This window comes from Ochotona curzoniae, unplaced genomic scaffold, assembly GCF_017591425.1.
Source record: "Ochotona curzoniae isolate NIBS_2020 unplaced genomic scaffold, NIBS_Ocur_1.0 contig_523, whole genome shotgun sequence".
NCBI lineage: Eukaryota > Metazoa > Chordata > Mammalia > Lagomorpha > Ochotonidae > Ochotona > Ochotona curzoniae.
The window spans coordinates 1609618-1728190 of record NW_024466459.1 but is presented as its reverse complement, the minus strand read 5'-3'; the positions used below and the strand labels follow the sequence as shown (position 1 = coordinate 1728190).

The window sequence follows — 118573 nt, the reverse complement described above, 5'->3', positions numbered from 1 at the left end:
AAGCCATCCTTCAAGCGAAGTGGCCGCACGGTGATCTGGGGGCCCGGTCTCCATCAGAGCCTCAACCCTGGGCTGGGAGGAATGGGAGCAGGTGCCCTGATTCAAGCTCCATGAGCCGGCAGGAATCTCTTGACCTTCGTCTTTGCTCATCTCTGAGTATGCTGGGGGCTTTAGAACCCTCTGAAAATGTGAGGGGAGCTACGGGTTCCTCACACTCAGTGTGACCAGGGACTCAGATCAAAGTCAGAGGATTGATTGACCTCCAGTGACCTTCAAGTGTGACGTGCTGATGACGTGGGAAGACCCGTCTTGGAGAGGTCATGGCCACTGCATCCTGGAAAAACCTTCCTGCTGCGGGTGCTGTATTGGGAGAGCATGTATACTTAAAAAATAAAAAAGATGTTTTTAAATCTATTTAACTGGAAAGTCAGATTTTTCAAAGAAAAGGAGAGGCGGAGATCTTTGATCTTCTATCTGCTGGTTCACTCCCCAAGTGGACATAACAGCTGGAGCTGAGCTGATCTGAAGCCAAGAGCCAGGAGCTGCTTTCCAAGACCACAAGCAGGGAGCTAGATGGGAAATGGAGCAACCAGGACATGAACTGGCATCCATATGGGATCCTAGTGTGTGCAAGGTGAGGACTTAGGCACTGAGCCATCATGCTGGGCCCAGTGGATGACTTTTATTTAAACCCTTCCCTCTCTGCCTAGTTCTGAAGAGGAACCTCACATGCAGAGGTCTTTGTCGGTAGACGTTATGGTTTAAAAACGTGTCTAAATCAAGGGCCATGGCCTCAACCTTCTTTTCTTTCTTTCTTTTTTTTTTTTAAAAGATTTATTTATCTTTATTGGAAAGGCAGATATACAGAGAGGAGGAGAGATAAAGAGGAAGATCTTTCATCCGATGGTTCACTCCCCAATTGGCCACAACAGCTGGAGCTGAGCCTATCCAAAGCCAGGAGCCCAGAGCCTTTTCTGGGTCTCCCACACAGGTGCAGGGTCCCAAGACTTTCTGGGCTATCCTCTACTGCCTTCCCAGGCTACAAGCAGGGAGTTGGATAGGAAGTGGGGTCTCCAGGATTAGAACCGGTTCCCATATGGGATTTAGCCGCGAGGCTATCGCATCATGCCCGGCTTCAGCCTTCTTAATGTGATGAGCTGACAACTGTTCCAAACTACATCCCTTTAGGTTGTGCGTTCCAAGATGTGTGGTTTTCTCATCCCCGAGGCTTGTTAGGGCTCCCTCTTGTGTCCACACATTGTAACAGTCATTCCAGGTTTGGTCCTTAGAATTCCCTTCTGACCTGTTGAGATCCGCCATCCTGTTCAGGATCCCATACAGAGGAAGCTTCCAGGGACTCGCCTAAAGATTGAATTAAAGGATACGTTCATTCTGGTGCAAAGCAGTTTTGAGATCCATGCACAGACTTTTCATAATATGCATTTTCCATGAATTTTTGAAAATTTCTTGTATGCGTGGATTTCAAAATTTCTGCTCCAAAACAAACTTATTTTTTTAATTCTTCTCCCACAAACTTTTTTTTAAATTGTATTTTTATTTGAAAGTCAGATATACAGAGAGAAGGAGAGACAGAGAAGAAGATCTTCCGTCTGTTAATTCACTCCCCAAGCAGCTGCAATGGCCAGAGCTGAGCTGATCCAAAGCCAGGAGCCAGGCGCTTCTTTGAGGTCTCCCACATGGGTACAGGGTCCCAAGACCTTGCGCCGTCCTTGACTGCCCTCCCAGGCCACAAGCAGGGAGTTGGATGGGAAGTGGGGCTGCCGGGATTAGAACTGGTGACCACATGGGATCCTGGCACGAGTAAAGCGCGCACTTTAGCCTTTAGGCTACCACACTGGGCCCTCCCAAAAACTTTTGAAGCTTTTGAGTCCATGCTCCATTGCCCAAGCCACAGCGCCACAGCCTGGATGAGTTACAAAGCAGGAAGACTGACTGTGGCTCCTGGCTCGGCGGTCACAGGCTGAAGGCTGCATATGGTGGTGCCCAGGCTGCTGGCGAGCCGGGGGCATCAGTCGACAGGAGATGAGGAACGTGTCTGTCTTCCATCTCTCTCCTTAGAAAGCCACCAGGATTGAGTGATGGGGTCCCACCCTGATGACTTCATGTAGTCCCGATCTCCTCCCGAGGGCTCATCTCTAAACCCCACCATCAGGTTATGCTTTCATCCACATGGGACCTCACAATGGGGAGTGAATTTCAGCACATGGCCTCTTGGGGGATGCGCACACCATGTCCGAAGCATCGCCTGGGGACCCAGCCTAGGGTTATAAGGAGCCTAACCCCTGGAGCATGCTGCCCAGCATGGACAGGGCAAGAGAACCAAGCAGCAGTGTGACTGGCTGTGAGGACAGCAGCAGGTGACAAGTGCTGAGAGGACGAATTAGAAGCCGAATGAGGGACATGACGGGGGGTTCCCATTGAAGGCTCCAGAGGCTCAGGGGGAGTTCAAGAAAGTGGGGGATAACCGAAGGCCTAAACAGGTGGAGGGAAGCAGGTGAGAAGTTCAGGTTCCAAGGTAGCCTGTACCTCGGAAGTCCCTGAACATGCATAGGTGTGAAAGTGCCCAGGGGCCTATGTCTGCATAGCAGAAAAAGCCACCACCAGCCTTTCTGACTTCAAATAAATAAAGAAATATTTAAAAAGAAGGCTCAAAAAGAGGTGTGACCCAAGAAAGAACCAAGAATTTCTAAATAATTATAAATCCAACATGTCACGTATGATTTGAAGTCAGTTAAAAATCTCAAAGTCTTGGTCAGAATAATAACAAAAATAATTTTGTGAATGGCAAACAAAAATTGCTTTCCTGGGGCGGGTATGATGGTTCAATGGTTAAATCCTCACCTTGCAAATGCCAGGATCCCATATGGATGCTGCTTTGTGTCCAGGCTGCTCCACTTCCAATCCAGCTCTCCCTTTGTGGCCTGGGAAAGCAGAGGAGGATAGCCCAAGTCTTTAGACACCTGTACCCACGTGGAAAACCCGGAAGAAGTGCCCGGCTTCAGATCAGCTCAACTCTGGCCATTGTAGCCACTTGGGGAGTGAATCAGCAGATGGAAGCTCTTCTGTCTCTCCATCTCTGTATATCTGATCTGCCTTTCCAATAAAATAAATATATCAAATAAACAAACAAATTGCTCTCCCATTCTCTGGCTCACTCTCTGAAGGCCTAGAACACTCTGGACTGACTCAAGCTAAAGCTAGGAGCCCAGAACAACCCAGGACTGTCACATGTGTGGGAGCCATCAGGCACATTAACCGGAAGCCACAACTGGACTCCAACCAGGGACTCCTCCGGTGTGAGCTTGGGCCACCTGCTGATAATTTTCCCAAGCCATTAGCAGAAAGTGGAGCCGCTGGAATACAAACCTGTGCCTAAATGGGATGCCAGTGTTACAAGGTCATCCCCAGGCTGCCCTCATCTGAACTTAACTGCAAAGACTGTATTTCCAAATAGGCTCCCCACACTGAGGTTCCAGGTGGACATGACTGTGTGGGGAATATCATTCAGTCCAGTGCACAAAGGCCGCAGGCCAGTTTCTGTCCTAGCAGCTCTGACGTTTTGTGTTTCTCAGGTGCTCACGTGAAAGACACGGTGCGGCCAAAGCAGCCAACTTCCAGGGAAGAGCATCTTCTAAGCCTTCCGCACCCCACTTTCCCTCGCTGTGCTTTGCCTCTTGCATCTCAGAGCTATGACTGAGTTTCTTTCCCTGCCTTTCTTCCTACTTCTCCCTCCTGCTGTTCTTTCTCTGCTTCCTCCTCCTCTTCCTCCTACTCCTCCAGAACACAGAACTGTAGCTTTTCTTTTACTTCAGAAGAGCATTTATTTTGATTCATGTTTACAAAATTATAAGGCACGCTCCTATTCAAAACAAGGAATCAGCCTGCAGCTTGGACTCCAGCATCCTGCCAAGGGGGACACTGGCAGGTAACGGGGATAGAGCAAATCATTTGGACTCCTGTGCCCTCGTGGGAGGTCTGGATTGTCCTCTGTGCTTCTGGCCTCAGCCCTGGCTCAGTCGGCTGGAGGAGTAGACCAGTAGATGTTTACTCAATCTTCTTTGGTGTCTACGTGTCTCTGGCTGCCATCCGTGCTTGTCCTCTGGCAGGTGCCATGGGACAAATCGGGTCCCTTCAGTCCTTTCCCCAGACTGGGCCCAGCTCTGGCTGCCGAGGTCCCTGAAGCTTGTCTGGAATTTCTTGGTAAGCTTTATATATTTCCAGCTATTTAATTTTGAAAGCCTGCTCATGGAAGATTTTCTATTTTTCTCCTCTTTGTTGGGGGAAAAAAAAAACAAAAACAAACAAGACAAAACCAGTTTCCAAATAGTGTCAGGAGTTGTTTTCTACAGATGTTTGACCCTTGATGGATTATTTTTCCAAGAATCTATTGGATTCATTAGGGAAAAGTCCCCAGCTGCTGCCCAACTTCCTCCTGATCCTGGGATGGGCTCACTTTCCTGGAACCTCTTGGCACAACAGGGTCAGGTTTGGTGCCAGAAGCTGTTCCCTTAGTTCCTGGTATACCAGTTCTCCAGGGCTTGGGTTGTTTGGGCCAGAGCACAAGAAACCAGGAGATCTTCCAAGGCTGTCCTGAGACTTCCCTAGGTCATAGGAAAAGGAAGGAAGAGTGGGTGTCAGTACTTCAGAGTACTAGAACGGAGCCTAGGCCAGGACCTGGCAAGTCTCTAAAGCTCCATCATAGGCCCGGCACAATGGCTCAGTGGCCAAATCCTCACCTTGAACATGCCGATATGCCCTATGAGTGCTGGTTCATGACTCAGCTGTTCTACTTCCCATCCTGCTCCCTGCTTGTGGCCTGGCAAAGCAGTCGAGGATGGCCCAAAGCCTTGGGACCCTGCACCTGCATGAGAGACCCGGAAGAAGCCCCTGGCTTTTAACTTTGGATCGGCTCAGCTCTGGCCGTTGTAGCCATTTGGGGAGTGAATGTGTACATGAAAGATCATTCTTTCCATCTCTCCTCTCTGGAAATATGATCTGCCTTTCCAGTAAAAATAAATCTTAAAAAAAAAAAAAAGAAACAAACAAAAACTCTGTTTTCCCACCAGCTATTGAGTCAAAGGTATGTCCAGGTGGGCCCTGGACTCTGTAGTTAGGTTGCCATGATCAAGTCCTGCATCTCACACGAGGAGGCCTGGGTTTGAGTCACGGCTCTGCTCCCAACTCCAACCTAACAGAGGGAAGACAGTCATTGGGCTCAAGCGGCTGGTTCTTTGACATCTCCTTAGTTCCCAGCTTCTACTGTGTCCGAGTCAAGCTCAGTTTGCAGGTGGTTCCTTTGCCTTAGTTTAAGAGTAAGATGGCCAAAGGGGGAAGCTGTGGGCTGCACACATTTCAGCAGACCCATTGGCATGTGAGGTCTGGGTTGGTTGGCAATGCCCCAGGTGGCAGAGACTTGAGACCAATTCTCCACCAACTGGGTCCCTGGGGTGGGGCCATTCGCTGCAGTAGTTTGTTCTGACTCCTCACGGGCACCTTCCTGCCCCTGTCCCCTGCACTGCTCTGGCAGGGGCGTGGCCAGTTGCTGTGGCCCTCTTTCCTGCACCCAGCAGGAGCCAACATGTCTGAATCAGGAGGAAGAGGCCCATAGAGCCCCACTCCTTGCCCCAGATGGAGGCTGGTCACCTCCTCCCGTGGAAATGGCTGACTGCAGGGGGTACCCCAGGAGGCTGGAGCCCCAACGCCCGGGGTCTTGCAGTAGTGGTAGTAGGGATGCCAAACACCTCATGTGACCTAGCAGACCTCTTCCCTCCCCCTCTGCAGTTGCCTCTGTTCTGAGCATGCTGGGAGGTTTGGCCACCAGGAGCTCTGGCAATGACTGAGACTCCAATCCCTTCCTCTCTCTGCCGCTGCTTGCTAGGCAGCATGTGAGCCTTTCAAATTCTCACGCAACCCTAGAAAGAGCAAGGGACTTTCCAGCCAAGGTCATCTTTAACTTTCCCAACAGGCTCGCAGAATGGGGCTAGGACCAATCGCGGAATGTTTCACAGTAACCAAGTGCTGTGACACGCGTTGCACAAACCAAGTCCAGGGCAGTTAGGTCATGGCCTTCACATAGACTCTTGCGTCTTGCTCTCTGAGGCTGGAGGCAGGAACAGATGGCACGATGGATGGGCAGGCCTGGCAGCCATTCCTGTCACTGAAATTCTTCCTACAGTACCTGTTCAAGTTCAGATTCTATGCCAAGGGCAGGGGATACACAGCTTGTGAGGGGCTGGTTCCCTGCTCGTGCTGGTTCAGAGGGAGCGTTGCTAGGCTGGCAAGTGCTGAAGGAGCCGTCCTTGTCCCTGTTAGCTATCTACTCATCAGCTGCATCCCAGCTCCAGAGGACTTTGTTTTTTAAGATTTGTTTATTTTTATTGGAAAGGCAGATTTACAGAGAGAAGGAAAGACAGAAAAATCTTCCACTTTCTGTTTCACTCTCCAAATGGCTACAACAGCCAGAGATGAGCTGATCCAAAGCCAGGAGCTTCCTCCGGGTGTTCCATATGGGTGCAGACTACCAAGGCTTTGGGCCATCCTCCACTGCCTTCCCAGGCCACAGAGGGAGCGGGATGGGAAGTGGAGCAGCCAGGACATGAACCAGCACTCACACGGGATACCGGCGTTTGCTAGAGGGAGGATCAGCCAACTTAGTCCTCATGCTGAGTCCTCCAGAGCTTTGTAATCCATGTAAGAGGGTATGTCTGTTTGCTTGCTTGCTTGAGCAGCGGAAGTCTGAGATAGAGAGGGAAGGACCTCCCACCTACTGGTTTATTCTCTAAACACAATAGCCAAGGCCAAGTCAGGCCAAAGCCAAGAAGCAGGAATTAGAGAACTTGATTCAGGTCTATCTATCACAGGTCAGGAACCCAACCAATCCTATGAGCAGGACTTAGGAGAATAGCCAGGATTCAAGCCCAGACAATTCAATGCAGGATAATATGGGATGTGGGTGTCCTAACCAATCTCATCTTAGCTGCTGGGCCAAACACCTGTGTGAGGACAACTGTTTATCAATGTACAAATCTAACAACACAAGTAGGTCTTTGTGTATGTGTGTATATATGTGTGTGTGTTAAAATATATATTTGTATATATAATGTTAAATATATAACGTTAAATACATATAAACATAAATATGCACACACATATATATATACACACTTGGCGTTAAAGAGGAGTGCTTACACTTGAAGTGGCTGAGACCCATTGGGCTAATCATCTCAGAGATGTCAGAGTTTGACTCCCCATCTTTGGGTGATGTGACCATGGGGGCTGTGGAGCACACTGGTGTTCACGTGGTCAGATATGCACACACGCTTGTGTGGAGCACATGGAAGAGATGGGGGGGATCCCCGGCCCTGCCCTCCTTGAGGCAAAAGCTGGGCCTGCAGAGGCATAAAAGGCAGCTCTGATTGGTTGCTTAGGCTACTTGACAGGTTGCAGGTTCAAGCCCTAGAGCCCTGGCTCAGACACGGATTGTCAAAGTGGCAGAACCAATACCAGGTGGAGAAAGGGCAGTCCCTGTGTGTGTGCCCCAGCTGTGATGGGAAGAGGTAGAGCATGGTGGGGTCTCAGCCAAAGCCATGAGTGCAGTGACTTTCTCTGGGAAAGAGGGTACCCATCAGGGGCAGGTGCTTGAGTACCATGGTTAAAGATGCTTGCACCTCTCATAAGAGCATGCCTAAGTTTGATTCCCCTCCTGGTCTCCTGATTCCAGCTTCTGACCTCAGGGATAGTGGAGACAGCCCAGGATCACTTCCACACGGCAGAGTGACCTGTGAGGGAAATGGCCGCCCAGGGTATATAACCCTGGGCTTTGATATATCTTAGGTGTGGAGGATGAGGGGTGATACAACTCAGTTTGAGCATGCTTGTGGCCATGACATGTCACCACAGCCTCAAGCAGACTCAGCGTTCCAAACATCAATGGGAGTGTCTGCTTGACCCCCGGCAAAGAGAGTATTGAGGCGAGGGACTCCTTCTTTTGTTGTCTGTGGCCACAAGGAGGCCGGAAGGAGAGAGCGCATTGGGACTCGGTCTGCTGCTTCGGTACCAGTGTTACCAGGTACAAGCTTCTTCGTGCCCTGATGCACTCAGCTCCTCCAGGAGTGGCTTCTGCTTGGCCCAACAGGCTCAGCTCTGGTTGTCGCAGCCACTGCGGTGACTTGGGGAGTGAGCCGGCGGACAGAAGATCTTTGTCTCTCCTTCTCTTTGGAAATCTGCCTCTTTGGAAATAATAAGAAGAAGCCAGCACTCAAACCCAGACCCTCCAACCCTGGATCTACGCTGTATGATGCTGCTCAGATGTGAGTCTTCTTTTGCTGGAACATCCCACGCCAGACCACATCAGCTCACACTGTGTTCTCAGTCACAGCAGGTAAGAGGTTAGTGACTTTGAGTTAGTTTGATAAACATTGTCCCCTTTGGGGCCCCGCACGGACAGACTGTTTCACAGGATTTTCCGGCCCCAGGTTTTCCTGCAGGACAGGAGTGCCTGCTGAGAGTCTTCAGGTTTTCTTAGGTCAGACCAGGAACAGCCTGCAGCCCCACGTGCTTCCGGTCTCCCCTCAGCTGCCAAAGAACTTGGAGCCAAAGTCTGCAGCGATCTGAGTAATGAACAGCCGCCCAGGACCTGGGGAAGTTGCTCCCTCTTCTGTAGCAGCTATCGCCAAGCGGGCTCCCGGCTGCCCCCTCCGCCTCAGCTGCTCCAGGAGCAAAGGCCAGATTAACACGAATAATAAAAACCAACACTGCCCTTTGGGAAGTAACCCACAGAAGCACGTTCAACTTTCGGATTCTTCTCATTTAGCAACACAAGCTAACATCCCTCTGGTCTGCATGACACGGACAGGTGAACTCATTTCCTATCAACAGTTTGAAGTTCCAGTTAAACTTCATTCCTTCCTCAGATATTTCTTGCACACCTACTATGTGCCAGACACTCTTCTAGGAGCTTGGGGGAGGTCGGCAAAGAAGATAGACCAAGATCTCCCAGACAGGTGTTAGCAACAGGTGCAGTAAGCGCATGAGATGTTGTGTGAAAAGTGGGCGGGATGAGAAAGAATTCCGGCAAGTCATCAGAAAGGAGGGGACAGGGGAGCGGGGAGCAGGCAGCAGCGGCAGTGGATGGGTGGGCTCGGAATGTTGCAATCAAGTCTAGGGTTTATTAAGGAGTCCTTATTAACCAAGCCTGGTGATAACAGGGCCCACTAAGAAATAGCAAATCACAAGTTTACATAACAATCCAGTCAATCGTAACCCCAAGAGGAACAAATGGTCATTACTCTGAAGTCTAAATTGAAGACCTGTATGTCCAGCTTCCCCAGCAATATAAGTTATCCTAAGAGACATACAGTGAACAGCCTGGCCACACTTCCAAAGCTGCAGACATTCACCTTTCCCTGGCTTCTCATTCCATCAGTGCTAGACCTCACCTCTCCTGGAACTCTCTCGAAAGCACACACACATTAGAAATACAAAGCATCTTAGCATTGCTATCGTCACAGTCCCGCCCAAGCAGTGAACAGAGGGTGAGGAATACAGACACACGGGGGCCATGCTCAGGGGCTACCTGTCCTCAGAGGTGCTGGGGAGGCAGAGTCGGAGCGCCCAAGCACACAACCAAGAGAGCCAGCCCCTCCCTATCATGGGCCTTAATGGGGCTGGCGAGGGGAGTGGTTACACAACAACGCAATACCGCCCCCTCTCAGGTTCCAGGTGCTGTCAGGTGAGCATCGCAGGTGGGCGGGAGGGAACACCTAGGTGGTGGTAGGGGAGTGGCTGCCAAGCTGGTGACCCAGTACAGCTGCCTACAGGACCGCAGGAAGACCCATTACAAAGGTGAGTTAGAGCAAAGATTAGAGGCAGCTGGAGGGGCATCGTCAGAGAGAAGGGCTTTCCAGGCAGAGGGAGCCGTTAGTGTGAGGACTCCGTGGCTTGAGAAGCAAGGAGGGAGAGGAGATTATGCTATGAAAGCAGCACCAGCCTTCTTGTACGAGGAATGTTTCAAATCCCTGTGCCCTTGCAGATCCGTCGCATTGCATCTGGTTAGCAACGCACAGCTCCTGGTCTACCCAGCTCCTGGTCGTCTAGATCCCTCCGGGGGGGGGGGGGGGGGCGGTGCTCATGAGAAGGCTGGCTCCAAAGGACGCCCCTGCCTTGCACGCCTCTGTGCCCTTCCAGCATCCCAAGCGTCTCGATGGGCGCTTGCGCGAGGGCACCCTCTGGTGGCAGAAAAATAAAATAAAATAAAACGTACATTTCCAGGATAACCAGGACTCATTTTGACCACACAAGTAACTGCAGTTTTAACCCAGTAGGCTTGGTCTTTTTCAAAAATGGCCATGCTGGGAAAAAAATTTTAATGGGAGGAGGGGTGGGGGCGCTGAAAAAACGTTGTAGAGAAGAAGAAAAACCCAAAGAGGTAGGACCAGGAAAGGGCCCCCGCGCTGGAGCTCAGCGCTACAGCCCTGGCCGCGCCATGGAGTCCCTGCGGAGCCTGAGCCTGCGCCCGCCCCAGGTGCTCGCTACACTGGCAGGGGGAGTCCCAGGAGTGCAGCAGCCGCACAGGTGCCAAGAAACAGCAAGCCCAGCCCGGTCGCTCTCAACTCCAGTTCCCCAAGAACAGAAGAAATGTTGGAGTTTGAGGTTCTTCAAAGCCACAAAGTTCACCCGGAAGGACCTCCAATCTATGGTCCCGGTGGCCAGGTGAGCGAGTCCCAGGCGAGGAACCCAGGAATGTGGGCTTTGCACTTGGGGGTTCCCAGCCCAGGCGGCTGCATGTTACTAATGGCAACGTGCGGCCAGCCAGTTCACACTCAGCTGATTACAGGAGGACCTGCCAGCCAGGGGTCAGGACAAGAACCCAGGGCAATGCTGTTCCAAGGAGGCAGTGCTGGAGAGGAGCTAGAACCGACGTTGACACTGACCTTGGGAGAGACAGCTGCTGGCTGGTTTCCCTCTGACCCTAAAGGAAGACAAGAGTGTGAGGCTAGGGCTGCTCTAAGTGGGATGGTGTGGAGGATAAGACGTGCAGCCCCAGGGATGTATGCCAGTTTGCCTGGGACTAAGTGAGGGCCCCAGGGTGCAGCACTGGGAGTTTGCAAACCAGGTCCCCCTGCAAAATGGAAGGTGTTGGCCCCCTGTGACACACAGTCCTGGTATCCAGTCTCAGGAGAGGGGAGGCCCCTCAGTACAGGTGGTTCTCCATCCAGGAGACCATCAGAGGCACGCTGGGGACTTGAATATGCTGATGGCCAGACCTCATCATGGGTAAAATGTAATGGCTGAGGCTTGGGCATAAGACCCCCACCAAACCAGCCAGGTGATCCAACTACAGCCGGGGTCGTGGACCTCCCACTGCCTTCTGAGAAGAGACAAAGGGTGCCGTGTGGGTCTGACAACATCACCATTAGCTAAGGGTCTGGCGACTGCCACGTGGGGCAGACTTGTGCTGGGGGTGGGGTGGGGTGTGGGGACAAGGCTGGCCCAGGACTCAGGGTACCCAGGTCTTTGGAGGGGCATGAGCCTGAACTGTAGGCCCGGGGGCTGAAATGGCCTGATGTCCCAGCACAGGACAGCAGGGAGCACAGCTGTGTGTTCCGAGGAAGACCTTGCAACAGCCTTGTCCACTGTGTTCATTCTCATGGAATCGCCGAGGGATCCCAGCTGCTTCACTGCATGATAAGTTTTTTTAATGTACTTATTTATGTATTTGAAAGTCGTAGACAGGAGAGACTGATTTTCCATCCTCTGCCTCACTCCCCAAATGGCCACAAGGCCAAGGGCTGGGCCACACAAAACCAGGCTTAATTTAGGAGTTTCATTTAAATCTCTCACATGGGCCATTTTCCACTGCTTTTAATGAACATTAGCACAGGGCTAGATGGGAAGTGGAGATGCCAGGACTTGAACTAGCACCCTTAGCTCTGCTGCTACAGCACTGCCCCAGTCCCATGATGATGGATTCACCATAAACCACTATCTTTTAACTTGAACCTTGCACTTCCCAACTCTGCGCCCTGTGGGACAGGATGTGGGTGAGGGGAAGCAGGTGGGTGAGGGGGAGCAGGTGGGTGAGGTGATGTCAAGTCCCAGCGGTACTTGGTTTCCTCACACTCAGGCCCTGACGGTGCCACGAACTCCACTGACAAGTTTCGTGTTGCTCTCGCTTCCTCATTTTTGTATTATTTTAAATCACAAACGCAGTGCATGCTTGTGGTCCGAAGCATCGAGAACAATGCGCTGCACTGCTCCCCCTGCCGGCCGAATCCAGCATTACAGTTTTAGTCGAATTTCTGGTGGCCAGGTTCACGAGGGTGGGCACTGTGTGTCGTTTGCCTTTTACGCGACAATGCCTGGCCTGTAGCCGGTGCTCATAACCCATTGGGTGAAGAAGCGATTTCCTTTCATGTTCATGGGATCCTTTTCTGCATGCTTTGTCCCTTCTAAATTTATTTATTGCCTCTGCTTAGCACCAGATGCTAACCTGTATTTGCAAAGATCATAGCTATTTTGTTTGTTTCTCCCATTAATTTTAGTTGGCTGGTATCTCATAGGATGATGGACCTTCATTGATTTAAGATTTTTTTTAAAATTTTAATTTGCATTGGGAAGGCAGATTTATATAGAGAGAAAGATCTTCCATCCACTGGTTCACTCCTCAAATGGCTACAACAGCTGAGCTGAAGCCGATCTGAAGCCAGGAGCCATGTGGGATGCTGTGGCCCAAGGACTTGGACCATCCTCCATTGCTTTCCCAGGCTACAAGCTGGGAGCTGGAAGGCAAGTGGAGCAGCTGGGATACACACTGGCCCCCACATGGGGTGTTGGTGCTACAAGGTGAAGGATTGGTCTGTTGAGCCACCTTTTTGGCCCCAACCTTCATTTATGTCACAAGTTGCCTGTTAATTTTTTTTTTTTTAAAGAAAGACATTGCAGATACACAGAATGTGGGGGTTGGGAATCCTTGCAAAAAGGGTGAACACAGCCTTGCTGGCCAGAGAAGGGTGGAGACGGAAAAGGGTGCGACAAAATGATACCACTCAACACTGAGCTTTGGCTGGCGGGCAGCCAGACCCCCTGTCTGCTGCAGCAGGGGCGGCCCTGCGGCCTGTGGGACCCGCCCTTAGCTGAGCGTTGGTGGACAGGAAAACACACAGGCTTGCCCTCCCGCACAGCGAGACAGTGCAGGCCTCCTGGAAGACCCGCAGCCCAATTACCCAGGCTGTATTGCAAGTCTCAGTCTCTGCAAAAAGCAAATGATGAGGCTGTGCGTTCCCGGGTTTGATTAAGCAGCAATTAGCCCTCAAAAGCTTGCTAAATGGCCCCTCTTTAAGCATCACGCAGCCCGGTAATTTCCCTTTCATGCTTTGCAGCGGCTACTCCCAAATTCCTTTTTGTCCAAAGCAGCTGTAATTGAGGGGGTGGGAGGGAGCTAATGAAACCAGCCACAGCAGAAACCGCCAGAGGAGGCTGATGTTCTCACAGAGCCAGGGTCCCCTCCTGCCCTGCGCCTGCAGGATTCCACTTGTAGAAGTCGAAGGTGTCCCACAGACCCCAAGATGCACAGTAATGGAGAAGGACATTGGTGAGAACTTTGCTTATGGTACAGAGAGGGTGGGAACCACCTAAGGGAGGACCCCAAAGGGAGGACAAGTCGTGCAATCAGCTGGAAGTTCACCACACACACACACACACACACACACACATGCAAAGTAGCCAGGTAGCCTGGCTACAGTTTGAGCACCTCTCTTGTTTTCATTTTATTTGAATCTCCAGGGAGACTTCCATCCACTGCGTTACTCTGCAAATGCTTCCAACAGCCATAGGTTCGGTCATGCGAACGTCAAGAGCTAGAAACCCAATCTGGGTCTCCCACGTGGATGGCAGAAAAAACCTTGACTCAAGCCACCACCTGCTGCTTCTCAGGGTGAACAGGAAGCGAGGGAGCGAGGGTGGCACCCAAACCCGGAGTGTCAAGAGCAGGGTCTCAAACGCTGTGCCCAATGTCCCCGAACTCCTGTTTGTAACAAGCTCACCATGCGTGCAGGAATCTAAGCCCTGGGCCAGCTTACTGTGCTTATCCAGGCCACAAACAGGGAGCTGGGTTGGAAGTGGAACAGCTGGGGCTCATATGGGATGCCGGAGCTGCAGGTGGAAGCTTTGTCTACTGCATCATAACACTGACCCCAATTTACAGAATTTTGCAAATCGCTGTAGGAAGGTGGGATGGAGTGCTGCAAGATGTGTCACAGAACAGTCAGGCCCATGAAATCCTTCTCAGTAGAGGACAATCACATGAGGCACCCAGGATATGCACAACTGAGTCCCCGGACCAAGATGGGGTCTCACGTTGGTCCGGGTCTTTACTGAAGTTGCTTCCTTTGATTTTCAGGGTATTTTTGTTTTCCGATCTAAAAGTAGTTGCTTGATCTACCACAAGGTGGCGCTAGTGGTCTTGGAAGCAGATAGCGCCGTAAGAAAACCAGCGTGTGGAAGATCTCTGTTTCTTCTGCTCTCTGTAAATCCGCCTTTCAAATAAAATAAAATCTTTCAGAAAAAAGTAAAATATTTGGTTTTTGTGGGCGCAAGCAAGCATGGAGTGGTTGAGATGTCTCTAGTGGAAAGTAAGGTGGGTGTTTGGCATGGTGACTGAGACCCTGTTTGGAATGCCCACGTCCTATGGCAGGGTGCCTGCCACGCCACTGCCCTAGCTCCACTTCCAATCCAGCTTTCTATGAGTATATAGCAGATGATGGATCAAGTACTTGGGTTCTTGCCACCCAGGTGGAAGACCAGATGGGTTCCTGGCTCCTGGCTTTGGCCCTGGCTGTGGTCGGCATTCCGAGAGTGAACTACATAATGGAAGATCTCTGTCTCTCTCTTCCCTTTAAAATCATAAAGCAGATGGAAGAGTTATGCCTCTTGATACTCTGCACTTGTCACACATATCCGTGTCCTTTACCCTACTCCCCGAGGCTGGCACCTGCTCCCCCACCCTCCCACATTCCTTTCCCAAGACGCCAAGGCCTCACCTGGCCAACTCTGCCACCTAAACAGCTGTTTCTGGGCCAGGCACACAGCTCTCTGTGCACCGACTCACCAGTGGCCCGAGGAGAGGCTGCAGACAGCACAGTGCCTCCCTAATCCAAAGAGAAAGCAAATTTAATCTGCTCCCCATCCCCCCAATGGTCTGATACAAGCATTTTCCTATCCTTCTAGAATCTTTGGAAAACAAAGCCAGGCCGAGAGAGGCCAGAGAGAGAAGGGCCATTCCTTTATTTACTTATTTTGGGAGAGGCCATTCCTAAGCCAATGGTGCCACTGTTTGGTTCATCATGTTGGAGATGAAACTCTTGGAGTCACCACTCCCACCGTTACCTGAAATGGGCCTTTGACTTGTCCCCAAGCCTCAGAAACTGTGCCCACAATGTGAATAGTGGAGCTGGATGGGGAGGCGCAGACCTTCCCAAATCTGTGACTCAGGGAGTTGAGCCCTGCACTAGCTGGTTCCCACATGTCCGGAGGCCCAGGGGAGTGACTGTTCCCCCCTGGCTGTCACCCCTTCATTATCAGGTATTTACAGAGGACCTGTGACACGCCTGCCTGGGGCAAGACGAGCTCCGATCCCATCATCCCTGGAACTCGTAGTCTGGGAAGATGCTGGGGTTCCCAGGAGAGGGGCAGAGGGCTGGAAGCCACCCTTGATCCACACTCCAGGGCCAAAGGAAATGACTGCCGGGTCATGCCCTTTATTTCATCTCTGAGGGAAGGAGCACTTAGCCTGCTTGCCCCCCAGGCTGAGAAAAGAAAAGAGGACCAGAGAAAGAGGTGGTTAGCAACCAAAAGGATGGGGCTGGGACCAGCACAATGGCTCAATTGGCTAATCTTACCCCTGCATGCGCCAGGATCCCATATAAGCACTGGTTTGTATCCCAGCTGCTCCAGTTCCCTTCCAGCTGCAGCCTTGTTGCCTGGAAAAGCAGTAAAGGATGGCCCAGAGTCTTGGGACCCTGCACCCATGTGGGAGACCCAAAAGAAGCTCCAGGTTGTTCCCTGGGGCACAAAAGCTAAGCAGGATTTTAGCAGACCCATGAATCCTATGGTTTTGTTTTGTTTTGTTTTGTTTTTTAAGATTTATTTATTTCTTTTGGAAAGCAAATTTACAAAGAGAAGGACAGACAGAAAGATCTCCCATCTGCTGGTTGACTCCCTAAATGAACACAAGGTACTTCTTCTGGGTCTCCCACGTGGGTACAGGGTCCTAAGGCTTTGGGCCATCCTCGACTGCTTTCCCAGGCCACATCAGGGAGCTGGATGGGAAGTGGAGCAGCCGGGACACAAAAAAAGGTGGCTATATGGAATGCCAGCATTGCAGGTGGAGTATTGACAGTCGAGACATCACACCAGCTCCCAGGCCCATGTAGCCAAGTTCCTGAAAAGGCCACTGCGGTATAGTTGTGGCTGCATGGGAACCATGAGTGACACCAGCCAGGCCGTGGGTTGTCACATCATTCAGAGCAACAGCGGGTGGGCCATCCCCGCAGAGCCCTTGGTAGGGGAGGGTCAGGCCTTTCAGTTGTGGGGGCTGAACTTGTCTCTGTCACTCTGATAGAACAGCGATCCCAGGGGTGGGCGGCAGGGAGGGGGACAGCATCGACTCCGTCCTTCCCTCTGCTCAGGCTCCGGTTTCCCTGCTGCAGCCATCTGTGCCAAAGGTGGAGGTTCGTGGGGACATGGGTGATCATTCGTGGGCCACCCTGGGTGGAAGCTTCCTTACCTGAATTTCCTGGCTCTGGTGGACATGTCAAAAAAAAAAAAAAAACCAACAACGGAATTATCACCAGCATAGTTTGAGATCAATCACCTTTTATTTGCAAATCAGGAAAGCTCTGACTGACTACCAACAGAGCAGTTGGTTACCCAAAGTGGGAGCAAGGAAATAGTAACGAAAAAGAAAAAGCCCCTCCAGATAATGTCTGATTACTTTCTCATAAGGGTTAAAGCCAAAGGAACGTCACTTCTATGTTGATTCGTGTGGACTGGACTCTGCAGTTCTGAGGGACAGCTGATCTGTTCTGAAATGCTCCTTTCCAGAAGTTTCACTGGGAGGCATTTAGCCCCAGTGACTCCGATTTGGTTTGCTTCAGTGCGGTCTGTGGGAGCCCAAAGCAGCAGCTTCCCACGTCATTTGCCTACAAGTGCTTTTGAAGAGGGCTGAGTAAAGGCCGACTGTGACACAGACCAGAAAGTGGCCTCTGGAACTGGACAGAGAGGAGGTCATTAGTGATATGAGAAGTTGAGGTTCAGGGCATGATGGAGGGAGAAGCCACTCTGGAGCAGCTTAGAGAGGATGTGCAGGCCTCTTGGGAGAAGTTTGCTGGGCAGGCATGGCAGCAGCACGAGGAAGGCGCAGTGGGGCAAGCGGGAGAGCAGCTCTCAGAAGGGAGGTGTTGGCACAGGTGCAAGTGACCCAGGAGACAGGAAGATGCAGACAGAGCAGGCAGAAGTGGGGGGCGGGGGGCCTGCAGAGATGAATTTTCAGGAAGTCTGAGGGCTTAGATCTCAGATAGGATGGAGGCTGGAGAAGACGGTGGAGAAGCTGCTGTCTGGCTGGGCCCACATCCCAGGGAGCAGAGGGCTAGGTCATCAGGTGAGTGGGGGGAGAAGCTGGGCACCTCTGGGGAAAGCAGTGGTCTCACTCAGACCGTTTGAGCCAGATGCGCTGGCTGGGGTCTAGTGTCCTGCTGAGGTTTGTCATGAATAAAGTGGGACTGTTGGGACAGGAGTCTGGCAGAGCAGTGAAGATGCTGGTTGGAACACCTGTATCCTATACTGGAGTGCCTGCTCAGGACCCTGGTCCCTGAACAGGAACGGAGGACAACTCATCATTCTTGATTCGGCAAGTGGATGAGCAGGTGACAGCAAGCTCTGCTCGAGGCTTTATAACTCAAAAAGGTAACTGACATGCAAGAGGCAAGACCAAGGCAGTACTCGTGGAGTCAGGAGGGTAAGGGGAAGCCCCGGGTTTCCTGGGTTCTGTGTCATGAGCTGTGTCATGAGCTGGGCCTGGACTGGGTGACATTCACATCAGAAGGGCCTCGGCATTGCCCTGGACGCTGCAAACCCCGCATCCTGCTGCATCTGCAGCTCCTTGCAGAATCACAAGGTTGCTGTGGGTCGCATCCCACCTTCCACCCCAGAAACAGGGTGCATTCTACAAGGTGGAACACAGAGCTTCATAGCTTTAGGGAGCGAGGCCTTACTGATGATGATGATGGTGGTGGTGGTGGTGATAATGGTGACGATGATGATTTGGTAATGACTTACAGTCGCAAAGGGCCATGTGACCTTATATATAATGACTTTAATGGGTTGTGCCATGATGGCTCAGTGTCATGGGAGGCCAGGTGAGTGTAGGAGGGTGGGGTGGGTGACAGGAAACAGAGGCAGTTCAGCTCCAAACAGGAAGTTGGGTTTTGTCTTGTGACTTTACTGCGTTTCAGTTTCCTTCTTATTTGTATATTTTTAATGGGATTGACAGAGATCAGCTCTGTGCTGCAGCTGGCCACAGGTGCTGCTAATAAAAGCAACCGTGGAGGGCCTGGCGCGAGAGCGTAGCGATCCAAGTTCTTGCCTTGCACATGCCAGGATCCCATTTGGGCGTCGGTTCTAATCCCAGTGGCTCCACTTCCCATCCAGCTCCCTGCTTGTGGCCTGGGAAAGGCCCAAAGGATGGGACCCGACACGCATGTGGGAAACCTGGGAGAGGCTCCTGGCTTCAGATTGGCTCAGCTCCGGCCTTTGTGGCCACTTGGGGAGTGAATCATCAGATGGAAGATCTTCCTCTCTGTCTCTCCTCCTCACTGTATATCTGACTTTGCAATAAAAATAAATCTTTAAAAAAAAAAAAGTAAGCTTGGTGCCTCTGAGGCAAACAAGGGGCTTGTTCTCTGATGGCCAGGCTGTAGGGCAGGCTGAGCTGCTTCAGGAGGCTGGCACTGGGAAGCTGCTCCCATGGGTGCCCGCATCTCATTTTCAGGGTGTGGTTTGCACACTGGCTCTTTTGCCTCTGAATCAGTTTCCTTCCAAATGCATCCTGGGAGTCAGCGCATGATGGCTCAGTAATGGAGTTCCTGCTCCCCCCGTGGGAGACCAGGATGGAGTTTTAGGCTCCTGGCTTTGACCTAGATCTGCCCTGGCTGTTGTGGGCATTTGGAGTATGAACCAGCAGATGGAAGATATCTTGCCTGTTCTCTCTCTCTGTAACTCTGCCTTTTAAATAAGTAAATCAATATTTTTAAAAAATATATATATATATATATATTTTTTCATTTGAAGCAGAGTGACAGAGAGGAGAGACAGAGATCTTATGTCCCCTGGTCCACTCCCTCAAATGGCCACAATGGTTGGAGCTGAGCCAATCTGAAGCCAGAAGCCAGGTACTTCTTTCCTGTCTCATAGTGGACCTTCTGCTGCTGCTTTCCCAGGCCATAAGCAGGGAACTGGATCAGAACTGGATCAGCCAGGATACGGATATGGGATGCCGATGCTACAAGTAAATGCCCAGCCTACCATACTACAGTGTCAGCCACGAAGTAAATAAATCTTTAAAAGCAAAGAAGGCAGCCCCGACCAATGGCTCAATTGGCTATCCTCCCCTTACAGGCACCAGGATCCCATGTGGGCATTAATTCATGTCCTGGCTGCTCCACTTCCCATCCAGCTCCCTGACTATGGCCTTGGAAAGCAGCAAAGGACGGCCCAAAGCCTTGGGACCCTGCACCCATGTGGGAGACCCAGAAGAAGCTCCGGGCTCCTGGATTTAGATTAGCTCAGCTCCTGTCATTATAGCCATTTTGGGAGTGAACCAGCAGATGAAAGATTTTTCTGTCTCTCCTTCTCTCTGTAAATCTGCCTTACCAGTGAAAATAAATAAATATTTTAAAAATATTTAAAACAGTAAATAAATATTAATATTAAAATATTAAACTGTTTATTTACTAACATTTTATTTATTTTTATTGGAAAGGCAGATATACAGAGAGAAGAGATAGAGAAGTAGCTTCTCTGTTCACTAATTCACTCCCCACATGGCTGCCTTAGCAGGGCTGAGCTGATCTGAAGCCAGGACCCAGGAGCTTCTTCCTGATCTCCCACCTGGATGCAGGGTCCCAAGACTTTTGGCCATGCTTGACTACTTTCCCAGTCCATAAGCAGGGAGCTGGGTGGGAAGTGGGCCGCCGGAACACAAACCCACATGGGATCCCAGTACATTCAAGGCAAGGACTTTAGCCACTGGGCTACTGCTTTGGACCCCCAAATTATGTATTTATTTGAAAGGCAGAGTTACAGAGACAGAAGAAAAGACAGAGAGAGAACCCACATTTGTGCATTTGTTAATTTACTCCCCAGATGGACTGAAACAAAGCCAAGAGTCAGAAGTTTCTTTCAGATCTCCCATATAAGTGCAGGGGTCAAGGATGTGGGCCACCCTTCACTGTTTTTCCCAAGTTCATTAGCAGGAATTGGAAGTGCAGCAGCTGGGACACAAACCAGCCCCAAATGGGATGTCGGCATGGCAGGCAGCTCCGAGAGAACTCTCATCTTCTAAGCAAAAGACAATTGGATTTGGCCTTGAGGAAAAGTAGCAGGCAGATGTGGCCCGCATTTGTTCCTCTCTCTGCTGCATGTCCCAGGGACCTATGGGGGAATATTTCCATGCCCTCTGGTGGAACTGGGGGCAGAGGCTGCCTGGGAGAAAGAGGGCTTCCACCACTCCCTTCCTAGCAAGTTGCACAGCCCTTGATGAAAAGCACCAGAGGAGACCAGGCACCTGCAGTGTATGAATGCCCCTGCAATAAAGAAGGCGGAGGTACAGCATGAGGGACAGAGGCACAGGACAGAGACTGGAATCACCTCCAAGAATGTAAGACCCCGTGGAGTGTGGGCAGGAAGGTAGGAGGCCAAACGGAAACCCACAAACATGAGGCCGTGGGCCTGGCCACCCCAAGTATACAGGAAGCAGCAATCTGCAAGGGCCGGCCGTTGACTCACCAGACATTTCTCAAGCAGCATGTACACGCCAGGAGCTAGCTGGCATCGTGGTTCAGTACTGGTACTGCTTTACAAGGCATCGCCCCGGCACCCAGAGGCTTAACACAACAGCAACTTCATCACCACTCACCTTGCTCTGGGTTGATGGAAGCCCACTCCCCACGGAGGTGGCAGTTGCTGCTGGCTGGGAGAGGGTGGCGACTTTCCCTGGCGGTGCCTCTGTTGCACCCCTTGTGGCTTCCCCATGTGGCTTCAGCTTTCTGGTGTGGTGGCTAGGTTCCAAGTGTCTCGAAGTACAAGCATCAGGCCTCTGAAGGCCCAGGTTCACGAGTCTCAGATGTCACTCGCGTTGTATTCCATCCATCCAAGCCAGTCCAAGGCTGTATTTGTTACCTACAACCACATAAGAATAAACCCCAGGGTCTGGCATTGTGACATAGCAGGTAAAACTGCTGCTGCAGTGACACCTGCATCCCATATGGGCACTAGTTCATGTGCTGGCTGCTCCACTTCCTATCCAGCTTCCTGTTAATGGCCTAAGCAGTCCTAAGTGTGGGCCAGTCAGTCATGTGGGAGACCTGGATGAAACTCCTGGCTCCTGGCTTCTGTCCAGCCTGGCTCTGGCTATTGCAGCCATTTAGATAGTAACCTGGCAGAGGAAGGATATCTCTCTTTCTCTCTCTTTTTTCTGTAACTCTTTCAATAAATAAATTACTCTTTAGAAAAAAGTTAAAAGGGCCTAACCTAATGGCTCAGTGGCTGATTCCTCACACTGGGATCCCATATGGGCACTGCTTCATATCCCAATTGCTCCACTTCCCATCCAGCTCCCGACCTGTGGCCTGGGAAAATCCTCGAGAACAGCCTAAAGCCTTGGGACCCTGCACCTGTGTGGGAGACCTGGAAGAGGCTCCTGATTCCTGACTTTGGATTGACTCAGCTCTGGCCATTGTGGCCAGCTGGGGAAGAGAATTGGCAAATGGAGGATCTTTTTAAAATCTTTTTAAAAAATTAAAAACAAAGGAACCCACAAGCCTGGTAGGTGGCTGTCTGTCACTGTTCCTGTGGGTTACAGCCAGCTTTCTGGATCTTCTTGTGAGATTGCTGTGGACATATCCACCAGGGTTGCATTTATCTGAAGGCCTGAATGGGGCCGTGGAGTCTGTTGCCAAGGTACCCACCCCTGCCACTGTGCTTGGCTGGAGTCCTTAGTTCTTGAGCACATGAGCCTCTCCCGGCTAACTTGAGTGTCGTCAGGATGTGGCAGGGCAAGTGGCTTAAGCAGCCAAGGCTCAAGTCGGAATGCCCCTGGTGAGCTAGCCTCACGAGTCATACATTGCTAGCCCTACAGGCTCTTCCTTGTCTCACTGATCAGTCCTGATTCAGAGTGGTTAGAGCTTCAGATGGGACAGAGATAGCCCAGAGGTGAGGATCCCTGGCAACCACACAAAGCACTGGGTGTCCCGCCACACCGGCCCACAGATTCTAAAGGCTTGAGAAATGATCTCTGCTTGTGGCTGGGACGTTGTGGCTAGCTTTAAGCCACAGAGCTTGTCTGTGAGAGCTCAGCAGAGGCCGTCATCTAAAGAATGACACAGAAAATCCGCAACAGAGAAAGGTTGTGTCTGTATATCATTGATGTACCTGAACCACAGGAGAGGTGAATTCTGTGCCCAAAGTAAGTAGGAGAGCTGCGATCAACACTCAGTCCATTTTGACTTCAAGGTAAGAGTTTTTTGGCCTCCTGCTCTACTGGTCTATGTTGCACTTCTGTTTTAAACAGAGTACAAAGCAGGCATCTGGAACGGTGGTTACGATGCCTGTGCAATGCCCACATTTCATTTAGGAGTGCCCAGATTTGAGTCCTAGCACCACTTAGGTTTCCAGCTTCCTGCTATTATCCAGGAGGCTATTGCTGGGGGGCTCCAGTCCCTGACTTCCCATCATTTACATGGGAGACTCCAATTGAGTGTCTAGCTCCTGGCTTCTACCAGTCTCAGCTCTGACTGTTACAGGTTTTTGGGGAGCAAAGCAGTGGATAGCATATTCCTTTCTCTCCCTTTGTCTCTCTGTGCCTTTCAAGTAAATAAACAAAAATTTAAACATCGAGAATATGTATTATATAAAATCATATATAGTATAAAAACAATAGGGGATATGCCTTAGACAAGTTCAGATAAAAATAAAAAATGTTGACAGTTATTCATAGGTTAGAAGAAAATGTGTGATGATGCACGTGCTTGGCAAGGTAGTTAAGTAGCTGTTCTGGACACCTATGTTCTGTATCCGAGGGCCTGGTTCCCATCCAAGGCCCTTCGCTTCTGCACCAGCTTCCCACTAATGCACGCTCTGGGAGGCAGCCAGTGAGCTTCAGCATTTGTGTCTGCGCCACCCACATGGGAGACCTGGATCAAGTTCCAGGCTTTAGCCTGGCCAAGTCCTGGCTGTTCTGGGAATTTGAAAGTTCTTCTATGTCTTTACAATAAAATGAAAACAAGCATTAAAAAAAAAAAAAGTATTTTCTTCCTCTTTCCAAGTTTCCATATTTTAAAAAAAAAGTCCAAGGGATTCTCTAGCCAACCTGTTTAATAACTGAAAAACCAAAGCCATTTCCTACTGTCGTGGCTCCCCCAGGCCCAGCAGGACAGAGTGTTGCTGCCAAGTCAGAGAGCGGGTGGAGGCCTCCACCTGTGGATTTTGGCTCCTTCTCTTGTATGTGGTATGAAGGCAGGTGATTGTTAATCAGCTCACCTGTGCACAGAAGCTGCCTCCCCCAGCCCTACCCCACAGAGGTATTGGGGGAAGAAGGGCTCTGTTTCTGATCCCTGGGGTGGGTGGAGCAGTGGAAATTGTGGACTGCTGTTTTCTCTTTTGGATGGATGGACCTCAGTGTTTTCTGGTTCAAGATCAAAGTGACTCTCAAAGCCAAGTTTACGGGACCAATGAGAAAGCTTGAAAGCGCCGCTATCCTGAAAACTGCAAGGTGCATGGTCACTGTGGAGAGAAACGGGTTGTAGGAAACACAGCGAGTCTCTCCTGGCTTCCTGAAGCTGTGTGGTATCTTCTTTTCAGGACTATCTTTGAGTGTCAGGCAGTCTTCCCTCATGTCTTATATTTCACAGGCAGCAAGTTACCCTATGGTTCAAAAAACTCACAAACAAAACCACAACAACAACAACAAACACCAGTGTCGGTGAACTGGGAATCTGTTATGTAAAGATGCTATGCTAAGCATTTCACACTCACTTCATCTTTCCAAGGTGGCATAGGATGCAGACACCTGCAGTTCACAGGAGAGGAAGCAAGGACTCAGGGAAGCTCAGGCATTTCTCTGACATCACAAGGCTCATGGATGATAGCGGGAGACCATGAACCCAGGTTGAAATTGTCGTGTGGGAGCAGTGGGGTCTTCATTCTTATTCCAGCCCCTTGCCTTGTACCTAGAGAAGCATTCTAAGTTCAGGCATATCCACGGTGCACAAAGCGATGAAGTTTATTTAAGTGGGGACAAACACGTGGGCACATGCATCACACACACACACACAGGCACAGAGTGGAGTGGGCCAGAGAGGGAAAAGAATGGCAGGGAAATTGAGAGTACCTCAATATCGAATATCCTGTCCCATCCCCAGGGTAGGGTAGGGAGAAGAAGAAGGAGTCGCAGGCCTCATGGAAGACTGGAAGGGGAGTGGTTTTGTGGTCCTTCCTCCCAAGTCTCTGGGGAAGGGCAAAGGTAGCTGCATCCAGGAAAAGGCTATTTGACTGACAGGCAGATAGGTTTACACAGGGAGTGGTAGGTGTGACTTCCAGCTTATGACTCAAATCTAGCCATCTGCCTTACTCCATATCAAAATGACCCCAAAGCCGATAGGCTCTTTGTTTCCTTAAGAGGTGAGCAGAAAAGCAAGCTTTATTAAAAGGCAAGAGGAGGGCCCAAAGCCTTGGGACCCTGCACCCTCGTGGGAGACCTGGAAGAGGATCTGGGCTCCTGGCTTTGGATTGGTGCAGCACCGGTCATTACGCTCACTCGGGGAGTGAATCATTGGATGGAAAATCTTTCTCTGTCTCTCCTCCTCTCTTTATATCTGACTTTGCAATAAGAATAAATAAATCTTAAAAAAAAAAAGTCAAGAGTAGAGCACAGGCAATTTCAAGAGACAGAATTTCCCTCACTGAGCTGGGGTGTCCTTTTGTAATAGAGAGGAGAGCGGCTCAGAGTGGGGCTTACTTGAAGCTCCTGAGGAGGCAGGATTTGGGGTGGGGCCGCAGCACATGTGGTGGTGGAGCTTGATGGGAAGCAAGGCTTGGTTGATGAGCAGCAGTCGTGCCAGGTCTTCAGCCCTGGTGGGGATTTGGGAAGTGCTTCTGGCTGCCAGCTGTTTCATGGGTGCTGTGTCATATGCATCCATTCTGACTCTGGAAGACAGCTTTGCTTTGGCTCCAAAGGTGTGATAGCAAAAGGTTCCTTATTTTGAAAATAATTTCTATGTAGACATCTCCTCTTTGGTACTTCTGGAGCTCTGTCCAGTCCCTGCTGCAGTGGCCAGGACTGTGACTGAGCTACTAGATGCTGGCAGGTGTAGCGTGACTGTTTCTGAAGCTTCAAGCATGCAGCTGGGATCTCTACACTCCAGGATGGGGCAAGTATGTGTCCGACAGCAGGCCCAGAATACATGGAAACCCACTGTATGCCGAGCCAGTGCATCCTGGAAGCTGGGTTCAGGTCCGTGAGCAGAACTGGGCACCTGTCACCTTCCCTTTCCCCTCACCCCAAAGGTGGATCCTGATCAGTCTCTTGGAGGGCATCTCAGTTCCTGCAAGCGAAAGGCCCCAAGAACACATTCCCAAATTCCCACTACCTAGTCCCTGCTGCAGACCCTGAGCCTCAGTCTTGTGATGTATTCACACATGAACCTTTTCAACAAATTAAACAAGACCATTAATTTTCATTTTGTTTGAATGTTAGGTAGAGAAAGGGAGAGAGAAGGACAGAGGAAGCTCACCTATGCATCGGTTCAGTTCCTAAATGCCAGAAAATCCATCTGAGTCTCCCATGTGGCCGGCAGGGGTTGAACTTGAGCCATCACTTGCTGCCTCCCAGGGTGAGCATTAGAAGGAAGCTGGAATTGGAAGCAGAGCTGGAACTATATCCAGGACACTCTGATAGGGTTGCAGGTGTCCCAAATGGATTTTAACCAGTGTTAAAACATGCCTGTTCCCCACACAAAAACTTGGCTCAAGCTCTGCTCTCTGGGGATCCCTGGGCAGAACAGATTCAAACATTTTCTTTGCCTGAGCTCCCATCCCAATGTAACCATCTTTATCTTCTGAATCACACAGGTGCTGAGTAGCCACAGTGGCAAATAGCAGTAATTCCACTATTTCCATTTCTACTACCGATCTCTCTCCCCTCACTCTGCTTTATGTCAGAGTATATAAATCAGCTTTTTAGGGTTAAAAGCAAACAAAGAGCCACATTTCTTCTGTGCAGACAAGGGTGTAGCTCAGTAGTCACTGGTCCTCTCATTTGGGTTACAGGATGGATGATGTGTTCTAGTTGGGCCAAGAAATGCAAGGCCAGGGCCAGCACAGGTTGGCTGTGTGGCTGCCTCTGGATGGCAGGTGTTGTTTCTTAATCTGAGCTTGTTCACCCTTTAAACATTATTTGGGTTCTTCGGGGGCTTTACCTGCCTCTTCTGTGCCTCCAAAGGTCTTGGGCTTATCTCAGAGGAAGCTTAGTTGGTCTCTATTAACTTGTTGGTCCTTTCCTATTAGATCTGGTATCACAAGACTGCCTGGGCTTGGCTGCAAGTGCCTTCAGCCTTATCTTCAGTGCCCAATACCCCAGCTGGCACCTCCTGAACACACAGCGGGTGCTGATTAATCCTGCACATTATGGCACATTGGAGCCCTGCTTTGATCAGATGCCCAAGTAGATCGCTGTTGGTTGTTTTCTCTCCTTCTTAACCGTTTCTCCCTCTTCAAAGCACAATGCAGGTTAACACTCAAAATAAACAGAGTGATTTTTTGTTTCAGAGCCTTGAGAAAGCAAAGACTATCTTGCAAAGGCATCGTTAGTGTCACTGAATGTCCTACAATCTGGACAACTTGACTTGGTGCCTGAAGGTAGTGAGGGGAGAGATGAGGGGGAAGGTGGGAGAGAGGCTAAGGTAAAAAACTTGACTTTGAGTTTTTAAGACTTAAAGTCCTATGATAGGTGGGAAATTCAGTTCACTTCATCTATGCCGTGAATAGAGAGAGCTGCTACTTGAGGGACAAAATAAGAAATCTTGCTAAATTTAGCATCACAAGTCCTGACTTTGGTCCTAGGTCATTGTCATGAGTCACACATGCCAAGCTCTAAAATCACTCTTCATTTGTGTGTTCCAAGTATGCATATATATTCATATACATTTGCTTTAATTTTCATGCCAGCCCACGCAGGCAGCATTTGTTATTTTTCCCATTTTATAGATGAGACTCAAAGAGAATTCTACAGCTTGATCCAGGCCAGCAGATGGTAAACTGGAGCAAGGCAAGATTTCGATCTTGTCTTTCTTCCCAATCAATACAAGTAACACGCGCTTCTCCTGCCTTTTGAAGTTCTCTGTGCTGTTGTTGGCAGTGCGAGGGGGCGTTTCTGGCAGGCACTGGAGCAGGGTCAGGAGCTGTTCCACTCACTCTGTTCTTTGGAGATGTCAGCGCTCCTCTGTGAGCGCTGGTTTCTGCAGAAGGCCAAATGGAGAAAACCCAACTGCAGCTGCGACACGGGGGTTGCTGTGAGGTTTCCATGAACTCACTCACTTGTGCAGAAGCAGCGGTGCCTGGTCATCATTTCATGGTATTATTATTATTAGGGACTCAGGTTTCTCAAGGTATCCAAAGAAAGAAGGGCTCCTTTCAGTATTCCTGGTGGATCTTCTCTAGTCCCCAGGATGAGGTCAGGTTAATATGTACAGGTTAACATGAAACCTGGGCAGCACTTGGTGAGGGAAAGTAGGGTGTTGTGGGGTGCACACCACCTACTTGGAGGACCCTTGCAGGGATGCAGCATCGGCCAGCTCTCTCTCTCTCTCTCTCTCTCCCTCGTCACTACCCTCATTGCACATTTCCCAATAGTTGCAGCTGGAGCCCACTCCTGTTGGGACAAGCATTACCTTTCCTCCCGCAGGCAGGCAGGCAGGCAGGCAGGCAGCAATGAGGCTTACAACCTGGAGATTCAGCCCCGATGAGGCTCATGCGTGTGTGTGTCAAACAGGTGCCCACCTGTTATGAAAGCAAGCAAACAAAAACGGGGATGGTTAGGAGGCTTGTGGATGCCACTCCCGGAGGCAGAAGCTGAGGTGGGAGGAGGCTGACCCCAGGTCTGAGGGCTGTGACTTCTGGGACACTGGGAGAAGAGGAATGTGGCCAGGAGGGTGAGCAGGGTCTGACAGCAGCCATCCAGAGGGTGTGTGTGTGTGTGTGTGTGTGTGTCCAGCCAGAGGGTGTGTTGATCCCTAGGTCTAGTGACCTACGATGATGGGCTCACATTGTGTTTCTCTCACCAGTCAGAGGAGATTGGCTTCCTCCCAGACCCCAACCTTGCCCTTCCTCTCCACTTTTCCAGGCTCCAGTTCTCCCGGGATGTGTTTCCAATCCCTCAGCATGGGACCCATGGCCTCCCAAGCAGGGATGTTGCCTTTGAATTTCAAGATCTTGAGAGACCTGAAGTAGGCTCCGCTTGGGAGGTGAGTGGGGATGCTGGAAAAATGCATATTTCCTACAGGCCCAGGCTCTGGGGTGGGATGCCGGGGTGCTTTGATGTCACCTGACGTCGGGACCCGCGGATGTGGGAAGCAAAGGATATGGCCCTGTGGCGGGCAGGCCACAGGCTCACGGTTATCCCAGATGGGTTCAAACTTCTAAGAACTTCCAACAGGGTCAGTTAGAGACTGGATAGCGTGGGCAGGTGCGGGAGGCTGGGAATTTGTGTTTTACTTCTCGGTCCAGGGGTGGGGCACCTGTTGCTTGGCTGTAAAGGTCCCTTGGGGCGAGAGTCCTGCCCTTGCATCTCTCCTGCCCACCGGCCCCTTCCCAGCTCTGCGCAGCCCCGTGGTCAGAGGCTCCTTTAACAGCCCCGATGAATCGGCCGCCCATGTCCGCGGCGCAGCTCGGCGCCGGGTAGGGGCTGGATTGGTCGCGCCTGGCGCGCGCCTCGCCCCGCCCCGCCGGCCCGTGGTTGGCGGCGGCGGCGACCGGCGCGGGGCGGCTCCGCCGACGGGGCGGGGCGGCCGGGCCCGGGGGCGGGCGGGCCGGCGGGCGGCGGGGACGGTGGCCCGAGCCCGAGCCCCAGTCGGAGCCGGAGCCGCGGCGGCCGTGGAGCACGGGCGCCGGCGCAGGACCATGAGGCACGGCCAGCCGATCCGGGGTGAGGTGGGGCGGTCGAGGGAAGAGCCGAGAAGGCCCGACTGCACACGCAGGGGCCGTCCGGGGAGGGGACCGGCCGGGTCTGGTCACCGCGGCCGTTGGTGCGGCGGGGTTCGGGGCAGCCGGTTCCTGACTGCGCTGTCAGGGCCCTCGGCGTGGACGGGGCGGCCTCAGGGCCGTGACGGGCGGGCTGGGCTGGACCCCGGGGGAAGGTGCGTCCCCCTCTTTTTTTTTTTTCCTTATTTTATCTATATTTTTTTCTTTGCTTGCCGTCCCGGGGCGCCGGGCTCGGGGCCCGGAGGCATCCTGTGCACACAGACTCCGGAAAGGTGAAGGGGGCGCGGGGCTGCTGCTGCTGCTGCCGCCGCCGCCCCCTCCGGCTTCCCGCAACTGGCCTTGCCAAAGCGGAGAATCCGCAGTTAGTTGCAGGCTTGAACCTGTCGCAGGTGATGGGTGCTGAGGTCGTTCCCGCCCCCTACTCCCCCAACACCCCAACTCCTGGACCAGGCACGAGCGGCGCGCTGCTGAGGCGCACGGGGATCTCGGAAGGTTAACAAGTGACATTGGGCCGAGGCCTAGCGCCAGGTGCCCTGCGGGGAGTGCGGGCTGAGAGGGCTGGAGGCCGTGGCTGCCGACCTGGGAGCCCCAAGCCAGGGAGGATGGAGCCGCCCACTGTCCTGCAGCCCCGGCTGCCCGGAGTGCACAGCCGACCGACCGGCACACACGAGGCAGGGCCAGGGCCAGGGCCAGGGGGGAGTTTCCCTCCGGAACGTGTGGTTTTTGGAAAACTTTGCCCCGCAGAGGGTTGATGGTTACTGACACCACGGGTTGTTATGGTTACAAGGCATCCAATGCAAGGGCAAAGTCGGCTTCCACCCTTGGCGCTGCTTCCGGAGCCGGGGGTGGGGGTGGTGGGGAGGGTGCTTACTTGTCACTACAGTTTGTAGACACTGCATAGGGGCGACTGCACTTTTTTTTCCCTTTAGTTTTGTTTTTAAGAGTTGAAGGAGAAGCCTGGGCTCTTGGAGGGCAGGGATTGAGCCATGCTGCTGTGTGAAGCCGCAGCCCCAGGATGTGGCTGTGTCCAGGACTGGGGAGAAGGAAGGCTTTTCTTTCTTTGTACGTTTTGATTCTCATCAAGGGATTTAGCGGAGTTGGGCGTAAGTTGGGAGGGAAGCAGTGAGCAACTTTTGTATGGGGAACACAAGGACAAATGGAGGGGTGGGGGCAAGTGAGTCTTGAACCCCGGAGTAGGTTATCTCCGGAAAGGGGTTCGTCTCCGGAGAGGTGAACCCACGGGAGTAGAACTGCCCATGGGTGTGGGTAACTGGGTTCACTGCGGGCTGGGGCAGGGGGCGGAGGGAAGGGTTAGGTTGGGGCTGAGTGTTGGGGAGTGTGAAGAGCGGGTGGAATGCTGTGGGGTGAGAATGCGAGGACAGGCAGATGCGGGCACCCTGCTCTGCCGCTGTCCCTGAGGGAACCATCACAATGCTTGTGAGGAAGCCGCAGGGAGATTACGCCTTCGCATATAGAAGGAGCTTTGCACAAAGGGATTGGCTGGAGTCAAAGAGAAATACCTGTTCAGTCCATTCCTTAGCTTCTGCGTGGAGAATCAAGGGAAGAAGGGGGTGAGGAGTTTGTTCTGCACATGGAGTTGCCTTCCTCTCAAGTCAGGCTCTCCCAGTTGCTGAGGTTTTCTGAAGCTCTCAAGGAAAGGGTAGAAATGCATCAAATATGCCAGAATGAAAAAGAGCAGTGGGGGATTCTTTATGTAGACTACTTTACATATCAGACCAAATCTTCAAGGCCCTGTTTAGGATCAAACTTCTCTCCTCTGTGTGTCTGTCTGACTGGTGTCTCGCTGGTAAGGGCAAAGTTCTTTCTCTGTCTGTGTCCCGGTCAGGAGTTAGGGAGTCCTGCTGGGCAGACACTGGCCCTGGCCTGTAGGTGCTTCCAGCTCATTGGCTTTGCCTGCACTTCCCAGGGGGTCTCCGTTCTTCTGGGTGATACTTCGTATTGTCAGAGGATCCCCTTGGACATTATTGAGGTGGCAGGGTATTTTCATTTGTTTTCCATCCTGTCTCAAAGCAGAAGACTAATGTTCAGAGAGAGAGCTTTGGAGGCCCAGCTCTGCCAGATGTCACGCCCAGCCCTGTGTTTACTCATCTGTTCCCCTCTCCAGAGGTGGCAAGACACCTGCTCTGGAGATGAGGAGAGGCTCCAGACCATTCTGTAGAGTGACACCCAGGTTAGAGGTGGAACAGGACTGTCAGTGGAAGCGTTTTGATTCCAAACCATGATTTTTCCTTGGGGTTGAATAGCATTTCCCGGGGAGGAGTTTATTGCAGTTTATTGTGGTCCAGCATAGTTCCTTCATTGCGTGGACGCAGGAAAGGTGAGGTTCATGAGCTCTGGTGCTGGGAGAGCCAGAGCCAGCAGCTGGGGTCCTGCCTTGTTGCCCAGTGCAGTTCAGCTCATCTCCAAGGTATTGGTGAATCTGCCATGAGAAGGTAAGCAGGCTCCCCGAGTCTATCCTTGGCCTCAGGTAAGTTATTTTCTGTCTGCCTTCATTTGTTTGTAAATAAGACAGTGTTCATATTTCAATAATACACAGACAGTACAATTTGGAATACTCTAAACTTTTCTTTTGAAAAGGCATCTTACAATCTATGCAGTCTTACATTTGGAAATTTTCTTTTTAGCTGTATAAACAGTGTGTCCTACGGTGAGTGGTCTCAGGTTAGATGGCCTAGAGTAGAAGGTGATTTATACATTATTGTGAGGAATGGGTGAGGTCACTTGTGTACGTTGCTGGTCTGTAGGGAGTGCCCGATGACAGTTGAGCTGCTGTAAGACTGAGTGCTCAGCTCACAGCTGGCTGTATTGAAGATGTGGAGGAGCTTGTGAGATTCACTGCCGGGATCCCAGGCGGTGTCCTGGTCTGTGAGCTGCAGGAAATATTTTCCGGTTTGCTTGGAGCTCTGGCCTTTGGCTGACTCTTGTCCCCTAGAGAAGCATTCACTTCAGGAGCTAATGAGCCATGGACAGACAGCTAGCAACCTTTATCCTGCCTTTCATTAAGGCCTTTGTCAACCTCAAGCCCCAAGTTAGAAATAAGTATCCTTGTAGGAAGATTGGAAGCCTATGTCGATGTGTACTTTCTTACCTATGAATTTTTAAGCGGTGACAAAGTTGTAATAGGATTCTGTGTTGTTCCCTTCCAAACTCCTTCTTTTGCTTCATGTCATTGCCTGAACTGGGCCCGAGACACTGTTAATGAGAGGGATACTAGGAGCTCTTGGAAGTTGAGAAGTCCTTAACTGGCATGAGTCGGGGGCACTGCAGTTGGCATCAGAAGGCCTGGCTGCTGTCCTGGCACTTTAACCTGGTTCCTAGGTGCATACCACTCTGAATCTCTTGTGAAATGAGGACTTGATTTCTTAGTGCCTCTGCCCTTAGATGTATGAATTTATGAATCTAAAGATCTGAGAAATGAAATGGTTGAAAGGAAATCATTCAGATCCCTCCAAGACTCATTTGGTGGTGCTTTGTGAAGCAGCAGATGATGGGCAGGTGCTAGCAAAGCGAGTAGTGGCCGTGGGAGAGTTTCTGACGGCCAGGCATAGTTCCTACCTTTAAACCTTACAACATCCTGTGTATATGAGGATGCTGAGGTTCAGAGAGGTTAAGTAACCTGTCCATGATCACACAGTTACAGTCAAGGCTCATAGCGGGGACTAGACCTCAGGCTTGTTTTGCTGCATGTGTGATTTCCGTGGTTGCCTCAGGAGGATTCTGCCTCCTTCTGGAATCTTCTCAAGCCATATGTCCTGGGAGCTTTTCCAGCTTAAAAAGTTAAGGTTCCCTCACCCTCACCCACACCCCTTGCTTTGGGGTTATAAATTCTTTGTTTGTATGTCCTAACACCTGTTTACGTTCCTTGTTCTCATACAGGAACTCTAGTGTGAATTAAGAGAACTTTGTTAGCCCGAAAGAAAAGCTCCTGGGCAGTTTCAGAAGATTAAGACCTTGAAAGGCCAGGTTTTCCTTTGGTGACCTAAAGCCAGGCCTAAGCCACTGAGCACAGATGGGACGGGTGAGAGAAGCGTCTGACCATTCCTTGTGGAAGTTGGTGGGATGGGAAGCTGGGGTGGGTTTTGAAACAATCTTTGTGTGTTGTGCATTGGCTTTGCCTGAAATACTGGTTCTGAGGGCTTTTCCCTAAGCAGGTAATTAGAACTAACATGTTGAGTGTCTTGGTGGCTTATTCTAACATTTTAAAGTGGCGTGACGCTAGAGAGCTGATGGTTACCGCGGCTACAGGTGGACAGAGTTTATGTCGGACAGGACGGTCACTCGTACGTCTGGCCGGACCAGGAAGAGGTGTGGATCCACCACATCACCAGGGGAATGGCGCTCTGGCCGACCAACGATGCGAATGTGCTGGGGCCGGCATTTCCTCTCCTAATAAGGACCAAAGTGGCACCCGCCCCAGTTTCCGCGTAAGGAGGGGTATAAAAGCATGCTTCTTTGTGGGCCTTTTCGTCCCCGCAGCTTCCTGCTTTCTCTGTGCGTCTCAGTTGTGTGGGGAAAAGGCCTGAGAATGGACTTCTCCCCAGTAAAGGCCTCTTGTCAATTGTTGGCTGAGGCTTTTTTCTGCCCCTGGTGGTGGACAAACCTTGTAAGAGCCGTCTTCAGTTACAGCTGAATGAGGATTTGAGGTCAAAACTTATCCTTTGGATTGCTTCTGCAAATATGCTTTCAAAATCATGATATACATTGCGTAAGTTTCATAATTCTTTTGCTGTTGATAGCTGGCACAAGCTGGCTTATTCTCTTATCTGGTTTTCAGTCCTTCCTTACACCTAATGATACACCTAATGTTTTTTAATCAGTATTCCTGAAGATGGTTATATTTACCACTTTGGTCTTAATGTAGGGAATCTTATAATCTAAAGAAAGGACCAACTAAGAAATGGTTATCAGCCATTCAGTGAGTGTCTTAGCATCTACTGGAGCCATTGCATTTGGCATAGACTCTGATGTGCAAAGCCCATGTGACCCTTGCTTGCACGTGGTCCCTCATCCAGTCTAACCAGTACAGAAGTCTACAGACACTTGCACTGTGTCTGTTACATTGTAGAAGGTGTCACATTCTTCTCCTTGGAAGGAAAAGAGCAGGCACCCAGAAACAGGAAGAGGAAGGGGACTGCAGCTGTTTAGAGTGGCAGGAATGTTTAGGGAGGAGCACCATGATGGTGTCGCTGCTGGGAGGAGGGCAGAGGGAAACTGGGAAAGGAGGGTGTGACCCAGGGGCACAGTGCAGAGTGGAGGAGTGGACTTGGGAGCCTTGGCTTTACTGTGTGTGCCTGTTTCCTGCCATTGAGTGGCTCTGAACGTGAGATAAGCCCCCCAAGCAGCGGGTAGCAGCTCCAGAAAGGACTGTGGCTAGGGGTGTATAGATGTGGTAAAGTCGATCTGTCCTTTCTCACCATTTCCCATTGTTCCTGGTTAGAGTAACTGTGGGGCTGAGGGTGGAATGAATCTGGCTCATACATGTAGCTGCAGGAGGCACTGGTGGTGGACTGCGTTGGCGGTTCAGCTGGCATCTCTACCTGCCATGAGATGCCTATGGAGATAGCTACCCCTGTCAGAGCCTCTGCTTTGGGGGCAGTGCTCCAGAAGAAGCAAGGTGGGCTGGAAGCAGGAATCCTCTGCTCCGACCTTTTGTTGTTGGCATTTGTGTTTGGAGGTGGAAAGTAGATTGCGTTTTTTCCTGATGAGGCAGGCAGAGGTCAGTGCCGTATTACGGGTGATCGAGTGGGCCGACTCAGGTTGCTGAGTGCCCTATCTCTCGTGAGACTGAGGCAGTGTTTGTTGCTTCCTCAGTGGAGGAGCAGCCGCACCTCAGGATCATGCAGCAATAGAAGAAGTCATTGGTTTGGTTCTTTTTATTTTTCCTTTAAGATGATTTATTTTTATTAGAAAGGTAGGTTTTCAGAGAGAAGCAGAGAGAAAGAAAGTTCCTTGATGCGATGGTTCACTCCCCAATGTCCTCAGTGGCCAGAGCTGAGCTAATTTGAAGTCAGAAGCCAGGAGCATCTTCTGGTTCTGCCATGTGGGTGTAGGGTTCCAAGGCTTTGGGCCGCCCTTGGCTTCTTTGCCAGGCCACAGGCAGGGAGCTGCATGGGAAGTGGGGCAGCTGGGGTAAGAAGCAGTGCCCATATGGGATGCTGGTGCTTGAAGGTGGGAGGATTAGCCAGTTGAATCACGCCCCATTCCCAGCTTTGGTTCTTTTGCTTGAAACGTTCAATAAAATACTATGACACTATTAAAGCTTATAATTATCTTGCAAAGCATTTGTTAGATTACATTTATATATAACTGTGATAATTTAAAAATATTTTGGAAAATGGCTATATATGTATATATCACTCAGTTTCAATTATTGACATTTAGCTAAGCTTTTTCCAAGATAGCTTCTTATTGAAACATTGTCAGGTACTTTTCTGTCAGCCACACTAAATTGTTATATAAATTCATGTGGTAGGTGTGATCCTAGGGAAAACCTATATGGTAGATAATTATAGAGTTGATGTTAAGGGGGCCACCGTCATAGCCTAGTGGCGAAGTCCTCGCCTTGCATGTGTTGGGATCCCATGTGGGCACTGGTTTGAGTCCCGGATGCCCCACTTCCTGTCCAGTTCTCTGCTTGTGGCCTTGGAAAGCAGCCAAGGGCGGCCCAAGGTCTTGGGACCCCATGGCTGCTTGGGAGACCCAGAGGAAGCTCCTGACTTTTGGGTTCGGATCAGCTCAGCTCTTGCCATTGGGGCCACTTAGGGAGTGAATCAGCAGATAGAGGATTTTTCTGTCTCTCCTCTCTGTAAATCTGCCTTTGTAATAAAAATACATAGATCTTAGAGAGAAAGAGAGACAAATAGAGAAAAAAAAAATATAATTGATGTTGGGTAGCTAAAGTTCAGAATCTGAAAACATTTCCTGGAAGCTGCTTACAGACTTGCTTCTAGAAAGTAAGTATAAAAAATGAGAGTACTTTCAAGATGACCAGTTGGTCTATGTAATTGCTAAATATAAACTGTATTGGGTAATGTTATTGGGTAGTGTGTAAGATATATTTTTTCCCAAGTAAGACCATCTTTGTCCACAGTGGCTCATAAAACTGTGGCTGTTTTCTTGCCCACAATGAATCATGGATTATTTTCAAACATTATTAGCAAGTGAATTTTGCATGCAGCTGTGATCAAGAAGATTGTTGTGGTATGTATTAAAGTTTAATACAGCATCCATTTTAAAATCGGAGAAGATACAGGTTAGTATGTTGAAAACTGGTTTATTTATTTATTTATTTATTTATTTATTTTGACTCGGCAGTCAAGCCACCGCTTGGGATTTCCACATCCTGTTTGGGAGTGCCTGGGTTTGGGGTTCCATGTCTGCTTTCACTTTCAGCTTCCTGCTGATGTGCACCCCAGGCAGCAGTACATGATGGCCCAAGTACTAGAACTCCCACCCCCCCACCCCTACCCTCCCATACCCCCACCCCCGCCTCTCATGCAGAAGCCCAGCTTTGGCTGTTGGTAGGCGTTTGGGAGGTGAACCAGGTGATAGGAGATCTCTTTCAGTCTGTCTCTGCTTCTCTGTGCCTTTCAAATTAAAAACAGGTCATTGACATTTAAAAACCTCATTGAAAGTCTGTTAAACTTTGTTTCTTATTTGCTTTTTAAAAATTATTTATTTATTTGAAAGAGTTTTTATATATTTATTTATTTGAAAGAGACACAGAGATCCTCCGTCTCCTGTAGCAGCTGGAGCTAGGCTGCTCTGAAGGCAGGAGCCAGGAGCTTCTTGCAGGTTTCCTGCATGGGTGCGGGGGACACAAGCACTTGGGGCATCCTCTGCTGCTTTCCAGGCTCATTGGTAGGGAGCTGTACCTCAAGTGAGACGAGCAGGATTTGAATGACACCCACGTGGATGCTGGTACTTCAGGATTCTCTTTCAGAGTCAGCCCATTGTTTTTATTTTATTTCATACTTTAAAGTGGGAAAATCAAACCAGAATGCAGAGAACCCTGTGCCCCTCTGGACTGATGTCTGCAGGCCTTTTTGTGGTGTTGGAAGTAAGCTAGATGTGTTCTTTCCAGTGTGGCAGCCACTAGGCACATGGCTGCTGACCATTTCAAAGATGGCAAGTCTAGTGCAGTTGAGAGACTGAAACCAATGCTTTATCTTAATTTAGTTGACTTTGGTTTCGGTAGTTCCACATGGCCATATTGACAGTCTAGCTCTAGGATTTACTAAACCACCAATCACAGAACTCAACAGGTTGACTTGGGCACAGAATGAAAATAGCACAAGACACATGTGGTTCCCTAACTCCTTCTGCTTCAATGAAAAGGAGTTTGCACAGTTGGACAAAGAACCCTTGGCCTTGTGGGGCTCACTGTCCTCTTTGAAAAACCTCTGTGAAGAGACTGGGAGAAGCTAGATTTGGGGCTGAGGGACCAAGAACTCGTAAGATGAGGAGTGACCCTCTCAGTGGAGAGTGCTTCTGCTGCTTGTTGCACCATGAGCTGTCTCTGAGAGCCTGTTAAATTGCTTGTGTAGAAGTCTCAGAAGTAGGATGACACTCCTGACACACCCTGCGGGGAGGTAGGGGCTGGCCTGGGAACACCCCAAGTCTGAGGAAGCAGGTGCTGTGTGAGTCACCTCTCTTTTTCCAGAACATGTTTAAACATAGGTGACTGTCTTAGGAATGGATTAGGAGGACAGAGGAAAAAAGCCTTAAATATACCTAGAAATTCTAAAACTTCCCAATGATAGCAGCATTGCCTTGAACCTCCAGTATTTCTCCCTTGGCCTCCGTGGATGTTTCTGCTCTTCGCACTGCTTGCCCCTTGGCCTGAGCCCTTGCCCTTAAGCAGTTCTTGTCAAGTGCTGTTGGTTTTTATCTTGCAAACATCTTCTGAGTGGTCTCCCTGGCTTTACCACCCCTACTTCAGTCCTGGCCTTGGCCTTGGGCCTAGAAGAGTGCAGCAGCCACAGGCTGACCTACCTGTGTCCATGTCTCCGTTGTAACCTGTTCTGTTTGCCCTGGTCAGAATGGTCTCTAGAAATTCCCAGCATCATGCCCTGTGTACTCAAACCCTTTGAAAGCTTTCTTTTTAAAACATTTATTTATTTACATTTTGTTTGAAAGACAGGAAAAGAGAGAGCCAGTGCTTCTGTCCAGTGCTTCACTCCCCAAATGCCCAAAACAGGCTGAATCCGGGAGTCCGGAGCTCAGTCTCTGGTCTTCCAGGTGGGTGGCAGGGACCCAGGACTGGAGCCATCAGCTGTTGTCTCCCAGCTGCAGAGCGCTGCACCTTTCAATAAACAGCCTCACCTCACTCACCCTCTTTTGTCTTTTCACTTACCACAGTTTGTCATTCCTTGTTCCTTGGTAGACCTCTGCTTTTCCCCTTCCTCTGGAGGGACATGGGCCTTGTTATTTTGCTTCCCGTTGTGTACCTAAGACCTCATATGATATCTGCCCATGGCACGTGCCCGTGAGTACTTACTGGGTGACTGGATCAGTGAGTGCAAGCATATGAGGGAACAAAGGGAAACTTGACCTGAGAGATGCTCTTTAAAACTTAGGTTTATAATAACAGTTAAGTATTTTTTCAAGGAAAATAACCCTGGGAGGGAGATGGGGAGAACGAACAAAGGCATCCACGGGGACCCATCGCTGAGGCCATGTGAGGGGTGCAGAGCCAGCTTTTGAAGAGAGATTCTGAGGAAGTGCCCTGAATACCCTTGTCCTGACTTGAAAATCTGCCACGGCATGAGGATTGGACTTGAGGTGGCCCTCTCATCTGTCTGGGTGGACACTGTGTACCCAGGCTCAGGAAACCTACAGCTCGTGAGCAGCACTGGGCTCTAATGCGAGACCTCAAGTTGGTGTCATAGTCTTCCTCACTTCCCAAAGGGGCAGCTGCCCTGCTCCTGCCTGCACCTCTGTCTTGCCTCTTGCTTGTCAACACACCCAAGCACTGTGTCTAATGGTAGTGGGCAGTTTAGCAAGAGTTTTGTTAGAAGCCCCTTGGCACTGCTCAAAAGTAATGCCAGTTGGGAACTAAAGAGGGCTTTAGACAGTGGTGGGAGGAAATTTAATTGTGCTGTGGTAGGAGCTGGATGGGTTGATCTGGTGAGCAGGGAGATTTCTGTTGGAGAACAGGGAGGCAGCTGTATTTGAGTTAGACTTGGCACCACTTCCGAATAGGAACGGAAGGACATGAGGCCATATGATGGTTAAGTTTCTTCTACAGCCTTTGTAATTGTGACTCTGAAAGAGAACGTTAGTTTGGGATGTTGTTCGCTGGCTTTCTTGCTAATGTCCTTCTGAAAGGAGGGGGGCGGCTTCTCCAGGTCAGGACCTCCGGAAACCAGAGAGCAGGTGCTGCGTGAAGGCCACAGCCATAGTTTGCTGGGAGACTTGCAGGTCTGGTTAAGAAGATACCATGGGACTCCAAAAGGCTCACAGAAACTGCACATTTTTGTTAGAAATACATTTTTTGGAAAGGCAGAGTGACAGAGATTCAACTCCTGCTTTCCCTCCAGATGGCTGCAGAAACCACATCTGAGCCAAGCCAAAGCCAGGAACCAGGAATTCCTTCTGGGTCTCTTCTGCAGCTTTCCCAGGCTCATTCCCAGGGGACTGGATCAGAGGTAGAGCAACAAGGACTTGCACTGGCACTCTGATATGGGGTGCCGGCATTGCAAGCAGTGACTTAACTGGCTGTGCTGCTGTGTCAGTCAAATTGTCTTTTAATACCATCCCCCAAAACCCTTTTAATATATGCTTAGATTGAGGGCTCAGACAAGCAAAGCATACAGAAAAATTGCAGAACCAGGTTGTAAGGAGGCCTGTGCGATGTAGCAGCTGTTGGCACTTGAGTGGAACCTGGCACTCTTGGGTGAAAACTAGCGTTAAGTTGGTGGAGAACCCCACTGAGGGTGGGGAGTGGGTATCTGCAAACATAGGCCTCTGAGTGAGCAGTTCAGCCCAGCCAGGGAAGTGTGATCTGGCGGTAGTTAGGGCTGGAGTGAGAACACTGTAGCATGGGGACAGTTGGCCCCAAATAAAACCCTCAGAGGGACTCGCTCTGTGTGTACTGATCATGGAAACTTGATGGAAAACATTTCAATTATGACAGGAAGGGTTGGGAGGAGCAGGTGATGTCCTTGTAGGACTCTGTTTGCCAGGCTAGTTGCAGTGTGCTTTTCCATGGACTGATATGAAACCAGATGCTCTGGCTAGTGAGGTAGACTATACAGAGGTTTCTCCGAGGCCAGTTCTTTTATGGGTGGTCCATGCGGTAACTTGTAACCTTGCCTTGCTGCTGGTTTAATGATAGTAGGGAAAAGTCATCTATGGGGCCTGGGAGCCATGACTGTGGCCCAGAAGTCAGCTCAGAACTCATGTTCACACAGACAGGCTCCGCAGCTTCCTCCCCAGTACTACTGTTTCCTTGGGTAAAACCATAGGGTTGCTCCCCGCTCCAGCTGCACCAGAAAGAACCAGAAAGAAGCTGCTGTTAGAACCCCTTGAGCACTAAGCCAGCAATGTGACTGAATTGCTGGGATGCCCCTCCCCACCTTTTGCCCCAGCAACTATTAAGGGCAGGTCTCTAGTGCCCTGCTCTGTACAGCCAGTGGGAGCTTTCCTTGGGGGAAAATTGAGTTACTTGTGTGGCTGGGTTCAAGGCAGGATGGGGTAGAAAATCAGGCGGCAAGGCAGTGAACCCATGGGAAAGGAGCAGCCCTTGTAATTTCCCAGGATGGGTTCTAGTCTTTGGGGAGGGGTGGGTGGTATGCCGTCCCAGCAGGGTCCCTTAGTGAAGCAGCAAAGCAATGCTCTTTTTTTTTTTTACCCCAGGCTAAAATTCCCAGCAGAGATGCCTGTTACTGACTGTCAGAGCTGGAGACCAAACTCCTCTGGTCAGCCTTGGATTATTTTAGGCCTGGCTGTGGTGCAGAGGGGTTTAAGAGCCTGTAGTGAATTTTATTTCAGGAGCTCTGGTTTGTGGCGCTGTTTGCTTCGGTTCTGAGTTTGGTGCTCAAGTTGTTCAGGTAGCAGGTGTAAGCTAGATCAGAGCCCTGCTGAATAAACACATGGCTATGTAATGTCCAAGTGTTCATCTCAAAAATAAGATGGAAAACATATTTAGTATTAGCAGGCTTTGACACACAGCTTTGAGGAAGCCTTCTAGAAATTGGCAGGCTTAACTATTTCTGAAATGGAGGCTGCTATGGCCTGATAAGGAGTTTGGCTGTTTTGTGGGCTCTGTCAGTCTACCCGTTGGTTCCAGTTTCCTCCCCAAGGAATGCTGTGCTCCTCCTGGGCTCCCTCCTACAGCGCACGGGTGGGTGCCAGGCACTTCCCTCGTGGCCACAGCAGGCTATGCTGTGGAGTGATTAGGGCTGAGAGAAATGAGGACTTGTTTGTACAAGTTCTGAGTTGGTGTTTGAAGTGGAAATGGGAGTTTGGTTTCCGGTTCTTACCATGGTAAACAATAGGTCAGACCAGGCACCTGGAAACAGGCCTGCAGATGTTTCTTACTCCAGTGGAGGGTAGGCATCTTTTCCCGGGCGATGCTATTGCTGAGGGAGGCAGGAACCCTGGCGGGCAAGTGGAGACACCCCCAAACTGGCTTCAAAATCACTAGGGTGATGTCAACATAGATGTCCTTGAAGCTTGATAAAGGGCTTACAAAGTAGGTTGTCCCTCATTTGAGTTAATCAAGGTCGCTATCTAGTGAATCTTGAATGTTCTTTAGCTTCCACTGTTCAGAAGACCCATGCTGTCCTTGGGGACTGTCAGACCTCCAGACTCAACGAGCAAGTCTGCTTTCTGTGAGATATGGAGTGGGGACTTCACCACCTTGCTGTTCCTCTTAGGGAAGGACTTTGAAGAATATAGATATATTTTTAAGAGTTGTCTTATAAGATTTATTTATACAGAGAAGGGGTAAGACAGAAGAGAAGCCAGGAGCTGGAGCTTCTTCCTGGTCTCCCGTATGGTGCAGGGGTCCAAGCACTTAGGGTATCCTTTGCTTCTTTCCCAGTCTTGGAATTAGGGAGCTGAAGTGGAAGTGAAACAGCTGGGACTAGAGCTGGCATGGGTGCAAACTCTGCAGGCTTTGGCTTAACTTGCTATGCCACAGCAGTGGGCCCTTCAAGAGTGTTTTAATTTCTTGAACAACATTAAACATGATATTAAATAGAACTAACATTATAAAAATAATGTTATTTTCTTCTAAAATTAAAAAATTCTAAGCCAGGGTGCCAATTTTTCTGCTGTGTGTAACTTGAATAAGTGCTTGAATATGTTTTAGAGTTATAATTTTTGTTCCTTTGTTTTTTTGTTTGGTTGGTTAATCTGAGTATCTAGAAAGTAGCCCACTGTCTTCCCATTATGGCCTTGATTTCAGGACTGAAAACACCAGCAAAGCCTGAGGTGCTAGAAAGTGACATCATTTTCCTGGACTGGGACAGGGGTCGGGCTGTCTCCTCTGTCCTCCCTAAAGGGCCAGGGGACAAGGTTCTACCCCTTTGCTCTCAAGGATGTAATGAGTTCTTGATGTCTGGCGTTTCTCTCCTTGGGAAGTGGAGGAGCCTGTGTGTCCTTGAAGAGGGGGTGTGAACTCGGGTGTATGTTTTGGGTCAGGGTGGGGCTGGGGGGATCTTCCCACATGGATGGGAGAAGCCTAACTACTTGGGCCATTTCCCATTGCTTTTCCAGGTATATTGGCAGGGAACTGAATTGGAAGGTTGAGCAACTGGGGAATGTTAACTCGTGTGCATATGGGTTGCTGGGGTCACAGGCCCTCCAGCCATCTGCTCTTCGCTCCAGTCAGTCTGGAGCACTCCTGGGCCCTGGGAAGGTGTGGACACTTTCCTCCTCGACTCTATGAGTGTCCTACAGTGGTGAGCTCTGGGCTGAAAGTATGCTTCTATTGTATATTCCATTTACAGTTTTTGCCTGAGGCAATGAAGACGGTGTAGTTATTTTCAGACCATTTGCCAAGAGTAGTCTGATATATAAGACAATGTGAATGGCACATAGGCATTGTTGCAGCAGAACCTGTTGGCTTGAAATCTAAACCACAAGGATGATCATCTGCCCTTGGCCTTTGGAACTTTTCTCCATCTCTGATTTTTCTCCCCTACTCTGGGGTGAGGAAGGTAGAGGTAGGTGGTCCTTAAAGGGTTTTAAAGGAAGATCTCTTTACCTTTTGGTGTGGAGGCCTCCTTAGCTTGCTGGCAGTGCACACCTGTACATGAAGGTGGGCACGTGATCTGCTGCAGAAACTGGATCTCTTCATGATGGAGCCATCGCAGGAGCCAGTAATGCAAACTGTTGGTAATTACAGAGAACCTGCTGTGAAATTCAGCTAACATGAATGCAGAGTTCTCACAGTGGGTTTTAAATACAGAAAGAGGTAGGACTTTGGCAGTCAGTTGTCCAAGAGCAGGTGATTCCTGGCACAATATTTAAGCTCTCCACTCACTTTCTGTTAATCTCTGACTTGCACAAGGGTTCCCTTCCACCTCATCCAGCCCATTTACATTCATGGCAAAGACCCATTTAATAGGAAACCAAAATTGTCAGTGTATGCCAGGGTCAGGTGAATAGGATTATCCATTCCATGAACCCAGAAAAGGTCCAGTGTGTTTACAAGAAAACATGAAAAACAAGAACTTTAGTGAAAAGCAGCTCTATGTAGTTTGTCTGCTGACCTGACCTTATTTTAAAGGAGAGACTAGTTCATTGCCGGTGAGTTCTGCATATCTGTCAGCGTTTGAAGGTCTCTGGATCAGTGTTTACATGTGCCATGGGCGACAGTTAGGGTGTTTGGAGGCTGGGATCTTTAGTGTTTGGTGACACAAGCTTTATAGGCAAGCCATTCTTTGATTTGGTGGGGAGGATATTTGCTCTGTATGTGCTTTCATGTGACTTCCAAAGGAGCTAACTATTCTTTTTAAATAGATTTCAGTTAGGATATGGGTTTGGAGCATCTCACAAGGGTGCATTTGCTAGACTTCTAAGATAGAATTGTCAGATGTATAATAGAGTTAGACATTATTTTGTAGTTTTTTCAGTGGATTGGTAATTTTGTATTCTATACATCCAGTTATTCTGGAAATAACAGTGTAAAGGTGTGTTTTTCTCAAACTGACTATTTCCCACATAGATTATACCTTTTGCTTTAGAAGAAATGGGAGAGAAGATGGTTGTCCAAGGGGAAGTGCTAGAAGCAGTCATTTTCCGGCCTCTTGTTCATTGTACCTTTGGCCACGTTTTGGAAGAAAAGCTGCAAGGTGCTATGTGAAAGAATATTGGGAACTGGATGGAAAGATGGCTTGCAGGGTAATGAGGTCACTTTGTCCTGTGGCTTGTATAAGACAGGAAGTGTGAGCCCAAGAGGTGAAGTAAAGGGTTTGTGGACTTTGTATGATGTTATCTGAAGCATCAAGACACACTAATCTTTTGGGGAGGTAGATGGAGTAATGCAGTGCTGAGAGAGAATGCCAGAGCCCGCCGTGGGAAACGTCAGAGCACACTAGGGTCAAGATTGTGAATGAATGCGTCTTCGAGGCTTCAGCTCTGCACTCACCATGCAGGTGCATCTCCACAGACACTGAGTTGCCGTTTTCATCTCAGGGCCCATGTAAGCCAGGGGCGTCACAGGTTGGTGATAGATGCTACAGACTGTGAGGGATCTACATCCACAAAATGATCCTGTGAGTTGGCACCAGTATTATACTCTGCTCTGCCTTCTTCTTCTTGTTCTTCTTCTTCTTTTTTTTTTTCCCAAAACTTTTTGCCAGGCAGATCCAGGAAACTATGATTTCCTAAACTAATCATAAGGAGGGAATTCTGCCGTCCTTTAAAAGTCTGAGTTTTTAACTTTTGGGACATGGGGTTCTTTGGGACTCTTAACACTGTGAATTCTATCTCTGAAAATCACACATACACATCCCCAAATTTGCATGCATGTGGAGGTTAAGAATCCTTGCTTTAAAATAAAATGCTGCATATATTTGGAGGAGCACATTAGAAAGGGAATTTGCTGCTGCCACAGACATCATTTAATTGGAGAGCTTAGGTATTCACCAGGAATGTGCCCTTGTGGGTAGGGTGGTTCAACCATAAGATTTAGGACTGTACCCTGCCAACCGTGCCTTCTTTTGAGTTATAACCTGACTATGGTGCTTCTGGCAGGTGCATTCCCCACTTGCTTCAGGAGCAGGGGCCCAGTATTTCCTGGAAGAGGCTATTTGGAGAAGATATTTTTTGTCTCAGGGCAGTTTCTTTGTGTATATTTGAATAAGCAGTACCAGTTCTGCATTTGTTTTCTTGGTTATTCACCTGTTTTTCCCCTGTTTTAGTGAAAAGACTGATGCAGACTTTGCCTTGTGGGTTTTTACAGCCTGAAATTGAGTTGTTAGAGGAATGGCTTCTGATGCCAGTTGTGTATGAACACTATGCATATGTGTGTTATGCATAGTACATCTTTTAAGTTCTCCCATTTGAGGATGTGTATTTTTAGGAAAATTGCCTGTGAACCTGTGTATTGGGTTTGTGCTGGCTGTCTAGTCATGTTGTACATTCCTCCTGGGCTTCCACAGATCTACAGACCAGGTGTGATCTGGTATAGCAGTGGGCCCTGGAGCACAAGCTCTGGAGTAGAGCTCTGAAGCCACTTGGTGACAATAGCTGTTTGATCTCTACTTCTAACCTCTCGTAGGTAGTGAATGATCTGCAGAGGGACCTTGATTTAGCTGATGAGGATCTGGAAAGTCACTTCTGCCCAGCAGTGTTTCCTCATTTTCCAGGAGAATCCCTCTCACTGATGCAGAAACTGGGTTCTTCTTCTTAAGAGTTATTTTTATTTTATTTATTTTTATTGGAAAATCAGATATGCAGAGAGGAGGAGGGACAGAGAGGAATATCTTCAGTCTGTTGATCCACTCCCCAAGCTGCTGCAACTGATGGAACTGCGCTGATCCAAAACCAGGAGCCAGGAGCCTCGAGCCTCCTCCGGGTCTCCCATGTGGGTGCAGGGTCCCAAGGCTTGGGCCGTCCTCAACTGTTTTCCCAGGCCACAAGCAGGGAGCTGGATAGGAAGTGGGGCTTCCGGGGTTAGAACCAGTGCCCATGTGTGATTCTGGCGCATGCAAGGCGAGGACTATAACCGCTAGGCTACCATGCTGGCCTGGAATTTCACAGCACTATGTGGAGTAGTCCTGTGGAAAGGAGAGATGATGCATCCACGGCCCTCTGTCAGGGAGGGCTGCTATTATCTTTTCCCCCAGCAGATTTTCGGAAGACGCATTATCCTTAGGGTTTTGGAAGTCATGGAGCCATCTACAGAGATTTTGAGAGGCGCATTTGAAGGACGTTTTGAGGAGCCGGGACTTTGGTGTTAGTTTCCTACTGAGAGAATGATCCCAGCCGTATCTGGTTTTGTTCTTAACTGTCAGTGTTTCTGCAGCAAGGACAAGAGGGAGATTTAGTTGACACTGGCCCTTGGCCATAATTCAAAGCAGAACTAAGACTCTTCTTGGCTTCTGAGCTCAGTTGCTAAACCAGCTTCCTGATACTGCGTATTGCCAACTGTTTAAAAGGAGCAGCTGACCCCTCAGCAGGCCTTGTAGATTGCCTGACCTTCGAGATCCTTTCTCAGGAGTGGAGGACCTTGACCCAAGAGCTGCAGCTACGTTCCTCCCAGAGGTCATTTTGGAATTTGGAATCTGCCCCTTGCTTCCTGCTTTCCTTTGTACCCGACCTCCACCTTGGTCCTCTTCAGGGTCCTCACTCACCTTTCTCAATATCTGAGCAAGGGCAGGACACTGCTTGGCCTCCAATGGACAAGTAGAGAAGCTGTTATCTCAGACCCTGGAGGGTGAAGAGGCTTCTAAGTGTTTGTTGACGGAGCCATACACATGCACACACACTCCATAGAGGAAAGTTTTGTTCTGTTATCACTAGCACATCAGGTATTTGTTTATATTTTTAAGCATTGTGCAATCTGTGAACTTACTAGTTGGCATATTGTCTCCAGTTTTTCAGTTTGTGACTTTCACATTTCCCCATTTCTAACAGAGTACACATTTGTCATCAGTAAGAATTATACAATGTTTCCTATTAGCACATAGAATATAAAAAAAAATGTATTGTTAACCTTTTGTGTTTTGGCAAGGAATTTACCTTGTAGCATTATTTTTTTTTTTTAGAAAAATAAGTGATGAGTTTGGCTTAAAAATAAGTAGTTTTTGAGAAATTGTTCATAAGTTCAAAGTGGCTCATTTCAGTGGTTCATTTAGGCTGGCAACATTCAATAGGCATTTGGTGGAAGCAAACACTTGAGAGAGATAAAGAGAGAAATCTTCCATCCACTGGCTTACTCCCTAGATGGCCACAATAGCCAGGGCTTGGCCAAGCGAAAACCAGGAGCCAGGCACTTTTTCCAGGTCTCTTATGTGGGTGTCAGGGGCTCAAGTGCTTTGGTCATCTTCCACTGTTTTTTTCCCAGGCTACTAACTGAATTAGAAGTGGAGCAGTTGGTACTCACTGGCCCCATATGGGCTTAACTTGCTGTGCCACAACACTGGCCCCCATACTTACCTTTCGTAGCTTTGGGTTCACGTTTTGTAAAGTCTATGCAGATTGACTAAGCAGTTATAACTAAGCTCATAAGACTGTTTTGGATATCATTATACATTTAACTAGGAAAAGTCTTAAGAAGCTATAGTAGAGGGCCCAATGCAAAGGTGCAGCTGGTTAATCCTCCACCTCTAAGCACCGGCATCCTATATGGGTGCCAGTTTGCGTCCCAGCTGCTCAGTTTCCCATCTAATTTCCTGCCTGTGGCCTGGGAAAGCAGTCGAGGACGGCCCAAAGCCTTGGGATCCTGCACCCAAGTGGGAGACCTGGAAGTAGCTCCTGGCTCCTAGCTTCTGGTTGGCTGAACTCCAGCTGTATGGCCATTTGGGAAGTGAACCAGCGGATTGAAAATCTTTCTCTCTGTCTCTCCTTATTTCTGTAAATCTTCCTTTCTAATAAAAACAAAAAAATTTAAAGCTATATCAGAAAGGATTGACTTGATAAAAATAGTTCTTTAAAAAGTAAGGCCATTGAGAACATAACTGCTAAATTATGGGTAGTAACAGAAAAAAAACTTCAAGAAAAATGTCCTTAAGCTGATTGTAACTTAGAGGAGTGGCAGCTTCGTCCCTTGCCTGATCTGGGCATTGTTTAAAGAAGTTGCCAAACCTGCTTGATTTCTATTTCTGCCCTTCCTAGTTATGAGGCTTTAGTCAAGTTACTCAACTTATGCCTCAGTTTCCTCATTTGGAAAAAAGTTTAACTCTTGCCTAATAATACATTACATTTTAAATGAGGAGTGTTTTGAAGTGTCTGGCGCATTAATCTTCATGGGTGCAGGGTCCTAAGGCTTTGGGCTGTCCTCAACTGCTTTCCCAGGTCACAGGCAGGGAGCTGGATGGGAAATATGATTGCTGGGGCATGATCTGGTACGCATATGGTATCCCAGCAGCATGCAAGGAGGGCACTTTAGCTACTAGGCTCAGCTGTGGCAGGTGGCTGCTTGGAGAGTGAATCATCAGACAGAAGAGCTTTCTCTCTGTCTCTCCTCTTCTCTGTATATCTGACTTTGCAATACTGTGGATTGAGTTAGATTTCCTTATTAGAACCCTCTAGCAGTCTGTAAAGAGTTCTTAAAGATTTGATGCTTTAAAATGCTTTTTCCCTCTGGGGTGTGACACCCTTGCTTGGCCTTCCTCCTGGAAGGCCAGAGGTCCATGAGGTGCAGAGGGAGATGGACTAGCTGGTTTGTTAGTGGTGTAAGCCCTGTTGTGTGTTGGTGAAAGACGACATGTCTGGCTTGGGAGGGACATTTGTGTGTCTGGGAACCTAATAATGAATGGAAAGAGGATTCTGAACATGTAATATTTTTCTGCGGTGGCTATGCTGAAATTATTGTCTTTTTTGTTCTCTCTCATTAAATGAGTCTAAGAGCCAGTTCATTATCTACAGTGTCAATATTGGTTTTTGTTTATAAGGTAAAGTATTAACAGATTTGAATGTTTCCAGCAGTTTCCAGCTGTCTTACTGACTGTAAATGAATCAAGAAATAGTCAAGATATACTTGAGAATTTTAGGCTAAATCAGACCTTCCTAATATTTTTTTTTAAGAATTATTTTATTCATTTGAAAGAATTACAGAAAGAAATGGAGAGATAGAGATGTCTTCCATTTGCTGGTTCACTCCACAAATGGGCTAGGCCAGACTGAAGCCAGGAGCCAAAGGTTTTCCTAGGTCTCCCATGTGAGTTTAGGGGTCCAAACACTTGGACCATCTTTCACTTCTTTCCCAGACACAGTAGCAGGAAGTTGGGTTGGAAGCAATATCCTGTACCCATATGGGATGCTTACATTGTGGGAGGTTTGTTATACCACAACACTGGCCCCTAAGATTGGTTTTGACCTGATTTGCTGTTTCCTCCATGGCTTCAAGGCAGAAAAATAGAATCTCCCACCTTTTTTCTTTTTTTAAGATTTATTTATTTTTATTGGAGAGGAAGATTTAGGAGAGAAGAAGAGAGAGAAAAATTTTCCACTTGTTGGTTTATTCCCCAGGCAACAGCCAGAGCTGACTTGATCCAAAATCAGGAACCAGGAGCCAGAAGCTCCTTTCAGATCTCCACACAGGTGCAGAGTCACACAGGTGCAGAGTCTGAAGGCCTTGGGCCGTCCTCCACTGCTTTCCCAGACCACAAGCAAGGAGCTGGATGGAAAGTGGAATAGCCAGGATATGAGCTGGTACCCATATGGAATCCTGGTGTTTGGAGGTGGAAGATTAGCCAATCAAGCCATCGTGCCAGGCCCAGAAAAATACAACTTTAATATCTCCTTCCTCTGCTTTTGAGAAAAATAACTCCTGTTAAATAACGTACAGAAAAGATGAATTAAGCCATGCTTTGCACATCTTAATTCAGTTTGACCTTTTTCTTCTAACAGGAGAAGTTTTTGAATTAACACTGTTGACTGACATACCCAGGCTAGCAGATGGCACTTATTCATCAAATGTCCACATGCAAGCGTATTTAGAGGCCAAAAATGTCTAATAGACTGTATTTTATAAAAACAAAGAATTTCAGTAATGAACTTGAAGGATTACAGATGATCCTGAGAAATAAATTATACTCCAAGCTAGGCATGCTTCTTAAAATATCTAAATTATTTGTAGTCAAAATTCAATCAAATTTATTTTTTTCCTTCCTACTTTCAACACTTCCTCTAATCTAATATAGGAACTAGAAATAATGATGATAATAATAATGACCAAATTACAATTTGGCCTCATATGGGAGGACTAAGCAAATGTGTTGTTGACAACGGAGTATGAAGAAGGGCATGACTTCTCTTTTTGACTCTTGTAGAAGCTCAAGACCAAATCATTTCAATTACAGCTGAAGGCAGAGGACAGTTTTAATTTGAAAATTAGTACTGGGCCTGGTGGCATGGTCTAGTGGCTTAAAGTCCTTGCCCTGAACGTGCCGTGATCCCATATGGATACCGGTTCTAATCCTGGTGGCTCCACTTCCCATCCAGCTCTCTGCTTGTGGCCTGGGAAAGCAGCAAAGGATGGCCCAAAGCTTTGGGACCCTGCACCCACGTGGGAGACCTAGAGGAGGTTCCTGGCCCCAGCTTCAGATGGGTGCAGCACCGGCCGTTGCGGTCACTTGGGGAGGGAATCATCGGATGGAAGATCTTCCTCTCTCTCTTCCTCTATGTATATCTGACTTTCCAATAAAAATAAATAAATCTTTAAAAATAAAAAAGAAAATTAGTGCAAGAAATTTTTAAAAAATTGGTTTCTGAGAGATTGTTATCTCTGAGGTAATAAGTGCTAACATTAAGTCTTGAAATAGCTCTGTTTCTCACTGTACAATCTGACTTGTTGTTGATTGGATTTTCATGGTCTAATTAATGATGATAACCTTTTTGGATGACTGGAAATAAATTTCACTGATGTTTTGGTGCACTGCATGACTCTACTGACATTAATAGCTCAGGAATAGAAAGGATAGTTGGTTCCTGTTTGAGATCTTTGCTTTTTTCTAAAAAAAGAAACCATATTTCATATGTAGAGAAATAGATTGAGCACTCCTGTGCACTCGTTCATTGCCCAAATTGCCCTGACGGCCAGGATTGGGCCAAGTAAATAGAATCAGTATCAGGAACCCATTTACTTGAGCCATTATTGCTGCTCCAAGTATTTGCCCTGGCAAGAAGCTGAGAGTAAGTAGCCAGAACCTGGTGCTGCACCAGGCATGGATGTCATAACCATCAGACTGAATGTCTGCAAGTAGTATCTTTCTTTTTTATGAGTTCAAGTTAGATGGAAGGCATTGATCTGTTTCTTATTTGTGGATTGGATCAAACAATTCTACATAAATTCTGTAGAGAGAAACGCTTGGTGAGAGAGCTGAACATCATATAGATAGAGAGTAACTGTTGGAGAATTGTGGTGAAGAGCTTCAGAAAGATGCATGAACAGCACAGCTGGAGGCATCCTGCTTTCTGGAAACATGCTGACAAGCTAAGGGTAGAGAGCACCTGATCTGGTTAGCCTTTTCCTCCCTTGGCAGTGTGAGAGCACTGGGGCAGGGGTTTGGTGTAGAGATGAAGATGCTGCTGAGGAAGTCCACATGATGAACTGGGGTTCTTCGGATGGAGCCTTGCTCTCCTTCTGACTCCAGCTTCCTGCCGACAGGCCCTCTGGGAGGCAGCAGGTGATGCTGGCTCCAGTGACTCGGCCCCTGCCACCCATAGGAGTTTCAGGCTCCTGCATTTGGCATGGCTCAGCCTTGGCTTTGTGGTGTTCAGGGAGTGGACCAATGGGTGGAAGATAGATGTGTCTCTATGCCTTTCAAATAAATCAAAATAAATTTTTAAAAATTTAAAGCATGGATTCATGAATGTATTCATATGTGTTATCTTCGAGAGTGTAGTCTCAATGTATTTCCTCAATGTGTAAACACTAAAGAACAATGTAAAGCTTTTGAATGGAATCATTGTAATGAGCTTGATAAGTAGTTCACAGCATTAAATTTTTTCTCTCATACTTTTGAATGGTGTACTATTTTTTATGATAAAATACATCATGTAACCAAGTCTTACTGTCTCAACTGTTTTTAAGGTACAGTTCAGGTTTAGTATATTTACATTGCGTAAAAATTTCCATAAAATTTTCATCTTACATGATTGAAACTCTCTCCATTAAACAGCTCCCCTTTCCTTTTTCCTCCCAACCTCTGATAACAAATGCCATCCTTCTTTCTGTTTCTGTGAAATTGACTGCTGTGCCCCCATTCCTGGGTACTGATGCTGTTAGGCTGCTGGGAGCAGTCCACCCCTCCTCCAAGATACAGGAAGGAAAGAGAAAATGGAAATCGTTGCCTCATCAGCTTTCCCTTATTTCTCAACTCTTCCTGCCCTAACCAGTGGTCTGTGTGGCCATGCATCCTTCTCCACCATGTAAACATCATCAAAAATGAAAACATATAAAAAATTGATTGCTGTAGTAGCTTCAGATAAGTGATATCAGACAGTATTTCTTTCTGTGACAAGCTTACATCATTACCAAAACATCTTGAAGGTTCATTTGTGTGGTAGCCTGTAACAGGATTTCTCAAGTTGTATTTTTTTTTAAAAGATTTAAAAAATTTATTTGAAAAGGCAGAGGTCACACACACACACACACACACACACACACACACACACACACACCTTTCATACGCTGGTTCACTCTTCCAGATGGCCACAGTGACTGGGGTGGAGCCAGGAGCCAGGAGCTTTGTCCAGGTCTCCCACATGAATGACAGGGGCCCAAGCACTTTTAACTTTCTGTAGAAGGTCTGTACTGTTTTTTATATAACTGGACCATTACATAGTCTCACAGGGGTGCACAAAGGTTTCAGCTTTCTGTATCCTTGCCAACACTTCTTTAATTGTAACCATCCTATGGGTGTGTGGTATTAATTTACCTTTCTCCAGTAATTGTGATGTGAAGCATTTTCCTAGGTATTTGTTGACCATTTGAATATCTTTTTTTTTTTTTTAAAGAAATGCCTACTCAAGTCCTTTGCTCCTTAAAATTTGTTGTTGTTTATTTGAGAGGATACTTAGTGCAGTGGTTCAGATTCTGCCTAGGATCCCTGTATTCCGTATCTGCGTGCCTGGGTTTCAGTTCCTGCTGTGTGTCCCATTCCAGCTTCCTGCTGACATGCACCCTGGAAGGCAGCAGGTGATGGTGCTAATGTTTGGGTCCCCGAACCCATGTGAGAAACGCTGCCTCAGGTCCTGTGGGCATTTGGGGATTAAACTCGTTAATGGAAGATCCGTCTGTGTCTCTCTGCTTGCCAAGTAAAGTGAAAATCAGTAAGGATTGTCTAATTAAATAAATGTTTTTTTAATTTATTTTTTTAAGATTTATTTTTGTTTTTATTGCAAAGTCAGATATACAGAGAGAAGGAGAGACAGACAAGAAGATCTTCTGTCTGCTGGTTCACTCCCCAAGTGGCTACAACAGCCAGAGCTGAGCCAATCAAAGCCAGGAGCCAAGAGCATCTTCCGGGTCTCCCACATGGGTTCAGGGTCCGAAGGCTTTGGACCGTCCTCAGCTGCTTTCCCATGCCACAAGCAGGGAGCTGGATGGGAAGTGGGGCTGCAGGATTAGAATTGCACCCATATGGGATCCCAGTGTGTGCAAGGTGAGTACTTTAGCCACTAGGCTACCACACCAGGCCCTTATTTTAAAAATTTTTATTGGAAAGGCAGATTTACAGAGAGAAGGAGAGACAAAGATCTTCCATCTGCTGGTTATTCCCCAAATGGCTGCAACAGCTGCAGTTAAGCCAAAAGCCAGGAGCTTCTTCTGTGTCTCCGCTGTAGGTACAGGGGCTGAGGCACTTTAGCTATCTTCTGCTGCTTTCCCAGGTGCTGGAGCAGCTGACTTGAACTGGCACCTACATGGGATGCCAGTATTGTATACATCAGCTTTACACACTACTCTGCAATGCCTGCCTCTATTTTCTTATGGCCTTTTGTTTTGAACTGGTGGCTTCCTGCACTTGATCTTATCCAAAAGGCCAAGAAGCAGTAACCTATAGCTTCAGGCTCATAGTATTTACAGCGAGTGAGTCATGGTGATCTTTTTTTTTTTCCCCAAGGTTTGTTTGTTTGTTTGTTTATTGGAAAGATAGATATGCAGGGAGGAGAGACAGAGAGGAAGATCCTCAATCTGATGATTCACTACCTAAGCAGCCGTAATATCCACAGCTGAGCTGATCCGAAGCCAGGAGCCCAGAGCTGCTTCTGTGTCTCCCATGTGGGTGCAGAATCCCAAGGCTTTGAGCCGTCCTCGATTGCTTTCCCAGACCACCAGCAGGGAGCTAGAAGGGAAGAGGAGCAGCTGGGATATGAACCAGCATCCATATGGGTTCCTGGCAGATGCAAGGTGAGGATTTAGGCACTAGGTTATCCTGCTGGGCCCAATGATCCTTATTATTAAAGTGTCCTAATATTCCAACACTTCAATCAGTGAGAGCTGGAGTCCACATAAACACTACTTGCTTTAGACATGGGCCCTGATTACTCAAAAGAGGAAAGTTGAATGCTGAACTGGTTTCTTAGTTTCCTGTTGCCCCTGTAAAGCAGCAGGTCATTGTGCTGCAGCGTGGGATGTGAGGAGGAGTCCACAAAGCCACGTGCTGGGAGGCTGGGGGAGCACCCGTTCCCTTGCCTGTTTTGCTTGGCTCGTGCCCTTTTCTGGCATCCCTCTGACCAGTGCTTCCAGGCCAGTTCCATTGAGGCTGATACTGTTGTGTGTCTCTTCTAATCATATTGGGCTCAGCTCAGTAACCCAGGACACTCTGTTGCTGTTTTCTGACACTCCCATCTACAAAATCCCTTTTGCCATAAGAAGTAACCTACTCACAGGTTTGGGGATTAGAATGCAGGTTTCTCTGGGGTATGTGTGTGTGGAGGGGGCGGGCACTGCTCTACTGACCATCTCTGCTTTTCATTCCTGCTTGTCACAGAAGCTAGCCACTTCGTTTCTATAGCAACTGCATCAGTCGGGACTCTCTTGTGCTTTCTCTCCTTTCATCTGGCCTGTTCCATTCTTTCTCCGTTCTCTCCCATTCTCTTCTGCACTCCAGTTCTTGAAACATGCCTATGTTGGGTCCATTGGTGTCCTGAGGTCTTTGTTTTTCTATATTTTCCTCTACAGCCCTCAGTCTTATTTTCTTGTCCACGTGGTTAGCTTTGGTAAGTGTTGTTCCCTGTATGTGAGAAAGCATTTCTATGAGTAACTTGAGACCTCAAGTGAGGGGAGGCTTTGTGCTTGCTTTTTAGTCCATCTTGAAGGAAGTTCACAGTTGAGATTCTCTGGCTCTTTCGGAGGTGGCAGACCTCAGCCTCCAATCTAAGGGAGGCTGCTCTGGTGGCCTTTGGGTTGTCATGGTGAGAGTCTCCAGTTAGTTCACTACCCTGCCTAACCCTGAGGTATGTGTGTGTGGAGCAATTTCTGCCAGGAGGTCATTAATGGAAGGTTCTAGTTTGTCAGCATCAACTGGAGCTTGGGGTTCAAGAATGGTTTCTCCACAGTTCAGCTCTCTGAGTTCCCATTTTCTTAGTTTTTGTCTGTTTATTCCTTGCTTGGTTGTCAAAACTTCAGAACATTTTGTATTTAAGAAAATATATATTGTATTCATTGTTAATTATTTTCAGAAGAATGATGGGGTTGATAGTGAAGGCTGTCCTCCCAGACACCAGACTCAGGGCCTGTTTTCCATATTGCCTCTGCCACTCCCATCCCATTCACTCTGGGCTGGATGAGCACTCTCCAGCACCACTTGTGATGGTGTCAGAGTTTTGCTTAAGCATGCATATGTACAAGAGTACAGTGTCCATTCATGTAAATTTCAGGCCCTGCTCTGACAAGATGAGCGGTCAGCTTCAGAACTCAGGGCTGTGGTCTGCTTTGGAAGACAGAAGCTGTAGGAAAGGGTACTTAAACTTTCTTGGTACTTTGAAGGCTTGAGAAAAAAATGTTATCTCTCAGCTTGTAGTAATTGAGCTTCAGTGGGAGAAGGCAGGAGGTTCATCATTTCTTATGTTGCTAGGTTGTCAGTTGGATAATGAAACCCTTTTCATTTCTCTAGTAAGCTGTTCACGTGTTACTGGTTCAGAACAGAACTCTTAGCGGGCTGATGGGCACCCATGACCGGGCAGGAGGTGGGTACCAAGGCCAGAACAAAGCAGGGATGAAGGGAGGTGGTAGCTTGCTGCCATGGGAAAGTCACTTGGAGAAGATGTCCTCCCACATGGAGTCAGTGTCCATCCTCAGAATATACCACATTAATCAGGTTTGCTTTCCTTTTGGCCTTGGCTGTCCTACAGGACTGTGACTATGGGAGAGGTTGATCTTGTTGGTCCTAGCAGTGAGCCATTGGGAAGACAGAAAAGGGGGTTGCAGTGGTCCCTAGGAGGAGGAAGAAAGGACCATCTGCTGGGTTGTCTAGAACCCAGCTAGTGGGCTGTGGTTCCTGCACCCTCAGTTATCCAGCAGTGGAAAAAAAAATAAGGAAAATGGAGCCAGGCTTGGGCAGTGTGGGTTGGTGGCCTTGACTGTGAACCCTTGAAGCTGTTGTTTAAACCTTAGAGAAACACAGTAAAGTTAGTGAGCCAGACTGCCTGTCACTCAGCTCTCCGTAGGCTCCAGCTCGATCCCTGTTTGACACAAGACTCTGAGACAGTCTGATCCAAGATCAGCAGGAATCTTTAATGGCAGGTCAGGGAACCTGAACATGAGCAGGAGGCCCTAGTGGCTGCTGCACCAAAAAAAGGGGGGCGGGGAGGAGGGAATGCAGTAGCCTAGTGGCTGAAGTTCTTGCCTTGCATGTACCGGGATCCCATCTGGGCACTGGTTCCAATCCTGGGGGCCCCACTTCCCATCCAGCTCCCAGCTTGTGGCCTGGGAAGGCAGACAAGGATGGACCAAGGCCTTGGGACCCTGCACCCGTGTGGGAGACCCGGAGGAGGCTCCTGGCTTCGAATTGGCTCAACTCCGGCCATTGCAGCCACTAGGGGAGTGAATCAGCGGATGGAAGATCTTCCTGTCTGTCTCTCCTCCTCTCTGTAGATCTGAATTTCCGATAAAAAAATAAATAAGTAAAATCTTGAAAAGCAGTAGCAACAACAACAAAAAACCAAAAACAAAACCCAGATCACTTTCTGCGTGGGCACCTGTGTTTTGTTCCCAGGATCCTGGCTGAGACCCAGAGCCTCTGAGTGCGCTTGTGTTTTCACCCCTTGCTCTGGCTCCCAGCCTGCCCCACCTGCCCCTGCAGTCAGGTCTCTCCACTCTGGCCTTTCCAGAGGACTGACTGACACCATTCAGCCCCGGAATTATGTGCTTTGTACTTACTTGGAACCACTGCTCCCGGTGAAGCAGTCTCATAACCACGGGACCTTACATATCAGCCTTCCTGTAATTAAAGCAATTTTAACAAGTTTGCTTGTCAGCCTGTCAAGAATTGCCAAGGAGCAAACTTTCTTTTTAAAATTACCATTATAAAACTAGGTGACACTGAAATGAAAAACATGTTTTGCTCCTGGATTTTTCTTTGCTATTGAGCCTCCAAACCTACTGGCTTAGCGACAACAGGGGAGGGTTGTTCTGGGCTCCGGCTCGAGGCTGTGTTTCTAGCTGCCACCAGCTCCTGCATTTATGTTGTTTGGTTTGATTGAGATTTTTCCTTTGCTAAGATCCAATGGGGATAGGAAAGTCTGAAGTACACAAGTGAGCAAAACTCTGTTAGAAAGCTTCTAGTAATTTCTCTCAGGTACTTGATAACTGAAAATATATAGTTTCAGATGTGTCCTTGTCATGGCTGTCCCCTTGTTATCACTGGAGAACTTCCTCAGGCGACCAGATCGTTGTTTCCCAGTGCTCCTACTGTCCACCAAACTTTGTCAGGTTTGATGTTTTTACTTTTTGGCAGTATTAATTGCCAGCATTTTTGACCATGCGTATTTGGTGGAAAATTTAAATGTAGGAACTGTTTAAATTAAAGGAAAAGGCAGCCTCATGCTGATCATCTGTGGTAGATGAAGTGCATCATGTTGGCTGGTGTACAGTAAACTGTAACATGGGTAGGGTTTTCGATTAGGAAAGGCATTTAGATTCTCATTTTACAAATGAAGATACTGAAACCTGGAGAGGTTGTGGCCTGTGCAAACTCCCACTGAGTCAGCCAGGAAGGGAGCAAGGACCAGCAACCCTCATGTCCAGTCCTAAGTGGGCACTCTCTCCTTTACCCATGATGCCTCTCCATTCTGACAGTCTGTTTCTGACCCCTCAGCATCCCTCCAGCCTGGAGACAGAACATAGAGCCGGGTGTTTGAACATGCCATGTCCCTGCTCATGTTCCTGCCTTTGTTTGTTACTTCTCTCCTCTTAACGTGCCCATCCCACATAACCTGTCAGTTTAGGAGACCAAGCAGGTGTGCTACCTCTCACTCTGCTCAGAACTCCCAAAACCCACCCTGTGCATTAGCTTGTTTGACAAGGTCTCTGCTCAGGTTGTGTGTTAGTTTCCAACTTGTAAGGTCTCCCAGGATGCTTTAGTATCCAGTGGGTGGGTCAGAAGTGAATAGGAGATGAAATGTCCTGAATGTCACAGGTGGGCTTGGTATCTTTTGTTTTGCAACCCATTTGAGGAGATGCCTCTCTGTGTCTCACTCCTAAGGTAGAAAGGAGTGCTTGCATGTTTCAATATAGCACTACAGAATTCTTGGCTGATGGTGGTTTACAGCATTACCATCTGTTGGCCTGCCATTTCCACTGTGAATTCAGCTTAGAACATGCCTGGACTGTATCGTGGGGCCTTAGAATGTGGCCATGTTTTCCTGGCAGACCTTGTGGTACTTACCATTTGTGGAATAAAAAAGCCAACAGCTCATGGCAGTTTGTTCACAGACTTCCATAGCTGGATGCTTTGCTACTTATTAGTAATGGCAAGATATATGAGCACTGTGGGGAGATATGGCCAAGTATCCCTTGGGTCACTGTGAGGATTACAGTGGAACTAAACTCCCCACAGGTTAGCTTGTTTTGGTGAAATTTTTGTCCTAAGATCCTCGGGATCACCAGGATCCTGTATTTGTCCTGCTGGCAATTTCTATTCAGGAATTTCAAGCTTTGAAATAGAGAATTACTGATAGGAATGAGCTAGTAAAAAGAGAAGGAAACAGTTACTCAGGTGTTGTGAAGTCAGACAGATTGTATAATGTTTATAACGCTGGTGTGTAGTTTGCTCATAGAAATGAATGCTTATCTGGAATTTGTCTAGTGAAAATGAAACAATTAAACCCATTCAACTGCAGAACCAGGGTCCTCCGCCAAGTAGAAGTGTAATCAACATTTAAGCTGAGCTTCATCTGTGCTCCCGTCTGTGAGTGACAGTGCCTCCATGGAGAAACTGCTTCTGACTTCTGGTTCTCTCACTGTTTTCACAGAGTCTGAGCCCTTGTGAAGCTGGCGATGACAAGTCTGAATGGTCGCCATGCCGAGAAAACCATTGACATGCCAAAGCCATCAGCCCCCAAAGTGCACGTGCAGAGGTCTGTGTCCCGAGACACCATCGCCATTCACTTCTTGGCATCTGGGGAGGAGGAGGAGGAAGAGGAGGAGGAGTTCAAGGAGTACCTCACAGAGGGGCTAGACGACCAAAGCATTGTAACAGCGCTCGAAGCCAAGGAAGACCTCTACCTTGAACCCCAGGGTGGCCATGACTCCGCGGGCCCTGCTGCCTCACCCATCCTGGCAGAGGGACTGCCCGCATCCCAGGCCCCTGCCATTTTACCCGTCTCGGAGAACACTGTAAAGCTGTTGGAGCCCCCTCCTCCGGCAGCACAAGTATTAAGTACAGTGCCATTGGCTCTGTCCCCAGGGTCATCCTTGTCAGGGCCCTTAGCCAGCTCTCCCAGCATATCATCCCTCTCTGAGCAGAAAACCAGTTCTTCCTCCCCATTGTCCTCTCCTTCCAAGTCCCCCATCCTGTCATCCAGTGCCTCATCCTCTGCCCTGTCCAGCGCAAAACCTTTCATGAGCCTTGTCAAGTCCCTGTCTGTCGAGGTGGAGCCAAAAGAATCTCTGCACCCCCCCAGGCACAGGCACTTGATGAAGACCTTGGTGAAGTCCCTGTCCACAGATACTTCCAGGCAGGAGTCAGAAGCTGTTTCCTATAAGCCACCTGACTCCAAACTGAACCTACACCTGTTCAAGCAGTTCACACAGCCCCGGAACACAGGTGGAGATTCCAAAACCGCACCTTCTTCCCCATTGACCTCTCCCTCTGATACCCGCTCCTTTTTCAAAGTGCCCGAAATGGAGGCTAAAATCGAAGACACTAAACGCCGCCTTTCTGAAGTCATATATGAGCCTTTTCAGCTCCTTAGTAAAATCATAGGGGAAGAAAGTGGCAGCCATCGGCCGAAAGCCTTATCTTCAAGTGCTTCTGAGCTCTCCAACCTGTCCAGCTTGAACGGGCACCTGGAAAGCAATAACTACAGCATCCAGGAGGAAGAGGGGGACTCTGAAGGTGAGGGCTATGGAAGCGACCCCAACACCTCCAGGGGTGACCTCCCAAAGGCTACCGAGGAGCCCTCGAGAGAGGCTGAACCGAAAAGTGGCCAGGTGAGTGGCCTGAAGGACTTGGGCTTGAGGACGAGTTCTCTAGTCCTTGAGAAGTGTACCTTGTCGGCACTGGTGAGCAAAGAAGATGAAGAGTTCTGTGAGCTGTACACTGAAGACTTTGACCTGGACACAGAGGGGGACAGTAAAATGGACAAACCCCCAGACGTCCCTGTCCAACCAAAGGTGCTTGGCATCGGTAGTGCAGTCCTCGACAGTGAGGATGAGGCAGAAGCAGCCGGGCAGCACCCTGAGTTGCCAGTGAAGACACTGGGCTTCTTTGTAATGTGTGTCTATGGGTACCTCATCCTCCCCCTTCCCTACTACGTGAGCGGCCTCCTCCTGGGAGTTGGCCTAGGCTTCATGACTGCAGTGTGCGTGATTTGGTTTTTTACACCACCAAGTGCTCATAAACACCACAAGCTGTATAAGCATGTGCAGCCCTGGAACACGAGGTCTCTGGATATCAAAGAGCCTGAAATCCTAAAGGTAAGTCCCTGTCTAGCCACTGGCTGGTACCGTCCATACACTCACTGCCTTGCAAACCGGGTCTGCTCTAGCTTCATTTTCTAGATCGTGGCTAAAAGTTTTGACACAAAGTGTTTTGAAGACTTTGGGGTCTCCTTGTTCTCCAGGCATTCAAGAGAATGTGCCGATGATCTCCTTCCGGCTCAGATTTGGTGATGACCAGGCAGTCTGTCAGATATCTCCCTGGCCCTGGAGAGTAGTGTTTGCAACTGGTTCTTGCTTTAGTTCATCTCTAAACTTGCACCTTACTGCGGGTTTATTACAGCTGTGGCTATCAGGGTTAGATATTCTTGACACCCTAGAGACAGGCTGTAATACAGGAATTGCAGAGAATGGAAGGAGGATGAGACAGCATCTTATGGGCTGGAGAGAGATGTTACCTTTCCATGCATTGCACATGTCAGGCTTTGGACCTCCATTGGATGTGGGAAGATGTGAGAGCTTGAATTATTTTATTTTAAAAATGTCTGGTTATAATGTGTTTCATAATAACAAAAATGGAGAAGTACAGGGAATGAGCGTTTACTTAGTGATTAAAACCCACATGTTCCCTATTGTAGTGCTTGGGTTTGATTCCTGAATCCATCTCCAGACTGTAGTTTTCTGCTAATGCAGGCCTCAGGAGGCGGTAGCGGTGACACAAGTGATTGGTTCCTGTACCCATGTGAAAGACCTGCATTGTGTTCCCGTTTGCCCTCAGCCTTGACCGTTAGGGCATTTGGGGAGTGACTCAGTGGATAGGAGCTTTCTATGTCTTTCTCTTGCTCCCTCAGTCTCCCCAATAGGTAAAAACAATTTAAAAATAAACATACAAGGTGCTGTGCAGTGGCCTAGTAGCTAAAGCCTCACCTTGCACATCCCGTATTGGTGCCAGTTTGTGTCCTGGCTTCTCCACTTCCCATTCAGCTTCCTGCTTGTGATCTGGGAAGGCCGTGGAAGATGGCCCAAGTGCCTAGGGACCCTGCACCCATGTGGGAGACCCGGAAGAAGTTCCTGGCTTCTAGCTTCGGATTGGCTCAGCTCCAACCATTGTAGCCACTTGGGTAGTAATCAAGTGGGCGGAAGACCTTTCTCTCTGTATCTCCTTCTCTGTAAAACTGCCTTTCAATAAAAGTAAATAAACTTTTGTAAAAATAAAAAAGTATAGCTGTAGACTATGTAGTTTGTAAACCATAGACTCAAATGCATATTTATGCATGTTTTTGCACAAAAAGTGTAGAATGAGAAAAGTTTAGACCACTGTTTCACTGAATTTATTTAATTCAACTTCACCCAGCAGTTGTCTTATGCTTCTAATTTTATGAGGGAACCTCAGAAAGCTGGTGGAAAAGCATATCATAAAAACTGTGTCTGAATATTAATTTTTTTGTATCAAAATATACTTCTCTTTTAATTTTATTTTCCACAAACTTAAAAAAAAACAATTTGCTTATTTGAAAGGCAGAGTCACAGAGGGGATGGGGAGAGATACACAGAGAGAGACAGATTATCCATCTACTGGTTCACTCCCCAAGTGGCTATAACAGCCGGAGCTGGAACTGTCCAAAGCCAGGAATCGGAAGCTTCATCCAGGTCTCCCATGTAGGTGCAGGGGCCATTTTCTGCTGCTTTCCCAGGTACATTAGGGAGTGGAGCAGCATGGACTCCAGCCAGTGCCCATATAGGATGTTGGCGTCACAAGCAGCAGTTTTAATCCACTATTTCACCATTCTGGCCCCTACACAGACTTTCTGAAGTTACCTGGTGAGATAGAGTGCTCATTTCTTACTACTTGAGTAGTGGCAGTGGGATTTGGAGCCTTGGGTTTCCTCTTACTGCCTTCCCTAGCATGCATTCTTTGTGCCCGCCTGGCGAAGTCTGCGTCACATCAGGGGTATAGGAAAGAACTGGCTTTCCTTGGAGCCGATTTAAACTGTAGTTATTGATTTTAACTTTTCTCTTTTCAAGTTCAAAGGTTGTTTGTCTTCTCAGTTAAATTCATCAGTTTTTACTCTTCTGTGTTTACTCAAGGATGTTGTTAAAATGGCAGTATGATCAACATATTGAACAAAAATAAGGAAAGAAATTTTTAGGGTAGAAAATGCTATTTGCTTTTTAATATCATAAACTTTTTTTATTGTTCAGAAGAAATACATGGTCAATGTTTAAAAACACAAGAAACTAGAAAAGAAAAAAATGATTATCACAGCAGTGGAGGGAATTACTGTTAATGGTGTGTTAGCTCTCAGTTTAAAGTCTTTTGGAGCTGGTATGGTGATCAGTAAGTTAAACTCCCATATATGACTCCAGTATCCCATATTGAAGTGCAAGGTTTTAATCCTGGAAGCTTTCCTTAAATTCTGCTTCCTATGAAGATGGCAAAAAATGGCCCAAGTACCTGCCACTCAGAGGGCAGCCCTAGATAGAGTTCCTGGCTCCTGGCTTTGGTTTGACCCAGGCCTAGCTATGTGGCCATACAGGGAATGAGCGAGAAGATGGAAGATCTCTCTAAATCTTTAAAAACATATTCTGCATGAATGTGTGTATATATTACACACATGCATACTCATCCTCTGTTTCAGTGTTGCTTTAATGGGATGATATATCGTGGCAAAATATGGTAAGTGGGAAGCCAGAATCCCCTATCAGAGAACCTGGGATCAAGTCCTAACTCCACTTTTAGTCCAGTTTCATGCTAGTACACCTGAGAGGCAACAGATGATGACCCAAGTCCTTGGATTCCTGCCACACACATGGAAGATCCATGTGGAGTTCCTGGCTCCTGGCTTCAGCCTGGTCCAACCCCAACTACTGGAGGCGTTTGGGCTGTGAACCAGCAGATGAAAGACACCCGTCTCTTTGTGTATCTCCCTGTCTCTCCTCCTTTTAGATAGATGCATTTGAAATTTCCTAGTAGAAAATAAGCACTTTAATGCTACAGATTGACACCAATAATCTTAGCAAGTATTCTTGCTTATTGATGTTTGAACAGTTTAATCATTTTGGGAATTCTGTTTCATTTGTAGCTTTCTCTCATTTAGAATGTTTTCATTCCTAATGAGGAAAAGTGTATTTCAGCCTGCTGTCTTTTACTTGGTATATTACACTGTTTCTAGAAAGTTGTCTTTAGGAAAGGGTTACTGCAATGGATTAGAAGGGTGAATGTTCCTTATAATTTTATTGAATGAGAGATCATGCCTCCAGGAATCATTTACAAATAAGGCACTTTAAGGGTCAGTGCTGTGGCATAGTGGATAAAGCTACTGCCCACAGCTCCAGCATCCCATATGGTCACTGCTTCAAAACCCAGATAGCTGCTCCACTTCTGGTCTGCATCCCAGCTAGTGAGCCTGGGAAAGCAGCAGAAGGTGGCCCACGTCCTTAGGACTATGCACTACACAGGAATCCTGACTCCTGGTCTCAAATCAGTCCAGTTTGAGCTGTGGTGGCTTTTTGAGATGGGAATGGGAGATCTCTCTCTCTGTGTGTCTCTTTCTCTCTTTCTAATAGAGGAATAGATCATATTATATATATATATATATATATATATATATATATATATATATATATTAACATTAAATGTAGGAGCCAGATGCTGTGGTGAGAAATGGAGACTGGAGTAGAGTCTGGCTTTGACTATCTGTCAGCCTCTCTGTGGCTTCTCACTGAACAATGTGTTCTACTTTGAGTTCAGGCAACACTAACTATTGTAACAGATCACAAATTTATTTCTTGCCCCACTAACAGTGCCTGCTGGGCATCCCCGGTGGCACCAGTTCCCTGGTTTGTCTATAAAACAGACCCGTGAACCACTTTGTAGAGCCAATCAAAAGAGTCAGTTGGTTCGTGTTAACTTCCTGTGCACAATCCTCTTCAGTTAGTTTTTATGGTGAATATGATAAAGCTCTTCCTGAGGGCAGCTATGGAAACCTTAAAAATAGAATAAAACTCTCTGGTCCAGGAGGCTACAAAACCTGCCTGTGAAGATCTCCGTACGCTGGCCCATGGCCTTGCAGGGATCCTGGGCTTCGTGCTTAAGAAGAGTTCATATGGGCCCGGCATGGTAGCCTAGCACCGAAAGTTCTCACCTTGCTTGTGCCTGGATCCCATGTGGGTGCCAGTTCTAATCCCGGTGGCCCTGCTTCCCATCCAGCTTCCTACTTGTGGCCTGGGAAAGCAGTTGAGGATGGCCCAAAGCCTTGGAACGCTGCACCCGGAACAGTGCCTGGCACAGTTGCCTAGTGGCTAAAGTTCTCATCTTTCGTTTGCCAGGACCCCATATGGGCACTGGTTCTTGAGTGCTCTTTATTGCTTATTCTATTTCTGCCTGTATGTGCATTATCATTAAAAAGTCCCGCAATCACAGTTTGGGAGATGCTGTTCTGAAAAATAGAACGGCTGGGACAAAGGCTATTTCCCTATATCTGATCTGTGGCTTACCCACAGCTTTGTCTCCTGGGCATTTGGTGACCTCTGGGAAGGTGACCTAAAGCAGGCAGTGGGAGAAAGTGGGCAGTTTCAATGCAGTTGCCCTAATGGACGTTTTTAAAAAGTGCTCTCCCTAGTATATTTGAACAGCATCTATTTGGAATGCTGGCTCTCTGCTTCAGGCTGTCAATAGTAGTGTGAATTCCATATGTCCACAGATCTGCTTCTTCCGTTTTGTGTCTGAAGTTCGGTGAAGTTTGTAAGACTGTTCTGCTCTATCCTCGAACTCCATAATCTCTGAGACTGCTTTGTGTAACTGACAACTCCAGTTCTCAACCTCCAATACATCCGAAAGAGGTTAACTCTAGCAAAGATACAATCCTGTTTATGTTTTAGTTTGGGGAACAAAGGAAGGATAATCACCTTTTGTGTGCTTCAGAGATGATTTCAACAGCAGTGGCGTTGAAACTTGGCTCTGTTCTTGTGTTTAAGGTTTGCTCCTTGCCCAACAGACCTGATGAAGAAGTGCTACAGGGTTATGAACGACAGGCAGAGTCAGGTGTCAGCACAGCCATGGGTGAGAACATTCTGCAAGTTACTGGTGTCATCCCAGGGTTACCCAGTGCCCTAAAGATGAGAAATTTCTGGTGTTTCCTGGGGCTTTTCTCTGGTCAGCTGAGCATCAAGCTCAGCAAGAAGGCATTAGCCTTGAACTCCTGACTGGCACTGCAGCTGGAAGCAAGTGCAATAGAACTTCTTCCAGACTTTATTATTTTGCAAAAGGTTAATTGCAGCTTTTAATCTTTCCAAGTATTAAATGGGCCCCTTTGTAGATTGTGGTTTGTTCTTTGAGCCAAATGAATCTTGTTAATCTAGCAGTGAATTGAAGAGAAACCCCTGACCTTTTGAAAATGCTGTCACAGGACGAGTCTGTGGGCCAGACAGCTGCAGCCCGGCTGACTGGATCATTGTCCCCAGTGGTGCGCACCGTCTCCACTTCAATGGTTCCGGCTTCAGAAACAATGCCTGTCTGAGATGTGTAGTGTGGGTTGAGAACATCTCTGAGGTTTTTAGTTGAGTTCTTGGAAGGAGATGGGTTGCTATCTATTTGTTTTATCTGTGGATACCCACTCTCATGTCTCCTAGCAAAATGGAGTCATAAGAAGCTCAGAGTTAGGGATTTTAGAATAGTAGAGTGGTGGCTGTTTGGTTGCTATATATGGAACAGAGTGAAGGCCTGGGAGGTGCTGTGCTGCTCCCAACATTTGATATTTGATTGCTGAAGTCTAGAAATTTCATGTGCCACTTAATCCAGGGAATTGGTCAAGTCATAGGAAAAAATGGCCTGATGAATGGTATGAAATGTGATTAGGTTTGCCTTGGGAAATTGCTTTCTGCAAGGGTGACTTGGTTTCAGGTAAGTCAGGTGCCTTCAGGGGCCAGGTCTCCCACACAGATGCAGGGTCCCAAGGCTTTGGGCGGTTCTCAACTGCTTTCTCAGCCCACAAGCAGGGAGCCTGGTGGGAAGTGGAGCATCCAGGACATGAGCAGCACTCTTATGGGAAGTCAGTGCTTGCAAGGTGAGGAGTTAGTTTTTGAGCCATTGCACCAGGCCCAGAAGATCCGTAAGTTTAAAAAGCCATTGCTTGGCATGTGTTCACTCTATTGTATGCGAATTTCCCCCCCATAATTCTGCCAGTGTGGAGAAAAGTCACGGGGCTTGAGTGCAGGGCATGAGGTGGGGGCTGAGGCATGAAGCCGTACTCGCCTCTTTCACAGGGCGAAGAACATGATAGTCAGCTGGCAGAAGAGGCAGGATTGGAACCCAAGCCTGTGGCACTGCTAGCATGTCTATTGAAGTCCACAATTGCTTTTCATGCCTGTTTTCTGACCCTGGGGAGAGTTGCACTTAAGCTACCAAGGGATTGTTCACTTACATGTGCAGTTCAAATCCTGATTTGGGGCCCAGGTTTATTTGCTTTGTGACAGCTGTGGACTTTGGTCTGTAAATCTTTAACACAGAGAAAGGAAAACAGAGGCCAAGAGAGGCCACAGCTGCCATTGGGGGAGTGTCATACTGCTGCAGGCTGGGAAAAGGGCCTTCTCCAGGGACAGATGGCATGCAGTCTCTCTTGGGCCTGCCTGTCGCTTCACCCCTACCTCCTGAGGTGCTGCAGACAGGATTTTGTATTGGAACAGTGTAGATAGGACATGCAACTCTCCTTTCTGTTTGACTTTCCTGAGTCAGGTTTTGTTCCAGGAGTCCTGGAATCTGAATGGCAGGGGGGAGCTGTATTTATCAGAGTTCTCAGCAGAGGGTAACTGTGACCTCCTGCCAGAGCCGCGGCCCTGTATGAGGAGCAGGTGGTGGTCCCTCAAGTTCCCTGGGGACCCGCTCTTCAGCCAGCCTGGTAACTTGAGCTGCCAGGTCCAGTGCCCGGTTTTGTGGCTAAAAGCTGAATCCCTGAAGTACCACTGGAATGATTGCTTTTGCTAGCCAGATAAGAGAATCTCCTTAGGAGCTGTGGCTGGGCGGCAGCTGGTTACCCTGGGACGGTGTTGGCTTGTCACCTGTGTCCTGAGTGCAGTGCTTGTGCCCCAACACACGAGTCTGTGTATCCTGTATTGTTTATACATCTGAAAAGCAAAGCCATAAACTAAAACTTTGACCTAAGTTTGTAAGTTGAGTGTCTTTTAGTGTTTCTGTACAACCCTAAAGAATTTTTACAAGCATTAACCTTTTAATTAGACACTGTTATTCCTGAGTTTTTAATATTGCAGCTAGTTCTTTTTTAGGATTTTGATTGTCCATGATTGAATACTTCACCTGGAGATTATATAGATTATTTTCCCTCACTTAATTAGGGAAACTGCTTGATAGGACTCAGCGTGAAACTGCCATGTGCTGAGTTAGACGCCTCGTGTCATTAAGGAGAGAGAATGATTTTGCATATTTTGGCTGGTCTATGAGATCTTTATTGAAAATGTTTAAGAAGTTGAATAATTAGAAAAAAAGAAAACAAAATAAAAAACAAAAAAATTTAAAAATTAAGTTTTTTTGAAAAGTTGAATAATTAACATTTTTAAAAACCTATGCAACTATCAGAATGTGTAGTTTTTTCAACCATACATAGAATGCTCACCAACATATACCATATCTGGGCCATAAAACAAACCTTAACAAATTTAAGTGAATTGAAATTATATTTATCGTGTTCTATGATTGTATTGTAATTAAGCTAGAAACAAGTAACAAAAAATACAAAACATCTTAAAATATTTGAAAAACAAAATACTTCTAAGTATCCCGGCACGTGCCGGGATCTCATATGGGCACTGTTTTGTATGCTGGCACCCCCACTTCCCATCCAGCTCCCTGCTTGTGGCCTGGGAAAGCAGTTGAGGACGGCCCAAAGCCTTGGGACCCTGCACCCGCGTGAGAGACTCAAAAGAGGTTCCTGTCTGCTGGCTTCAGATCAGCTCAGTTCTGGTCATTGTGATCAATTGGGGAGTGAACCAGCAGATGGAAGATCTTTCTCCCTCCCTTTGTATATCTACCTTGCCAATAAAAATATAAATAAACCTTTAAGAAAACGAAGTATAAGGTATCAGCATAAAAACTAAAAAAAAATAGACATCACCAGAGACCTCACAGACATTAAAAGTAGTGCAGGAAGGGCCAGCACTATGGCATAACAGGTTCATCTTCCACCTGCAGTGTCAGCATTTCAAGTCCTGGCTCTCCACTTCTGATCCAGCTCCCTGCTTGTGTCCTGGGAAAGCAGTGGAGGACGGCTCAAGTCCTTGGGCCCTTTTGCCCATTCACCCAGTGAAGACCTGGAAGAGCTTCCAGTTTTGGATTAGCTCAACTCTGGCCGTTGTGGCCATTTGGGGAGTAAATAACTGCATGGCAGACCCCTCTCTGAGTCTCTTCTCTCTCTAAAAATCTGCCTTTCGGGGCCCGGCGCGGTGGCGCAAGTGGTTAAGGTCCTCGCCTTGCACGCCCGGGATCCCATATGGGCGCCGGTTCTAATCCCGGCAGCCCCGCTTCCTTTCCAGCTCCCTGCCTGTGGCCCGGGAAAGCAGTCGAGGACAGTCCAAAGCTTTGGGAACCTGCACCCGCGTGGGAGACCTGGAAGAGGCTCCTGGCTTCGGATCGGCATAGTATCGGCCCGTTGCGCTCACTTGGGGAGTGAATCATCGGATGGAAGATCTTCCTCTCTGTCTCTCCTCTCTGTATATCCGCCTTTCCAATAAAAAATAATAAAAATAAATCTTTAAAAAAATCTGCCTTTCAAATAAAAATAAATCCTTTTTTTAAAGGAGTACAGGAAAATATTGGGAATAATGTTATGTGCAAAAATTGTATACTTATGAGAAATAAATTACTTGAAAGAAACAAAACTTCACTCATAAAGAAATATACAATTGAATATCCCAGTAGCAGTAGAAGAACTTGAATTCATGATTAAAACCTTTGAAAACAGGGAAAACTCTAGACCCAGATTGCCTTATCAACAAATTTTACAAAACCTTTAAAGAAGTGTTGGGGTCTAACATCATAGCTCAACAGGCTAATTCTCCACTTTGATGTGGGTACTTGTTTGTATCCTAGCTGCTCCACTTCTGATCCAGCTTCCTACTTATGGCTTGCAAAAGCAGTGGAATTCCCGCCAGAGCAGGTGTGGTGGCACAGCAGGGTAAGCAGAGTGCTGGTTCAAGTCCAGGCTCCTTGTCTTCTGTCCCAGTGTCCTGGGAAGTAGCAGCTGATGGCTCAGTTCCATGGACCTGCCACCCATGTGGGTGGCTCACATGGAGTGCCAGGCTCCTGTCTTCAGTCTGGCCCAGCCCTAGTTATAGGGGGCGTTTCGGAACTGAACCAGCAGATAGAAGTTCTGTCTCTTCTATTTTTCTGTCACTCTGCCATGCAAGTAGATGAAAATAAATGTTTAGGGGGAAAAAACATTTTAAAAAATCCCGCCAAGACCAGTTGAAAGCTAGCATTATGAACTCATTGAACAAGGATCTGGGAATCCGCCCTCAGGGCAGGCACAGTCCCACTTGAGCACATCATACTGAACACATTGTTTATCCTGACATTGCAGGACCAAATAACATGTGCAAATTGCTTACCATAGTAACTTAGCATGGTAGCAGACTAAAGAAAAAGGTAAAAGTTATGTACCAGGGGCTGATTTTGTGGTGCACCAGCTTATGCCACGTCCTGCAATGCTGGCATCCAGTGTAGGTGCCAGCATGAGTCTCGGTTACGCCAGTGCCAGTCCAGCTCCCTGCTCATGTGCTTGAGAAAGCAGTGGCAGAGGGCCTGAGTGCTTGGGCCACTGCCATCCGTGTGGGAGACTGAGCGTTTTAGGTTTCTGGCTTTGCCCTGGCCCAGCTTGGATTGTTGCAGCCATTTAGGTAGTAAACAATGAGGGGGAGATCTCTCTCTTTTTTTCTGTGTGTAATTCCCTTCAAATAAATAATTAAATATTTAGAACAATAAAGCTGTGAATCAAAAAATTAACTGTGTCCTATACTTAGCAAAATACATATCTTAAACTGATTCTTAATGGTCCAGGCCACTTCAGTCCCACTGAAGTGCTCTCCATAGTCTGTCCTCTGTTTTGTTTTATTGCTTGGTTTTTTTTGTTGTTGTTGCTGCTGTACAAACACCTGTGGCACACCCCATTCCTTTCAGCACTGCTTGCTTGTTCATTAATTTTTTAATAAATGCTGTTCCTGAGTCCGTGACTCATTGAGAGGAGGAAAGATCCTCACAGCCTGTTCAAAAAACTTAGAGGCATGTAAATCTATGTCATTGATGTGTGAATTTTGTACTCCTCATGCATGACAAAGAGGTGTGTTGAGCCATTTTAGTCCACATACTTTTTCTTATGATAATATTTTTTAAGTTTGAAAATCAGACACAAGGAGATCTCCTGTCTTCCAGCTAACTCCCAACATATCCATGACAACTGGGCCTGGGTTGGACCAAAGACAAAATCTGGAGCTTCAGGTCTCCCACAATGGGTAGCAAGGTTCCAGCCACTTCAGCCATCATTTGCTGACCCTCAGGGTCTGCATTAGCAGGAAGTGGGTGGCAGGAGTCAAACCCGGCATTGAGATTATGGGATGCAGTCATGCCAGGTGGCATCTTACCCACTGTGCCAGACTCCCACCCTGGGGCAACTTCTAAAGATGTATGTATGTATGTGTGTATGTGTTTGAAAGACAGTTACAAAAAGAGAGGGAAAGGTAGAGATCTTCAGTTCACTGGTTCACTCTCCAAATGGCCACATTGGCTGAGGTTGGGCCAGTTCCAAGCCAAGAGCTTTATCTGTGTCTTTCATGTGGGTGCAGGAGCCCAAGTCCTTGGGTCATCTTCTGCTGCTTTCCCAAGCACATCAGTAGGGAGCTGGATTAGAGGAAGAGATGCTGGGGACATGAGCTGGTGCTTATCTGTGATGACAGCTTCTCAGGTGGTTGGGCTGTTTGCCGTCCAGCTGTGATGGACTTGGTACACGGAGCCTGATAAAGAACACCTGATGGTCAGTAGCCGAAGTTTATTACCTGCATCAGACTTTTTTTTTCTTTCTTTAAAAACAAAAAAAACAGTTCCATTCTTTTTTTTAAAAAAAAAGATTTATTTATTTTTATTGGAAAGGCAGATATACTGAGAGGAGGATCTCCTGTGCAGTGGTTTACTCCCCAAGTGACCGCAATGGCTGGAGCTGAGACAATCCAAAGCCAGGAGCCAGGAGCTTCTTCTGGGTCTCCCACAGGGGTGCAGGTTCCCAAAGCTTTGGGCCGTCCTCGACTGCTTTCCCGGGCCACAAGCTGGGCTGTCGAGATTAGAACCAGCACCCAGTGCATCAGGGAGTTGAGGAATTTACATTTACATTTCAACAGCAAGAGATAGTCCCCTAATACACAATTTGTTCTTCTAGCAGGTCCCTAATCCTCAGTCTGTTAATTCCTGTTCCCCTGCCTAGGGGAGGAAGCACCTCTCTTTGATCTGTTACCTAAACCTGCTTCCTGGGGAGTTTCTTGTCAATTCATTTCCATATCAACTGCACCAGAGCCCTCCTGATGGCCCTGTGAATAGCTCTGGTTCCACACTGGCAAAAATTCCCAATGTCTTCCTATAGTAGGCTGACCTGTTATGCCATGACACAGGTTCCTTGTGATAACTTTTGATTGTTACTATGGAAGAGTTGAAGGATGGTATGACAAAGACATAATTTTCAACTTTATGGGAGAGCACCCCTGATTAAAGATTTCTGTTTTTTAAACAAACCTTTGTATCTACTCCTGACCTGTTACTTGGCATTCAGGGAGAAGCAGTCCTGCTTCGAAGGATGGAAAATGAGTAAAAGGGAGTTCTGAGGATTCGTCAGTCTCAGAGGCCTTCAGTTCAATCTTGAGTGGGACTCACTTGTCCACCATGGACATGGCTAATCCTCGAAAAAGATTGACAGTTGGGCCTGGCGCGATAGCATAGAGGTTAAAGTCCTCACCTTGAACACACCAGGATCCCATATGGTTGCCGGTTCTAATCCAGGCCGACCTGCTTCCCATCCAGCTCTCTGCCTGTGGCCTGGGAATGCAGTTGAGGATGACCCAAAGCCTTGGGACCCTGCACCCGCATGGGCGACCCGGAAGAGGCTTCTGGCTCCTGGCTTTGGATTGGCTCAGCTCCGGCTGTTGCAGCTGCTTGGGGAGTGAATGGATGGAAGATCTTCCTCTCTGTCTGTCTTCCTCTGTATTTCTGCCTTTCCAATAAAAATAAATAAGTTTTTATTAAAAAAAAAAAGGAAAAAAGAAAAAAGATTAGCAGTCCTGACTCCAGTGTAGTTGTTTTTAGCAATTATCTGCTCATCACAAGACATTTATAAAATGAGAGGAGTGACAATTTATTTTTTAGACTTTTTTAAAAAGTTTTATTTATTTTTTATTGGAAAAGCAGATTTACAGAGAAGGAAAGACAGGAAGATTTTCCATCTGCTGATTTATTCTCCAAGTGGCCACAACAGCTGGAGCTGAGCTGATCTGAAGCCAAGAGCTTCTTTTGTGTTTTCCACACAAGTGTTTAGGGTCTAAAGGCTGTGGGCCATCCTCTGCTGCTTTTCCAGGCCACAAATAGGGAGCTGGACGGGAAGTGGAGCAGTCAGAACACAAACCAGTGCCCGTATGGGATCCTGGTGCATGCAAGGTGAATGGAAGACCAGATTGAAGCACCTGACCGCTGGCTTTGCCCTGACTCAACACTGACTGTTGTGGCCATCTGGGAAACAGACCAACAGATGGAAGCTTTTTGTTTGTTTGTTTGTTTAGTTTAATTTTTAATTTTCTTTACATAGCTGAGAGGGATGCATGCCCATTTAGGCCTCTGATTAGGGTGGGGAGGGTTGGAGTATGGAGGAAGTTAGGTGGAACAAATGTTTGCTTTCTTTTTTTATCTCCAGTGTCCACTGGGGGGAAGGGAAGGTTTTGCTCCTTGCTGTCAAACTGTATCAGCACCTGGGGATGGGAGGCGGTCATGTGATGAAGCCTTAGAAACCCTGATGTATGGAAGAGTATTCCAAATGTATTATTTCAGTAGTTTTGATAGTGCTGAGATGTTGTTGGCTTCATTGCAAAAGGGTCGAGAAAATATTTCCAAGTTCTGGACCAATCTACATTAGCACATCCATAAACCCAGACATTTTCTGCAAAGCTTGCCAGGAGAGTAGTCTAACCTGTTGTGCTTTCCATCCTCTGATGAGGCACTCGGTATCCTCTGCTGAACTAGATGAGCTGGCTTTGACTTCTGCCTTGTGCATCTGGGCAACTGAGGAGGCCCAGTCCCAATAGAGGTTGAACCACATATGTTGTGATTTTCCATTTGGCTAGTGTTTGTGTTAAGCGGTCTAGTTTGGGAAGTCCCCCACGAAGGAAGAGCTCTTTCAATCTCTTTCTCTCTCTCTCTCTCTCTCTTTCTGCCTCCCTCCCTCCCTCCTTCCCTCCAATTCTTACTTTCAGATGGATAGATAAATCAAAAAGGGAAAAAAATTTGGATAATGGGCATGACCCTTTTCTCCCCAAATCCAGATGTTATCGGATACCGTAGCAGGTTGCTGCTCAGTACCAGTTTTCCTTCCAGCTCATCTCAGTGACCCTTTGCCATCAACAGATTGACACCAGTATCAAAGCCTAGTGTGGTTTTAATGTCCTAAATACCAGTGTTCATTTTCACACTTAATCAGATTTGTGTTTATTTTATTTTTACTAACCAGGGTCTTTCTTCATCAGGGATGGATGAATGAGATTTACAACTATGATCCAGAAACTTACCATGCGACTTTGACGCATTCAGTCTATGTTCGACTTGAGGGTGAAACCTTAAGACTTTCAAAGCCCAATAAAAACATATCCAGGAGGGCGAGCTACAATGAAACAAAGCCAGAGGTCACCTACATCAGCCAGAAAATCTATGACCTTTCGGACAGCAAGGTGAGTCCAAGTACTTCGATTCAGAAGGAGGGCTGCCTCAAATGAAGGACTAACATTTGGAATCTTGCCTGTTTCACTGCATTTTCCCCCTAAAAAGATCCTTTTGTTGTATAAGCATTAGTGTGTTTTAGGGCAATACTTCTTAAATGTTAATGTGTGCATTAATTAAAATCCTCGCTAGCGCAGATTCTGAATCAGTAAGCTTTGGGCGGACCTGAAGGTGGGTTCCCAGGGGAGACTCCTGCTGCTCCAGGGACCATATCTGGAGGAGCAGAGACATTGGGCACTCTGAATTTTGACTTCAAACTTCATGAGAGCTATAAGAGGGGTACTAATGAATTGAAGCCTTTGTCAGTGTGAAGATTATGGATATTGAAAATAACTTTTTGTAAAATGTTATCTACTTCTATTTTGTTAGAAATGCAGTTACCTGTTATTTCACAAAGCTGTAGGTCCTTTGCACTTGCAGCTAATACTCAGAGTGGACTTGAGTTTCCCATCTAGATTAACCAGTTCTCGTTTTTTCATGACTCAAAAGTTTGACTCGGGACCAGTAAACTCTTGATCTGGAAACTGAGTGAATGATAGCCAACAAAGCATTATTACTGTGCTGCAGCTTGGTGAAAATTAGATATTTCTAACTCTCACAGAACTCTTAAGCATGTACTTTATGAAATGATTTTAAAGAACAAGTTTTCATTTCTAAAAATTTGTTCCAGTTTTTACAGGCAAGGATGAGTGGTAAAAGTTATTTCAGTCATCTTTTTTAGTCAGATATTCCATAAAGTTTGTGTTTATGCTCTTTGTAATATTAATGCACAATGAAGACAGTCTTTATTGATATCTGTACATCACCATTTCCCTTTCGCTGCAGATTTATCTTGTACCTAAAAGTTTGGCTCGGAAACGCATCTGGAATAAAAAGTATCCCATTTGCATTGAGCTTGGGCAACAAGATGACTTTATGTCAAAGGCTCAGACAGATAAGGAAACTTGTGAAGAAAAGCCAGCAGCTGAGAGGGAGCTGGCCAACGAGGACCCCAAGAAGCCACTGCAACCTCCAGAGGGAACAAGAGCTGGTCAGCGAGATCAAATATTGTACCTCTTTGGGAGAACAGGACGAGAAAAGGAGGAATGGTTTAGGAGGTTTGTTCTGGCATCTAAGCTGAAGTCAGAACTTAAGAAGCCACTTGCTGTCTCTGGAAGTAAATCAGGTAACGATATTTGTGTGAAATGCTTGGTGTGTAGGGGAAAAGGAGAAAGATTGCTGGGTGAGGGGAAGCAGGAACATCTGACTTGCTTACTCTGCCACCCAAGTGTTTTCTCATGGCTCCTTTACCCTCTATGCTGATCACTGCAACCTTTTTACACCACTTGGGGCCCGTCCTGATCACCCTGATTGAGAGCCATGCAGCGTTTTGCCTTTACTCTGGCTGGACATGGTGCTTACTGTGGGAGCAAACAGCAGCTCCTCTTCCCTTCCAGATGTGGTACTTATTAGAACTGGCCTGTGTGAATCAGATGTTTGCAAATCACTGTGCCAGAGTGAGGCTGGATGCAAACAGTAATTGGGATGATCAGAGAGGGACGAAAGCAGCATGGGTGTTATTAGGGGAAGCTTGTTTGGATAGAGAGGAACCAGGATGGAGCCACTCTGGGGCTTCCCCTGCCAGGGCTTTGTGTCAGGTTATATGAGTTGTTTGGGTCTCAGATACTTCCTTTGCTTTCTTCCCAGCAGATGATCTATACCCTTACCAAACATATACTGAGCTTCATTTCTGTTGGGTTCAGAACTAGCTTCAATATATCCTAGTGCTAGGGCTGAGATCTAAGAAGCCTCTTAGAAACAACCAAAGGCATCAAAAATCTAGATGTATGGGGATATTACTGGATATATTTGTTTCCCAGTGCTGCCAGGACAAACCACAACAGACTTGATGGCTCAGAACAACGAATTTATTATCTCACAGTGCTAGAGGTGAAGAGCCTCAATCCAAGGAATCAGTATGGCTGAGTTCCCTGTGGGCTCCACTGAGGACCTGTCCTTGCCTCTTCCTAGTTTCTGGTGTAGCCATAAGTCTGTGCCCTTATGGGTGTATCACTCCGGACTCTGCCATTGTCATCTGGTGTTGCCTTGTGTGTCTCTCTTGTTCTTAGAAGGACACAAGTCAGACCAGAATGACCTCATTTTAATGAATTCTGTCTATAGTGACCCCATTTTCAAATAAGACTTCATGTACTAGGGATTAGGACATTAGTGTATCTTTCGAAGGACACAGTCAAACTCCTAAAACCAAGTAAAAGAAAATTCAAGGGACAAGTGTTGTAGCAGATGACACTTCATGTACTTGGGCTCCTGCCACTCATACGAGGAACTTGGATGGCATTCCTGGTCCTTGTCTTTGACCTTGCCCAGACCTTGTTGCTGTGGCCTATTGGAGAGTGATCCAGCTCCTCACTCTGCCGCCAGCTGTCCCTCTCTGTCTTTCTGTTTCTCAGATTAATCAATATTTGAAGAGTAAAAAAGCGAATTCTAATAGATCACCTGGCATGGCTCTGAGTCTGGGCTGTCTGTTTGGTAGCCAGCAGCCTGGCGCGGCTTTAAGCCCTTGCAAAGTGGCTAGTCCAAACTGATATGTATTCTCAGTGTAAGATGTACACTAGATTCCAAAGTTGTTCCAAAAAGAAACGTATCCCATTAACTGTTTTCTATCTTGGCTGCGGTTAGAATGATAGCATTTTAGGTACATCAGGTTAAATACTAGATAATTGGCCTTTCATAGCCACAGGCTTCTTATCCACAGACTCAACACCAGTGGATCAAAATATTCTTTTTCCCCCCCAGATTTATTTATTTTTACTTGAAAGGCAGATTTACACACACACACACACACACACACACACACACACACACACACACACAGTCTTCCATCTTGTGGTTCACTCCCTAAATAGCTACAGTGGCCGGAAGTGAACCAGTCCAAAGCCAGGAGCTTTTTCTGGGTCTTCCACATGGGTACAGGTACTGAGGAACTTGAGCCATCCTTTGCTACTTTTCCAGGCAAAAGCAGGGAGCTGGATCAGAAATGGAGCAGCTGGGTCTCAAGTCAGTACTCTCATGAGTTGCCAGCATCACAGGCTTGATAAGGCATGGCACTTACCCCAATCAAAAATACTCTTTAAAAGTTGCCTTGGGGCCCAGCACAATAGCCTAGTGGCTAAATCCTCAACTTGCATGCACCAGGATCAAGTCCTGACTGCTCCACTTTCCCAAATAACTCCCTGCTTGTGGCCTGGGAAAGCAGAGGAGCACCACTCAAGTGCTTGGGACCCTGCACCTGCATGGGATACCCAGAGGAAGCTTCTGGTTCCTGGCTTCGGATCAACTCAGCTCTGGCCTTTGTGGCCACTTGGGGAGAGAACCAGAGGATGGAAGATCTTTTTCTCTCTGTCTCCTTCTTTCTGTATATCTGCCTTTCCAATAAAAATAAATGAAGCTGTAAAGTTGCCTTGCACTGAACGTTTTTTTCTTGTCATTATTCCCTAAATGATACAGTGTAACAACTACCTTACATGATTTACACTGTAGTAGGTATGATGAATAATCTAGAGATGGCTTCAAGTATAGGATGCATGTAGCTTCTGTTGTTTTTTTTTTTTTAAGATTTATTAATTCAGAAGGCAGAGTTATAAAGAAGGAGAGACAAAGATATCTTTCACCTATTGGTTCACTCTCCAAAGGACCACAACAGCTGGACTGAGCCTAGCCATGACCATAGCCAGGAATTCCACACTGCTTTTTCCATGGGTGTTAGATGCCCAAGGATTTGGGCCATGTACCTCTGCCTTCCCAGGTGCATCAACCGGGAGCTGGATTGGAAACAGAGAGATATGAACTGGGATTTGAACCAGCACTGACATGAGATGCAAACACCACTGGCAGCAACTGAAGTCACTATGCCACATGCCAGCCCTCTGTTCCACAGCCTGTATCATCTAAATGGCTTAAGCATCTCAAATGTTGGTAGCTTCTATGGGTTCCTGAAACCAGCCCCCAGGAAACCTAGGGAATGACCGTGTAAAATAAATTCTGTTTGTTTCTTTTCACCTTTTTAATGTGTCTACTGAAAAATTTAAAGTTACATATGTAGCCTGCATGTATCTGTTGGAAAATAAAGGTCTGCTCCACTATGCATTGAAAGAATCAAACAAACCACAGGGGTAAGAGCCCTGCCTCTGCGCTCAGAGGGCCACCCAAAGCAGCTTTGCAAGTGACATGTTAATTAGCTTATTTTTAATGAACCTGTGTTTTTGGAAATCCTGCCAGGAGTCCCCAGACTTGAACCCAGCACACAAGAAACCCAATGATAAGAGTTAGAGATGGGGGAATACCTTCAGTGTCCTTACTTAGACTGAAAGCAAACACAGCTGCACTCATTTCACTAACAATACCTGTTACTTTTACACACTATGAAGTGAGATATTGTGGCAAGTTTAAGTTTCCAGAGCTACCAAGGGTCAGTTGGTGAGGACCATGCTGTTCCTTAAAGCCATGAAGGTGGGCCTGGTGACTCTCCATGGCTAGGTCATCTGTCCTGAGCAGATGGAAGGCCTCCTGCTGGCTGGCTGCCGGTCAGGAATAACCCCAGGAGGAGCCAGAGTCTGGGGAGAACAAGCTGTGTGGTTGCATGGCAGGACTCTAATATGACTGCTGGACAAGCAGGTGCTTGATGTCATCAAGATCCGTAATCCACAGAGCAGTTGTTGCCCACAGGGTCAGGGTGCAGTAACAGGATGAGGCCACTGCAGGTGTGGACGAGGTTTTATTCCTCCCTTCGGTCTTGGAGAGGAGGTGCCTGTGGATTTTGGCTCCTGCTGCTCTGTTTGCTTTCATCTTTTTTTTTTTTCCTTTTCTGTTTTTTTCCTACTTTTTTTTATTGAACTCTAGATTTCATTTGAATTCTTTTTTGTTGTTGTTTATTTTTAACTAATTATCATTTTTCTCTTTTTTTTTTTTAAGATTTTAAACTTGTTATTGGAAAGTCAGATATACAGAGAGGAGGAGAGACAGGGTGGAAGATAATCTGTTCATGGGATTGAATATCTTTGTCTTTCCTTCTCTCTATAAATCTGCCTTTCCAATAAAAAAAATAAATATTTTTTTAAAAAGAAAGTAGAATTTGTGTGATGTGATTATAAACTGTCTTGCTGCTCCTGGTAGGTCCCCTCACTTGCATTTCCCACGTGCCCTGTGTGAAACTTCACAAAGTGTCTGCCTAGGTTTTAGATGTACTGTGCTCTGTCATTGCTTTTTATACATGCTCTTCCCTATCTGAGCCAGGAAAATGGTAGCTATCCTTGAAGATAGAGCCCAGGTGTCATGGTGTGTGAGTGACAGATGTATGTTCCTCCTTCCCTTGCCCTGCAAGTCCTGTGGTCCTGCTGCAGTCACTTAGTACAGAAGGTTGTGTTCATCTGCATTGGTGTCTAAGTTCAAGGGCAGGCGCTGCGTCTTCTTTTTAGTGCATAACTGGTCTAGAGAATGTGTTTGATGAATAATTTGGTGAAGGGAAGATGGTGTGTTGGAAATTGTTGTGAGCTGTAGCTCTAATTGCCTTTTGACTCACTTTCTACTTGATCCTGACAGTATTCACAAATCTATTGTGATTTAAAGTCTGTCAGTTCTTTCTTATCTTTTTTCTTTCTTTTTTTTTTTTTTGATAAGATTTATTTATTTATTTTTGGGAAATCTGCTGGCTCACTTCCCAAATAGCCACTGTGGCTAGAGCTGAGCCAATCTGAAGCCAGGAGCCAGGAGCTTCTGGGTCTCCCATGTGGATGCAGGGTCCGAAGCACTTGGGCCATCTTCCTCTGCTTTTCCAGGCTACATGCAAGGAGCTAGATGGGAAGTGGAGCAGCCGGGATACAGACCAGCAGTCACATAGGATGGTGGCCCTTGAGGCAGAGGATTCGTTTGTTGAGTCAACATGCCAGTCTTGGGGTCTGTCAGTTCTAGCACCAACCAACCCTCCAAGACCTGGGAGGAGACTGGCATTGTGGCAGTGACATCAGCATCCAGTGTCAGAGTGCTGCTTCAGTTCTGCTCTGCTGATGCAGCTTCTTCCACCTGGGAAGGCAGTGGGAGATAGTCCAAGTACCTGGGCTCCTACCACCCTACCTGGCTTCAGCTTGCTCCAGTCCTGACTGTTGTGGCCGTCTGGGAAGTGAACCAGCAGATTGAAGATTTCTGTTGCTCTGCCTTTCAAATAATATATCTACCTACTGGACATTTGTCATTCTCCCATTTGTCTGAATTGTCTTAGGAATAAAATCTGTCCAAAAAAAAAAATCAATCATGGATAGCACTAAAGTAATTTTTCAGAGTGACAACTGTAAATGTTCGATAGCATATTAGCTGCCTCTGCTTCACACAGTGAGTGGTGTTGTTTCTGCATTCGCCATGTCTTCCTTTGTGCTCATGGTCCTCCCTTCTCTGCCCCAGGGCTTGTGCCCACCCACAGCAGACACAGCAGCCCCTCCGGCCACCTGACACATAGCCGCAGCAGCAGCAAGGGCAGCATGGAGGAGATCCTGTCACAGCCCAAGCAGAAGGAGTTGGCAGGCAGCGTGCGGCAGAAGATGCTTCTTGACTACAGCGTGTACATGGGCAGGTGTGTCCCCCAGGAAAACCGCAGTCCCCACAGGAGCCCTGTGCAGAGTGTGGAGAGCAGCCCCACAGCTGGGAAAAAGGTAAAGCTGTCTACCTTAGTGGAACTTCCCTCCCCTCTCCTCGTGCTCCTTTCTGCCTGTGAGACGCTTCTTGTTTTGTGCTTGTTCGAGGCACTTGGGACACAGTGATGAGCAAAATAAAGGGTCCTGTTCTTGGGGGCTTGCCCACTAGCCAGGGAGAGCAGGAAATGAGCATGAGATGATGATAAGAATGAAACTAAAGCTTAGTAAAGGAGGGTGGAAAGTGGCCAGAGCTACTATTTTACAAGGGCAGTCAGGGAGGTCTTGTTGGAGGAGGTAACTCTTGGTCAGAGATCTGAGGTGCAGGAGGGCGTGTTCCAGGAGCAGGGACCAGCAAGCACAAGGGCTCTGTGGCAGGAATGCAGTTGGGGTATTCAAGCACAACAGAGAGGCCAGTGAGGCTGGGCAGTCTGCTAGGGCCACAGGGGGAGGTAGGGAGGCTGGGGAGTGGGCAGGGTCTTATTGGACCCATCCCAAGAGGGATGGAAGGCCCTGGGAAGTTTTGAGCAGGGAGCAACATTGATATAATTTAAGTCTAAAAAAATCATCAGCTCCTTGCAGAGAGTTGACGTTTTGAGGCAGAGAGAGGGCAGGAGGTGAGCATTGCAGTGGAGACTGGGCTGAGATGCGTGTCAGGGAGGGTGGCCAGGTGGGCATTTAGGGAGAGGACCAGCAGGTGAAAGATCTCGCTCTCTTTCTCCTTCCAGATTAAATAAGTTAGTAAGTAAGTAAATAAATAAATAGTGTTTTAAGCTAGTTTCAATTAAATAAAACAAACACCCTATTTCCTACTAGTGGCCCTTTCTCCCTGGGTGCTTGGGCTCAGGAAAGTCAGGAGGAGAATTGGTCCTTGACCTAAGAACGTCATTTAAGAAAATACTTGTTTTCTGAAGGATTTTCTTTACTTACAATCCCTGTTTGTTTGGGAGCATTGTTCTCTCAGTGCATGTGGCATCACATGGTCCTGGGACACCGATGTCACCGCCCATCCTCCCACGTAGCGTTGCCGTCAGGCTTCTGTGGTCCACATGTCTTTTGAGCTGCTTGGTCCCTGTGAGAAAGCCAATCATTTCTCCTTTTTCTAAATCTGATGAAAATCCCTTAATGCTGTTATACTTCCTGACCCCATTAGGCAGAGCATGCAGTATGATTTCATCCTTTTGGTGGTCATTTAGACTGAGTAGAACAGAAGTAAACTCAGGCCTGGAGTCGTGAGGTGAGAGGGCCTCAGTGCAGGGTTTTTTCTTCCTGTGAGGAGGTTGCTTGTGTCATGTAGTCAGCTTTACCTTGAACCTACCTCATCCTTGTTAATTTAGTGGCTGATATGTATTGGGGATTGAGGTCACTGTGTCCACTTGGCCTCTGGATGCTTGTGGGAATGTACCTTGGCTTTCTGGGTCATCTGATAAATGATTAGATAAGATACAGATGCTTGGGGCAAATGCTGTGGCAGAGTAGGCCAAGTTTCCACCTGCACTGCCGACATCCCATGTGGGTGCTGGTTCAAGTCCCTGCTGTTTCACTTTTGCTACAGCTCCCTACTTATGACCTGGGAAAGCAGCAGAGGATGGCCCAAGTCCTTGGAACCCTGCACCCAAATGGGATAACCAGAAAAGGTTCCTGACTCCTGGTTTTGGACCAGCTCAGCTCCAGGCACTGTGGCCATTTGGGGAGTGAACCAGTGAATAAAAGACCTCCCACCTGTGTGGGACACCCAGAAAAAGTTCCTGGCTCCTGGCTTTAGATGGCTTAGCACTGGCTGTTCAGCCACTTGGGGAGTGAACTAGTGGATGGAAGTTCTTTCTCTCTCTATCTCCTTCTCTCTGTATATTTACCTTTCCAAAAACAAATTGTATGATTAAAAAAATTTACTGTTTGGATTAGGGGAAGGCCTAATCTTCTGAATGTTCAGTATTTGGTTTGGTAGTGGATTTACACAGCCATTCAAGGCATAAGGAAACTGTATACATATATGCTTGTGCCTATATGTCTGTCTCTGCCTCTCAATAAAAAAAAAAGATATTATTCTACAGTTAAAAAATTATGGGCTCCAGGGCCTGCCATGGTAATTTAGTGGCTAAAGTCCTTTCTTGCATATACCAGGATCCCATGTGGGTGCCAGTTCTAATCCTGGCGGCCCCACTTCCCATCCAGCTCCAGCCTTGTTGCCTGGGAAAGCAGTTGAGGACGGCCTGCTTTGGGACCCTGCACCTGTGTGGGAGACCTGGAAGAGGCTCCTGGCTCCTGGCTTCAGATAGGTGCAACTCTGGCTGTTGCAGCCTCTTGGGGAGTGAACCAACGGATGGAAGATCTTCCTCTCTGTATATCTGACTTTCCAATAAAAATAAACAAATCTTTCCCCGGAAAATGATGGGCCCAGAGCAGCAGCCTAGTGGCTAAAGTCCTCCATGCCTGTATGGGTGCCACTTCATGTCTAGCTTCCCTGCTTGTGGCCTGGGAAACCAGTCAATGACAGCTCAAAGTCTTAGGACCTTGCAGCCATGTGGGAGACCCAGAAGAAGCTCCTGCCTTCTGGCTCTGGATCCGCTCAGCTCCAGGCTCTGCAGCCACTTGGGACAGATTTTTTTTTTTTTTTTTTGAGCAGACGAAGGATCTTCTCTGTCTTTGCTCCTCTCTGTAAATCTGACTTTCCAATTAAAAAGAAAGAAATTTTTTAAAAGAAAGAAAAATAAGTAAGTAAATCTTTTATTAAAAATGGTATACTGCTATAACTTGGTAAGCCTTGAAAACAGGAAGTGAAAGAAGTTGATCACACACACTCAGAGCACCATGTAATACTGCATTTACAGGGACTGTCTAGAATAGTCCAGTAGTCTAGTCTCTAGAAAACTGGTTGTTTCCTATGATTGGCATGGGCCTGGGAGAAGGGCCAGAGTGATTGCTAATGGGTACAGAGGTAGTTAGCTTAGTGGTAGTGTTAGCTACCCAACTCTGTGAGGATCTAAACAGAAGTGTGTGTGTGTGTTTATGGTAAAATATACATAATTGCCATTTGATCTTTTTTATTTTAAAGTGTGCAGTTGAGTATAAATACATTCATAATGCAATCACCACCACTGTTCTCTTCATCTTATAAAGACTGAAACTGTAACCATTAAACATTAACTTTCCTTCCATTTCCTCCTAAACTCCCAAGCCCTGGCAACCACCAGTCCACAATCTGTATTGTGTGACACTTATAAGTACTTAATGCAAGTGGAATCAGGTAGCAATTTTCCTTGTACTGGAGCTGGGCTCGGTTGAGGCTGGAACTATACAAAACCTAGACTCAGTTGCTAAACTCAGTTTTACTTTGAAAGCCTAAAAGTAAATGTAGGGCATGGTGTGATGGCTCAGTGACTGGATCCTCACCTTACAGGTGCCAGGATCCCATGTGGGTGCCTGTTCATGTCCCAGCTGCTCCACTTTTCATCTAGCTATTTGCTTGTGGCATAGGAAAGTAGTAGAGGACAGCCCAAAACCTTGGGATCCTGTAACCATGTGGGAGACTTCGGGGAGGCTCCTGACTCCTGGCTCTGAATCAGCTCAGCTCTGGACATTGCAGGCACTTGGGGAGTGATCAGATGTAAAGACAAAGTAATTATACCTGGGTAGTGGGATCAATGGTGTTTAGTTGTTGACTTTTTAAAAATTTTATTTTAAACTCAAGTGCATATATCTGTCTATATAGAGAGGGATAGACAGATCTTCCATCCACTGGTTCACTCCCTAAATTAACCCAAATAACTATATTAGCCGGAGCTCTGTCAGTCTGATGCCAGGTGCCAAGAGCTTCTTCTGGGTGTGCCCCATGAGTGCATGGGTCCAAGCACTTAGCCATCTTCTGCCTTCTCAGTACAGTAGCAGGAAGCTGGACTGGAAGTGGAACAGTCAAGATTTGAACAACATCCACAAAAGATGCTGGTGCCACAGATGCAGATGGTAGCTTTATGTATTATGCCACAGGACTGGCCCTGACCATGGGTATTTTCTAAAATGAATATACTTTATGTTCAGAGGAAACTAGCTACCAGTGTGAAGACCGAGTCCTGGCATGAATCTTCTCCTGGTCCAGGCTGTCTCTGCGGCACCCATGACACCTGTCTGTGGGTTAATCTGTCTTTATAGCAAACAAGCTGAGCTGGCCTCCATGCTGCTGCTGATAGAAGAGGTAGCACCACATAATTGAGTAAATCCATTTCATTGTGTAATTCTAGATGTTAGATTTTTTTCAGGATTTACTTATTTTTATTGGAAAGGCAAATATACGGAGAAGAGGAAAGACAGAGAGGAAGATCTTTTATCCGCTGATTCACTCCCCAAGTGGCTGCAACAACCAGAGTGAAGCCAATATGAAGGCAGGAGCCAGGAGTCTCTTCTGAATCTCCCATGTGGGTGCAGGGTCCCAAGGCTTTGGGCCATCCTTGACTGCTTTCTCGGGCCACAGGCAGGGAGCTGGATGGGAAGCAAGACATAAAGTGGCATCCATATGGGATCCCAGGCATTGTAGATGAGGATTTTAGCCACTAAGCTACTGGGCTGGGCCCCTAGATGTTAGCTTTTAATAAAATGTTTCTCTGTAAGTGCTCGATTTTGTTGCTTTGTTTCAGGTTTGAGCTACTGAACTCCACTTACTCACATTTGGAGACCATTTTGCAAAGCTACCATTTCTAAATGTATATGTATAGATGAGATGGTAATGTGAATATTCTCTTTATGTTCCAGCCACATTATTAGGAAGTGTGTCCACCTTTATCCTTTAAGCTCTAAAAATTTTATGACATTTGCTGGAAATAAAATGTTGCAGCCTGTTGACTACAGACTTGAACACCGAGTTTCTTTGATGCATTATAAATGTTCTGCTGCTCTTGGATTTTTCTTTGTTCCCAGTGAATCTGTGGAGAGAAGCCTGCCTGAGAAACAGAAGCTATTGAAAGGAAAAAACAACCTACTTGTCAGTTATTTCAGCAGTTTATCACATCACGTGTCATTGGCTTGGGCATATGTTGTGAAATAGCCTTTGTTTCTTGCTGCTTTGTGCTAAAACTGTTTCCAGTAAGTGACTAGGGTTGTAAGGAAAGGATAATGAAGAGTAGCTTCTCCCTCTTGAAAGGGAAAGGCAGCCTGTGTTGGTGCGAATCTGAGGGTGGTGTCCTCGGAGGGCAGCATCTTAGCACTGCCTGCGTGGCAGATGGGCATTGTCTTTGCTTGGGTGTTGACTCACGATTCTGTACAGAAAACCTGAGGGGACTTGATGACAGTGGCCAAGGAAAAGCTGACCCAGGTGTAGACCTTTTAGACTGAAGTGTAGGTGTTCAAGCAGAGAGAAAAGTGACTCAAACAAGTTCAGACGCCTAGTGGTGTTTGAGACAGGTTTAGAGTTCTCCCCTTCTACCTAGACCTGTTCTTGGTTCATGTCAAGATGATTCCAGCACTGGAAAAATAGACACCACAGCCATTAGAAAGTGATTCTTGACTTCTGACATCATATGACTGATAAGCATTTGTTTTTTTGTTTTTTTGTTTTTTTTGTTTTTTATTGGAAAGGCAGATGTACAGAGAGGAGAGACAGAGAGGAAGATCTTCCGACCAATGATTCACTCCCCAAGTGAGCGCAACGGGCCGATACTATGCCGATCCGAAGCCAGGAGCCTCTTCCGGGTCTCCCACGCGGGTGCAGGGTCCCAAAGCTTTGGGCCGTCCTCGACTGCTTTCCCAGGCAACAAAGCTGGAGCTGGATGGGAAGAGGGGCCGCCGGGATTAGAACCGGCGCCCATATGGGATCCCAGGCGTGCAAGGCGAGGACCTTAACCACTGCGTCACCGCACCGGGCCCAGCATTTGTTTTTTTTGTTTTTTTTGTTTTTTAAAGATTTATTTTTATTATTTTTTCATTGGAAAGGCGGATATACAGAGAGGAGAGACAGAGAGGAAGATCTTCCGTCCGATGATTCACTCCCCAAGTGACCACAACGGCCGATACTATGCCGATCCGAAGCCAGGAGCCTCTTTAGGGTCTCCCACGCGGGTGCAGGTTCCCAAAGCTTTGGGCTGTCCTCGACTGCTTTCCCAGGCCACAGGCAGGGAGCTGGAAGGGAAGCGGGGCTGCCGAGATTACAACCGGCGCCCATATGGGATCCCGGGCATGCAAGGCGAGGACCTTTAACCACTGTGCCACCGCGCCGGGCCCAGCATTTGTTTTTATAACAGGGTTTATGATTTTTTTTAAGTGAGGTTCAGGGCCTGAGTTGTGGCAAAGTGGGAAGAAATGCTGCCTGTGATACCAGCATTCTGTATGGGTGCTTTCTGAGTTTCAGCTGTTCTCTCTCTCTATTTATTCATTTCACCTGAAAACAGAATTAGAGAAGGGGAGAGAGAAAAACCAGCTCCCACTGGTTTGCGTGAGGTCTGAGTATGAAGTGGGCAGGATCTCCTCCTCTCTGTATATCTGACTTTGAAATAAAAATAAAAATAAATCTTAAAAAAAAAGATTAAAAATTTTTTTAAAAAAAATTAATGATATTAATGTGGAAACAATGGTATTACCCACTTTCCTGTAGCCCTTGACCCTTTGTACCCTAATCAACTATTAAAATATGTACATATATCTGCACACCAAGCACCAGTGCACAGGCCGAGGTGGGCACTGTCAATAGCCACCCAGGGTGGGTAGCACGAGTGTGAGATGTCGATCATGCACACAGGTGGAATGGGTGTGTTCACATAAATCACTGAAGGAAAGAATTGGCACGTAATTAAAGATTTCTGCATTTCTAGATCTTTTGATCTCTGCCTTCCAAACTCACTGCCTGTAAGGTTATAGTCTAATTAGAGCCCTCCAGACAGAAAAATGTAGCATCAGTGGGATAGTTGCCTCCTCCTGCCATAGATAGCAGGAGCAGATGGGCAGAAAGTAGAAGAGCAAGGCTCCAGGTCAGACTGCGGTGATCGTGTCGTGTCCTCTGCCTTTAAGTGATTGAGTTCCTGTCTTCCTAGGGTATTGCAAAACATGGATGAGGCAACCTGAGAGAGTCTGGCATGTGGTGGATGGCAGTAGTAACCACAGTCACCATGCTGTTGTGTTACTGAGTCAAGCCATCCCCCGCACCTACTGCTGAGACTTCACAGATCATGTGCGATCATTGCTGCTGTTTCCTTCTCTTTATCCCTGTCTCTGACCCTCACCAGGCCTGAGGCTGTGGCCTAAGGATTAGCCCAGGAAGTTGGAGAAGCAGGTTTGCTGCAACAGAGATGGGGGCTGCAGTAACTGACTGGGCTGATTGGTGAAAACAGGTGTAGAAATTGCCTGTAAACTGAGAACAACTTTCTAATTCTGAACTGTGGTTCTTCATCTTGTTTGTTCCTTTTCTTACAGTACTTTGGTGCCCACTTAAGCTCAGTGCCCCTGGGGCTAAGACCCAGGAGTCAGCAGTTCTCAGCACCTTGTGAGTGCCTTGATGTCGCAAGAATCAGGTCAAACTTGAGAGTCCTGGATTCTGCCCGGATGAGATGCCAGCTGAGCCTTTGCTGAAGCAACGATAGGCCAGCATTTGTCCAAAAGTATTGACACCAAGCTGATTCAGGAGACAGGACAGCCTGGCTGGGCTGAGTGTGTGCAGTAGGAGCCGCACAGAAAGACTGCAAGGAAAGGAGCATGAACAAAGACAGTGTTCTAGCTGTGATGGCAGCTTTTGTTGTTCCCTTCTCTGTTCGCCAACATGATGTGAGACTTGTAATTTACAGGGAAGAAGCGAGCCTCCTCTTTCCACAGGGAGGGACCATCAGTGAGTTTGTAGCAATAAGCACCTGTCTTATTCTCCAGTTGCTTCTTAGCTAATTTTGGTCCCTTTTCTTTTGCCAGTTGCCAGAAGCTCCCCCCTTGGAGGAGGAAGAACAGGAAGCCTGGGTGAACGCCTTGCTTGGAAGAATATTTTGGGACTTCTTAGGGGAGAAATACTGGTCTGATCTGGTGTCTAAGAAAATCCAAATGAAACTCAGCAAAATAAAGGTATCACTTCCACATGAGAGCATTCAAACGTCCACACTGCCAATGCAGGAAGTTTTGTACCCAAGTGAAAACGAAGTGGGTGTAAGCATTTAACAACTGAGGGTCGTGAATATTTCTCATGCAGCACATCCGCTCATAGGCCGGTCTTTGATCCTGGGACCGTGTCTGGAGATTTGTTGAACATTTCTGTTTCCTTTTGTATGTTACTCCCTGTTCTGGGTAATGATCTCAGAATTTAGTTTGGGAAAGTGTGATCTTTAAGTTAAAAACGAACTTAAACTGCCTGGCCACAGCTGGCCAACGTCCCAGTGCCACTGGGCTCATGGCACACACTGGGCCTCCTTCCAAGCACTGTGTTGTAAACATGTCTGTGCTTGACCTTTGCTTTTGGCCAGATGGTACTTTATTTTGGGCTCTGGCTTTGCTGAAGAAACACTCCTGGTGTTAATGCAGGCCCACTTGAAAGTGAGTTTAAATCCTGTAAGTAGTCCTCACTCACTGTCATGGAATGGCTTGTTTGCCAATCAAGAGAGCTTATTCAGGTTCCTTAGAAGTTTTTTTTTTTAAAGATTTATTTTATTATTTTTTTATTGGAAAGGCAGATATACAGAGAAGAGACAGAGAGGAAGATCTTCCGTCCGATGATTCACTCCCCAAGTGACCACAACGGCCGATGCTATGCCGATCCGAAGCCAGGAGCCTCTTCCGGGTCTCCCACGTGGGTGCAGGGTCCCAAGGCTTTGAGCTGTCCTCGACTGCTTTCCCGGGCCACAGGCAGGGAGCTGGAAGGGAAGCGGGGCTGCCGGGATAGAACCGATGCCCATATGGAATCTCGGGCGTGCAAGGCGAGGACCTTAACCACTGCACCACCGCGCCGGGCCCACCTTAGAAGTTTTTTAACCCAGTGTAGCCCCAGTGAAGGAAGAGTCAGTTTGGTCCCCCAGTCTTCCCTGAGAATTTCCGTGGCTAATTGTTTAAGTGTTTAGATTGTGAGTACATTTGAAAGCAGAAAGAATGCTCCTTCCCTTAGAGAAATGCATGACACATAAGTTTGCCTGTGATTTCCAAGTTCAAAGACTCTAGGTTCAGAACGTGAGCTCAGGTAAAATTAGATGAGAAGGTAAACGTGGATATGCAGGTGCATTTATTTGGTTTCTGTCATTCGTTTGGGTAGAGGACTTCTTGGCTTAATCAAGCTCCAGAAAGTTCTCTCTGGCCTCTGCGTTAGTGTTTTCTCTTCCTCAGCCCTGTACTGACCAGGGCTGCTTCTGGACCAGAAGGGCAGATTTGGAAGCAGAATTTGGGGTTGGACTTTGGGAGGGCTATGCTGACCTGTGTGCCTGAGGTGGACTGAGGGTTGAGCCCACTTACCACTGGTTCTGTAGGGGAAATGGCCAGCTGCAGGTCGTTCAGAGATGTCAGCAGCCAACTCTAATCCACTCAGCCTATTCCTCCTTGAAAGCAGAGTACTGGAGTCGCTGGCTCCAGGCGCAGGGGCAAGGCTGCAGGACTGGCCCCACACTTCTCAGAGACTGTCTAGTACCCTTCCTGAGTGGAAGGGCTGCAGTCCCTGGAAGTGTGAAGGGAAAGCAGGATTCTGCTTCCTGCTATACCTATTCCTAGTGAATTTGAGAGGGAGCATGCTGCCCTTCTCATGGGAGGGGAAAGTCCAGGATGCCTCTGTCCCCTCAGCAGGGCATGGTGGGTCCCCTCTTCCCAGGCAGTAAGGAGGGAGTCTGCTTTTTCACTACTAGTCATACAGGTTTTTGTAAGTCACACACATAATCTTCCTTTTGCCTTCTCAGCTCAGAAGTACTGACAGGTTAGCAGTGCCAGAGTTCAGAGACAAAGGCTGAGTTCCCTCCGTCATGCTTTGTAGACCAGGGAGGCTCTAGCAGTGGGAAAATCTGGAGGTCAGGACAGAACCACCTCTGTGCGAAGAACTCTTAGTAGCCCTGGGAGGAGCCAAACCTTCAACCTAAATGGATTCTGGTTAACAGCAGTCCCGAGTTAGAGTGGGATCTGGAGAAGCCTCAGTTGCCCCTGCGCATGGATCTCCCCTCTCTCCAGGTTCTCCATCTCAGGTCCAACACAGGAGGATTCTTTCCTGCCCTGCAAGCTCAGATTATCACCCGTGCATGTGGTCATGACTTGTGAAGAGCAGCCCTGTTTGCATATCTCACGCCCCATGGTGGGTCTGAAGCAAGCTGAGTTCCCACCTCAACAGCAGGTGTGGTCCTCTCCTTGGACCCAGGTACTTCTTGTGCCCGTGACAGCAGGTGGCTGCCATCAACACACACAGCTTGGAACTTAGCACCCACTGACCCCAGAAAGCTTGCCCACCACTCCCTCCAAAGGTGTGTCAAACTCTGATTTGCCTTAGCGTATTTCCCAGATCACTTAACCATCTCAATCACTGTTTATTTCTTTCTTCCAGCTTCCCTACTTTATGAACGAGCTAACTCTGACAGAACTGGACATGGGGGTGGCTGTGCCAAAAATTCTGCAGGCCTTTAAGCCTTATGTGGATCACCAAGGTAAGTCTGAACCGGCCCTCGCACACACATCACTGTTGAGATGAGTGCTGAGCTGTTTCTGTCACTGCAGATTCATTACCTGGCTTTGGTTTTAGAGGGAACTGGGAACTTCCTTAACCTCTGTTTCAAACTGAGTGTCTGGCTTGTAACAATCACAGTCTCGGGGGAGTAGATCAGTACCCCGCTTCCCACTCCCCACTCTAATCCTGTAGTCTCCTGGATTGTTACAGGGACACCTCTAGCCCAAGGATGCCTACATATGGGAGACAGGGCCTCTTGGGGGCAGGGGGCGGCAGCACCGGCTGGGGGTCTGGATCTACTCACCCCTCACACAGCTCATGTGTGTGCCCACCCGGGCGCTGGGGCCCTGCCAGGAGCTGCTCCAGCGTATGTGCTCTCATCCTTCCTTTGCCCAGGCTTGCGTCTTGCAGTTGTTTTGATTTTCATGTCTCACATCTTTGTGATTTGTATACCCGTAGCAGGTGCTCGGTGTGTTTGAAAAATGAAGACATGTTCTTAAAGACAGTGTTTTCAGACTAAGGCTCCCTGCTGCAGGAAAGTTGTCTGATTTGTTTTATTGTTGTTTGAAGGATTTATTTTATTTATTTGAAAGGCAGTGTTGTTACAGAAGGGAGAAACAGAGCAAAAGACCTTCCATCTGCTGGTTTACTTCCCAAATTGTTGCAACAACCAGGCCTGACCAAGCTGAAACCAGGTGCCAGGAACCACATCCCTGTCTCCCACATGGGCAGCAGGTGCTCAGCACCTGGGCCATCCCCTGTATGCAAATCAGTAGGGAGCTAGTTTAAAAGTAGAGCACCTGAGACTTGAACCAGCCCTCAGACATGGGATCTAACATCTCAAAACAGTGGCTTAACCCTCTGTGCCACAATGCCAGCCCTTCAGATTTGAATTTTTTAAATATGCCATTGACACAATATCTGTACCTAGTCTTGTGAGTAGGAGACAAAAGTTGATTACAATGTGGACGGAGTTTACACAAAGCTTTTTTTTTTTTTTAAGATTTATTTTTATTTATTTGAAAGACAGAGTGACAGAGAGGGAGAAACACAGAGCTATCTTCCATCTACTGGCTCACTCTCCAGATAGCTGATATCTGAGTCTGAGTCGCCTGCATGGGGGGCAGTGGCACATCACAGCACAGGTCAGCAAGAAGCCGGGTCAGAAGCTGAGCAGCTGAGAAAGTGGCACCAGTATGGGGATGCCAGTATTACAGGCAGTGCCTCAACCCACCTCTCCACAGTGCCTGCCCCACATATCATGTGGGTTTAAAAGGAACTTGACAGGGACAATTTAGTGCACAGGAAGGAGCTGGATGAGGAAAGAGAGTGAGCCAGAGAGGCAAAGAGAGCCACTTGGGCTGCAGGAAGAAGCCTGTCGCCACATGGAATGTATTTCCATTATGTCTAAGGATGGCTCAGGAACAAGGGTGAGGGTGCGGGTGGGGGTGGTAATTGCAACTTTCCAATAGAACGCTGCTTGTTCCGAAGCAGATGTTAGATAAACTTTGTGGACTCTAGAAGCTACTTTTCTGTCTGCATGATTATATCAAATGGCTCTTAAATCCTCATTAGTGACATCATTTTTTCTGCCATTATGTGCAGCTATGGCAGGTCTATCAATATTGCAGCTGACAGGGAGGCTGGATTTCCATGGTTCTATCATTACGTTGATGTCAGAGGAATTAGGTGGAACAGTATTTGCAGCTGCTGACACCTGCATGTTGAGGTTGTTGTAACCCCTCAGTTTTGTCTACACCTCAGTATGTCTGTGGAGTCCTGGATACATCATTTCTGGATCACCAAAAGTAAAGCCTGAAAAGGTTTCAATTGTTGGTGAATGGTTTAACTAGAGTCCTTGTAACCCCATGCCTAATTTTGAAAGATGTGACATCTGTGTGTTAAGCTCCTTGCTGGAAGTTTCCTCCCATCAGTGTACAGCTTCTTCAGCCTCAGCTGGCCTCTCTATTGCCTTTTGCTCTTTACTTCTTAGAGGAATTGACTTGGAACAGGCCGGTCAATGATCAGCTAACACAAGCTTCCTGGGAATTGGGCTTTTGAAAAGTAAATTATAAACACACATGTTTTGTTTTCTAATGGATTATCAGTCTCTTGGGATTGTTTTTGCTGAATTAGTGGAAATTTCCAAAGAGGTGGAAGTGAGTCCCATTATGGGGAGCTCTTAGACTTTAAACTTAAAAAAAAAAAGTTTATTTGAAAGACAGAGGGACACAATGATGACTCTCTCTCTCTCTGGTTTTTCGTCTTGTCGATTCACTCCTTGGTGGCTGTACCAGCTGCAGCTAGGCCAGGCCAGAGCTAGGAGCTCCACTGGAATCTCCTACATGAGTTGTAGGAATTAAATACCTGACCCATCTCATGCTCTGATATTGTGCATTCAAACCTCAGCAAACCCTTTAGGCAGCATGTGTGGTCACTGTTGCCAGTGATCACTCCACTGGAGTGGTGACGGTTGTCATTAATGCTTCCTCCACGAAGCAGAGCCAGAACTGTGGAGAAGCAGCCTCCTGAGCTCCTGGAGACCCTGGGGCGAAGACTGATGGATGCTTGTCATTTCAGTGTCAGTTGTGTTTCCTGTGTTACCAAGGGAATGCCCACTTAATGCAGGGGCATTGATAGTTGAGCACCACGGCCACCCTGGATGGCCTCTGTAGCATGAGGACCCCTGTGTGATGGAGCCCCTTTATGTTCCTGCCTTGGGCCCCTTTGCAGAGAGCCTCTCGGGCATCAAAAGCTACTCTGCTCCTAACTCCTGGTTTTGTCCTTGAGCACTACTCAGGCAGATGGTTAGAGAAGGCAGCATTTGAGATAAAATGCCTCACCACAGTCTTCATGGTGGTCAAGAACCTGAAGAAAAGAGCCCTGTTGGGGACAATGGGCATACACATCTTCCTACTCACGCCGCTAGATTTGTCCCCAAAGGGAGGACAACCGTCCTAGGAGCTGTTACACCCATTCCCCAGGCTGGCAAAGCAGGGGCCGCCTCACTCCCTGTTACCTAGCCAGCTCTGTGCAGTGCGAGTTGGACACACTCCTGGGTGTCCAGGGTGTGCTCTGCCTGTTGAGTCATTATCATAGAAGCACATTTTCCTTTACACCTCTTGCCAAAAGAGCCTCAGGTGAACACAAGGCAGGCACATTCATTTTGTTAGAATGTTTACTTCAATTTGTGTCTGTTTTGAAAGATCCAAACCACTCTTGAGTCCTTTGTATTTCTGCTGAGTGCCAGCACCTCAGGGAGTGCATGCAGTGGTGTTAGAAGCAGTCACTTCCCAGTGAAGACCCAGAATATGCACGCAGCAAGCAGGGATAGAGTGAGGAGACAGGATGGGCTGGCAGTGACAAAGAAGAGGCCACCACCCCATGCAGTGCCAGACACTGGTCAGTCAGCTCTCTCCTGAAGAACAAGACAGGCTGAGAAACCTCTAGCGAAGCCATGGCCCAGGCCCCATGACCAGGAGCCATCTCCTCTCTCAGCTGTCCTGTGTTTGCTAACTGTGGTTGGAGGGGGAGGGAGGGACAGATACTGGCCACTGGCCAGGAGGGCTGCAGTGACGGGGCTGGAGACAGCAATCTACTAAGCTCATGTCCACATCATCCCATTAGTTGAAAAGCAAACAAAACCTTCCATCTTATAAGAAGTAAAGTTCTGATACCTTCAATGTGACTCCATTCAAAGCTAATGCATACTATTAGTAATTCATTGGAAACCAGGCTAGGATTCCCGAAGAAGTGAGCGTGTTTGAATACATACGGTAACCATGTTATTTCAGTTCATTTCTTCAAAGCTGGAGAACTTACACAGCGATAAATATCTCCTTGATTGACCTTTTCTTGTTTGTTAAATTAAAAGTCTGTGGACATTTAGCCTGTTGCCCTGATTCCCTCTCTGCTGGAAGCAATTCACAATGAAATGACTTTATGCCAACAGATGAACCCTTTGTGTCCAGGAAGAGTAGCTCTGGAGAACAAGTTAGTTAATGATATTGAATTGCATAATGGAAGCAATAAATACAACATATGTTTGGTCAGTGTTACTTCAAAGAAGGCTGTCTCAATTGACTTGCATTAAACTTAATTAAACCAGGTCATTCATGGAAAATGATTACCTTCAAGTATGATAAAAAGAATTTACTGAACCAGATTGCAAATTTTTCTGCCTTTCATGAGGAACCACACCATTAGTGTTTTTTGAGGTTGAAGTGATGCTTCTCTCTGAGGGGTAGCATGTAGGGGATGAATTATTTGCTATAACTGCTGACAAACTCTGCTTTGTGTGAGCAGTGGCTTCATACTAATTTCCTGCTTCCTTGTAGATGTTGTCATTTGTCTTAAAAGTTCTATAAAAGTTTATTAATATTTAAACAAAACACCTGCTTGGCGGCTCACACGTTGATTGAATGTGTGTAAGATATTACAGACTCAGCCTGGCTTATCTCACTGGCTAGACTGTAATGTGTTTCCACAAAGCGGGATGACACCAGCTGCATTGTGGACTCCTGGTCAACAGCCATCCCAGTGAATAGTGAATGCCCCTAAGAGGTGTTCTCCATTGGTATTAGTGTCTTTTCTAAAGGTTAGAGGTGTGTATTTTTTTTAAGATTTATTTATTATTATTGGAAAGGCAGATATACAGCAAGGAGGAAAGACAGAGAGGAAGCTCTTTCATCCGATGGTTCACTCCCCAAACAGCTGCAGTGGCTGGAGTTGAGCCAAACTGAAGCCAGGAGTCAGGAGCCTTTTCCTGATCTCGCATGTGGGTGCAGGGTCCCAAGGCTTTGGGCTGTCATCTATTGCTTTCCCAGGCCACAGGCAGGGACCTGGGTGGGAAGTGGGGCTGCTGGGATTAGAACCAGCACCCATATGGGATCCTGGTGCTTTCAAGGCGAGGACGTTAACCACTAGGCCATCATGCCCAGCCCATGTGTATGTTTTAAAAGACTTATTGTCTTATTTAGTTGAAAGGCAGAGTTAGCGAGAGAAACAGATTTTTCTGTCTGCTGATTCACTATCTGCATGGCTGCAATGGCCAGGGCAGGGCTGGGGCTGGGCTGGAGCAGGCCAAAGTGGGTGCTCTAAGCCCAAAGCTTCATCTAAGTCTCCCACATGAGTGCAGGGGCCTGAGCACTTGGGCCATCCTCTTCTGCTTTTCCAGACATGTTAGCAGGGATCTGGATCAGAAGTAGAATAACTAGGACTTGAACTGGTGCCCATATGGAAAGCTGGCTTTTACCTGCTAGGCTAAAACACTGGCCACAGGATCAGGTTTGTAAATTAGGGTAGAAAGTGATTCCTGGAATTTTTCTGTATAGTACAGGGAATTCAAAGTTAATGCTTCCATTTCCATGGATAGGCAACTTCCAGAAAAAAAAAGGGTTAATATGTTTTTGTCACTGTCCTTATGCTACTGAAACAAATGGGATCCATTTCCATGGTCCCCAACTACACTGGGCAATTTTGGGAGGTACTGATTATCTCAGGTCTGTGAAGACCCGCCCAGCCCATAAAGATGGCTCTCTGCCCATTCCACCTGCCCCCTAACCCGGTCAGGAGACAGCACCCAGCATCTTGGGTCCAGGTCAAGCCATTTTCTTCTCCTGGGCACATAATATGAGGAGAAGCAGCCTATGTGTGCACGGAATTCACAGTGACCATTTTTGTGGGTTCTGAAAAGCACCTTTGCCGTGTGCTGGGACCACGTGCAGTCTTCTTGACATGCTGTCCTCTTGATGTGTGAGAAGTGTAAGCAGTATACCCACTTCCCACATGATGCCCACTTAGATGCTTTCTAAGACGTATTCTGTATTGTCATTCATGGCCATATGTTTCTTTGGGGAGGAAGAAAAAACCTTTTTTTTTTTTTCCATTTCTCCAGGACTCTGGATCGATTTGGAAATGTCCTACAATGGGTCCTTTCTGATGACTCTCGAGACCAAAATGAATTTGACCAAACTAGGTAAAGAGCCTCTTGTTGAAGCCCTGAAGGTTGGAGAAATTGGCAAAGAAGGGTAAGGGGCTATATATGAATTTACTAACCTGTCCCTTGGGGCCCAGCTCTTCCCTCCCATGCCTCTGGGACGCAGGTGTGATGGGCAGTTGCTCCCTGGGTGCCTGATGAGCTCCTGTGTGAGCGCTTGTTCCTACAGAGCTGCAAGTTTTGTCCCCCATAACCGTGACAATCTTCTCAGCCCTGCTCAGCTGCGACAGTAATTGAACTTCGGTGCTGCACACATCCACCTGCAGCATCCCTCACTAAGGCGAGCAGGACAGACATGTGTGAGCAGTGAAACGCTCTGCAAGGAGTCCTCAGGGAGGAAGTCCACTCCCCCGCTTGCCCCACAGACGGCAGTGTGTCCAGCCGCCCTCTGCTCTCACCTCACCTCACCTCACCTCACACTGGGGATGGTTTGTCCCTGGATGATTGATTGTGAGATGTTGTGAGAAGCACTCCCTCTGAGTTAACACAATATTGATTGGCTTGGTAAACTCTCCACTTCCTTAGTAGTGGCCCAGGGCTGTTGTATTTAGGAACACTCCAAAATTGAGAGGTAATCCAGGCAGCTTGATTTTTTCCCCCCTTAAATGCCTAGGAGGGTTAACTGGCACTGTCAGTCCCACGTACCCTAAAATGACTGCTCTGACTACAAACTTACATTATGTTCTTGTTTTTACCACGTAACGGCTGCTAGCTAGAGTCTGTTCCTTGCACCTTAGCCTTTCTTTGTTGGGCCCCTTTTGAAGTCCCCTTCTCAGGTCCCTTATGAGACTTAGGCTCTCAGATTTCCACTTATTTACAGTGCGGGTCTAGGGCTTGTCTTCGTGTTTGGGAAGGTGGGAAATATTCTTTTGCCTAGTTTATCCTAATTTATCTGAGTTGCTTAACGAAATGTTCCTGTTTTAATAGTGGAGAATTGTTATGCAATCTAACCTGTATCTGTGCTATTTTCCCTTCATCTTTCTGCTATTTGTTAAAATGTGTTTGGATTCGGCAATCTGTGGATTTGTGGTTTCTGGTGAGTGGTATTTATCAACTCCCCACGTAGCATTTCATACCCTGTAAGTGCTGAGCCTTGTTTGGGTCCCTGTGAAGCTGCAAGGAAGCTTGTCCTTCTCCTGTTCCTAGACAGAAAGACGCAGCCTGTGGACCTCAGGACTGCAGACCAAGTGCTGAACGGTGTTTCTTGGCAAGGACAGTCTTAACAGACTTGGCCAGTCTGGATTGTGATGGTCCTCACCTTGTCCTCTCTCCCACACCCAGCTGGTTTTCATCAGTCAGGCCTTGTGAGGAGGGTGGCGGACTCAGCTGCTTATAACAGGCAGCACTGTGGGCAGAGCTGGTCCTGACACTGGAGCCTGAGTAGATGGGAACACAGCCGGGCAAACTTGGGTTGGAAACACTTGTGTATGGAGCTGCTTCTGGAAACAGCCCTGTGCCAGCAGAGAGGAGCAGGGAGGCCATGTGGAGGAGGATCCTGGGCATCAATTGGCAGTAAAGCCAGGTCCCCACAGGCCTTGGCCTCAGTTGTTCCACGTTCACTGCAATTCAGTTGGTTCTCATGACACAACTTCAAGCTCATGAAGTCTGGCTATGAGAGAATGAACATGTGTCTGAGCAAGGTGTGCTTCCATAGAATGAGTAGAGGGAAATTTTGTGCCTTTGGAAGGTGGTAGTATTATATTTAATTTCTAGTGTATTTTCTAAAAATTATTTATCTGTAAGGTAGAGCAAAAGAAAGGGAGAGATAGAACTTTCATTAGCTGCTTCACTCTCTAAATGGCCTCAATGGTCAAGGTTGGGCCAGACTCAAGCTAGGAGCTTGGAAATACATCCAGGGTTCCCATGTGGGTGGCAGGGGCCCAAGTATTTGGGCCATTTCCCCCTGCTTTCCCAGGTGCACTGGCAGGGAGATATCTGAATCGGAGCACCTGGGCCCTGAACTGCTGCTGCAGTAACCTGTTATGCTACAATGCCAGGCCTCCTAATGTATTTCTTTCTCTCTCTCTTTTTTTCCCTCCTAATGTATTTCCTAGGTACCACTTTTTTCCCCTAGAAAGTCTGGCATAAAATGTTCTGCTTCTTCCTGTGCTGATATGTGATTGGTTAGCATTTAATTTTCAAAACAAAAAAGGATACTGTCCAAAAACACATCATTTGGGATAAAAAAAAAAACTTTTCTAATATTTTTTTGCATGAGGATCTCTTCCAGAAGTGAGCACTCTGGATTCTTATTCCAGAAAGCTGCTTTTACACGCATCCTTTGCCTCAGTTTCTGGAAGCATCAAGAGCCTCTGGAAGCCCTTTTCTGACTAGAAACAGAATCCCAGGAGTGATTCTGAACTCTGCTTCTCCACTTCCTCCATCATGAGGCTTGAGGCTGAATGGCAGGGGTAGGGAGTGGCTGCAGTCCAGGGCCATTCAACCCAGATGCTCATTCCTCACATGCTGTGTTTTGGGTGCTGCTTTCTAGATTGCCTCTAGAGTCTGGTGTGCTCTAAACTCTCTTGAGTGACAACAACAGCAAGCCATCTTTGCCTTGTAGATGACTTGGATCTCAGGGAAAGTGCTGGAAGTCATCCAAAGCGATGATGGTTATGCAATTTAGAATATTAGACCCATGTAGAATATCAGGGATAGAAAATTCACTTTTTCATACATATATGATGCCAAACACATTTCCCAAAGCCTTTTCAGCAGAGGTGGCATAACTGGAATAAGCCGGTTAAAGTGACTCTTTGCAGGGGTAGCACACTCATGTAGGATTCTGCGATGTGGTTAAAATGGTTTCACTCATCACTGTCTAGCACATCTTCTCTAAGGATTGTACACTGTGTCTTTCCCTAAAGTTCTTGCTGGCATCGTAAGGTTGAGATCCTAAATACATCCAGTGACCAAGCTGAGTGTCAGCCAGCCAAACATTTAGCTACACATTTAATTAGTAAGGATCTGATACTATACAATGCAGCTGCAGTGCAGAGAGCAGAGATGCCATGTGGTCAAAATCAGAATGTCCCAGGGTCTGCTCTGTGTTTACTGCTACAGCGTGGTGTAGATTATTCACTGCAAGCCACAGGATGTGTCCTACACAGCATGCGTGTGGGAACCCGAGAGCACCACCGTGCTCACCGTTGGCACCTCCCAGGTGACAGTGGCTCAGCACATCTTTCAGGTAGCCTTGCAGGCTGTGTGGATGAGAAGCAGGGCACCTGGCAGCACAAGGACCAAGGGCACAGGTATCCACTGGTGCAGAAGTTTTGGAGCATTTCCAGGTGTTTGTGTCCTCCTTGGTGACTCACATCTCTGAAGGTCTTTATGCCAGAACCCAGTTTGGGCTTTCTGGGGAATCATGTTTTAAAGAGCTCTATGAGAGCTGCCCATCCACGAAACATTCGGAAACAGCTCTGGAACTAGCAAAGGAAAGCACAGAAGCAACTCCTGGACTAACCAGGAAGAGTCAGGGCCAGGAACAAGCGGCTTTTGTTGTGCAGAGGATGTTTACCTTTAACTGAAGCCTCTCCTGTTGGTGGCAGCGTGGCCTCAACATTGCAAGAGCTGACACTGAGGAGGATCCACATGTACTGCCAGGAAGCCACTCCTCAGATCTTCTTACAGCCCGGCTCAGCCTTGTGTTGCAGCCCTACCTCCCAGTACATGGTGGGCCCCCACCCAGCCTGCGTGCCCATGCCATTCATGCTGTCTGCCCTTGGGTGCCCTGGGCCCCCTTTGGTCAAGTGTGACTGCCCCAGTGGGCTTCTGCTGGCCCAAGGGCATCAGAGGAAAGCAGAAGATTGCAGCTGTAGGGAGGAAGGGCCTGGGCTTTGTCACCATTCCTGGTCCAGCTAACTTTGTCCTTGTCAGAAATATGAGAGTCAGCCTCTGCTAGGTGTCATTCATTTGCTCAGTGTGCACAGAAGCTACTGCTTTCCTTGTTCATTCTGTCCCAGTTCAGTTTTTCAGCCCCAGAGACCAAGACCTGAACGTTCTCTTGGATATACATCCAGGAAGGTACCACCTTTGATGGTGGTGCAATTTCGCTGAGAAGCCCCCAGTGCCCCTTGTAGGGGGACCCCAACTGCTTGCCCTTTCAGCTAGCCCAGCCACCCCATGCCTTCAGACACGGAGGCTCCCCTGGGCCTGGAGCGAGGAGGGGCACTGCTCCCTGGTGAGCTTTAGCTCCCTTGGTGAAAGCACGGTCTTTCTAAGGTTATACTTTGCTAGGCAGGCCCCTGGCTCCCTGAATCCCTGAGACTCATGTCTGTGTGTGCCAGCTCTTCCCCTGGGAAGGTACAGGGCAGATGTGGGGTAGGACCTGTCATTTTGGGGGGCAGCTAAACCAGAAAACCTTATAATTGTTGAGCTCAGCCCAAGTCTATGGACTTACCCCAACATTTCCATCATCAATAAGACGTGCTCACGTCTCCCACACATCTGTCACCCCACCCCTCAACCATTGTTCTCCTCATCTGCCACCATTCCTCCCTCCTGGTTAAATCACTGCATTTTATGTGGATTGCCATCAACCCACCAGCTGTCTTTCTGATGCATGCTCATGAGCGGACTTGTTCCACAGTGCCCCAGGGCCATGTGGGGGATCTGCCAAGGAACCCACCATCCAAGCACTCTTGGATGGAGCTTGTTGTGGGGTAGCTGGGCAGTCTTGGTCCCATTGTGGTTGAGTGTATTGCTATGTGGATGCGTGTACCTAAGCAGAACTCGGTCCCCGGGCAGGCTATGGTGATGACTGTGCCCTTGTTCAGTTGCAGGCCCAGGGCATTCTGTCTGGCTGACAGTGATGAGGAATCTTCCAGCGCCGGCTCCTCCGACGAAGACGATGCCCCAGAGCCTAGTGGGGGAGACAAACAGCTGCTCCCAGGAGCTGAAGGGTAAGCTCCCAGAGTCTGCCCGCTTACCTGCTAGGGCAGCAGGTTGGGGGTGGGCCCTTTCCCTCCCTCATCTGTGAGCCTGCTGCTTTTCCCATATTGATTTGAGTGGACAGTCTTTACATTAATACCCAGTGTTAGTGTCTGGTTTAAATTCAGGGTCCCAAAGCATAAAGATCTATGTGGCTTTCCTTTCTTGAGAGACTCTCAACCAAGTTGCCTTCTTCTTTCCCTTTCAGTAAACACCAGACAAGTTGAAGGGTGTTCTTGTTTAAAAAGTCATGCTTCAGATTGCGGGCTTCTTGCCCTGGTGCGTGGTGCAGACCCTCCCCACCGCTGCTGGTCCCACTTGCTGTTAGAGTGTCTGCTTCCTGCACAAAGAAGCTTCTCCATGGCTTCTCTGGTGACTCGCAGAAACATGGCTGAGTCAGCTCATCTTTAAGATGTGCCAGGCCCTCTGCAGAGGAATGGTAGCTCGGTGTTGGTGTAACACACCCGAGGGCAGGTGGTACTTACTGTTTTGTGTACCTGGTGTTGCTGTGGGGATTTGTAATTTGCTCTCTGGAGATTATCTCTGAGCAGACACAGGATTTCTCAGCAGCGTTTGTAGTAGGGAGAGGTGAGGCAGCCGAGATGTGGTCCCTGTGTGACGATTTTCCAACGCCGCACTATCAGGACTCAGGCTTGGGCCTGGACTGGGGCTGGACCTTACACCTTCTTTTGTGAATACTTCCCAGCTGGGGTGACTTGGCCTCCCCAAGAACCATTTGCCAAAGTTCAGAGACTTTTGGACTTGTCATGGCTGGCAGTCTGTTCCTGCCATGTGATAGCACGAGGGCAGCAAAGCTGCTCAACATCCTGTCATACAGTGCCCTCCATGCAGTTACCCAGCCCGGACTGGCAGGAGTGCCATGCTTGAGAAGTGCTGCCCTTAAGCCAGGTCAGCCACAGGTTTCTGTTTTCAAAGTCAAAGCTCCCCTAACATCCCTGTGTTGCTCACTAAAGGTACGTTGGAGGTCATCGGACAAGTAAGATTATGAGGTTTGTTGATAAAATTACCAAGTCAAAATATTTCCAGAAGGCAACAGAGACAGAGTTCATTAAAAAGAAGATTGAAGAGGTTTCCAATACACCCCTGCTGCTGACTGTTGAAGTGCAAGAATGTAGAGGAACCTTGGCCGTCAATATCCCACCTCCCCCGACCGACCGGATCTGGTGCGTAGAGGGTGCTAGGGACCTGAGTGATAACTGTAGAGTCCCAGCCACTTGGTCTCGGATTATAGAAGGAGCTGGGTGGGAGCACTGCGGGCTGTTACTCATGGGGCCTAAATGGCAGCTGTAAATCCGTTAGTCCTCCTCTTCTGTGAATGGCTCATCACATTTAGGGATCCACCATCACTTGTTAGGTTTAGGGCAATTTAGGGTAGTTCGTGAAGTTTATGAGATAAGCCGTATCTGTTCACAGTCTTTGCTCCAAAGCTGTCTCTCCCAACAGAAACAACAGTTGCCATTTGTAGACAGAACTCTTACTCTCTGCCCATCCTGGCCTGAGTGCCTCACCTGGTTAGTCTTTACAACATCCCGCTAGGGGGCCTGATGAGGCCTAATGGACAGCTGGAGGACATGCCTCTAGCAGATTCTGGGCAGTCAGGGAGACTTCTTGAGCTAGCCTAGATGGTGAGGAAGCAGGGGCAGGTGCACTTATTATCTGTGACAAGGGATTTGTCCAGTAAGTGGGTTCACAGCCCCAGCTGTGTATTAGAATCGCCTGGAAGGTGGGGATGATTCCTGATATTGTGAAGCAGTGGGCTGAGCTGTAACTTTAAACACCAGCATCCCATATCAAGCGTTGGTTTCGAACCCCACCTATTCTGTTTCCAATCCAGCTCTCTGCTAATGCCCCCTGAAAAGTCAGTGGCCATGGCCCTAATACTTGAGTCCTTGACGCCCATGTGAAAGACCAGGATGGAGCTCCTGGCTCCTGGCTTCAGCTTAGCCTGGACTTGGCTATTGTAGACATTTAGAGAATGAACTAGTGGTTGGGAAATGTAAAATTACCTGGAACTTGCTGAAAATACAGATGTGCTTAGGCTAGCATTCCTACAGGATCTTAGGAGAGGGAGGTGGTGATTAAGCCGAGGTTGAGAATCGCTGACATAAATTATGCAGGGGCCCAGATTCATCAGCTGTGCATTTCATTTGGAACTGCCACTCCAAGTTCTGTAAAATGGATGCAAATGTATGCAGTGCTGCATGACAGCCCTTGTGGTACACTAAGCCAGTCACCAAATAAGAAGCTCTCCAGGGTCCAGTGCAGGGCCATATCCTTGAACTCCAGGGCTTTGTTGGATTGATCAGAGAAGATTTCTTTTTTTTTTTTTTCTTTTAAGATTTATTTCTTTTTATTGGAAAGTCAGAGAGGAGGAGAGACAGAGGAAGATCTTCCGTCCAATGATTTACTCCCCAAGCAGCTACAACAGCCAGAGCTGAGCCAATCCAAAGCCAGGAGCCAGGAGCCTCTTCCGGGTCTCCCACACAGGTGCAGGGTCCTAAGGCTTTGGCCGTCCTCTACTGTTTTCCCAGGCCACAAGCAAGGAGCTGGATGAGAAGCAGGGCCCTAGGATTAGAACTGGCACCTATATGGGATCCTGGTGCATGCAAGGCAAGAACTTTAGCCACTATGCTATCACGCTGGACCCAAGAAAGTTTCTTTATTCCTTTTTCTTTTTGTTTGTTTTTTTAAATATTTATTTTATTTTTATTACAAAGTCAGATATACAGAGGGGAGAAGAGACAGAGAGGAAGATCTTCCATCCAATGATTCACTCCCTAAGTGAGCGCAACAGCCGGTGCTGCACCGATCTGAAGCCAGGAGCCAGGAACCTCCTCCAGGTCTCCCAGGAACTTCCTCTAGGTCTCCCTCCCATACAGGGTCCCAAGGCTTTGGGCCGTCCTCGACTGCTTTCTCAGGCCACAAGCAGGGAGCTCGGTGAGAAGTGGAGCAGCTGGGATTAGAACCAGCACCCATATGGGATCCCGGTGTGCTCAAGGCAAGGACTTTTGCCGCTAGGCCATGCTGCCGGACCCTCAAGAAGATTTCTCAATTGTGTAACCATTTTATGATGATTTTGTTGTTTCCCCCAAAAAACTTAGATCTATTTATTTTTACTAGAAAGATTTACAGAGAGGAGGGACAGAATATCTTGCACTTACTGGCTCACTCTCTAAATGGTGGCAGTGGTCAGAGATGAGCCAATCCGAAGCCAAGAGCCAGGAACTTGTTTTGAATCTCCCACATGTGTGCAGTATCCCAAGACTCTGGGCCACCCTCTACTGCTTTCCCAGGCCGTAAGCAGATATGTTGGATGGGAAGTGAAGCAGCTGGGACACAAATTGGTGCCCATATGGGACCCTGGCCCTTGGAAAGTAAGGATTTAGCCATTGAGCTATTGTGCTGGGCCTCCCAGGAAAGCTTAAAAAGAATCTTTTAGATTTCATATTTTATTGTGTTAAAAAAAAGTGAGAGGGCCCAGTGTGGTAGCCTAGTGGCTTAAGTCCTTGCCTTGCACATGCTGGGATCCCATATGGATACAGGTTCTAATGCTGGCGGCCCCGCTTCCCACCCAACTTCCTGCTTGTGGCCTGAAAAAGCAGTCAAGGATGGCCCAAAGCTTTTAAATCCTGCACCTGCATGGGAGATCAGGAAGAGGCTCCTGGCTCCAGGCTTTGGATAGGCACAGCTCTGGCCGTTGCAGCTGTTTGAGGAGTGAATCATCAGACGGGAGATCTTCCTCTCTGTACATCTAACTTTCCAATAAAAATAAATATTTTTGTAAAAAGTGAGAAATTGGGGAGAAAAATGAAAAGAAAGAAACAAGCTCAGAAATAATTATGTGAATACCTTACTATACAGTCTTGACACAGCATGTCTTTCCTACAAGCTTTTCCATTTGTCGGGCGTAAGTGCCACTATTTGGTGGGAAGTACAGGTAAAGGTCCCTGGGATCGTGCTCCCCAGGACATGCCTAAGTGCTGACTCGTTGGTGACTCAGCGAGAGCAGGACTGAAAGACTGAGTACTCAGAGTAGTCTTATGTCCCTGCTGTGTGCAGTCTGCACGACATGGCCGCCTACAGTGTTTAGACAGTCCTGATCGCACCCAGTGTCTCTCTTGGACACTTCGCCAGCAGTTCTGACTGCTGCTCTGTCCCCTGGAGGCCATAACAGGGGCTGCCCTGGCAGGCAGGTCGCAGGGCGTTATGTCTTCCCAGGCACGTGAGCTGTGAGCTGGTGCTCTGGCTGGGCAGTGTCTTTTGCTTTCCATTTTATCAGCACTGAGTGTTTGGGGTTCTGTCATGTGCATGTACTACATCATAAAAACAGAAAAGAAAGAGGTCATTGTATTTAAGGAAAAACACAACCAAGAAACAGCACCCACGCCCTGGCTTTTCCAGTGGTGGTTGTTTCCCATCTACCCCGGTTTGTGGGAACTGTTGGAATGTCCTCGCCACCCAGCCCTGTCCAGGGAGCAGGGATCCGGGCTCCCCCTGGCCGGGCAGTTATCTCTAGAAGGGATTTACTGGTTCCGCAGTGAAGAACAGCTCCGGCAGCAGCAGGTCTGTCATCAGTGCTCCTCCACTTCTTTGTACTTCTAAACGTGGCAGTTGTCTTCTCCTAAAAGGTATGGTTTCCGGAAGCCACCGTACGTGGAGCTCAAAGCGCGGCCAAAGCTTGGAGAGAGAGAAGTGACTTTAGTTCACGTGACAGACTGGATAGAAAAGAAGCTGGAGCAAGAGTTTCAGGTAAAGGTGGTGTCCATCTGCTGTGCGATGTGGCCTGTCAGAACCCCGGGCAGACATGGTCCTGAGCTGCTCTGGGGCTGGGCCCCCTCGGAGAGTCTGAGGAGAGCGGCTGCCTGCATCCCAGAGCAGCACACATCAGGGAGCTTCTAGGGACAGTTTCCAAAGAGCAAAGCTGAGGCACATTTTTCTGACATATTTGAGGCACAGTTGTCTTATCCTGACTTTATGGATTAGTTTATTTGCCTTGAAGTGAATCTCATCTTTTAAAAATGACCTACGTTGTTTTTACAATGATTTATTTTGACTTACTGCATTAAAAAAGTACAAGCGATATCCATAAGTTCATGAAAATACATTTTATGAAAAAGGCTAGGAATAAAAAAAAGGGGGCTATACAACATATTTTTTAATTCCATAGTTCCATGAGCTTTTTAATTACTCTTACAGTGTTACTTAAAAACTGGAACAGTATACAACTGATAACCAATTTTGTGAAAAGCTTAATTATTTCCTTGTGGAAAATTGTTCCAAGTGGAAGATACTGTGAACCTCGTGAGGGGAGCGGGGCACACGCCCTCAGTGTTTGGCTTTTTCTCCTGGCCTCGGGTTGTGCATTAGGAATCTGGGTAACCCATCCTTCTAGAGGGATAGGAAGCAAAAGGAGAGGAAGAGGCCGAGACTGGTGCCTCGTGCATTCTGAGACACCTTGGGAAGTTGAAGAAAATTACAGCCCCTCCTCTTGGAACCTGCTCACCCTCTTTTATGTTTTGGGAAGACAGGTTTACCAAAGATCGAGCAATTGCCTGATCTCACCTAGAAAGTTATCGGTAGATAGGCACAGGGCCCTTGCCATCAGCCACTGCACACCCTGGCATGTTCCATGAGGAGTTTCTCTGAAAACAGGCTTTGTGTGATGTTGCCGATTTAGAGAAAAATACAAGTTCACAGTTCAGTACTAGGACTTAAAAGATAAATTCACTTGGAGTGTGTGCTCTAACCATAGTAATTTGTAAATACAGTCAGCGCTTAAGCCAGTTCTAAATTGAGTGTTCATCAAATCATGTAATTTTATTACATGCATATGAAATCAAAGGCTGCTTCTGGCACAGGACAGATTTACTAGTTCATGTATTCAAGCACTCCTGACATTCCTCACTCTTTCCAAATTAAAGAATGGTGTAGGAATTTGTTTGGATTGTATACAAAATTTTCATATTTTCCAAAATGTGTCTAAAGCCTAATATTATCATCCAAAGTAGGGTGGGTCTGACAGAGCCTTCCGCCATGACTTTCCCTTGATGTCTTCCTACAGAAAGTTTTTGTCATGCCAAACATGGATGATGTTTATGTCCCTTTAATGCACTCGGCCATGGACCCTCGTTCCACCTCCTGCCTCTTGAAAGACCCGCTGGTGGAGGCTGCTGACCCGCTGTGCTGAGACCAGCCTGAGACCTGGCTTAGGTGTGGAGTTCCTGGCTGCCATCTTGGCTGTGGCACTGACCTTTTCCTGGACCACAGCTACTGTTTCTCAAAGGATTGCTTCTGCCCTCTGGTGCCCATTCCACTGTGAGGTGTCATTGCCTGCATCCAGTGACAAATGTCTGGGTTTCCTGCTGCAAAGGCTGAATCATCACGGTGGACTCAAAGTTGCAGGTGACTCATGCTTTTTTCCAGTCTGCCAGTTCTTACATCAGGAGCAAAGCTGCACAACTAGAAAGCTCCTCTCCTCCCAACTCCCTCAAAGCTTTCCCTCAGGCAGCCGGTGCCCAGTGGGACTTTTTTTCCACTTCTATACTTTGTACTTGATCACAACCTTCAACTACAGAGGTTGTCAAATGTGCTAATGTGTGTGGAGGGTGGGGAATGGCATTTTGTGAGCCATTTCATTGGTGACAAGACATAGAGCAACTTTTCCTACTGCATTTTGGAAGCAAGCAGCCATAAAACAACACCCACAACACACTATCAACTAGAGTGGGGACAGTGAGATTTGTATGAACATTAGGCAAAGCCATGAGATCAAACCATCCATCCCAAGCCTTTTACCAATGAGGTAGTCACCTGGTTTCCAACATCATGAGCATATGTGAAAATGTCAAACACCTGCATCTGACTCACTCGGGGCTAGGCAGGAGCCAGTCTGTGCTCAGGATGCTCCAGTAGGAACCAAGCGCTTGGCCAGCCAGTTGGTGTGGGACTTGTCCTGCTGGCCACATCCCTTCTGACAGCCAAAACAGAAAACTGCTGATTTTAAGACCAAAAGTTTGCTCAACATCAAACACTACATGATCTCAAAATTAACATGTGACCTTTCTTCAGTGTTGCCAATTTAATTTTGTGCATTTGTGTCAGAATCTAGTTTACAATTTGGGGGGGCTCCACTTGTATAATTTGCTTTGAAAAGTAAGTTTAATACAATGTTTTATTGTTGACTGCTGCAGTTAAATCAAAATTACCATGGGGTAACTTTTGGTAATTCATGTCTTTGGACAAAGCTGATAGTGGTTTTCTTAAGCAGCATCTGCCTGAATGACTTTAAAGAAATTAGTATATTTAAAAGTATCATTTGACTTTGATTAATTGCACCATTAAAACATTTGACTTAAATTATTTGACCATTCCAGTCTGCGTATTGTCCTAACTTATTGTATAGGCCCGCATGTCGGTTCACTGGTGTTTGTGTGCAATAAAGGCAAGGACTAGATGCACTACTGTGTAGCTCACACAACTGTACCTTGTTGCACTATGTGAGGATTTACAGTCGCTTGCATTGTTCACAAAATAAACATCTCCTATCAAACACTAGAGGAGCATCCAATTCCTTTTTACTAGGTGCCCTCACAGGGCCTTTCGTTTGCCGGTGGTCAGTGGGCCACTCCTTGCGCAGCAGGTCTTGCTGGCTTTTTAGTTCAGGATATCCAAGCACCACCACCACTCAGGAGCCAATGAGCAGAACTTGGAGTTTCAAGCCAGGAGTGAGGCGAGATAAGGTCACAAAACAGAGGGATCCAGCACGGCAGACTAGTGGCTAAATCCTCGCTTGCATGCACTGGGATGCAATACGAGTGATGGTTCATATCCTGGCGGCTCCACTTCCCACCCAGCTCCCTGCTTTTGGCCTGGGGAAAGCAGCAAAGGACAGCCCAAGTGCTTGAAACCCTTCACCTACGTGGGAGACCCTGGAGATCCTGATCAGCTCAGCTGCACCCACTTGGGGAGTGAACCAGCAGATGGGAAGATCTGTCTCCTCTGTAAGTCTTTCCAATAAAAATCCTGGCACCTCCAAGGCTGCTTTTGTAAATTTCTAGTTTGCAACATTAGCACATTAACTTTTAGTGGTGCAGTTTGGAGCCCAATGCAGCTCAGCCGCCTTCTGCCATCCTTGCCCCTCCAGTTTTCTACTTTGCCCGAAGCTTTAACGCTCTCCAGACTGTTTTCTTACAAACGGGGTGCAACCACACGTTGGTCTGGAGCCAAAAGTTGTCCAGACCTGGGGCCAAGCCTGGCCGGGAAACGCCATCCCGCGACACTGAGGCACTCGGTGCGACCCCCCAGGCTGGCGTCCGCCCCCACTCCGGGCGGCCGTGTCGCTCGCGTTTAAAAGGACCGCCCGCGAGTGGCCGGCGGCCCCAGTTATGCACGAGCCTTGCTCTGGCGCTGCAGCCTGACCCCCGGCGCCACGCGCAGACGCAGCGGGGGCTCAAAGGCAGCGCGTCGCGGGACACGCAAACAGAAAGGCACACACGACACTTTATTGAGATGCCAACACTTTATTGAGCCTGAAGGGGCGCTGGAAGTCTGAAGTCGCGCTGAGACGAGGAAATCCGAAGTCCGCGGCCGTGACCTGCAAGCACAGCAGTGGATGAGCGGGCGCCCGTCCGCCGGCCCGGCCCTCCCCGCCCTCGCCGCGGCTGGCTCAGTGTGGAGTTCGCATCACCCGCTTCAGCAGTCTAACACGTGCTTGAATCGGCTGTCATCACCGCCGGCCGCCCGCCACCCCAATCCCGGAAACAACACCTCACCACCTCACCTTACTCCAGCCACGTCCCCGAAAAGACCGGAACGGCGCCTGGCCGTCCACTTAAAGGAGAATACCGGAAGTGGTTGGGCGGGCCCTCCCGCTGGAAACCAATGACGGGAGAAGCTTCCGACCACGTGCCCGTGTGGTGGTCTAATGATTGGCCGTGCTCACTGAGTCCTCCAGAGATGCTAACCATAGAGATGGGACTCTAGAGAAGCCCCAGGTAGGCGTTGGCAGGGGTTGATCTGTGTTCTTCAGTATGGTGTTTCCGGTGTTTCCTCTTAGTCTTGGTTGCTGTCTTGTCATTAAAACTTCAGGCTCGGATTAGCTGTCCTGTGTAAGGAGCGAGGCTAGCTACTACTGAGACCCAAAAAATTAAAATCGATTAACATCAAGCCGACAGCACACTGTCCGTGGCAAATCCATCGGTATTTTAGGGCTGATGGCCAGACTTAGCGCTGAGAAGCCCGCTGGGGAACCCCAGAAGGGAGCGTGCCTCCCAGCGCGGCCCGAGGAGCCAGGTACTGCGCTGTTCACTGGGTATGAACCTAGATGAGGACGAAGAGGGATCTGGCCTCCAAGACCTACCTGGCTTTGCCCAGCAGGGGACAGCCATAACCTCTATTGGCCTCTGTTGCCTTCCTGTGTTCCCCCTGCTTCCTTTCAATAAGGGAAATTCAGGGTGAGAGGAGCCCATCCCCTATCAGACTTCCTGTAGTCCAGCCCTGCTCCATTTCCAATCCAGTTTACTGCAAGACACAACCTGGGGCATCAGGTGGTGGGTTAAGTACAGGGAGTTCCTGTCCCCTGCCTTCAAGGGTGGAGATCTGCCTTTCAAACAAAGTGAAAAATAACTCTAAAATTTTGAATTCCTCTTTGATCCAAAGCAGTAAATATTCTGACAAGTGATTAAAACTAGCCTCTCAATTTTTCTCATTGTAAATTACACTTGATCTTGGTCCAAATGCTGAGAAGCGATGTCACCACAAACCGTTGCTGGGTTGTGATGCATTTTCTCCCCTGGAAAATGTGGTAAAGTTTTCTTGGTGACCTCAAATATGATCAGCTTTTATGTATGTCCCGCAGAGTTTTGTGAAAACATGACAGGAAATGTAGGTTAATTTAGTCTTAGTTACATAAAGTCTTTGGGTGAAAAGTATGTGTTCTATCACTGACAGTTGTGTGTTAGCATTCAGCTTCAGGAGTTTAGCCACAGCTTGCCAACATCCCAGGTCAGTGTGCTGGTTTGAGTCCTGTCTGCTCTGCTTGCAGTCCAGCCTCATACATTGCACCTAACCTGAGAAGGTAGCAGAACTGAGTACCTCTGCCACCCGAGTGGGTGGCCAGGATGGAGCTCCTGGCCCAGCCTGGCCCAAACTTGGTTGTTGTGGCCATCTGGGGAGTGAATCAGCTGCTGGAGGAACTCTCTCTTTCCTCCCTCTCTCTGTATCACTCTGCCTCTTTTTTTTAATTGCGAAGTCAGATATACAGAGAGAGGGGAAGAGACAGACAGGAAGATCTTCTGTCCGATGATTCACTCCTCAAGTGACTGCAAAGGCCGGAGCTGCACCGATCCAAAGCCAGAAGCTTCATCCAGGTCTCCCACGCGGGTGCAGGACCCCAAAGCTTTGGGCCGTCCTCAACTGCTTTCCGAGACTACAGGCAGGGAGCTGGATGGGAAGCGGAGCCACCTGGATTAGAACTGGCATCCATATGGGATTCTGGTACATTCAAGGCGAGGACTTTAGCCACTAGGCTGCCGGGCCCTCACTCTGCCTTTTGAATAAATGAATACATCTTTTAGAAAGCATCCTTACAGGATATTAGCAAGGATGCCATGTAATAGCTTCCTGATTGTCTCATTATTAAGTTTAGTAATGGAATGACCATTTTGAAACTTGCCATGAGATCCAGCAGTGCCTGAGTCACAAGAAAAATAAAAACACAGATTCACATAAAATCCTGTGTGTAAATGTAACAGCTTTATGCAGCATCCTCCCCAAACAGGAAGTTCTCAAATGTCTAGTGGGTAAATGGGTGAGTTGTGGTCCATCCATACAGTTGAATGCCACTTGGCAATTAAGTGAAGTGATTGATATTTGCAACATCTGGAAGATTCTCAGAAGATTTACTGTGCAAAGAGGCTGGATTCAGATATAGAATTCCATTTTTATGTCATAACAAAGACAAAATGCTAGGGCTCAAGAGCCGATCTTAGGGTTCCTGGAGTTGGTTGTATGGGGAACATTCTATTACCCAGGACAGCACAAAGGCATTTTTGAGGGTGGTGATGCTGTTAAGAATTGACTATGGTGGTGTTCACACTCACTGAACCGTTCATTCACTCTAAGTGTGCTGAATGAGATTTTAAAACAATATTTTAAAATCATGTTTTAACTGTTCTTCATTTTTTCCAGTATTATTTAATTTGTATTAATCTTCCATCCACCACTTCACTCCCCCAAATGACTGCAACAACCAAGAGCTGGGCCAGTCCAAAGCCAGGAGCTTCCTCCAACTGCCCCGCATGGGTGGCAGGGGCTCAAGCACTTGGGTCATCCTTTGCTACTTTCCGATGTGTTAGTAGGAAATTGGATCAGAAATGGAACAACCAGGACTTGACTGGCACCCATATGGGATGCTGGTGCCACAGGTGGAGGCTTGAGGCTGCGCTATCCATCATGAATTACATGTTTCTGTAATATAAAATGACGCTGAGGAACGTGAGAGCTGGAACTGGGGGCTAACCAGGCTGGGCAGGGCTTAGAACACCTGTTGGCCTACATGCCAACTGTATTAGGGAGAACGCCAGGCTGGGGTGTCTGATTGTATCCACTGGTACAGGCATGAGCCACAATAATGGCAGGCTGGTTGGGCTTTGCTGCAGTATCAGCTGGCAAATCCTGTTGAGCTAGACTGCAGAACTACCACCCGGAGAGTGCAATATCTGGGGCAAGGGGTGGGTCCAGTGGGGAGGTTGTGGGCTCCTGTGTGTGGGCTGCAGCTCCTATTGGTGAGCATGAGAATCAGGACTGGGGGTGGGCCCGGCTGGACAGGCAGTGGCCACCACTGTGTGTGTGTCGGCTAGAAGGTAGAATCGGCTGTTACTGAATTAGGCTTCAATGCCCAATGATGTAGATGAGATCTCAGTGGGGTGAGATCTCATATGAGATATCTGAAGCCACAGATGGAGTTTCTTTGGAGATCCCTCCAACTGAACTGCTGATCTTAGAACCCCAGCCATGAAGAGACTATGTGAGCCAGTAGACTCTGAATAGGTTTCATTGCGGTTGGAACTGCGAGATTGGCAGCAATCCAGAACTGATAAACTATCAAAACTGTTAGAGCAGGACCCTCGGAGTGCACCTCCCTTTGGGGATCTGGGATGGGTGGGAGGTTGGGTGGGGCTTTTCCCTTTGTTACTCCCCTCACCCCAGATACAGCGGGAAATGATAATATTTTGTGGAAAATAATAGTGTGGAAACAATGGTATTATCCACTTTCACCCTGTAACCCTTGATTCTTTGTAATGTAATCAACAAAGTAAGATTATTAAAAATAATAATAACAATAATAAATAAATAAGAAGCTTTAAAATAAAAAAGTGATACCAGAAGCTGGGAGCTTCCTCCAGGTCTCCCACACAAGTGCCAGGGTCCCAAGGTCTTGGACCATCCTCTACTGCTTTCCCAGGCACAAGCAAGGGAACTGGATGGGAAGCAGGGCTGCCAGGACACAAACCAGTGCCCATATGGGATTCTGGTGAGAACTTAAGCTGCTAGGCTACCGTGCTGGGCTCCATCCCATTTTATTTTAAAATCCCTTTAAATTTGACCTTTTGGCATAATTTTTGCCTTCTGTACAGGCATGTGAGGGTTATGCTTTCTTCATGAGTGCTGTTCTCTCAAAGGGAAATGTCGTTCTTGATCTCTGGTGATATTTCCTTTTTTTTTTAAGATTTACTTTTATTTTTATTTTAATTTTTATTGGAAAGTCAGATATACAGAGAGAAGAGATAAACAGGAAGATCTTCCATCCATTGATTCACTCCCCAAGCAGCCGCAACCACGGGAGCTGCATTGATCTGAAGCCAGGAGCCCAGAGCCTCTTCTGGGTCTCTCCTGCAGGTGCAGGGTCCCAAGGCTTTGAGCCATCCTCGTCTGCTTTCCCAGGCCACAAGCAAGGGAGCTGGATGGGAAGTGGGGCCTCCAGGATTAGAACTGGCACTCATATGGGATCCCGGTGTGTGCAAGGCAAGGACTTTAGCTGCTAGGCTGCTACACTGGGCCCAATATTTCTTGTATTAAAGCTTCAGTGCTTGACCCAGTGCAGTGACCATGCAGCTGGGATCCTTGCCTTGGATGTGTCGGGATCCCATGTGGGCTCTTGGGACCCTGTACCCATGTGGGAGACCCAGAAGAAGCTCCGGGCTCCTGGCTTTGGATTGGCTCAGCTCTAGCCAGTGCAGCCACTTGGGGAGTGAACCATCAGATGGAAGATCTTCCTCTCTGTATCTCCTCCTCTCTGTAAATCTGAATTTCCAATAAAAATAAATAAATCTTAAAAAAAAAAAAGCTGCAGTGTGCACTATCACTCTTGCATCAGTTCTTTCAGGCCTGTCTCCATCTTTTCCTATCCTTTCACACTCAGCCTACGTGTGCTTTGGTATTTGCACTCAAACTCTTGTAGACATCATCTGTTGAGTTTGAGTAGGTACAGTGTACCTCCACGCCGGGGGGCCTGAATTCAAGTCCAGCTCTGCTGGCAACCAGGAACTTCATGTAGGTATGTCATGTGGATGGTAGGGACCCAGTTTGTTATGCTGGAACTGGGATGTGGGCCGCGGGTGTCCCCACTGAAGTCTTAAACCACCAGGCCAACGCCTACCCTCCTCTCCCCCCCACACACTGGCCTTTTCTGTCCCTGTGCCCAATTACCGGCCTAGGAGTAACCCCATGAAATGAAGTCTGCAGTAGGTATGCGGATGGGGGAGCAGGGAGTCTTTAGGAGCCTGTCGAGCCCTTTCAGGGTAAAGCTGATAGCGCAGAGAGTGGAGTGGGGCCAGAGGGGGAGTTTTGCCTGGAGTCTGGCTCCCCAGTGTGTTTATGTGGCACAGGGACAGTATTCTGAAACTATGGGAAAGTAGATAGCCTAGTACCCCACCCTAGCAATAACCTTGGAGGATTTTAGGTTCCTGATTGCCAGTCACTGCAGAGGATGAAATAGCATGGCACGTAGCACAGTCTGCATCACCCACTACCAAAAGAACAAGGGCGATTTCTCCGTGGAAAAACAGTCCTCAGGGTGGATGCTGGAGTGGACAGTTACGGTGCTGCCCGAGGTGCCTGCGCCCCGTGTGGAAATGTCTGCATGCAGGCCCAGCTCCCCTCCTGACTCCAAGTTCCCAGTGACACACACACTGGGAAGCAGTTGGTGGCTCAAGTGGCCAAGTCCCTGTTACCCATGTGGGAGGTCTGGATCAAGTCTCCAGTTTCCCGCTTCAAACCTGGCCCTCTATGGCCTTGGAGGGCATTTGGGAAGTGGACTGGTGGGTGGCGGTTCTCTCTCTCTCTTCTGTCTTATCTATCATCTAACATTGTGCCTTTCAAAAAAAAATAATAAAAGCATACAATAGTATTTTCTTCTGTAATATATTAAGGTTTATTTATCTGAAAGACAGATCTAGAAAAGAGAAAGATTTTCCATCCACAGGTTTACTCCTCAAATGGTTGCAAGGGATGGACCTGGGCCAGTCCGAAGCCA

General features: G+C 47.7%; 1 protein-coding gene, 1 long non-coding RNA gene and 2 other non-coding genes across 8 annotated transcripts; 1 reads left to right on the top strand and 3 right to left on the bottom strand.

The window, feature by feature from the left end:
* Window positions 1-4599: 4599 nt before the first annotated feature.
* On the bottom strand, window positions 4600-21470 carry LOC121162408. Its single transcript, XR_005884789.1, has 3 exons — window positions 21208-21470; window positions 13621-13624; window positions 4600-4611 (listed from the first exon to the last, which is right to left on the bottom strand). It is a non-coding gene; the product is annotated as an uncharacterized LOC121162408 (long non-coding RNA).
* A 7885-nt stretch (window positions 21471-29355) lies between these two features.
* On the top strand, window positions 29356-111592 carry TEX2 (testis expressed 2). Of its 5 annotated transcripts, XM_040989511.1 has the most exons (12): window positions 29392-29491; window positions 60169-61834; window positions 75575-75775; window positions 76650-76989; window positions 82278-82525; window positions 90386-90532; window positions 92970-93069; window positions 98986-99118; window positions 103866-103991; window positions 104994-105203; window positions 108669-108789; window positions 110102-111592. In XM_040989511.1, exons 2-12 carry the CDS (start codon window positions 60194-60196, stop codon window positions 110225-110227), a joined length of 3393 nt encoding a protein of 1130 aa, XP_040845445.1. In that variant the 5' UTR covers window positions 29392-29491; window positions 60169-60193; the 3' UTR covers window positions 110228-111592. The 5 variants fall into 5 exon arrangements, 4 of the variants coding, with proteins under 4 accessions (XP_040845442.1, XP_040845445.1, XP_040845444.1 ...); XM_040989508.1 differs by lacking the exon at window positions 110102-111592 and having other exon boundaries at window positions 29356-29491; window positions 108669-110095; XM_040989510.1 differs by lacking the exon at window positions 29392-29491 and having other exon boundaries at window positions 59646-61834; window positions 76650-76987; window positions 82255-82525.
* A 779-nt stretch (window positions 111593-112371) lies between these two features.
* Window positions 112372-112502, bottom strand: LOC121162692. Its single transcript, XR_005884829.1, has one exon. It is a non-coding gene; the product is annotated as a small nucleolar RNA SNORA76 (small nucleolar RNA).
* A 201-nt stretch (window positions 112503-112703) lies between these two features.
* Window positions 112704-112772, bottom strand: LOC121162690. The gene has a single exon (XR_005884827.1). It is a non-coding gene; the product is annotated as a small nucleolar RNA SNORD104 (small nucleolar RNA).
* Between the last annotated feature and the right edge of the window lie 5801 nt (window positions 112773-118573).

Coding starts and splice junctions, on each gene's coding strand:
- TEX2 (XM_040989508.1), top strand. CDS start 60,194: ATGACAAGTCTGAATGGTCGCCATGCCGAGAAAACCATTGACATGCCA. Junction 61,835..75,574: donor AAGAGCCTGAAATCCTAAAG/GTAAGTCCCTGT, acceptor TTTCTTCATCAG/GGATGGATGAATGAGATTTA. Junction 82,526..90,385: donor GCCCCACAGCTGGGAAAAAG/GTAAAGCTGTCT, acceptor TTCTTTTGCCAG/TTGCCAGAAGCTCCCCCCTT.